A 144,179-nucleotide genomic window follows, 5' to 3' on the forward strand; every position below is an offset into this window, starting at 1 on the left:
TTTAGAATTGACCTTCCACCTATTGGAGGGATCGAAGCTGTTGCTTGTCATGCAAACATCAGAGGCAAAGACCTCTGTATTGTCAGCTTGTATTGGCCTCCGAGAGCTGCGGTTAGCCGCAAACAACTTGATGACATGTGCTCACTCCTTCCTGAGCCACGATTGATCTTGGGAGACTTCAACTCTCACGGAACTGCCTGGGGGGAACAGTACGACGACAATCGTTCATTGTTGATATATGACCTTTGTAACAACTTCAATATGACCGTTTTGAATACTGGGGAAACAACACGTGTACCTAAACCTCCTGCTAACCCAAGTGCTCTTGACCTCTCGCTTTGCTCGAATTCACTATCGTTAGATTGCAAGTGGAATGTAATCCAGAACCCCAACGGTAGTGATCACTTGCCAATCAAAATTTCCATCACTATTGGGTCGAATTCTTCTGAATCTATAAACATGGCATATGACCTCACAAGACACATTGACTGGAAAAAATATGCGGACGCGATTGCTCTAGCCATCAATTCCAGAGATGGTTTACCTCCATTGGAGGAGTATAACTTCCTTTCTCGTTTGATCTATGACAGCGCGGTTCGCGCTCAAACGAAACCCATCCCAGGTTCCACTATTCGTCAAAGGCCTCCCAATCTATGGTGGGATAGCCAGTGTTCCAAGCTTTATGTAGAAAAATCGAATGCATTTAAAGCTTTTCGGAAACGTGGAACCCCTGAAAATTTTCAAACGTATTTAGCCCTTGAAGATCAATTTAAAAACTTAATCAAAGGGAAAAAACGTGCTTATTGGCGAAATTTCGTGGGAGGTTTGTCACGAGAAACGTCAATGAAAAAAGTCACAGGAGAGTTGTGTCCGAGACACGACCGCATAGTTGACGTAGGATTCCGTTAGGCTATCTGTTGATTTTGGATATGTTTGAAGAATTACATCGTTCAACTCTTTGATAATGATTTGGTGGCCCTCAAAAGGGCCGTTTTGTTTGGTTGTTGGGTATTGTTTGTTCACTCCACCAGTGTTTACCGAGTGATAATGACATTGATGATGAGAGAAAGATGGTAAACATTCGTTGGATGGTGCGTATCAGATAGAAGATGCCGAAGTGGAATGAGATATGATGAAAATCGAGATGCCTCTTGTGTTATGTATGGATGAGATAGAGAAAAATAATATAAGATAATTATCAATATCAAACACAATTATAAATTATCACACCAGTTAAAACATGTTACTTTAACATAGAGAAAACATTTACGAAATGGAAAAGGTAATTTTCTTTTATAATTTTTACTTTCTGAGTGTTCATTTAATCTTTTATTCAACCCAATGCGAATTTTAATTGGACTAACAACTCTTAATACTATATGTAGAGCATATGGGAAATCACTTTTTCGAATATTTCTTCACTTTTCCAATTTTTTCGCCGTATGAACGTATGGTGAAAATGAACACACTTTGTTTTTATTTATGAAAATTGAAATAAATCGTTTCATAATTCGAGTCATTTTTAACACAACTGCTACTATATACAATTTTACACTTACACTTGTGCTAAATTTTTCACAAAACATAATCGGTCATTGATATGAAATTTCACGAAGCAACCAACATTAAAGTTCAAAATTTAAATTTTATTTGCTAGAATTAATCATATCACTTACCTGACTTGCAATATAAAAATGCCTCCTACTTTCATTTGCAATGTCGATTTCCCCCAGGCAACTTGGTTCTGATGTCTCTGTTAGTGAACCGCTGCATGTGTCGTCAATTTCGACCAATCAGAAATGGGTATTTCCGTTAGGATAGGGGTTGAGATTTTTCAATTGTTCGATAGTTAGTTTCATGACATATATTATTTTCCACAATATGGGTTCCGCAGGGGCAAGGGGACGAATGATTGTCTTGCGTTGCTTTCTTCAGAAATTCAAATGGCTTATGCCGAAAAAAAACAAACGGCTTCAGTATTCTTGGACATAAAGGGGGCCTTCGATTCTGTTTCAATAGAGGTTTTGTCGGACAAATTACACTCTCGGGGTCTTAGAGGCGAATGAACTGAAAAGTTTAAAGTCTCTTTAATTCAACATCATCATCATCTCGGAGTCTGCCGCCTCTATTGAATAATATGTTATATAACTTGCTTTGTGAGAAACATTTGAACTTTTCTCACGGAGATTCGGCAGTAAGTCGGGTCTCTTACATGGGCCTCCCCCAGGGCTCATGTTTAAGCCCCCTTTTGTACAACTTCTATGTAAGCGACATCGACAATTGCCTTACACAAAATTGCAGCCTAAGACAACTTGCAGATGATGGAGTGGTGTCTGTCGTAGGATCAAACGAATCCGACCTGCAAGGACCCTTACAAGATACTTTGAACAATTTTTCAACCTGGGCCATTGGGCTAGGGATCGAATTCTCCACGGAGAAAACAGAGATGGTGGTTTTTTCTAGGAAGCATAGACCAGCAAAACCAAAGCTTCAACTTTTGGGTAAACCGATCACTCATGCTATGTCATTCAAGTATCTTGGGGTCTGGTTCGACTCCAAATGTACTTGGGGGGCCCATATTAGGTATCTGAGTAAAAAATGTCAACAAAGAATAAACTTTCTCCGTACAATAACCGGCACCTGGTGGGGAGCCCATCCCGAAGATCTTATTATGTTGTATCGAACAACTATTCTCTCAGTGATGGAGTATGGCAGTTTCTGTTTTCAATCAGCTGCCAAAACACACCTCATTAAACTCGAGCGAATTCAGTATCTTTGTCTCCGTATCGCGTTGGGATGTATGCCCTCAACGCATACCATGAGTCTGGAGGTTTTAGCAGGCCTACTGCCACTAAAAGATCGCTTCAATTTATTATCTCTTCGGTTCTTCATCCGGTGTAAGGTTATGAACCCATTGGTGATCGGAAATTTTGAGCAGCTGATCGAGCTAAATTTTCACTCCGGATTCATGAGTTCATATCATGAATTCATCTCCATGCAGGTTGATCCTTCTTCGTATATTCCCAACCGTATTTGTTTCCCTGACTACATCAATTCCTCTGTGCATTTTGATCTGTCCATGAAGCAAGATATCCATGGATTTTCAGATTACCAACGATCGAGGATCGCTCCAACGATCTTCGATGAAAAGTATGGGGGTATAAATTGTGATAATATGTACTTTACTGATGGGTCCACTATAAACGAGTCCACAGGATTTGGAGTGTTCAACGAATTTTTTAGCACCTCACACAGTCTTCAGAATCCTTGCTCAGTGTATATTGCTGAATTGGCAGCGATATACTGGGCGCTGGACAGCGTCGCCTCACGACCTGTTGAACACTATTACATTGTAACGGATAGTCTTAGCTCTGTCGAAGCTATCCGTTCAGTGAGGCCGGAAAAGCACTCGCCGTACTTCCTTGAGAGAATACGAGAAATTTTGAGTGCTTTATCCAGACGCTGTTATGTCATTACCTTTATCTGGGTCCCTTCACATTGCTCCATTCCGGGTAATGAGAGGGCTGACTCATTAGCAAAGGTAGGTGCAATTGAAGGCGATATTTATCAGCGTCAAATCGCCTTCAATGAATTTTATTCTTTAGTCCGCAAAAATACCATCGCTAACTGGCAACGCAAGTGGAATGAAGATGAATTGGGCCGGTGGTTTCACTGGATTATCCCTAAGGTTAGCCTCAAACCGTGGTTCAAATGTCTAGACCTGAGTCGGGACTTTATTCGCACCTTCTCCCGACTCATGTCCAATCACTGTTCGTTAGATGCACTACTCTTTCGTTTCAATCTTGCCAGCAGCAATCTCTGCGTTTGTGGCCAAGGTTATCACAACATCGAGCACATTGTTTGGTCGTGCGAGGTGTATCTGGTCGCCAGATCGAATTTAGAAAACTCCCTTCGGGCCCGAGGAAGACAGCCCAATGTGCCGGTGAGAGATGTGTTGGCTCGGTTAGACCTTGATTACATGTCCCATATATATGTTTTCCTTAAAGCTATAGATCTTCGTGTGTGATTGTCCCTACATCCTTATACCCTCCTTTCCTTCCTTTGCGGGTAATTCGTCCCCTTGCTATAAATAGTAGAATAAGTTGAAATGTAAATACACTATAGATATACGAATATATTGATGAAATGAGTGTTCATCAACATTGTTACAATTTCCTTATATCCCATCCTTCTCCTAAAAATATGTCACCCTCCTAAACTCGAGTACACCGCGAGTAATCGGTTTTCCACCTTACTAACAATAGATGTAAGAAAATTGTTTATATATATAGTTTTAAAATTATATTTAAGAATTCGGCTCCTTTAAACTTAAGTAACTGAGCCTGTAAAAATAAACGAATTAATTAAAAAAAACAAACTTTGAAGTCATTATAAAATACTGTTATCATTCCAATGACATTCATGTCAGAAGTTAATTGAAATTATTAACGGTGTAGACTGTTGTACTTTCGAAATTTTCGAATAATGAATGATATTCATCATTTGTTCAGCTTCCGGAGGTGTTACTCTCTCTGCTCTTGGTCAGACGTACCACGAGAAAACCCTCTGTTCCCTGGTCTAGCCACGGGGACCATCTGAGGCGGGCTACAATGCCTCTTTAATCGGCTAGCTCGAACGTGGGATTCGGAGATCCCAAGGTCGGCTCACGAGGACACTTTCGGAAACACCAAATTTAACACACCAACTTTTTCTTATTTTCTTTTTATTTTAATCTAACTTACAGTTTTAGGTGAGTGTGTGTTGTGTATGATGGCCGGCCTGCTTCGGTGTCCTTCTGGTCTAGGGTGCGCTGCTTCGGGAGTGGGATGAACTGGATTACGTTGCTGGACGTTGAGCAATTTCCGATTGCCCACCAGGCTGTAATGTAATAATGGGTCCTAATATGCGAAATTCGCAGATGAATCTTACTGCCTTTCTTCCATTTTTTTTCAACTACCTGATTCTTTTAGTTGTCCTTTCCACTATCGTCTTCCGCCTTTTCTTGTAATTTCAGCTTGAATTTTCACTGCAACTAAAAACTTTTCTTTTCGAATTCTAGAATTTTCCAGACACTTCTTTTAATTTTCGAGCTTCAACTCGGAGATTTCTCTTTGTACGTGTTGCTAGCTTGCTGGTCGCAGTGAAAAAGAACTAGCCAGGACTTTTAGTAATTTTCACAGCCTCCTTTTTCCTCGTGACCCTCCAGTTCATCCACCCGATCATATCCATCTCTCTCATTACTCATGTCTGAATGTGTTTGTGTGTATCCTCTTCTCTGTTACCCTAACTGTTATAAATCTCATAATTATAATTAGTGTCATCTATGTGCTATTCTGTCGAATTCATAAGGCAAACTACCCACAACGGTAACAGAGGTAATGATGGTGTCAACAGGGAATTACATGTCAATTCAAGCATCTTGCTCAAATAATTATTGCATTGCTTAACACTCCTATACTCGCGCGAAAATCGTAAGGCGTGTGCTCACAGACTGTGTGCGTCTCTGTAATATTGCTTTTGTGTATTTTTAAGAGTTTTTAAGAAAAATATATAATTGAATGAAAAAACTCCAGAAAATATTATTTTTCTTTATCTCCATTCAGTTTTAATATTTAATTTTTTAATTAAATTCAGCCAACTCATTCGTTCTCGGTCTATCAGACCTATGCGCGAGTATAGGAAGGTTAAACAAACAAATGTGTTCATTCTCATTAAAAGGACAAAGTCATATTTGAACACCCTAATGACCTTCTCTAAAGTTATATCCTATGTACTTATGTACATAAGAGTGTTAAAATTCAGCTCATAAAATAAGAAAATCATTATATAAATGTATACAGCAAGTGGAATGAAGATGAATTGGGCCGGTGGTTTCACTGGATTATCCCTAAGGTTAGCCTCAAACCGTGGTTCAAATGTCTAGACCTGAGTCGGGACTTTATTCGCACCTTCTCCCGACTCATGTCCAATCACTGTTCGTTAGATGCACTACTCTTTCGTTTCAATCTTGCCAGCAGCAATCTCTGCGTTTGTGGCCAAGGTTATCACAACATCGAGCACATTGTTTGGTCGTGCGAGGTGTATCTGGTCGCCAGATCGAATTTAGAAAACTCCCTTCGGGCCCGAGGAAGACAGCCCAATGTGCCGGTGAGAGATGTGTTGGCTCGGTTAGACCTTGATTACATGTCCCATATATATGTTTTCCAGCCCAATGTGCCGGTGAGAGATGTGTTGGCTCGGTTAGACCTTGATTACATGTCCCATATATATGTTTTCCTTAACAAATGTGTTCATTCTCATTAAAAGGACAAAGTCATATTTGAACACCCTAATGACCTTCTCTAAAGTTATATCCTATGTACTTATGTACATAAGAGTGTTAAAATTCAGCTCATAAAATAAGAAAATCATTATATAAATGTATACAGCGAAAATTAAGAAAAAAATATAACATGTTAGAGAAAAAAACCGATTTATTTAATCTTTCCATCGAAAAATAGTTCATGTGAACCTCAACAACATTCGTGAATGATACCATTTCCTTTCATCTCTTTGAAATATTCGTCGGATTTGGTCCCCTCTGACTGTTAGCTGTTTTCACATTATACGAGTAATTTTCAAAGTCTGGATTATTTTTAACAAAGTTTTTTCCATATCACCCATCTCACTTTGAATGATGATGTTACACTCTATATAGCTTTCAGAAAGTAGGAGATCTTAGTAGAGGTTTGTTCTCTTTATGTAGTACAGATTTTTTCAATTCATTTCTGTATCCCTTTTGACTGCATACTGCAATAAACTAGGCCAATATTATTATTTTAAATTGTTTTTGCTGTAACATGACCTGTTTTTTCATTTGGATTCATAAGGATTTTCGTTGAACAAAGATGTAATAGAAGCCGCGAATACATTTTTCAACAGCCTTCTAGACTTCAGGGGTGGAATTCATAACTGTGAGGATAGATTTCCGCCAACTCTCGATAGCAAACACGATTTTAGTTTTTGTGTGTTTCGAGTTGGAGTGATTCATATATTTGATAACTGATCTTCATAACAAATGTACTTACAAATTTGGCGTACAATCTTTTGGAAAAACAGAAAGGACTCTAAAACATCTCTGTTTCTTTTGTTTCCGTTCGAACTGGTTTTTAGGGATTGAATGCCGAGTAAAGTCGTCTGCGATACGTTGTATAGTAAAACAAAGGGATTCTATCGGCACAATAAATTAGAAGATCACTGGGACAAGGCTTCTGGAGCTCATCAAGATAACAGTGGATGATGAAATGTATTTCAAAGTAAAAGCATAATGTTTTGTTATCGATCGACCTGGTAGAACGGTCTTCCTGAATAACTGATATAGCACGTCATTACAACAACAATTAGCATGTTAATAGGAATACACTTCGTATAAACTGAAAATTACAACACTCAACAAGCCCTATTGATTAACAATAAGCGCTCCTTTTTTGACGGTGGTATCCCAAGTCAAATTCGTCTCTGTAAAGGCATAATTCGTTGTCAACAGTATAAGCACTTTCGGGGAACTTTCAAGCCAAAATTACGATGCAAGCAAACAACCGGCACTATTGTTCAAGTCGAGTCGAGACTTAAGACAATGTCTGCGATGTCGAGGGAAAAAACTGAATAAACATACACCCGCTAAACCGCAGCGATTTACCGCCCGAAAAAAAGGCAACAATCTTGAATTGCTGTCGTAAAAGTCTCCGATCTGCACAACGCAGCATAAACAAATCAAAACCACAGAGCCTTCAATAATAGGCCATAAAACCAATCGAATTGATGATTGGGTGATTGGGCTCGTTTTTTTGCCTGGTTGTAGCTAATCTACCGCTTGTGGAAATGGTGTGACGCAAATATTGCTGGGGACATTGAAAGAGCATAAATCAGGTTTCGAAACTCTTCAGCAATCAATCGCGATTCAAGTCGCGATCCAATTTCTGAAAGTTGAATTCCGCTTGCTTGCAGCAGCGTTATGAGCGCCTCGCGCGAGCTAAGGCGGAGAATCGAGTTATGATGCCTGCGGAAGTTATGCATCGTTTGCAACAGGTTTCAGTAGAATGGTCAACCATCGCCCGGACAGGACAAGGAACTTTAGTTGAATTCGGTGGTGCTGTTGTGACAGGCTGAGTAATGGTGTGCAACAAGTTGCTCGCAATGAGAGGTACACTGTTTAAGTTCAAGGATTGCGGGTCAGCGCACATAAAGAAATATCAGTTGCTACATTTCCGTGTGCTTCCTTTCGATAGGCAATTATGCATCAATTAGTGTGAGCCACGAGGCATCAAAAATGCCACACTTCATACTTCATATTCGGCGATGAGCTCAGAAAATTGTTATGTGACTAGTTCCCCCCAAAGCTGTTTGCTAAATCGAGAGATACAACAAACTTGCCATCTCCAAATCTATCATGTCATTTAACCTAGCTGTTTGTTGGTGAAAGAAACAGTTGCGAAAAAAAAATCTACAAACACGATTCTGCCATCTTGTTACATTGCATCACATTCGGTCATCCATCGCCCGCAGACCAATGTGTATTTAAATAAAGTGTCAAAAAAAAACTGGTTGTCTTGTGTATATGTGTTATTGTCCATTTGCTCAAAACTTGAAGATCGAGAAAAGAACCCGCTGTGTTCCGACCCCTGCCCAACCGCAGCCGGCTCACCCCGGCGGATGATGATCATCCGCAAGGTGACAAAATGAGACTCTTCTCGCGACGCGGCGCCAACGACTTGTTACAGTGACCTTCATCGGCGCGACTGAATTCTGGTTTTGCAATCCCAATCGATTAGACCCATGAAAGCTGTATATTTATGAGGGGTCACCAAAAATGCAACGAAAAAAAGCAGGAAAATAATTTCCCAACAAGATTGAGAATTCGACGGAGAATAGACCGTGACAGAGACTTAATTATCGGGAAAACGAAATTGGCTTTATTATTCATAAATTTATCAATCATGCAATCTTACTGTAAAATCTAACATCAGCTTCATTATCGGGCAAGCTTGAGACCATTTGCTCGTCTTCTTGCTCAATCATGTGGCTGTTTGACCTTACACTTGAGACGTTAAACGCTTTTCGTTGGCAACAGCAATAAACGCGGAGACAGACAGACAGTTCTTTCTAAATGCGGAATGAGACTACCGTCTGTTGTGTTGCAAGACCTTGAACACAGTGTCGCAAATCGCGCCTCCAAATACTAACAATTGCTTTGTTTTTTTTTTCTACCGGGCTATCGAAACTGTTTTTGATCGTCAAATTATTGAAATTGAAAATAAAAGTACCGAAACTGTACCAAAATAAACCGCAATGAATTGAAAACACACAAATAGTAAATTAGTTATTATTGATTCGATAATTATCCAAATCAAGAATACATTTGGTGGCTCGTGCGATAAGTGCATCAAACTTGCTTTTATATGTCGTCAGTTAGGATACTGTTGCGGATAGTTATAATCGGCCGTTGAATATCTCATTTGATACTAAACGGTTGACCTTCCATAGTCAATTTAAAAAATAGAAACTATCCGTTCCAATGGTGAGAAGGATCTAACGAACTAAAATCTTTATTTCGTGATCGTATCAGATGGACGCTTTTCTATACCAGACCCTACGAAAAGTTACTTTTCAAATTGACACAAAACATTTTTCCTCGATATATTTTCGCCAAACATTTGAGATTATTGCAAATTTATTCATTTGTAATCGGACAATCGCCACTTCGTAAACTTTTTCTTATCGAAGCGAATAAATTGAAAAATATCCATCAACTCGTTTCAACTCATAGTTTTTGAAAAACTCTGACCCCTATACAATAAGCTATAAACAAAATAATTTCAAATTCAATAGGCACCTCGTGCGTATGAAATTGCAGAAAAAAACGTAAGATTTTTCTTTAGATAGCCCCCTTTTCGAGTTTGAGCTTGGGAAGACTGTACATTTTGTAGTTTTTCTCCGTGATTAACCTGAACCAGCGAAATTGCACAAAGAACACACTGAATGGCGCTTGGGAGTATTTTTTTAGATAGCCCCCTTTTTGCACCAACAACTCGGAATGGTTTCAGTATTGTGCAAGTTCTAATACGCTCCATCTTTCAACTATTGATTATCAAAAAAGCACTACTTACAATGTCCTTCCCTTTTTATATGCCGTAGGTATAATTACTATTGATATATCTTACAAAAATCTACTTGACTATCACAAAGCACCATCTTTCAACGGATACGCGTCAAAATTTGACAGCAATCAGTGAAGCAACTTTTGTTATTGTGAAAAAAAATGGAAAAATCCGAATCTCGTGCATTGATGGCAAAATTGCGTAAATTGGGCTTCGAATTGCTTCCGCATCCACCGTATTCTCAAGATCTGGCTCACAGCGACTATTTTCTGTCCGCAGACAGAACAGAATGCTCGCTGGCAAGAAATTTAAGACCGATGATGTGATTACTGAAACTGAGGCCTATTTTGAAGAAATACCGAAAGAGTACTATAAAAATGGTATCGAAAAGTTGCAAGATCGCTATAATCGCTGTAACGGCCTCGAAGACATTTATGTTGAATAATAAAATTGAATATTTCAGAAAAAAATAGTTTTAATGTGTTACCTTATAAACTTCTCAGTCGAACTGTTACACTAGATTCTTTTTTTGTGCGATTTTTTTCCGTGATTTTATTTTACGCGATTTTCTCAAAAATATGTTATTTAGGTATACCGGGGTAAGTTACAATACGGGATAAATTAAAACGGAAACCATAACTTTTACTAAGAATGATGAATTAACGTGATATATTTTTTTCAGTAAACATTCATTACCAGAATATTGGAATGGCTTAACGCAATCCGCACTTTTGTTTACATTTCCTCGTTCTTGAAATCAACACAAACATTTTTGCGCGCTGAGTCGATCGGTTCGAAAGATAATTCGATTTTACATACTGATAAAAAATTCAGCCAAATCGGTCGAGTAGATCCTGAGATATCGATACCAGCTGAAAAAAAATGGTTTCGAGAAAAACTCGTTTAAAAATACCATATTACTTGAGGTGACCTCACATTTCGTAACATTTTTATGTATAAGTTATCGCGATTTACATGTCCTGCAAACTTTTTTCTATTTAGAAACATGTCAAACGCGAGAATTTCCACACGAAAAAGTTACGAGAAAAACATTACTTTTTCAGGAGTCTCCATAGAAAAATGAAAACTATTCCATAAACTATAGAAAATAGAGAGTTGATGTCTTTGACATAAGTTCATATTTTTAAAAGATCTGAAACTTTGTCGAATACGCTATTACGCTAACTTAACTTTGAACAAAATTTAGATTAGTAGTATTTTTTTCAAAAAAAGTCTGAGAAAATTGTTGTTAGAAAAACTTTTTCCCTGTAAAAGTGCCCATCTTCGGATGTATGGATGACTTGTTGGAAATTATAAGGGCTATTTACATATTTTTTCTGAAAATTTAAAAAAGACATTTTTGAGAAAAATTAATTGAAATTAAAAAAAAAAATTTAGTTTTATTTTTTAAATTTTTTGGAGTTTTTTATTGCAAATTTAATAATTTCCTATATTTCATCCTTTGACCAGAATTTTGCAAATATTATAGTTTTTGAGTTTAAAAAAACAAGAAAAAAAATTTGGCCCTTTTCAAAAAATAGTCTAATTTTTTTTCCAAAATTTCAAGTATGCAAAGATGCTTAAATGACCAATGTCTTTACACCCACAACGTGTTACTGCTATCTGATGCGATGCTGCTAACTTTTAAGACGAGTTGGCATTAAATCCGTCTATTGCTCTAGCCAGCGAGCAGTCAACAACATATGTTAAGGTTGAAAACTAATTTAAAAATTTAACAAAATGGCTTGTTTCCTCACCGCTGCACCTTCAACACCTGGAATCGGAATACGTCGTGCAGCTTCCTCAGCTTTTCTCATTTCACTGGCGCGATTGTCCATTCACTGGCGTGCGCAAATTCGAGATATAACACATAAAGGGTGGTAGGGTAGGGCGGGGCTAGTTGGCCATTTTTGAATATATTTGGTTATAACTTTGCAGTACGAAGTTTTGCGTTAGAATGTTATGTATCACAATGGAAAGTAACCAGAGAATCAGTTAATTGACATTTTTCTTTTATTTGAAGTCTCTATATTTCAGAATAAATTGACCAATTAACCCCACACACGGGGTTAATTGGTCAATAATAGGCATGTTATTTTTGAGCAAATAATAAGTTGATTAATTTATAATGAAGTTTTCTTCATTATAAATTAACCAATTAAATCAAAACAAAAACAGTTAACTAATATCATGTAGCAAGTAAAAAAACAAATTAATGAAAATTTCAAGTTATCATCGTTGAAAATTAGTCAGACAATCTTTTCTAGCGATTTCGTCTTTCTTCAACTTTGTGGTGAACCAGAGATGCCAGGTTTGAAGACATGTCTTCATTTTGAAGACATTTAATTTTGTGAAGACATTTTGAAGACATTATGAAATATGTTAAGACATTTCAGTATGATAGCGTACATGAATTTTTAAAAGATATTATTTCTATGAAATTCTAACTACTGGCCGAAAATATCATCAAAAAAAGTAGGGCTTTAGTCTCAGCGAACGAAGCGATCTGAATACATATTGTCTCTAGAAGACAGTAGTTCATTTGCGCTTGAAAATTTGAATGATTGTGACATTAAATTTCTCTTATTTTAAAGATTAACTTTCAAACGACCACTTCATAAATCGAAGGTTTTCCGGTTACATATCTTTTCCACAATTAGTTTCATGGATATGGTTTGAGTTACAACCAACATTTCAAAGCTGAAATAAACAAAAAGAGTTATCACAGTTCCGTTTTTGTTTCGTATAACTTTCCTCCGATATTATGATGAAGACATTTTCTCGTACCATGTCGAGACTTTTGAAAAAAAATTACCTGGCATCCCTGCGACGCACAACTGCTAGCATTTGTTTTGATGACATTTGTACCGTTCGCTCCAAAATATATATAAATAGCCTCCAAGTATGCTACATTACTCAATGCATTATTGTGAGTTCTGATATTCAATGTCAGCGTTTATTATATTTAATGAAAATTTTACAACAAAAAATATAAATGACAATTATATTGCAAGTGGTTTGTATGGTGGTTGTCTCGTTCGAAATACACTGGGTTTAGCAGTAAAAACATATGCTTTCTATATTTGTTTAAAACTTGCGTAATGAAACACGGCATACCTGGAAATTGTATATGCATTGCTCTCAAACGAACAATTTGTGTGACCAACTAGCCCCTCTATATATGAAAAAGAATATTCACGAAAATTCAATAAAAATAATTTTAAAAGCGATTTCCATTAACACTTAAAGCTAATACGTACAATAAACCTTTGTTTTAAGTTTGAGCCGATTTTTTTCATGGTTATTAACCAGTTTTAGAACACATTTTATAATGCGCAAACCGTGAATGATTTTTTTGCAAAATCGGAACCATGTCCGTATTTTTTAACCTACTTAATAAAAAAGTTTTCCGAATTTGCTTATTTTTTTGTATCAGAAATTCGCTATTTTTCATCCATAGATCGCAAATTTTTTGGACGCTCAGATTCCAAGATTTCATCACTGACCAACTTACCCCTATGACCAACTAGCCCCGCCCTACCATACTCTTCGTAACGAGCGTCATGTCGGTTCTGTCATCCATAATGACGGCGACGTTGTGCATCGCCTGAAAAAATGTTCTTACCAGCACCTTCAGTCGCTCCATCTGGATTTTATGTAGAAGGCATCATAAACGCAGGTTTTGAGGAAAATTGAATTATCTTTTCTAGTTTGTTTTTATCGTCATCCGAAACTAGTCTAAAGGGTGTGTCACATCAAATTGCATCACGGAAAAAACGCTGTAGAAATTTAATTTTTAGGAATTATATCTTCAGCTTTCGCTTATAATCAGATAAGAGTGTATAGATCACGTTGGCCATGCTTCACTCAATTTTTCGTAAATTTGGAAAAATGTCGTTGAACGAAAAAGAGCGTCGTGAATTAATCCTGCGCACTCATTTCGAGAATCCGGAGTTGTCACATCGGGACATCGGTAAGATGCTGGGAATCGTCCAATCCACGGTCAGCAGAGTACTAAAACGATACTTCGAGAACCTAACCATCGACCGGAAGGTGAAGAACGGCAAAAATGGATGCTCCGTCAGTGAAAAAGATCACAAGCGCGTAGTTAAGCAGTTTAAACGTGATCCGAGAAGTTCGGTCCGGAATGTCGCCAATAAGCTGAATTTGTCAAGTTCATTCGTCCAGCGGATCAAGCAGCGGGAGGGCCTGCGTACATACAAGGTTCAGAAGGCTCCTAACCGCGACGAAAGGCAAAACATGGTGGGGAAGACGCGAGCCCGGAAGCTGTACACCGAAATGCTGACGAAGCCGCATTGCCTGGTAATGGACGACGAAACCTACGTCAAAGCGGACTTTCGTCAGCTGCCGGGCCTGTTGTTCTTCTCCGCAGAGGACAAATTCAGCGTTCCGGAGGAGATTCGCAAGGAGAAACTATCCAAGTTTGCCAAAAAGTACATGGTGTGGCAAGCGATCTGCTCTTGCGGAAAGCGGAGCGCCCCCTTCGTGATGACCGGCACGGTAAACGGGCAGGTTTACCTTAAGGAGTGCCTACAAGAAGCGCTTACTACCACTATTGAAGCAGCACGAGGGCCCGACCATCTTCTGGCCGGATCTCGCTTCGTGCCACTATTCAAAGGACGTGTTGGAGTGGTACGAAGCCAACGGGATCACCTTCGTGCCAAAGGAAATGAACCCGCCCAACGCGCCGGAGATTCGCCCAATAGAGAAATATTGGACGATTATGAAGCAGGCCCTCCGGAAGAACCCAAAAGTTGTCAAATCGGAGGCGGACTTCAAGAGAAAATGGATTTCTGTTCAAAAAAAAACTACAACCTGACGTTGTACAGAACCTTATGGACGGGGTAAAGAGGATGGTGCGAGCATACGAGCTTGGGCTCGAAGTATGAATAAAAAGAAAATGCCAAAAGTTGTTTAATAGTTTTTATTTTACTGTCTAAAATTTTCAAAAATCGGTCTACTGGGCGAATTTCTACAGCGTTTTTTCCGTGATGCAATTTGATGTGACACACCCTTTAGTAGTTATTTTGTATACATTCTTTTTAAATTCTGCATTGGTGATTCCCATGGATCTGTGTAATTCAAATTCAGTAATGGGGCCAAATCAGAAAATAGGGCACATTTCTAACAGTTCGGCTGAAAAGTTTATAAGGAAAAGTCAAACTATTTTTTTTGCAAAATTCTATTTTATTATTCAACATAATTGCCTTCGAGGGCGATTCAATGCTGTAACTCACGAACCAATCGACCGATTGCTATTAAATTTTTACACGTATCAATTGAAAGATGGTGCTTTGTGATAGTCAAGTAGATTTTTGCAAGAAACGCCATCTAGACGTCAACCTTATGAACTTTTGAGCCGAACTGTTATGGAATAGTAATAGTAACTTCTAAGGAGAGAATGTAGTGTATAGAGAAAATATTGCAATTTAAGCTCCGTCCGTTTCAAATTTATCGAGTATGAAAGTTTGTTTGAGTTTTTCAAATTAGCGTTTTTCAAGACTAGAAGCGAATGAACTGAGAAATTTCAAAGCCTTTATAATTCAAATCATGGTCATCTTTATTCAAGTCACAGTCTCTCTCCAGTTAGAAGGCAGCAGGTTTTCTCAACGCTGATTAAAGACACATAACTTTTGCTTGATTCAAAGGAAAAATGGAAGATGATATCGCACACAGTGATACAATTTTGTGTGGTGGAGGAACCACATCGAATTTTATGTCGTCTGGTGGAGAATGCTTCTGTATATTGGCACCTGATCATTTCTGCACGGAGTATGAGTTAAAAATTCCGAAAACGAGAGCGTTACATGCGGGAATATCTCTTTGCCGGCCGAACGAAGTGGTATGACAATCACTTACGAAATATAAAAGTTTTATGGGTGATGTTTGTTACTAAGTGACCCAAATTTTTTTTCCATGGTTCAAAAACTGCTTCAAAAGTAAACTATTGAAATCACAAAAATCTACAAATATAGATAAAATCAAGAAAACTTATAAATATGCTTGAAAGTCCATCGAAGTCGAAATTGTCTCGACTAATATCGACAAATCTAGTATATTGTTCTTATCAACTGCTTCTACAAAGCCAAACAAAATTACTGGCCTTCTTCAGTGAAAATTTGTTCATCAACGTTGCTGTCGACGTCGCCAACCTACCACACACCCGATTCGGCTCGGAATTTTTGTTGCCGTTCTGAGTGTTCTTCGAAACACTTTTTCAACTCTAGATTGCACATTGTATTTCACTTTTTCTCTAGAACATGAATTGAGAGATGATATATTAACGAATGCGTTCGAGAGAAAATGAACGTTTTGAAGTACCCGGTATAGTGTGTATCATGACCTCAAATCAAACAATTTCTTATCACAGAGATATGATGAATTGAGATGCAAGCTATCTGGATTAAGACGGTTATCGAACGATTGATATCAATGACGTACACGTTATGAGCAAACCAGCGAAACTTGATTGCCAAAGATACGACACTCGAACGTTCCACTTTCCGAAAACAGCTGAGATATCTATTTTTGGTATTATTGGTAATGTAAGTAAGAGTATGCTGGATACAGTTTTTACAAAAATATTGAGTGTTCAAATCACGTAACAGGGACATATGCTACGTTGTGATGAACAATTCCTCTTGCGTACGGTGGCGTCTTCCAGTTGATTTACTGCATAGGGCAATCGACGCTGCTGCACATCATAAACTGTTTCCTCTTCGGCCGGAAATCCCTATGATTCTATTTCCTGCACAAAGCCGCATCGACCGATTGATAGCGAAACCGTCTGAAATCATTTTCTTCTTTTTCCGCGAGCACTTATCGCGTACCACAAAGTGACAAATGCGACACGCTTGATTTGATTTAATGTGAAATTGGTGTTACTCCATTATCCCTTCATGACGACGGGTCTGCTAAATGGTTTTACCCCACCGGGGATTGGTGAGTAACCTTCTGAAGGCCGATTCAGTTTACGAACTCCTTGTATCTGTTGTCCACCAACCAATTGCGGTTTTCTATCCGCTAGAGCCAAATTTAATTCGGCGCTAATCTTGGTTTGTGAGGGCAATCGATTCGCTTCGCCAAAAGTGGGTGATTAAATTGTTTCAGCTATAAATTATTTGGTACGAGCATTGGGCGCTGGGAGAAAATTTCGTCTGGTGGGAATCGGATTTTGACTTGAGTTGTAGAATTTGAATTTGTCTGAACTCTAACAGTTGAACAACAGTTTCATTTCTAAGTCAAAGAGGCAGCGCAAAATGACAAAGTTTTGTTTTCTGAATTCGAAACAAAATTTGTAACCGTTGATTTCAACATTTTGATGCATCCGTACGGTTTGCATCGCCAATGACATCGACGAAAATGAAAACAAAAACCCGTTTGGACGTCTTCGTCCGCTTGGTTTGAATGACAATCAGATGCACATTGCACCCGGTGGGGTCGATGTGGTCATCTAACAGACGAGACTGCTTCCAACCAACGGACGACTGACTGTCGACTGTGTACATATGTAATATCCTAAAGAGCTCGACGGTAAGCTGAATGACGTGAGTGGACTGTAAATAGTTTTCCAATTGTTTCTATTTTCTCGACTTTCGCGTTGTTGTTTCAACGCTCGTAAAATGAGCGATTGTCGAAAATAGAATTTAGGTTTCAGCCAATGTCTCGTAAATTTACGATTGAGAACTTTTACTGTGGCTTTTGAATTAATGATTGCTTCATAATGACTACTTTGAATATGATTTTGGAAATTCAAAATAGCTTCCAAAATAAACTTTTCTCCAGTTCTTTCAGTTCTCTTTAGATGCTAACAGATTCACTAGAAACTAGTCGACGCCGATCACTATTATAAGCGGTAGTCGTCGACACACATCTTTCAACACGATTAGCATAATAGTTTCAAGGCAAACTAATCTTGATTCTACATTTTCCCCCCACAAACACACACACACAAACACATCCTCATATGGCTACAGTCAGTCTGTGCGATCCACAAAGTTCTTCCGAGAGACAGTGCGGAAAAGATAGGAGCTAAAAAGTTGTCTTGTTGCCAAGGCTTCTAGGAACCGGTAATTTTCACTCTCACTATCTGTTCGAGGACGGCGCGCAATGGAATGAGGACCTGTTCGTGTGCAGGAATTTATGAATGCTTTTAAACCCGATTCTACATGGCTTCTATAATGGTTTCCTGATTTTTTCGATCACAGGTATTCATCTAAGTCGCTTCGTGATATTATATTTTGCTACTTTGGGCAACATAGTCTGGCGTGTGGTAGATTTGTATGCTAACACAAGTTTTTGATATAATTTGTCATTGCATTGAAAACATTTGAAGTAAATCAGAGTTTTGAGTGAGTGTTCCTAGTTTATGAATCTTTCATCAATACTGATGGTATACGGCTGCCTAATTCGTCGAAGGACAGGGATCTTTTTCTCATTTCACCAATATCTGGGCAATTTTTTGCATGTTCCTCCTGACAAGATCGTATGGAAATCTATTAAATCTTCATGTTTTCAACAATTCGTACTGTTTAATAATTGAAAAATCGTATTTTAAGATTAATCCCAAAAATTTCAAAGAAATGTCATTTGAAATATTTTTAACGGTAAACCCGCTTTGTAAGCGGATGCGCAACCGTTTTGTTATGAATTTTCTTCTCCTAGCATGAAGAAATGCTGTGAACCGCTCGCTGGCTGGTGCAAAATTTAATGGACCTCGGAGACTGCTTTATTTATATTCGGCTATTCGCCCGTCGCAATAAGCTACAAACTGGAGCTTCTTCTTCTTCTTCTTCAATGGCACTAACGTTCCTAGAGGAACTTCGCCGTCTCAACGTAGTATTACTTGCGTCATTTTTATTAGTACTTAGTTGAGATTTCTATGCCAAATAACACGCCTTGAATGCATTCTGAATGGCAAGCTCTAGAATACGCGTGATCACAGTTCAAGTCGGAGGAAATTTCTTTGACGAAAAATTCCAGAACGGGAATCGAACCCGAACACCCGGCATGTTAGTTATGACGCTAACCACTCGGCCAAGGGAGCACGCTGAAGCTTACATATTGTGAAATACACTCGACAAAAAAAATTAGAGAAACAGAAATTAAATGATTTTTGACATTCTGTAACATCGTGAAAAATCAATCCATACAGATCATATAGTACATCCTAGTACATCATTTTATAGCTATTAGATTATTATACGTACGTATTCTTTATTTTGGTAGTGAACAGCAATATCGGGAAGAAATAAAAAAAACAACTTTTACTGTTTATTCAAAAAAAATGGGAACTAACACAATTTTTTGTTAACCGACTCCAAAGCAAATCCGATAAACCTAATCAACCAGATTTCGTTTGGTTCTTAAAACGTTCTTATAGAATCCTCCCAAACAGAGATATTTTTGTGTGAATGAAAAAAATACCCCTTCGTCATTGATTATGAATAATTCAATATATATTTATAGCACCGCAAATTGAAAGGCAGTTTTAAAAACTCCAACAAATTCTATACAAGGATAATTTATTGCATTGTCGGAAAAATATTTATTTGAATTTTTCGCACCGATTTCAAAAAAGTGCAATAAACAGATTTTTGTAATACTTTCGAAAATTATCTGTAATTTTGCAAATATTGCAGTAAGCTCTAATGTTAGCAGGAAAATTTTTAGCCGCGTGTATTCCCAAAACACATTTGAACGTATTGATAGTTGAGCCGTTTTTATAGCCGATCGATCAATGTTTGAACTAAATTAGAGGAGCACCTCATCGCAAATTGTACCAGAAATAAAGGATTCTATGCGTACTCTCAGAATGAGCGGTTCGTAACTTTCGTTTTCATGCATTTATAGGTACGAGGATTCCAAGGAATGATGATAGTCACACGTTTCAACTTGTCACCCACTTAAAAACTCATTAAAACGAAAGAACACGAATCGTTCATTCTGAGAATACAGCAATGCATTTGAATCCGGACGCTTTTCAATCCGGACACTTTTTCATTATATTCAATATCATACCAAAACCATAACTTTTTTGCATTTTGAATTAATGATGATTGATAGTTACTATTATACCAATTTAGTGTAGTGTCAAGCATTGTACATGGTTGTTAACAAAACGCAAACAAATATATATGTGTTACATTTCCGGAATAAAAAGCACCTTCAGAAGATGATTTTAACTCCGGACAACGGATTAAAATAACGATGAAATTTCTTATTGAAGAAATCGCATAAGAGTAACCGGAATTAAAAGCAAAAGTGCACGGATTTAAAATGTGTTTAATCTGAAACACCCTGTGTTATATATCTAATATGTCTCTATTCTATATGTAGATCTACAGTATCGACATCTGGTAGCAATATCTATTTATGGAGGCATATTATTCTCTATCAGAAGGCTGAAGCTAACGAAGGCGGCCAGAAGGTTTTGTGAGCGGCCGAGATGTTGATGAATTCATCCAGAAGGTTGATGTATAAAATTGGTAGGTTGAAAAAAGTTCAACTGGAAGGGAGTTCAACCGGGAAGTCAGAAGGAGTTCAGCCGGGAGATTGGAAGGATTTCAATCGGGAAGTTGAAGGAGATTGCAATCAATCCAACAAGGAGGTTGAATCAAGAATCAAGCTGCGGGTTTGAAGTGAATTCTACTAGGAGGTTATAGTAGAAGCAAGTGAGTAAAGGTAATCAAGTGATGGGAGAAAATCCATATTCGGAAGGTTGGTAAATACAATCGAGAGTTTATCAAAACCCAATGAAGAAAATAAAAAGATCGTTCTGGGAAACTGAGAGTTTTTACTTTAATGGACCTAAGCGATATTTGCAATGAGGTGGAAAGAATACATGAATTATGCCATTTCTTCAGAAATATTTTATTGTTTTCAAAGTACAATGGATTTTGTGATTGTCGAGCAATAGCAGAATTGATCCGTTTACGCTGCTTTTTGCTACCTTTTTCAAATGTTCCAAAACATTGAGAAACAGCTTTCCGTCATCCAACCGCTAGTTGGGCAAAGTCAATGGATCCAGGTGGACCACCTGTGAGCATAGAATCATGAAAACGTTCCGTTCGAAATAAGTTATAGCTCTTCCCATCTCATCTTCGCTGGTGCTGGCTCTATCGGGTTTCTTTTTGTAGTTCCGAACCATCTTCAGGTCTGAGAATCAGGCTAAATTGATATTTGTTAGAACAACAATCAAGCACAAATTTAATGAGGTATTAAACAGTTTTGAATGCGCTCCGTGAACGATGTTCGAATGTGCTCCACCACCATCCGAAGATTAATCATAATTGTATCTAATGGATAGACCTTTGTTTCCCCGTTGTGTGCACGTTTTTTTCATATCATATGAGTTACTAACTGAACTGGTGTACTTGAATTTCTAAATCGTTCACAAAAGAATTGAGGAAATACTTACAACTTCGATCTCAAAAGTTTCGAAACATGCACGAAAAAGTGCACTGTGTTGTTTTCGTAAATAATAGGTCGTTTATTATTATTAGGAGCTTATCAAACTATATGACAGCTGTTGGTGAAAGGGTAACTTAATTACTTATATTTTTAATTTGGTATAAAATTGTACCACTTATTTTTTTCAAAAGCCTTGTCCGAAACCGCCCCCTGTCCTCTACATGACGACGTTTACGCCGCAGTATCGCTTGGTGCTGCTGATCATAAAAGCATTTACAATGCAATGATGGATCATTTTCATAAGGACGGAATTTCTTACAAGGTTCGTCTGAAAGAATTTGCGTCGGACGGTGCGACGTATGTTTTGCCCCAAAAAAAAGGATTAAATTGTTTGTTCCAGGCTGAAAAACCTAAATTCACGATGCTACTTGAAGAGTTAAATGATGTTTATTTGATTCTCACTATTGAATTTGGAGATCATTCGAAAAGCGGCATGAATTTTTAGGTTGGACGCTCAAGGCTGCGGCAATACTAATCCCAGAAACTTTTTTCGAGCGAATTTTTTTTTTAATATAATCAGAACAAAAATAAGCTTCGAGATCGGATCAGCAACGATATGATGAACGCTATTTTGAGATCAAAAGATTTGATTAAACATCGTGGCGGCAGTTAAAATTTTAATGAATGATAGTATGCAATCTAGATTCAGAAAAACTATATACACTGCATTTCATAACTATAACGCCACTTCATTTTTCTGAGTTTCCAGAGATATGTAAGAAGTCGGTTGAATTGAAGTATATAGTGTAGGATATAATAACTATCTTCATTTGTAAGACTAGCCAATTGAACTTTATTGTTGTGTCCAGGCGCAAAACATTCAAAAAACTAAAATTCCAGTGGTTCATAACTATAGAACCAGATGGAAGAACTCTCACTCCTTTGCAAAGTTAACGTCAAAAACTTTAAGTTTAAAAAAAAGTTTAAGAAGAGAGAAGTATCCTCTGCGTATATTGAATACACACTACAACATGGTGCAGCTTAGTCGAAACCAAGGCGCTTATATCAATATAGAACAAGTGAAACAACATCATCACTTCAATACGAAAGGGATTACGGTTTGTAGAGCGGGGGTTGTTTGTTTTGTTATTGCTAGGATACGCCATTTTTGCACATTCACATACGAGAGTAGTAGAAATGAGAATGAAATTCTACAAAATCATCCCTTTTTTCACATACATTCGCGAAAGCCGAACATAGTAGGCATCGTTCGAATAAGCGTCGTAGCAGTTTGTAGATAGCCACCGGCAGCGTTCTGATGATTTTTCTGTTCTTCCGACCGGGTAGAAATTTTCACCAGAGCTGTTTGTAAACAATACCGACAGCAATTCCAATATGGCTGGGAGTGCATTTCATATGATTGTTTCACCTGGTATATATAGAGGCGCCTTGGTCGAAACCACCCCGAATGGGTTCTTTGAACTGATTGAGAACTAAAGATGACCTACGAATTAGAAAATTATTGTAATTCATGTGAAATTGACGTTAATTTTGTAAAGGAGTGAGGATTTTTCTATCTGTTTCTATGTTTCAGTGTAATGAAACAATGGAATTTTAGTTTTTTGAATATTTTGCGCCATCCCACAACAATAAAGTTCAAATGGCCAGTCTTATAACTGCAGATAGTTATTATATCCTACACTATATACATCAATTCAACCGACTTCTTACATATCTCTGGAAACTCAGAAAAATGGAATGGATTGCAAATGTAAATGTAATATGTGTAGTAAATAAATGAACTTTTTTTATGATAATAAAATAGAATTTTCTGTACAACGAATATTTTCGATGGTACATATTTTTGGACGAAAAGTATAGATGAGAAAGAGTTTTAACCCCTTTGGTACAGATGAAAATGTGGCAACACTGAGCGTATCAAAAATGACCAGTTTCGCCCAAACCCGCTAATGCATCCGTCACTTTTGCTTTTTTATTTGAAGGAAAGCGGTCGAAGCACACCGTTTGATCGTTATAATGTTATTTGGGAAACTCCAAGCGCCTAATCATTGCTTTCAGCAGGTGAAGCCGGCCCATCCACTGCAAAGCCAATTCGTTTCGGCCGAAAGACCATGCTCCGTGTGTAGAGGGATCGAGTGGGTATGATGTACCAAAAGCTTCTGAAATCGGGTGAAACAGTGAATACCGATCGCAACAAACAAACAAAAATGATTAATTTTGAACTTTGCATTGATGGAAAAAGACCGTAATGAGTCCGAAAACACGGTTATGTGATATTACAGCATGGCAACACACCCGCCGAATTCTCCAGACCTAGCCCCGTCAGATTGTCACATTTTTGCTCCAATGCAGAGTTGCCAACCTTCCAGTTTTTTTAGCATGCCAGCGAAACAGCCAAAGGCCGAAAATCTCCAGTTTTTTAAAAAATTTCTCAGTTTTATCTAGCTTTTTTATTTTTTCGGCATTTTCAAGTTTTTTACTCCCTATTGTTAAGACTGCTTCCACGACTTGATTGAGGTTATCGAAACTGAGCCAGAAACGTTTTACGAGACTGTGGTTGCCTGTTTTAATAGAGACGGAATACCATACAAGCAGGATATTCTTGTAGGATATTCTGCCGAAGGGGCCAATAACATGACCGGTACCGAGAAGTCATAAAGAGCGTATCTAGAAAAGTACTGCCCAAGTTCGCTCACACTAAAATGTGTTTGCCATAGTATGGTTCTGTGTTTAATATATGAATGTAAACACATCCCTGAGAGAGTTGAGCAGCTGTATAAGGAAAACTTAACCTATCTTAGCTGTACTCCTTTACGATACAGTAAGTTTGCTGAAATTCAAATTCTCTTAGAGTTGAAACTGTTGAAAATGCTGCATCCGTCAGCCACACGGTGGATTTCATTAGAAAATGTTTTATTATACATCCATTCCATGGCGAACCGATATAGTGGTTCTCAGATTTTCGACTTTTTCCCCCTTTTTCCAAAAATCACATTTTTCAAAAATTCATAACTTGTAAACTACTCCACCGATTTAGACGGTCGGCATATCAAACTAAAGCTAATTAGCTAGTCATTCTTGGAAAAATGCTACGCTTGCAAAAAATCCAGGTTTTTTTTTATCCCATTCATTTATTTAAGGCTCATTAGCATTTTAGCTGTAACAGAGCCGAATTTTAATCTTGTACATGTCACATGGTTATCATATCTATAATTAGCAAATTACACAGTTGCCATTCGCCAGTATTCCTTCTATACCATTACATATGGTACATTCACACAGTAGCCATTTAGGCGTAAGAGTATTCTTTCTGTTCTTCCATTATCCAGTTGGACCACCGGACAGCGGAGACAGTTGATTGATCATTGTTGAGTTATTCATAGAACAGCAGCCCGATGTGTCTTGCAGAGCAGAGCAGTTGTATGGATGAATCGATCTTATTTCGACCGTGGATCGATCTCCATCGCTGATGATTGTTGCGTGGACGTAGCTATTCTGTAACAACACAAAGATGGTCAATGAGACCCCTGAGTTTTGAACTCACGATCGATCGCTTACTAAGCGAACGCGCAACCAATGTGGCTACGGAGACCCCCTGGTTTTGGTTTTGTCATTATTGATAGTATTCGTTTTATATAGTTTTCATAGTCTCGGGACTAAGGGCGCTATATTTTTTTTCAAGGAAAGCTGAGGATTTTTAACATAAAATTATTTTTTTGGACCATTTGGGCAACCTTGAAAAACCATAACTGAAAAACGAAAAAAAACGCCTCCGTGGTTTCGAGATATGTTATGTGAAAAATCCTCAGCTTTCCATAAAAAATATTAAAAAATATAGCGCCCTTGGTCCCGAGACCATGAAAACTATAAAAAAATACAATCAATAATGACAAAACCAAAACCTGGAATGTTTGCAAGCGTAGCATTTTTCCAAGAATGACTAGCTAATTAGCTTTAGTTTGATACGTCGACCGTCTAAATCGGTTGAGTAGTTCACATGTTATGAATTTTTGAAAAATGCAATTTTTGGAAAAAAAAGGGGAAAAAGTCGATATGTCGGATCAGCCTAAAATGAAAATGGGCACCCCAACAAAAAAATTAAAAAATACGGGTCTAATGTTTTGCGATAAAGAACAACACTACCACTTTTCACGAAAATCTGAGAACCACTATATCGGTTTGCCATGGAATAGCTGTATACGTATATTGGAACGTTACGAACCGCTCCGAATTTATTTTGGATTTATTTTGAATGGTGATAAAGTAGAGAAGATCCGAGCAAGATGACGGTTTAAATAATCCTTCGACGATCATTTATTCAACCTTCTCATCTCATACTCTAAGCATGGTGAACAATATGACCAGAATATTTCAAAGCGGAAGTTCGGAGCTATTTACTTTGCATTCGTCCGTTTTAAGATTGTTCAGGACACTTTTGGATAACTTTTTTGAGACAGATATAAAAAAAACAATCTGAACAACGTGCATATATGCACTCGTGCACACTCTTTACAGATACACGGGCCAGAGGTTGTGCAGTCCACTGATGATTCAACAAGAGCCAAAGATTGTTCCGCTCATGACAACTCTACAACGTGCAGTTCGATCAGGAAAATTATGTCAGTTTGGATAACGTTTATGTAGGTGCCGCGATTGAATTGTTGGTCAATGAATATTTGGTTGTATGTAAAATCTTGCATTTAATTTCAATGATCCTTTGATTATCAACATGACGAATATAGATCCAACTAATGTCATAAAAAGGAAGTATATGTGAATTGTTCTCCTTCTACAAAGTCTTCCGAATATTTGCGATCGAAATCGAAAAATTGAGGATATTGATAACGAGTTTGGGGAGATCCGAAACCTGGATTTTGCTTCACTGTAAACGACCGCAAGGATACTTCTTTTTTTTTGGGGTAAAATTTTGTCACTAAAAAGGAGTGTTGTCACTTTTGCTTATCCTAAGTTGAAAAATATTATTCCTATATTTTTGATTTTGCCGCAATACTAAGCAATCGTTGAACGATTGTTTTCAGAATACAATTTGAACAAAACAAAACTAAGAAATAGAACAGGAACAAAAACTATGCGCGGAATTCTAGCCTCCAAAAATTATGTAGACATGCATAAAGAACAGTCAGGGTTAGTAAGAATCACACAGAATGTAAAACAAATGTATAATGTTAATAATGATCAAACAGATTGAGGAAATTTAAAAATTCTACGGTACTAACGTATTAACGCCAACGAAGCTCAATTTTTTATGAGTTTATTTTTTTATATAAAATTTATTCTGAGGGTAAAGTAATAGGGTGGCAAAGCTCCCATGTAACGAGGATAAGGAACATAGACGGTCCCAATTCATCGAGGTGACGCAATCCGAGTCGACCGCCGACTCGCTGTCAGAAGCGGCGGCCTCTCGCAAGCAAACCTGTTTCCTCAAATTGTAAACAATAAATTTCACTAAGAAAAAAATAAATTCATATTGAAAATAACGCTCCGGTGGCAGTAATACGTAAGTACCAATGCTAAATAATGACACTGTCACTGTATACCCTTATTTGTATTGTTAATATAAAAAAATGAGAAAAAATAAAAGAAAAATCTGCCAGTTTTTTCAAATTTTTTCCAGCTTTTTTAAAAATTTGGTTGGCATCTCAGCTCCAATGGGACATGCACTTGTCTGGAGATGTGCGAAATGTGTGAAATCAAACGGGGATTGTTTTGGATAAAAAATTTCTGAAGTTCTCCTGAAAATTGTGTGTTTTTGGACAGCCAACCATAGCGTCAACGGACCCATCAGCAGATAACGATTCCAGGTTGCTTAGGGACAGAGGGTATACTCAATCGTAGGCAGGCCGAGTGATTGGATCCTTCAAAAATATACGTTAACATAAGTTATGAATTTACTTTTCAGCTCCTATTTTCTACTCAGTTCCCCGACTAAGATTGGATGTAATATACCTACCTCATGCGCGATCAAGTCCTTGAAATTCTTGAACTAATGTCCCTCTCTACGATTCTCGAAATGCATCAAAAGAAAAGAAGAATGTGAACGTCCCCTGCGATGTCGAATCGAGGATGTTCGAATGTGCGGGCGAGAACCGTATCTTCTGAGTGCACTATCGCCATCACCTTCATTCACGTGGCGCATCAAGCCCCATGTCACCTGGGGAAAATCCACCCGTCACTCACTCTCGGAGTTCTGCCAACGCGTGAGAACCGTCTCCCCTGTTGGAGGTTTCGCTGAACGGTACAAAAGTGGGCAAAAAAAACTGCGCGCCATATAAAAGCGTGATTCTCGCCGAACGCTCTCTTGCGTTTACCAGGTTCGGTGTCAAATCGGACACCGTAAGTGTGCAGAACCACATAATTGTCTCGCAGTTACGCGGGCTCCTAAAACCCAGCTGCGGTCAAGCTAAGCACTCTCCACTCTCCTTCGCTCAGTTTTCCTCCTTTTTTTCTTCTTCTTCTTCCACTGTCGCCGTCGAATCGCGTCGAGACGAGCGGCGCGAACCGAACCGTTGTTGCTCCAAAAAGGCAGTCCTAGTGGCCAACCGACGCCAGTGTGCTTTCAGTGTGATTCAGTGTCTCAACGCCAGCGCCAGCAACATTCGCTGGGTCCGAACCGAACGTTTAGCACAGGATATTATATCTTCCTTTTTTTTTTGGTTTTTTGAAAGTGTGAACTGGGTGAACAACAACTCGTGAACGGAATTGGTATATTGTTACTAGTGCGTTGAGTGATCGCGAAAATTCGCACACGGACAGATTGGCGACGAACACAAGCCGGATTTTCCGAGTGCCTTTAGGTCATAAGTTTTCTTGAAAGTTTCTCCTCGCGCAGGAGATTCTTTTTTACGTAGCGTCAGAGTTTGAAATAATTTGTACACCTGAGGGGTACACCCAGCAGCGGTAAATATGGCGAAATTGGTTGCCATAATTTGCGTCCTGGCTTTAGTGGCTTCGGGTGAGTATTTTTTATGGTTTTTGCTTTCCACTTAGTGAATAAATACTGAAAGTAACCGGTGAGAAGTTCCCATGTCAACAGGCGACGAACCTGCAATCTTGATTTTGATTGTGTAATCGTTCATCGAACACGTTTTGTTCCTTCAGAGATACTTCTCGGTGAAAAGTGACAACTTCACGAACGGAAACATCAATCTGATTTTAGAAAATAGTCAATATGCTAAGTTCTCCACACAAAAACTCTAAAAAAAATTAAGTGACTGCAATGATTTCAAGCGACGAACTTTTCCACATGAACATCGCTTTTTTATTCAACCTCGGGGGAGACTAACCAATGCATCGTATAAAGATGGCTCTCATCCGAACAGGTCAAGCGATATTCAAATTCACGCAATGCTGTTTTTGTCGTTGTTTTGCAAGCACCAATTTGCCTTCGACTCTCAAACAACGGCCACATTATGTGCTGTGGCAAAAAAAGGCACACACTGCTAATTATCAATGTTGTGTTTGTATGCGAATGTTTGCACATTATACCATTCGCTTTTTGTGTACTTTTTTTGGCATGGCACTTTTGAAAGTTGTTTTTCTTCTTCACTCCGTTCAATTCTTTGCTTTTTTCCATTTTATTCATGCAACTTGTCGAGTGTTCTCGGCTTTTACTATCGGTGGTTTGATTTAGCGATAGTGTTTGCTATTTTATTTCAAAATATACTTCATTCGTGCTGCAAGATTAGGAGGCGAACGAAATATAGCGTGCAGTTTGGCTAATTGGTTGTGCCCCGGAAACCTACATTTGGAGGCGAACATGTTACCAGTGTCAGTTCCGCCTTTTCCAAAACTGAATGTGTTTTTCTATTTTTGGAAAAACTCATGTTTTCCTGCTAACCTCCTAGGAATTCATTGCTGTCATTCCACTCACACACACACACAACAACCGGTGATAAACTAACATTTCACATGTCGTTGCCGCGTGACATATTTGGCAGCCTCTCTGTGTCTCGCAGCATGTCCATACAGATTCGGAACAGGTTCGCTCACAAATAACACACATAATAATCGGCTGTTTCTTCTTTCGCTGCTCTTCGAATCAGCCTCCGTTTGTCGTAGATTTCATAATACACCTCAATACAACCTTTCTTATAAACTCCACGTCCACAAAAGCCGCGTGTGACATTCACAAAACACCCCCTCAACATCGTCCCAGTCCCAGTCCCAACTGGTTTGCGGCTGGAGAGAGTTCCACTCGCATTATTATGTGGCCCGATAACACAAGATACAAGCGATCAGCTCGAGATGCTTATTTTTCTCACCGTTTTTTCCTCGATTTCCAGCTGCAGGATTGTGTAATTTCAACATCGTCGTCATCCCCGCGACCCCGTCCGCGATGGCTGCAGACATACCCGGCTGAACCGCTCACCACACTTCGGTGCGGTATCCGGTATGCAAGCACATTGCGTTTTCGGTCTTGACATGAACCCTCCGAAACAGCCACGAAAAAAAAGTGAACAATAAATAACAAATTGCTCGCTTACAGTGCGCGCGTTGCAGCGGTCGGAACATTGGCTGCCATTGCGCCCAAAACGGGGTGCGGCCCGTTGACAGGTCTGCGTTACGGCGATGACGACGACGACGACGTAAACAAATTTCTGCACAATCCAGTTTTGTTGATACCCGATTTAGCTGGATGCATAAAAATGGAAAAAAAAACTCAATCAATAAACACGTAAATACGAGAGAGTTTGAAATAACTGGTATTGTGGCATGCAACTGACGCAATTTTTGCTTTATTCAGGGCAACCTTCTGACCTGATTTCGGGCGAGTGACTTGTCTACTCCGAACACTTGTGCGGTGGAAATTGTGAACCAACTTGCGGGGGAACAATTCTTTGGAAACGAGAGTTTTTCACATTCATAGTCGAAGTGAACAAGTCTTCAAACGTTAAAAACTGTACAGGGTGTAAAAAGGGTAGATTTCCGAAGCTATTCTTATAACAGCACAAACACACCACACACATGTGTCTAGAATTTAAATGCAAATTATTCATAGATTGCATGAATGAAGTAATTATTAGTCATTCGAAAACCGGTAGATGCAATCGTTTATGCATGTCGTGCATCTTGATGTACCTTGGTATTGCGACATCTGTCTTTCCAACATTTTCGTGCAAGTCGTCGACACGCAACGAACAAAGTATCGGCTAGTGTGGGATTAAGTCACAGCGTTTTGTTCAACCCCTTTTTGAAGTTTGATTTGAACAGGAATTAAAGAATGCAAATTCTGTGCTTTATTAATACTAGCAACTCTTACGTGGGATCATGCAAACATATTTTCGAAACACTCTAGTCTTGATGTTTTGCTTCATTATTCGGTAGTTCAGGTAGTATACATTCAACACTAGCTCAGATCGAAAAAATCGTTATTTTTGCTGTTCAGTTGCTATCAGACTTCTTTTCAATCAAAGCATCAAAACCACAAATTTTCAGGGATTTTTTTTTGCGAGCTTTATCATTTCTCAGTGTGAGAAAGTGTAGAATTAGGAGCTTTCACCTCTTTAGATCTTTTGATGAACAGGTGACGAATTGTCTCTCGAGAAATGTTTAACTTCAGAGAGTGCTTGACTTGAACCAATAAAATTGAGGTTGCTTCGAATCATTTTCCGCCTCATCCGATTGAAGAACTTCAATTTATGTGGAGTTCTTCTAGTTTTTCCGTGTCATTCGAAATTTCTCTAATTTCTACTTTTGCTTGGTGAAATGCTTCAATGTTTTCTCTTCGGCATTTCGCAAACTCTTAATCCAAAAAAAAACATTAAGCGATGAATCAAATGAGTGGTCGTCTACAAAATTGACACTGCAAACATTTTTCACAAATACATATGAAAACCATGACATCGTTGTCACTAATACATCTAGTTATAACTTGAAGTCATATTCGTCACACCTAAGAGATGGTGAGCAAAATTCAACTGGTCTTCTATAAATTGGACGATACTTATATTTCATCCTCTCGCCTCCATCTTTTGATTGTGATGAATTGACCAGGGCGCTTAGAAGTATATCCTAAGATGGGAAAATACGTCGATACCGCTCTGCAGCCATTTTCAAAGTATACTGTGTCTTATTTGTAAACAAAACACAATACACTTGTGCACTGTTTGTAAAACTTTTCGTCTTTCCTACACGTTTATTCTCGAATAAAGTGCTAGTATCAACTAGGATTGGGCGATCTTAGATCGATCCTTTTTCAATTTTCAATTTTTTATCGATTCTTTGTACTCCAAAAAATCAAGAACATCGATCTTTTCTTTTCGATCTTCCTATCTTTTCGTTAAAAAATTAGTGGTGTCCACAAATTATATTTACCCCACCATATTCACTAAACTGACAGTGAAAATTGTGACGAAATTAGATGGTTCAATTCACTTCAGAAAAGCATTCAATCATAGGACTTCGTCAGGATTCCAAATTTTAGACGCTTGTAGAGATACATCTAGAGATGTGTGCCATTTGAGAAACCTCGAAGTCCCGCCGGATCAAGTGAAATCTGCTACAAATAAATTGAAGTGTTCAATGTCTAGTCCCGATGGCATCCCAACCTATATCCTCAAAAAATGTTGCGAGGAGTTGATTTGTCCTGGTTTGCGTAAGCAATATTGATGCAGGTGCTCAAGTCGACACCGTCTACACAGACTTGAAATCAGCCTTTGATAGAGTTGACCACGGAACACTGCTGGAACGATTAGGACGAATTGGTGTCTCCGAGGATCTTGTCAGTTGGGTTAAATCGTACCTCACGAATGGTATGCTCACCGTTAACGTTGGGTCGGAAAGATCGGAACAATTTTCGAACCTGTCTGGCGTGCCACAAGGGAGCAATCTGGGGCCCTTGCCATTCTCAATGTTTATTAATGAGCTTTCTATCGTACTACCACCTGGTTGCCGATTGTTTTACGCCAATGACGTCAAAGTTTACGTGGTCATCAGAAGTTTTGAAGACTGCCATGCTTTACAACGGCCGCTGAATCGTTTCTCTGAATGGTGTACACGGAACATGCTAACGCTAAGCATTCACTAATGCAATGTTATTACGTTTCACCGCAAGCTGAATCCGATAATATTCGATTATACAATTGACGGACAGTCTCTCGATCGTGTCCCTAAAGTTCGTGATCTTGGCGTTATCCTAGACTCAGCATTTACCTTTGCATTGCACTAGAACGACATGATATCTAAAGCCAGCCGGCAGCTGGGATTTATGTTTAAAATATCCCGAGAATTTAATGACCCACTTTACCTCCGGTCTCTATACTGCGCTCTGGTGAGATCGATTTGGGAATCAAATTCCCAAGTATGGTGTCTATATCAGCCAACGTGGACCGCTAGAATCGACTTGATACAAAGGAAATTTATGAGATATGTCCTCCGTCGTCTTCCGTGGCGAGATTCTGTGAACCTACCCCGAAAACGAAGATCGATGCCGATTGTTGGGACTTCAGACACTGCAGAGAAGGAACATTGTTCAAGCTGTGTTCATTGCGAAAATTTTTAACGGAGAAGTCAACGCACCTGAATTATTAGGACAACTCAACATTTAAGCTCGTGAACGACCGCTTCGCCAACGAAATTTTCTGCTGCTTGAGCCCCGGAACACTTTATACGGCCTTCGCGAACCAATGCGCTTCATGTCGGCTAGTTTCAACGAAGTCTTCGTCCATTTCGATTTTGCCTCTACTGCGTCTGAATTTAAGCACCGGCTCCAGGACCTGATTAGGTACCACTGACAACGAAGACTGCTATGGACAACGGCACAGTTCCCACTCAGTTTCATCTGCTTTTTTATGATCTGACTACAGGTTTAAGCTTACTGTTATTTTATTTACTGTTATTATTCGAGATGTCGCGTTCAAAATTTACTGTTTGTTTATGTATAGATTGTTTGTAAAGTTTGTTTGTAAAAAGATGTGGGGTTTTTACGCCTTCTCTTGGTTTTTCCCCATCATATTTTTATTAAGACAACAATAGTCAGATGAATAAATAAAGAAATAAAGTAATCATAAAGTAAAGTAACATGTGGGCCAGCTAAAGCGTTCTTTTCTAGAACTTGGATTACTACCAATGTCCTGGAAAAAAGATGGTAGAGTTTCGATTCACATAGCATGCCCTGCCAAAACTATTTCTCAAATAGTGACGTCAGTCGTTGTGTTTTCTTTGATTGCCCACCGCATCCGTGTGAAAATGCTTTTTTCAATAAGTGTGTTATCAATGAAAAAAAACATACGTATCCCGCGTATAATAAACATAACGTGATAGCATGCAGTGAACATTTGTAAAATCACGTCGAAATAAACCAACAAAAGTGATATTTTAGTGAAACATTTTTACTCCCCCAGGGCCATAGAAACAAACGAACTTATCTAATTTTAATGATACCATATTAATATTACTATGGCTGTCAGTGTGGGTGTGTGTGATGTGAGAAAAATGGTCTTCAATTAAGCAGCGTTCCACTGAAAAAGTTACTGCTTTTGAAGACTAAAACTACGACTACACACTGGGTTTTTTCTCCATATTAATAAGGGAAATAGGCCACAATACAATTGTCATCTGTTAAAAGACAAAAAGTTGCAAGATTTCATGAGAAATTTGGCTCAAACCATCATGAAACCGTGAGTATTTTGAACATTGTTTTGTTTCTTCTATATACACTTCGTGAAGAACGCAAATAATTACGAAACCATATTTCGGTCGCCAATACAAATATACTTCGCCTACTGCTTCACCTGGATATGTACCTCATTGGATTACTACCAAGATTTCGACTAAATTCCAAACGTCTGTCACGGTTGAGTTTTATAGAATCACTAGCTGACCCGGCAAACTTCGTCCCGCCCAAAATTTGTGTGTTGTTATCAATACCTTCAAACATTCACGTATATTACTATTAGCAAGTTCATGGGTTCAATAGCAGAACTGTTCATTGATTGATCTTCTAATCGATCCCGTTGAATTTAACTTTTACTATAAAATTCCTAGTATTTCAAAAACAAAACTCATAATTATAATATCAGATTATTTTGAGACACAATTCTCGTTCAAGATTTTTCAACCACTTGCAAATAACATGTTTCTCCGTTACATGTAATAAATGTTTTATACAGAAAATATTATAGAATAAAGACTGCCCTAAATGGTCAAAATGCTTCCTCGAGTTCTACTCTTATCAACACATCCGGCGATCCTTTTTTTTTTGTATAGATAGAAGAAGATATAGGAGTGCGTTTCATCACATCAAAATTCATTTCCAGTTTCATACAAAGATCAATTTCGCTAGCTCGAGTAATGCAGAAATTTGTGTTTCATTTGTATGGCAGCCCCCCCTTAGAGAGTGGGGTGGAGAGTCTAACTACCATAGAAACATTTATTGTGCCCTAAAACCTCAATATGCCTAATTTGGTTTCATTTGCATGAATAATTCTCGAATAATGCAAAAATTTGTGTTTCTTTTGTATGGTGGCCTTCTCCTTAGAGAGGGGGGTGGAGAGTCTAACCACCATAGAAACATTTATTGCACCCTTAAACTTTTAGATGCCAAATTTGGTTTCATTTGCTTAATTAGTTCTCGAATAATGCAGAAATGTGTGTTTCATTTGTATGGCTGCCCCCTCTTAGAGAGGGGGTTGGAGAGTCTAACCGACATAGAAACATCTATTGCATCCTAAAACCTCAATATGCCTAATTTGGTTTCATTTGCATGAATAATTCTCGAATAATGCAAAAATTTGTGTTTCTTTTGTATGGCGGCCTTCTCCTTAGAGAGGGGGGTGGAAAGTCTAACCACCGTAAAAACATTTATTGCACCCTAAAACCTCAATATGCCTAATTTGGTTTCATTTACTTGAGTGATTCTCGAGTAATGCAAAAATTTATTTTTTCACAGTACACATATGTGATCGTCCACGAAAAAAGGGACCTAATACGTGATTTTTGGCAAATTCACTTTTTCAGCGATTCGGGACCCGAAAGCCATGAAAAATCGTTGAAAACAACTCCAAAGTCTCTAATTCGAATATTGACGCCGCAAATACAGTTTTCGTACAATCCCGATAAACATATTTATTTCGAAACGCATGAAAAAATTTACGAAATTTCATTTTCTTTTTTTAAGCGATCTGTTTGCTGTTTCTTTAGCATCAACGTTGGTTTTTCTTTTCAAACCACTTCTGCTCTTCTTCTGCTCATTTTCGATTTTTTCCAACTTTTCGAGGATCTGAAACCATTACAACAATTTTTAGATAATAATTATTATGGAGTATCAAAAATTCTACCTCGTCTTCTTCAGCATTTTTGCTCTGTTTTTTATTTCGAATCATTTCCGCTTTTTTCATCTTCTTTACAGCAATGGTCTCTTCAATCGGTTCAGTGAAAATAATAAAAAACAAATGTTGCATAAATTTTGAATAATAAACGTAATTTCTCAATTCAAAATCAAACGCATTTTGCCTCACCTTCTTCAGATGAGAATTTTCTCTTCTAGGCCTTTTTTTCGTGCTGTTCGCATCGCGTTTCCTGGTATTTTTGATGTAGAACTACGTCTTCAATCAAGGTTGTCAAATCAGAAAACAGGTCCCGTTTTTATGAAATAAAGTTAATGTCAATAACTATTTTTTCCACGAACGCATTTTGGCAATTTACATTCCAAACGAATTGAAAATTTTCTAAGATTTGTTTTTATGCTATATTACAGTCCCCTGGTGTGTAAATGGTTCAACTTGATGAAAACTAGAAGCATTTCCATTTCCCCATACATTTGTTCTGCTCATTTGTGAGCTTCCAAACCCGTGTCGTCAAGAACGAGCAACTTATAAGCACCCCCATTTGTATCTGCTCCCGTGTGCACCGGCCCTGTCGCAATGCAACAATCACCTAATGTTTTGACGATTGTTTGGTGGTGTAAACTATGCAGCCGCGATAATAAATATGCTTAGGCAAATAACATCGTTAACATCGCTTGTTTTCCGTCATCATAAAGGCTTCGTTGGTGCCTTTGACATTGCATTGAACTGACGCTATGGCGAAGCAGGAGTTAAGGTTGTGCACCACATAATTATTCTATGAATATCAAGCTAAACCATAATAACTGTCGTGCTGGAATGTTGTGAGTTACTTGGGTTCGCGCGCCAATCGCAAAACTGCCTTCAACAAGAATGGTATTTGCGCCAATCTTGATGATAATGAAGCAATACAACTTTCGAGGTTATTGACATTAATACACACAATTTATTTGGATTATTTAGACACCAAGAAAATAAATATCGTTCTAGAATTTTGTATGTGATTGGGTTTCGCTTGCCAGTAACAAAACTTCCTCCACTAAGGATAACAGCTGCGCTTATCTCGAGCATGAGAAACAACTTATTTCGAGGCCAATAATATTAACAGAAGCAAGAATAGCGCAAAATGATGAGAAGTGTTCATATTCTTAGTCGCTTCAAGCCCTGAGACAATACTGAATGACATGAATGACATACTCGCAAGTATTGTCATTGTTGTTTTTTCCATGCGGTGTCAAAGAAAGATTGACGTAGTTATGAGATGTGGAATAATGTTGCTGGTGCAACAAGTATACAATCACATGTAGCCGAGTGTATGTCTATTGCGAAAAAGGGTACCGTAATAGCTTTCGAGGTAAATTTTCAATTATCGTGAACTGAACCATTCTACTAAACAGTTATTTCTAAGATTCGCAGCATTCGAAAATAATATCCGAAGTTATTAACAAGCAGCTCGAATAAAATAACAGCGTAGTTCCACATCAACGTGTCTTGGACACAACCTCCGATAATTTTTTTCTGAACTCTTTTCTTACTTTTTGGATCGATTTTTCCAGGCTTTTCGGCAGTTTCTTGGTCACCATTTAACAAAAAAAATATACGAAAACTCTTGAAAATAATGTACAAAGCACTTCTCGGTGAAATTCTACACACTCAGCTCACCTTCGTTTTTTGTTTTTTAGGCAGGGGTTCTTTTGGCTTCGGAGCTACCTAGTCTTTTTTGTTAGGATCGGAAGATAAATTGTTTAAAAAGGTACAATTGCCGTTCAAGAGACAACCCTTCCGGTTGTAGCTAATGGATGCCAGATAAGGGAGGAATTTCAGTCGTCACTTAATCAAAGCTCACTTCTTCAGTGTCTTGAAATTCTTTACACGTGTTGCCATCTTTCGTAAACTAAACACTATAAAAGGATGTTTTAATGCTCAGAGTGGTTTACGAAGTTGTTTCGACCATCCAAACCGAAATACGGTTGATAGTTTGTAACGCAATCTCGCGGAGTGATAGTAAAAACTTTAAACGCGTTTTTCTCGAAATGTTGAAATCACGGACTAGACGTAGCTTCGTAGACGATCACATATTAGGGTCAATTTTCATTTGAAATTTTCGTTTTAAAAGCGTGCTTATTTCACCAGAAAATTCGTTACCATTTTACCTTCACAGAAATGAAACATGAAGCTCTATGTAGTCTATGTCGAATTGTGTGGCAAGCTTGCACCATTTGCACAACGCAATTGGATTTGAGCCAAACGGATTACAGAAAGCAATATAGCGATCAGTCGTCCGTGTTCCACATAAAACACTGCGTACGAGACGAACAATGTTTATGCTGCTCTCGCAGTTTTGTGTTAGTAGACAAATGTGATTATTTCGTATCTTATGTTTGAAAATGTGACATGTTTGTTTCACATGATGTTCAAACATCATGTACAGTCTCTCTTGTATTTTCACCCAAGCAACGGCAATGTGTAGAGTAAAAGAAGCGAATTAGACACACCACCACCACTCAACACACGGTGTGTTAGTGTGTTGACATGGAAAAGAGAGGGGAAGAATCTATCATGACAATGGGTGCTTCGTCTGAAATTTTGGGCAAATAAAATACTTCTCTTTATCTGTTCTGAACAAAATAAGCTTCAATTGATATCAGAGTCCTTCACAATTGATATCATTATTTAGTCCACGCATCAAATTATAAGTTGAATTTATGTAACATCCGCTATTATCAGCTATTTGAACAAGTACTAAAATTTAATAGAGCGTGGCGGAGACGTTTAGTTTCCCACATCAAAATACCAAGAATAGGTGTGAACTTTCCTGAAAACATCCATCGAAAACAAACTTTTGGGTATTTATTTATTTATTCATTTGGCCAGCTTTCGTATGACGTCGCCCCACTGTGCACTCGGTTCTCGAAAATTCAATTTTCAACATACACGGAGAAAAAAATTCTCATAGAAAGCTTCTTTCTATTCAGAGGCTGTTGACTTTTCACGGGAAATTGCTAAGGATTATTTAATCAGTCTTGGAAAATGTGCATGAATTCATGGCATCTGAGTTCACGTAATTTTTTCAGTACGAACTAAATTTCTGTTTCTGTGAAAAAGTGCTCTTCAAAGATTTTTTTTTAGGAGGAATTATGTTTTTCCGTGCATGAAATGAAACGCAAAGCATACTGCCACAACGGGTGGTATGTTTGGACATGATGTGCTTGAGTTATAAACATCGTGTTTGTTTATGATGTGAGAAACGCATGTTTATGTTTGAGTATCATTGTTCGTGTTTGGGGTAAACATCGAACACTAGCGAAAAGCATGTTCGTGTTCAAACAAAAACATGGAATTTTTACATCGCGTGGACATGTGTAAGTGTTTTCCGGAAGACTGATAGCGATCCGTTCGTGTAATTCTGGCTCGGTCAGATTACAGAACATAGGAGAGTCGGTGATCAATAGACGAATCTGTAATTTCAGAGGAAATAACACTACCGATTTCCTCAGAGCGTATTTTTTCGACTAACCAAAGTAAAGATGTGCATATGATGTGATCCTCGCTTTTGCCATTCAATATCATACATCCAGCAACTCCATGTTATTATTTCATTCCCGAATCACAATTTCTTGCGTAGCTGTGCAGTCGCCAGCAATGTCTCCAACAACATTCGCATTGGATACACACACGTGCTCTTCAGCTGGTGTTTTATCAGGATTGATGATAATAGCGTGATTTTCATTTTCAAGCCGAGCACGTATGATTTGAAGAATTTCAATAATCCATTGCGCACACTCAAAAAGCTCGCCTGCGATGCACCTGGCTTTGAACGAGGTGAGGTTACTTGCGCAAGTTCGATGAAGTGAACTTTGCAACATTCAGGTAAATATTCTATCCGAATAAATGGTATTAGAGTAACCATGTTTTTTGTATATGCTCTAGAATCTCGCTGTGTTATACTGTTCTATTATCTACGATTGATTAAGTTCAAAATATTGAAGTTGTAGACCAATTTACTCTTGTAATTATAAAGCTTCTCATTCTAACCCAGAAAATGTAGATCTCTGACAAACAAAACCATTTTAAAGTTCATTGTATTGCAATAGAATGTGCTGTTACCGAATAACGAATTCGGGTATTGAAATGTAAGTAAATTAACTATTTCTGGTTATATTCGAATGCTTTGCGATTATTTCGTGGACAGTCTCCAGTCATTTTGAGGGTTATTCTCCTGTTTTGGCTATCGATTCAACTCGATAAATCTACGGTTTACAGCTTCTGAAATACGTTAACACTAGTGATTAATCCAACATTTTCATATGGTATATTGTGGTTTCTATCGTTTCATCACGGAAGGAATTTTGTTTTTTCCAGTTGGCATGTTTAATATACAAGGAGGTAAGTAAGGAGGAAGTGATGTTACACATTGAATATTAATTTTCCCATCTTATGATTAAGAAACTCCTATATTGATTTTATCAATTTATCGCGATGCCAGTTGCATTTTGCCATTAATGCAACATGTAGAAACATTTCCTCACAACTCTGCCTAGATATCTAGAAGACATAAATATCCTGTCATACCTTTAAACCAGTAGCAGCAAATATACTTGTTGACAGCTTTAATCATATCTCATTACGATTCCCAAACCGGATACCCGTACAGGGTACGATTTTCAATGGAAGCTTTCGATTTCAACAAGACACGGTAAATGTCAATGACTGTGGGCTCGACACAATGATGACCGGCAACTTTGTAACGGCCTGGGAGAAGCATCAGCACTTGTGGCAGTGGGTAGCAGCTCGCGCGAAACTTCGCCGCCAAAGGCCAATTGCAAGCAACGATGATTGAATCAATACACGTTTTGTGCGCGATTAATAAAGACGTGCGCCAAACCTCTATTTTTTTTTTTTTTTTGAGTGCCCGGTTCACTCTCCCCTATCACAACCGGGGCGCGTGAAGCATGCCAAATCGAGCAGAGCTTCAGGCAATATCAGAGTGGCAGCGGCGCAAGTTTGTATCTTGCTGTCGCGCATCCCACAGCCACATAGGTGCGCACATGCCGCAAAGGTGCGAATTTATGGCAGAGCACCGAATGCTTAAAGATCAAATGTCGTGGAAACATTAGTCTTCTTCTCGCGTTCATATGTCACAACAACATCATCATCATCATCATCATCAAATGGTAGGAATGCCGACTAGAAGGCGCCTCGATCTTGCATCACCTGAGTCGGCGGTGTTGTTCAAGAACAAAAAAATATGTTCGTACTGAATCAGAAAGTCGTGCCACGAAAACCATACTCATTGCACTTCAAATGCCTGTGCGACCGATCAATTTGTTTCCTCGTTGGTTCGAGTTTCGAAGATTCCCCACGAGCGAAAATATGTTTTAGTGACATTTGAGAAGCATCAATTGAACATTATGCTCTGGGGGCTGATATTTCACTTATTGAGATCTCATCAGTATTCAATATCGGAAGGATGGTTCACCTGATGAGCTCAAATGAAGAAATAATTTTCGAATCATTATTTTATTATCCTATTTACATTCTATTTCGAACAAGTGGTATTTATAATTTCCAATTTTTTCTCTCTTCTTAAAGCTACGGCCACCGGGCGAACAAAGCGACAGGCGGAGGAAACCAAAAAGGAAGAGTCATTCGAGAAAGAGCTTTGCAAAGACAAAGATGCCGGTGAATGGTTCCGATTGGTCGCCGGCGAGGGAGATAACTGCCGTGATGTCATCCAGTGCACATCGTCGGTGAGTAATTTCATGCATTTTCTCATGTTTTGGTAAGGTAAACTACTATTCAAGTCGAATCGTCTTGAATCACATGTTCTGAACTAGTCGTCAATCACCTCCCAGTTGAGTCGCTCATCAATGTTTATCAAAACACTCACGAGTGGTCGATAATAATATAATGGGTTGGGAAAATTGTTTTCACGTTGGAGGCTTTATTCAGCATAGTTAGAATGGTTCGATTTAGTTCAAATGAACACAGTTTGGTACGAAATTTTATCCTTCAAGTGCAACTCACAATAACTCGATCGTGTTTGCAAAAGCGAGATAACTAGGCGAGAACTATTGCAACATATTGGATTTCTATTCTTTAATCTAGTTAATAATAATATATAATATGTAATATATAATAATATATATTCTATAATAGTATTCAATTAATCATGACACGATAAGTTTCCGGTCCAGTGTGCAAATAGCATCTAGTGACTAAATGTTGATACTGATCTTCGAACAATACGTTTTAAAATGTGATGACAGTCTGACATTTTTTACACAAGTTACCTTGTCATAGATTCATCATCGCACTAAATTGAATTTTTTCCATTGATTTGAAGTTAGCGAAATTAGGTCCACAGAAGCGTGTGTAATTAAAAAAATAAATTACAGGAATATACAAAAATCATGTGCGTCTGTCAACAGCAGGGCTTTCAAAATAACAGACCTGAAACTTGTTTAATAGAGTATATTAAAATCGAACAATGTTGTTTTTACACCATTTTAGGTAAGGCATAATTAATGTCAGGAAACTCTGGATCGAAGACACCCCTGCTCTTTTTTCTAACGTTCTAAAATATGTTATGGTATTTTATAAGTCCTGCATGAATGCATGCTCAGTTTTGTTTCACTTATTGCTGGCCATTTTATATGCAGATCATGCGAATAAAATCATTCTAACGAGACTGCTCACTGTTGAGAAAAAAAATGTAAGGGGTTGTAGCTAGGAGACGACCGCATTTTCGACGTAAAAACTCCTCAATTATATTATACAATCCACTTGTTTACCACTTCAAATATTATTTTAGAATGCATCGAAATTTTTGAAATAACTTTTTAGTTTTTTTTTACTGTTAGCACTTCAGTAGTAAAAATTTTCATTTGAAGTTCGAACAATTTTGAACCATATTAGAGAATAACATGGATATCGCTACCAGACTGTGGATTTACATATTAGATATATAATATATGTGCTCCCGTGGCCGAGTGGTTAGCGCCACACTTAACATGGCGGGGGTTCGGGTCCGATTCCCGTTCTGGTCGGGGGAATTTTTCGTCAAGGAAATTTCTACCGACTTGCACTGTGTTCACACGTATTCTAGAGCTTGCCACTCTGAATGTACTAATAAAAACAACTAATAAATACTAACAAATAAAAATGATGCAAGTAATAAAGGGTGTGTCACATCAAATTGCATCACGGAAAAAACGCTGTAGAAATTCGCCCAGTAGAACGATCCTTTTGAAAATTTTAGACAGTAAAATAAAAATCATTAAACAACTTTTGGCATTTTCTTTTTATTCATACTTCGAGCCCAAGCCCGTATGCTCGCACCTTCCTCTTTACCCCGTCCATAAGGTTCTGTACAACGTCAGGTTGTAGTTTTTTTTTTAGCAGAAATCCATTTTCTCTTGAAGTCCGCCTGCGATTTGACAACTTTTGGGTTCTTCCGGAGGGCCTGCTTCATAATCGCCCAATATTTCTCTATTGGTCGAAGCTCCGGCGCGTTGGGCGGGTTCATTTCCTTTGGCACGAAGGTGACCCCGTTGGCTTCGTACCACTCCAACACGTCCTTTGAATAGTGGCACGAAGCGAGATCCGGCCAGAAGATGGTCGGGCCCTCGTGCTGCTTCAATAGTGGTAGTAAGCGCTTCTGTAGGCACTCCTTAAGGTAAACCTGCCCATTTACCGTGCCGGTCATCACGAAGGGGGCGCTCCGCTTTCCGCAAGAGCAGATCGCTTGCCACACCATGTACTTTTTGGCAAACTTGGATAGTTTCTGCTTGCGAATATCCTCCGGAACGCTGAATTTGTCCTCTGCGGAGAAGAACAACAGGCCCGGCAGCTGACGAAAGTCCGCTTTGACGTAGGTTTCGTCGTCCATTACCAGGCAATGCGGCTTCATCAGCTTTTCGGTTTACAGCTTCCGGGCTCGCGTCTTCCCCACCATGTTTTGCCTTTCGTCGCGGTTAGGAGCCTTCTGAACATTGTATATACGCAGGCCCTCCCGCTGTTTGGTCCGCTGGACGAATGAACTTGAAATATTCAGCTTATTGGCGACATCCCGGACCGAATTTCTCGGATCACGTCTAAACTGCTTAACTACGCGCTTGTGATCTTTTTCACTGACGGAGCATCCATTTTTTCCGTTCTTCACCTTCCGGTTGATGGTTAGGTTCTCGAAGTATCGTTTTAGTACTCTGCTGACCGTGGATTGGACGATTCCCAGCATCTTATCGATGTCCCGATGTGACAACTCCGGATTCTCGAAATGAGTGCGCAGGATTAATTCACGACGTTCTTTTTCGTTCGACGGCATTTTTCCAAATTTACGAAAAATTGACAGTGAATCATGGCCAACGTGATCTATACACTCTTATCTGATTATAAGCGAAAGCTGAAGATATAATTCCTAAAAATTAAATTTCTACAGCGTTTTTTCCGTGATGCAATTTGATGTGACACACCCTTTACTACGTGGAGACGGCGAAATTCTTCTAGGAACGTAAGGTACAAGATATATAATATATTAATATATTACATTTACGATTGAACAGCGCTACCAACCCGCACCAGAATTTCTCATTCCCACTTAGATATCGATCACAAACTATAAACTGTTATATTCCGCTTGAGGTGGAATCGAACACCACAACATGCAAGGTTTTCCTACGGGGATTTGAAAGCATACTTCCATGAAATATACGTTGTATCTGAACAAATGCAGTATATATCTATATTCCAAAATTCTAGATACTCTTCATATCCACACTAGCACAAAAAAAAATCCGTAAGCATATTTTTTTTTGTAGCACACCTTGATACGGAGGGCTACCTCTTTATATATCGAGCTATGTGTATATTATGTTTGAAATCAGCACAAGGCATGTAAGGCTTTGTAAGTTAAAACTTTGAACAGTTGCCATGCAAAATCAATTCATGCATTGTAATAGGTTATGTTCTTCGTTACAAGTAAATTTGATGAACGTCCTATTACGTTTGATATGATGCCTAGGAGTACCAAAATATGTGAATGGAAGAATTGTCAAACGATCATTGTATTTTACATTTCCCTCTGATATTATTACACATCTCATGTTTACGTAGTTCTCGAACCGCGAAAGTTCATTCACCTATAATATCCGAAACGACGGTTTTCCCAGGCTTCTCAGTTTAAAAGTACGTTTTAGGGAAACATATTCCGGTCTGCACAACGACAAGCGAGTATAAAAGTATTCAACACCAAAAATTACCCCCGACTTGCATGTATTTGCAAAGTGGATTCCACCAGGCACATTGATTTTGAAGTCTGTGTTGGGGAAACCGTAACTCGGGCCAATCAAAACTTGGCAGTTAGGACGTTTAGATAGCACTTGACATTTTTCAGTCATTCAATTGTTTATCTCATGAAAAATAACATTTTATTAATTGTGATAAACGCGGAGAAATATTTCCTATCAATTGATGCAAACATCTTTTCGATCTATTAGGGAATGTTCGAGTTACGGGTAGGGTAGCAGACAAATCGACAGAACAAATGTATGGGAAAAAAGAAACTCTTCCAGTTTTCATGAATTTAAACCGGTTATAGATTAGCGAATTGTAATGTATAGAATATTAAACAAATCTTAGTGAACTTCCGATTCGATTGGTATGCAAATTCATTCACAGTGAAATTCATTCACAGTGAAAATAGTTATTAACGTTAACTTTATTTCATAAAAACGTGACCTGTTTTCTGATTTGGCACCATTCCTGAAAGACGTAGTTCTACGTCGAAACACTAATCCATTCAAATATTTTATATTTTTATATGAAGATCAATAAAAATATTCTACTGTAATTATACAACAAGTTCATAAAAATCCACCGAAACAATAGTTATAATTTTAATAATTCATTCCATATCTTCTTAACTCGTCATTTATTGTTTCATCCATTTCATTTGGAATGCATGGTAGTTTTTTTTAATCACCTTCCGCTATCCCCCACATCAAAGAGCTCGAATGAGCCCCCTGGTAGTGGACGCAACTATCTCAGCTCGAACTGTGCAGCAAAAAAATAATATGTAACAAAAAAAAGCTAATAAACTAATAAAAATAAGCTGACAAAAGAAGACTAAAAATTTGAAAAATATGTGTGTGACAGCAAAAGTCATTTATTTGAAATGGGTGTGAAGTCCCAGTGGAAGAATATTCCTTTTAAGGGACTCACTTTTGACATTTGAGGAGAAGCTAATGATATTATTTTTGTCAATTATGATTCAGGACTGATTTGAAATTGAACTTTCAGAAAAGTTGCTTTAATATTTTTAAATCTTAATATTCAAAGTACTGGTATTCTGGTATTGAACAATTTGGCTTAAGCCGTTCTACTGGCTCTAATGTTCAAAAAAATCTTCTTTTTTTTATATAAATCGTTTATTTTTACAGGCTCAGTTACATTAGAAAAATCTTCTTGATTTTATCCTTTTTTGTTTGGGAAGTGAAGGCAAAGTTAAATGGTGATAATTGCTCCGAATTAGAGTTCATTCGAGTTATAATTTAGACGAGAATTTCTATAATTTCGAAATATAATAATTTTTAAAAAATAAAAAATATAATTATTTCTATAATTTGTTCGAAATGTCCACCGTTTTTTTAAATGACACTAATATTTTTTATGAATGTCAATAAAAATTTCGGATATGGTTGAAAAACTCTCGTGAATATCAGCAGAAAATACATTGGTAGAAAATACTAGCAGAGAAATACTCACAGAAAAAAAAGGAAAAAAAAATTCACAGGAGGGTTGTGTCTGAGACACGACCGCATAATTGACGTAGGATTACGTTAGGCTATGTGTTGATTTTGGATATGTTTGAAGAATTACATTGTTAAACTCTTTGATAATGATTTGGTGACCATGAAAAGGGCCGTTTTGTTTGGTTGTTGGGTATTGTTTGTTCACTCCACCAGTGTTTACCAAGTGATGATGACAGAAAGATGGTAAACAGTCGCTGGACGGTGCGAATCAGATAAAAGATACCGAAGTGGAACGAGATTGAAAAAACCGCCCTCTGTGATCCCAGACGAGATGCCTCCTGTGTTATGTATGGATGAAATAAAGGAAAAAAAACTCACCAATGTAATATAAGATAATTACCAATACCGAACACAATTATCAATTTTTCTCATCAGTATAAAAATGGTACTTTAATATAGAGGAAACATATTTGAAATGAAAAAGGTAATTTTCTTTTATAATTTATACTTTCTAGGTGTTTATTCAACCCAATCCGAATTTTAATTGGATTAACAATACCTAATGCTATATGTAGAGCATATGGGAAATCAAATTTCTAATATTTCTTCACTTTTCTAATTTTTCTCTTCGTATAAACTTTCCTTGAGTGAAAATGAGTGAAAAAAAAACAGACAGCTTAAACCAAACGACTCGTTCTCAAGCGGGAACACATCTTGGTTTTTATGTATGAAAATTGAAATAAATCGTTTCATATATCAAGTCATTTTTAACACAACTGCTACCATATACAATTTTACACCTACACTTGTGCTAAATTTTTCACAATGCATGATCGGTCATTGATATGAAATTTCACGAAGCAACTAGCATTAAAATTCCAAATTTAAATTTTATTAGCTAGAATTATTGGTATCACTCACCTTCTTCTTCTTCTTCAATGGCACTAACGTTCCTAGAGGAACTTCGCCGTCTCAACGTAGTATTACTTGCGTCATTTTTATTTGTACTTAGTTGAGATTTCTATGCCAAATAACACGCCTTGAATGCATTCTGAGTGGCAAGCTCTAGAATACGCGTGATCACAGTGCAAGTCGGAGGAAATTTCTTTGACGAAAAATTCCCCCAACCAGAACGGGAATCGAACCCGAACACCCGGCATGTTAGTTATGACGCTAACCACTCGGCCAAGGGAGCAATCACTCACCTTACTTGCAATATAAAAATGCCCCCGACTTGCATTTATTTGCAATGTCGATTTCCCCCAGGCAGCTTGATTTTGATGTCTCTGTTAGGGAACACATTTCGGTAGGAACAAAAGTTCCCCCTCACTTTCATGTATTTGCAATGACGGTTTCTCCCAGGCAGCTTGGTTTTGATGTCTCTGTTAGGGAACACATTTCGGTAGAAACAAAAGTTCCCCCTTACTTGGTTTTGATGTCTCTGTTAGGGAACACATTTCGGTAGGAACAAAAGTTCCCCCTACATTCATGTATTTGCAATGGCGATTTCCCCCAGACAGCTTGGTTTTGATTTCTCTGTTAGGGACCGGACGCATGTATCGTCAATTTCGACCAATCAGAAATGGGTAATTCCGTTAGGAGAGGGGTTGATATTTTTCAATTGTTCGATAGTTAGTTTCATGACATATATTATTTTCTTCAATATAAAAAATTGTTATGGAGTGCCGAAATCGATTGACGCAAAAATTTCATCAATCCAGCGTGAAATGACTGAGCAATAAGCGTTTGAAATTGGACAATTTTCACGATGTGCTCGATTTTCGATTTTCAATTTGTACCCCAATATGTTCCCGAAAGACGTAATCCTACGTCAAAAAATAAACGACCAGATTTACTTGAAGCAAACAAAAAACACCGAACAGCGAGCGGGAAACACCTAAAATGCCAGAAGTAACCACCACTAGCAACAGGTACCGCCGATCTCCAAGCCACCAACAGCCGCCATATCGGTTCAGTCCAGGCAAATGGATGGCTTCCTCCTTCTGTTTGCCTCTCTTTTGACGAAGTGATGGAAAGGGTGCCAGGAAAAGTGTCCTCCTTCAGCAAACAAAAAAACTTTGACAGCGGTAGGTCAAAGTCATTGTAAATGAAAATGGAACGCCAATTGCGCCAAGCGCGAAACCCGAATAAGAAATCGTCCGATTTGAAGCGTTTTTGTTTTGTTGTATTTCTACCTGCCTGTAGATCAATAGTATAGAGAGAAAATCGAAAAATTTTCGGAGAAGTTTAAAGAAAACTCGAAAAAATCGAATTGATTTCCCATATGTTTTACAATTACACTCGGAAACGACATACACCCCCAATTTCATGGATAATGAATGAAAATAACTGAAGAGCGGAAAACGAATATAATCATGTTTTGACTTCCGGTTTGCTGATAATTACTCTAAATTACCAACAATGATGAATGCCCCCCATGATATGGGTATTGGGTGAAAGGGCTATAATAGTGGAAATCGAATATCGTCTTCCGATGCCATTTTGAAAACGAAGATGGTGGCTTCCGGTTAATTGAAAACGGCGCTAATAGACCGGAAATGAAATTAGAACAGTTAGAGAACAGTTGAGTTAGAACATTTGACATTATCACAAATTCGTTAGGTAGCGCCATTCCCGAAATCCAAGGGGTGGTCGGTTTAGGGCCACCGGTCGGACTAGGGCAAGCTTCTCCTATTTGTTCCTAGGAGGAGCGCTTCTAATGTGAACCGAAAATAGTAAAAAATTCTCAGTTGGAAACGCGCTTTGAAATTATGAATTTAAATTTACTTTTCTGTATCAAACATGTTTACATGTAACGAAGAAACATGTTATTTACAAGTTAATCAAGGACCTTGAGTGGAAATTGTGTCTGAAAATAATTTTTTGGTAGAAGTAACAGAGAATTTATATTAAGAATTGTGAACGGCCAATTAGAAGATTAATCAATGAAGAGTTCTGCGATTAAACCCACGAACCTTCACTTAGTAAGAAAACGTGAATGTTCGAAAAAAAATCATATAAGAAATCCATTTTGGGCGGGACGAAGTTCGCCGGGTCAGTTATCACATTATGGAAATTTAAGAATAAACTACTTAGCACTAATATTTAGTGCCCATGACAGGGGTCGTACATCCATACCATACATAACATACCATACATACCATACCTTCACGTTTCTTAATCAGTTTAATCTACCTTCGGCAATACATAAAACCACAACGATGTGTGCGTGTGATTCAAAAATGCAGAAGTACTCTCCAACCAAACGGCATGTAAATTGACCGAACACCAAATAAAATTGCACCGCTATTTGCAATATATATTCCCATTCTTCCTTTGTATCGAGCAAAACCTTAGTGACATTAGTAAAGAATATTGTATGCTCGCTGGATTGAGAACATACTTTAAAATCGCGAATGGGTTATTTATACCAACTAAGTTAAAAACGGACGCTGCTTAAGATGCAATGTTTTTTCTCCACATCGTCCGTGGAACGAAGGTTGCATTTGCATTTCGAGCGAACCTTTTACACTCCATTTGGCACTCTAAGATACTAAAAGACGAAGTTTTACGTTAATTACAATTAAAACCGCTTGAGAGTTTTCTTTCAAAAAGAATATCATTTTTTGGAATACAGACCCCGTTCGATTTTGGCAATTCGCCCGAATATTTTGTGTTGCCAAAATCAAACCGTCCAGAAACGAACGGTTTCTTTCCATATTTTTTAAAAAATTTTTAGTGGTTAAAAATATTTAGGGATCAATGAAAAATTACATGACGCGAATATTTTAGTTTTTGCACTCCTCGGGTACACTATGGTATACACTGAAGAGTCCACTACTCCCGGGCTAAGGATGGCAAAATATAGAATAACCTTTATGCCATGCACAAATGCTACGGGTACTCACAAATTGCCGATGTTTATAATTGGAAAAACTAAGAACTCATGGGGCATTCAAAAACGTTCAAATTCCTGTTGAATATGCCGCTTTGAAAAATGCATGGACCACTCGCGACATATTTCAGAAGTGGTTACACGAGTTTATCGTACCAAATCTTCGAAAATTTTCCAGTAGAGTGGAAATCAAACCAAAGGCCGTTCTCCTTCTTGACAAGTGTACGGCCCATCATTTCCAACATGAGCAGATTTCGGATGACGGCTTGACAGAGGCCATTCATTCAAATTACATTCAAAACAGGTCATTCAAATTACCGAAACCCGATACCGAGACAAATTGCATCTTGAAATCGCCAATGAGTCCAACTTTAAGCAACGGATTAAGAAAATCAACCATAAAGACGTTCCTTTTTGGCTGCATGAAGCATGGATTGATGTCTCCGAAATAGTGATTCAACGATCTTGGAAAAATATAGGCTGGATAGTTGGAACTGCTGAACGAATTCGACGTTCCTTTGCGTATATTGTTCAACTCCCAGAGTTTCCGAACATCCGAACATCCCCGAACATCGACACAGTTAAAACAACGGAATACTCGAGAAAGAATTTTGCGTTGATGAATATTCAGACGCGAAAATTATCGCTCTGGTGCTGAATCAGAACGACAAAGGCTACGACGGCATAGAAGAAAAAGGAAATAACGAACATTTCTTGGATAAACAAATAGACGAATATTCGATTTTGGTGGACATCGTACTTCCAGGTCCAGCGTTGACCCGAACTCACCAAGTCGCTCAAGAACTGAATGGCTGAGGACAAACACTCCGAGATGGCTGATATGTTTCGAAATCATTGTGAATGATGCTGTGTTTTCCTGTTGCAAAAACTATTTATCATTAGATCAGCCCGGATTCTTTCCAAAAAGATCAGTCGATACCAATTTGATCAACTTTGTTCATTTTGTCTGCGCAGCATGGAGCAAGACACTCAAGTAGACGCAGTGTATACAGACCTTAAGGCTGCTTTCAACCGTGTCGATCACAAAATACTGATAGTAAGATTGAACAAACTCGGTATTTCCTCCAGATTTCCAATGGTTGAACTCCTATCTAACAAACCGGCGGATGTGTGTCAAAATTGGACCTGCGCAGTCTGCGGCATTCACTTCCTCGAGAGTGCCTCAAGGAAGCAACCATTGTTGTTCTCACATTTTCATCAACGGAATGTCCTTTTTACTTCCACCTGGATGCCGCTTATTCTACGCAGATGACGTGAAAATGTATATGGTAATCAGGAACGCTCTTGATTGGCCTAGGCTCTAGAATATGGTCGACAGTTTTGAAGAATGGTGCTCGAGAAATATAATGTCGATCAGTATCTCGAAATGCGGTACTTTTTGTTTCCATCGGAAGCTAAAGCCAATTGCGTTTGGCTACTCCATCTCTGGTCAAGTGCTATCGCGAGTGAGCCACATCCGTGACACTTGATAAAGCACTTAGCTTCCGACTGCATTTCAGCGAAATAATCGCTAAAGCCAACCGGCAGTTAGGATTTATCCTGAAAATTACAAGCGAATTCCGTGATCCACACGAAACATTTCCGAATACAATGTTGTTTATCATAAATTGAGACATTTTGCATTATTTGAAAATGCAAACAACATTTACTTGAATAAAAATGAAATAAGAAAGAGAAAATTAATTTTTCAATAATAATTTCTTAAGGACAAGATCATTGGAAACTACAACTGGCTGCCTCTGAGGTTTTTACCATGCCATCAAGCATATTTTGAGGCACACATCACAACAAACTCAAACGTCTCATCTCTGATATTGTTACTCGTAGCTTGCTGCAATGCAGCATACATGGATTAACAATTACAGGTACGAGACATTTGTTTTTGTTGAGATGTGTACCTCGATAAATGCGGGGTGGCAGGTTGAAAAACCGCAGAGGCAGTTCTTTGTGTCCATCGACCTTCACCTTAAGAAAGTAACATTCCAATGATTCCAAAAGGGGAAAACAACGGATTGCCGAGGGGTTGAGGACCCATGCAGATGAGGCCAGAAATGTCGTAATCACGAGTAATTAGAGGTGTCACATGATGGGCATAGTACGGTTCTGAGTACTGCTTTGATCATGCCCATTATATTACCGGAACATGTTTCGACCGTATTCTGGAACCAGTTGACCGATTGCAGCCATTTATATTGGCAACATAAAGGATCATATTATCTTTTTTTGGTTGAGCTTAAATTGGTTGAATGAAGGATGAGAAAACTAAAAAACAGGATTTAAGAAAAACAGTTGTCAAAATCAAAAGGGGTCTGTACATCTAGAACGTTCTAGAAACCGACATTCAGAGGCAAAGATCTGTCATAAATACTTTTCAATATGAATACTTGGAACAGTCGAACAGTGATGGCTCTGGATTGTTTGGAAGATTTGGTTTGCATCCCAATATACATTGATACAAACTCGAGTCCGTACACCACTATGTATCTGCCCTTCTCACTTCTTTCGATAGTTGAAAACTAGCTTGCGATGCATTCTATTTAGATAAAGTCATAGTGTCATATGGGAGGGAAGAGGAAGAATGTTTTTATTTCTTATAAAATGAAGCAAATGTATTAAAATTCGTTCCAACTCATATTGATCAATTCGGGACTTTATGTTTAGTATGAGCACTTATGTCCATTGCAACTGCCTACGAGCTTTTTGATGTATCTAGGAATAATACTTATATATTTATTCATCTTAGTTTTTCAATGGAATTAATGTCGGAAGATTGTGGAGGATTATGTATAATTTTAAAGCAATTGTAAAGTACCGTTATACTTTTGAATCCGGACGGCTTCTTACTCCGGACACTTTTCCATGTGACTAGTAGTAACTATTGCATCAATTTATTGTAGTGTCAAGCATAGTACCTAGCTGTTGGCAAAAAAATTTAAAAAATCAAAATAAATGTTTGTGTTTCTCAAAACCCCTTGTCCGGAGTGAAAAACACATTTAGAAGATGATTTTAAATCCAAAGAACTCTGAAATACAATATAGGGTAAGTGGAGGTAATTTGGATCACCTAAGCAAATCGCCTAATATTTCACTGAGCTACACTCTTAATCATTATATCAAGCTTCAAACTACCAAATGTATCATAAAATAAAAGAGATAATTTTTGGACATTAAAATTTGATGCGGGGTGATTTGGTCCAGTGTGTGTTTCATCGAAAAAAACATACTTATGTTTATGTAAAGTAATTTGAGATAATACTACAATCAGTAACAGTGTTCTGGGATCGATACCAGGTGTCTTGGTCAGATTCCAGACCGTAATATTGTATTGAGACCATTTCGAGTTCTGCATGGATCTTTTCACAGTTGTTCGAGCGTTTTCAAACACTTTCGATCCTTGGTCAAAGATAATCCATCATTGCGTTGCTCTTTCAAGCTCCTACCTCTTCTCATTGAGCGGCATCTGAAATCAATCAGACCGAAGAACAGCTTCAAACCTGTAGGACCAACTGACCCCACAGAAACATGCAAAAACTAAAATGCAATTAGTTTCATTTATTGTTATCAAACTTACAGTTTCGCTGCATCATATTGTTCCTCTTCTTTAGGTGAACAGAACTTTACTGCACAATAAACGAAAAGTTTGTTAATCAGCGGAAAAAAAACCTTAAAACCACGATCGAAACATTCGCATTTTATGACAATAAAAGTGCTCCCTGTGATCATGCTACCCTTTCCCTCCACCTGTTAAATTTTACCAAAGTTGTTTTACGTTAGGTACATACGGTTCAACAATAGAAGGAGATGACATTATAAAAAATCCAAGTTGAGTCGTACTTTTTAAGTTAAAGGGGTGTCCAAATCACCCCAAGTATGTATGCAAAATTATGCAATGTAATCATCGATTTCATCGCAAACATGGCCACGAAAGGTATAACAAGTTTATGTGAGTCACACGTTTACGCAGAATTTTCAAAGTCAATAACCGACTCCAATCCATCACCTGTGTATGCATTAAATTCTCCAAGGCCACCAATTACTCACTGCCAGCTGGTCGTTCCGACTCAATGGAAGTCCGCAGTAATTTACGATTTTCCTTGGCACTTGTTCCAAACTATCCCATGAAAATTACTAATTGGTTCCACATGCCTACGCTATGCGACCGCAGCCGCCGGACGACATGTTAAAAAGTACCTCTCGGTACCGCAACCAAAGTAAGAGAGACCCATAAATCGCAGCAGTGGTGTTGTGCATTCCGCGACCTTCGATGCGCTTCACAGCCTCTTGCATACATTACAACCTGCCCGATGATGAGCATACCAATAAAAGCCTGCCACCGGCGGTTTTAATTATCGTGAATGCATTCTTAACGAATTGATTGTGATAGCGGGGAGAAGCTTACTTACAAACAACACTATCTTGTTAAGCTAATTGCAAAATCTTCCAACAGTGTCGAATCGAACAAACATGCTGCACAGCGCAGCGTCAAGTAATAAATTATCGATTACCACACCGAGATAAGCAGCACTCCAACAGATGGGAACGAGATTTTAATTATTGTCCATTGTGTTTTCTTAATCCATAGGGTCTGCAAGCCATTCGGTGCCCGGCCGGTCTGTACTTCGACATCGAGAAACAGACGTGCGACTGGAAGGACGCTGTGAAGAACTGTAAGAACAAAAACCGTGAGCGAAAGATCAAGCCTCTGCTGATCACGGACGAGCCACTCTGTCAGGACGGATTCCTAGCCTGCGGTGACGGAAACTGTATCGAGCGGGGACTTTTCTGTAACGGAGAGAAGGACTGTAACGATGGTTCGGACGAGAACTCTTGCGGTAAGTGTTAACTCCCCTTTGCTCTAATGTTTGAAAGTGCAAGGTCCGAAACACGAATTATTTAAGATATGCAAAATTATTACCACCAACCACCTGTTTTCGGTCTGAGACAGATTTGTTCAGTATTTATTCACTGCAAGTGATGCTCTCTTCTGCGCTGTGAATTGCGGACGATATAGAACCATTGCTCGAATTAAAAGATGTGAGATATAATTAGAAATAACTACACGAAATCATTCCCATGGGGTTGAGAACTGAAGAGATAAATCACTCGTAGATTTTGTAACAAATCTGCACAGCGACTCGTAATAGGTCAGTCGGCTAGCAGGCTGTTGCCGTGATCGAAATCGAACAAGTTTTTGCTTCTAACCAGCCCAACCAAACCAACCAACCGGTGCTCAGTAACTTCCCCGTGTGCAATATCTACTGCCAGCCAACGTGTTTGCTGATGCAAATATTTGCTCCAACGAAAGCAAAATTTTCTCAGCGCGTTAGAAGACTACAATCTTGCCCAGATAACCCAGCTTCGGAGTAACTAGTTTTTCTCTCGTTTCTCTCCTTCTCCTTTCCTCTGTCTCTGTGCTTCGATACGGATCTACTCGGCAGCCACTATTGCCCACCCAGACTGCCTTTGGCACGAATACCTTAAGATGCCGCGTGACTGGCTTTGCTTGTTGGCTCTAGTGGGTTACGGCATTTGTTTTTTGTTTTCGCTTTTTTTTTCTCTTGAATTTTTCTCTTGTCTTGAAAAAAAATGGCACTGGTCGAATCTCGACCATGTGCACATGTTCGACAGTAGTTGTAAATTTTCACAGGATACTAGAGGAAACTAAAAAATTGAACCTAATTTCCCACTAGATCCTCTAGTAGGAGCAATACACGAGATGTGGAACATTTAAATTTAATGTAATCACCACAATGATTGGTTAAATTGAAAAAGTGCAAGAGTTTGCTTGTTGGAAGGGATTTCGATAAATCACAACGACATCTTAATACTTAACAACAATCATGGTAACAATCAACACATGTTTTCGGAATACTTGAAGAAGTTTCATGAAACAAGAATGAAATTTTCATGGTAGCTTCAATTTTGTTTACCGTAACATTAAAAAAATCATTCGAATTTTATGTCTCCAATGCGTTTTTGGTTACATAAAAAAACAAATATAAATTCATCACTGTTTTAACTTTGCGACAATAACGAATTATTAATTGAATTTGTTTTTTTAATAGTGTACATGGTTAAAAATATTTCTTTTTCTTGAAAGCTGAGGTTTTTTACACAACATATCAAAACATCAGAGAGGCGTTTATTCAATATTTTGATAAGTCAATCTTATGGTATTTCATAATATGGCAAGAATAAACTAAGTTCGTCTGTTATATTTTTCATTAAGCTACCTGCACAACCTGGACATGTAAACTTTGAAAAATTACAACTCGAAAACGAAAAACATGCCTCTCTAACATAACATAACATGGATAAGTTATGTGAAAAAAACTCAGTTTTCAATCAAATATAACGCCCTCTATCTTTAAACAAGTAAACTATAAAAACAACAACCAATAATTACAAAAACAAAATCCAAAAAAAATTGCGAGCGTAATATTTTTTTCAAATAACTACTTTGCCTTTGTTTAATATGTCGATGACATGAATCCGGCAAGTAGTTCAAAAGTTACGAGTGTCTGAAAAAAGCCATTTTTGGAAAAAAGGAAAAAAAAAGATTTTTCGGACCACCTTAAAATGAGGAATGAAAAAAAAACACTCGACAAAAAAAATTGAGAAACAGAATGTGAGGTCGAAAATTTGCTGTAGAAAATCACGGAAAATCAACGCATAAAGATGGAATACACATCAAGCTCCAATTTTCAGGTACATACATGATTCCGCTTGTGGATGTAATTTTAGCTGCTTCGATATTAAGCATTTTGAGTGGTTTAATATCAAAATTCAATTCGCTAATGGTTATATTTCGGTTTGTGAGTTAGCAGAGAAGCGATAGTAGGTATGTACGGAAAAGTAAATTTATTTTTGAGTGGAAAATTTGAATTATTGAAATAATTGTACTGGTGGGGTAAAACGGACAGTTGCCAGTGGGTGTGAGATGGACTATGAAAAGTTTGATTAATCTACTCCTAAGGAATGCCCTGCGTCTATGAATGGAAATTAAATCGCCAAATGTGGACTGTTTAGAAGCTAACTGGAACCAGAAGCAGAATAGTGGAGGGTCTGTCCGTTTGTACTGCTGAAAAGCACGATATCACTTCGAGGTGGATTAATTCGATTTTTTCATCATTTAACGGATATTTGTGATGAGTTCAGATCTTGGTTGAATAAAGTTATTCCTCTCGCGATCGATAAACCCCTACGCTTCATGTATTATAAATCTGTCCATATTACCCCCACTATATGTCTATATTACCCGCATCGAAAAAAAAAGTTGTACTTTTCGGTCCGTTTTTATTTCAGTAAAAAACATTTTAAAACACTTTTTTTTTGTAAAACATTTGGCCAATTTGGTAGAAAAACAGTATATTGAATTGCAAGAAACTGCAACAAAGTTTTGGGAAACATGAGTTTCCAATGATATAATTGAAGTTCTTCTTAACATGTCCGTTCTATCCCCACCTCCCCTACATATTTTTACCTTGGTGTGTGTAGGTGAAGAGGACAACAACATCGGGAAGAAATCAAATATCGATTTTCTTCGGGTTTTTCAAGGATAATTTTTTTCAAACATATATTTTTTTTAATTAACTCAATAGCAAATCCAATTAACCTCATCAACCAGCTTTCACTTGGTTCCAAGAACGTTCAAGTACGACCTTTCCACACAGTTTTTTTTTCTTTTTCGACTTCGTGTTCGATAATAAATAACACAATAAGTAATGATCGCACTGGAAATCGGAAGGCAGTTTTGAAAACTCCAATATATTCTGTTAACCTGTTGCTTTGACGAAAAAAAATTTATTTGAATTTTTCGAGCACGCGTTTCATAAAATTCTAAAAAAAGTTTTTTTTTTGGAAAATAGTTACTAAGATACATTCCATTGACGCATATTTGAAAGCTTCAATCGCTCCAGAATATTCACCGCTTCTAATCAAAATGGAATTTAACTTTCCTTTCGAACGCGCAATTCGAGTGATTCAATCGGTGCCTCAGCCCGCCCAGAAATATATTCAACCATAACGTATTGCAGTAAACGATTGACTACGCGCAATTGGTTACGAAATATATTGACGATATTCGTTCTAAATAGAAGAATTCTCCTGGTAGCTACAGCTACATGGAATACATTTTTTCTATACCTTCTGTTTTTTTTTCTTTAGACTCATTTAGCAATTCAGCTGTAACAGAGCCGTGTTTATTCGTGTGCATTTTTATCTAATTTTTTTGTATATTACACAGTAGCCATTTAGGCGTAAGAGTATTCCTATCCTATTAAATATATGTTTTATGTTTTATATAATACATGTTCGATGCAGAAAAGTAAATTTTCATACATAATTTTTATTTTCAAAGCGCGTTATTCACTTGAGATTTATATTGCTACTTTCGCTGCACACCAACGAAACACGAAGCTTAGTTCCGCAAACACGAAATCCAACTGAGCTAACAATGATGTCATTGTAGAACATATGGGAATTATTTTTTTCAAACATTCACTCAAAGTTTTCAAAGATTTCAAAGTTTCAACCACAAAAAACATAACATTGTTCTACGGGCAGAAACGAATATAACAAAATAAAAACAACACAAATCAGACCATACTTTCCTCGGGTTTTGCACTTACCAACACATTTGGCCTTCCATTTTTATTTATACAGATAGAAGATATAGGAGTGCGTTATTTCTCCTGAATATCCATTTCCACTTTCAAACAAATATCAATTTCGTTATCGCATCGAATCAACATCGAATGGACTAACAACTCTTATCATGATTTAATTGTAGAACATATGGAAATTCGATCTTCCGAATTTTCCGACCTTCCTTCAGATTTTTCCGAAAATTTTTCGATACACCAACAGACGAATACAATGAAATAATAACGGCTCAAATCAGACCATTCCTTCCTCGGGTTTTGCGCTTACCAACACATTTGGGTTTTTTTAGATATTTTCCCCGACGATCCAAGCAAAATTTCGATGTCATTGTACTGAAGAGTGTTTAATTCTCTTTCTATAATGTTCGTTATCGCCGACATGAATTTTTCAATACGTTTCATTTTTCAATTTTGTCTGTAGGAAACATTTATTTTGACATTTCAACTTTTTTTATTAGAACTATTCTGAGCTACAGTTGATATCTTGTGCTCAGATTTCAACTGAATCGAGTCTGATTGAGTGTCCTCTTATCGTAATCGACCTTCGCATTCAATTGGAAATGAGTTTTTGCTTCTTCTTGATCGATCTTGATCTTGATGTACGAACAGTAGGGTGCCAATAAAAATTGTCATCTCTAATTTCAAAAAGTTACCTCATAAAAAATGTTCACCACCTCGAAAAAACACCCCATGCAAAATATTAGCTCAATCGTACTTAAGGGAGAGTGGCGCAAAGCGATCAAAGTTTGATTTTTTTTAAAATCGAAAAATCATCCAGAGGGGGAGTAAAGGAAATCGGGGTTTTCGAAAAAAAAAATTTGATGCCAAATGTCATAAAATTTCATGAAACGTCGAGATCTAGTGTCATCTCGAAAATTATTTTTTTGTCAAAAATCGCCACTTTGGGACTTTTTTTTCGTTTTTTTTTCGGAATACGAAACGAAACGTATGGTTTTGGGTACCAATAAAAATAGCTATCTCGATTTTTCATTCGGAACTTCCTGCGAAATGTTGATTTGCGCGATAATAGACGGCTTCCATCTGTCAATAATTTCTCTAAACCCTAACTAAACTTTCAACACTGAAATGAATAACTTACCAAACAATAAGCTTTCGGAACAATCCCAAGCTGACCACTAGTAGTAGTATAGTAAAATTAACAATGCATTCGAACATCATATTATATATTTGGTTTTCCTTTTTGTGAGCCTCATTTTTTTTTTTTAAATAACTCGCCAACGAAGTCAAACATAGCATATTTGATTTTTTGATGAGTAGAACAGCTAACCCAATACTAGGTTGCTATAAAATTAAAATCGATAAATATAATTATCTGTATTTGCTAATCGCCAAGCAAACAGTGAGTTTTACCAATAAATATTGTTTCAATTATACAATCAATGGCTACATCCATTTGGCGGCTACCTCCAACTGTCCGGCCGCTTTAATCAGTGTCTCAACAATCCGGTGGCCGTTAGTTTTCGAAAACAATTTCCAATCGAAGTTACACACCTCATCCGCAAGTATGGTGGTTTCCAAGCCCTCTAACTACATAACCGCATAATACCCTTCGTCCGCCTCTCACCCCCACCGTTCCGAGACAACGGTTCGCCCTAGACTCGAGTGGAAACCAAACCAAGAAACCAAGAAAAGCCGACCTGAAACAAGGAAGTACAAAATTAGTTGGTCCAGTCTTGTGTAGACGAATACGTGGTGATCCAAAAATAGACACCACTACCAGGCACGGAAACCGCCTTTCGATTTCAACAGAGGCATGCGTCACGCGTGCGTAGCCATTCGAAATGCACAACTCTCATATCGTCCGGCGATCTTCCGAGAGCAGGTTATTCCGGCAGCCAGCAACAGCGTGTGGTTTTCTTTTCATTTGGACGGAGGAAACCACTTTTGGCAGTCCGTGCCACATATAACACCTTCAAATATGGATTCAAAGATTCACGTCGTAAATCTTTCACCGGGTGACCGGGCTGATGCCACGTCCTGTCGGGTGCAATTTTGCGCGATCGTCAGTCAGTCGTCTTCAGTTGATATTAGCATTCACAAGTCACAAGTGGAGCCATGCAATGCGCACCGACCGGTTCGACCGGTTCGGTGGTCAAATAATCTTCGAATTAATAAGAAAAAAATCCACAGCATTGCGTAATCCACTCTAGCGGGGCGAGTTATGCCGTTTATACTTTCAAATTCCCCGCCGGGAGCCTCTTCAGGAGGGGTGTTTTTCAATCCTCTTCACTCGACTAGTCTTGAGAATGGCTAGCTCACAGCATCCGAGAACGAAGCGGTTACGTGGAGCCGGTTCTCCCGGCAATAATCGAATTCAGGCGTGAAATCTGATCATTTAGACATCTCATCAGGTGGGCAAAATTAAATTTGAATAAATGAGAAACGGGTGTCACAGAAGGTGACATTGAGAAACGTTTCTGGGGGGGATCTCTGCTTATGATTTGAACTCGTGCTCTCCCGCACAAGCTGATCTTCTTAATGTGGTTGCCCTTGAAACAGAAATGATATTCGTGTTTTTTTCTCGTTCTTCTTATTTTCAATGGATTTGAACAAATTAGAGTGACTGTGTCAAGAGTAATGAAAACGAAAGAAAGGTCGTTTCAGTGGTTATGAAATACTGCCATATTCCAGCGCCGTTGAAACATTGACAATAACACACGCACACTCGGAGGGCATGAACAAAAGCAATGATAATTGGTGCAGTAAATTAGTTGTGCCCAAAACCGGCGAACTGCTACAGAGGTACAACGTTGTCAACTACAGTGGTGCTCCATTAGAACAAGGGTGGAACCAAGGATGGTGTACTGCGGGCGGGTTATCAACAGCAACCACATGAGCCTCTGAACGCCATGTTTTATTTTCCTTCGAGTGGAATGCCGTCTTATGGTGGCCTCGTATCCACGTCGTGCAAAGTTGATTGGACAGGTTGGCTGTTGCGAGTTTGTGGTGGGCCATTGCATAACCACCCGGTTCCGACCCGGGGATTGGGTCTTCTCTCGTTATCCAGATGGAAAGGATTTCGATAGGGTTGAGCAGCGTTAGTTGTTTAGCAGCGATTGTAAGCTGGGAGATTTTGATTTTTTAAAGTGTTTTAAATAATCTATATTTCTCCAGGGACTGTAAATTCTCTTTTTTATTTGCGGTTGATTTTTTCAGAGCTCGTCTTCGGGACTATCGACCGTTTTCGTTCATGAATGATTCAAATTGTAGTTTGGTTCGATATCTATCAATCTTCAACAGTTATCAGCAATGTTTAAGATCGTTTTTTCCAACTGTTGTATTCAGCATACTGCAATTTAAATCTTTGTTATATTAGTAAGGATTATCGATTCTAATATACTATACATAACAATTCGAAACATGACTCCAGTCTCATTTCATTGGACAAAGATCGTTTTACTGAACTGATTTGTTTTGAATGACTAAAAGATAAAAATCAATGTTTAATTAGGCATCTACATTATTTACGAAAAATGAAAGTGAAGGAATCGTAGAACTGATACTGTCCAAACTAGGCTGACCAAACCGTTCAGGAATTAAACGTAACACGTAACGCCAAGAAAAATCAAAAAATCATATTTTTTTGAAGTACAGTAGAGTCCGTTTATTATGACTCCGTTTACATTGAATAACCGCTCATTATGACATAATTAGACAACGAAGTATGGTTTAATTTAGAATTCTATGTAAAAAAGTCGGATATAATGACTTGCTTTATAGTAGCATGTCGCCTATTATGATCCATGTTTAAAAAATTATGTAAAAAATTATGCCCCACATTTTTCAACAAAACTCTTCGTATTCGTAAATGTTTAGTTGCTGAAGAGACTTTGCGAAAGAGATTAGGATTTCTGAAAATCTTATTATTCCAGCGTCTCGGAAAACTGCTTGCATCATTCCTATTCATAAATCTGGCAACTGTAAGCAGGTGACGAATTATCGCGAAGTATCCATACTTTGCTGTCTCAGCAAAGTGTTCGAAAGACTGATACGCAATCTCTTATACAACGTGGTGTCTCCTACAGGGTGGGCCATTTAAAGTGGAAGCATCTGGCAACCCCATAACTTTTGACAGAGATGTCAGATTAACAAATGTCATACCGCGTTGGAAGCGTCATTTCAGTACAATTTTAACCATGGAACAATACACACCTAAACAACGCGCTGAAATTGTTCAGCTGTACATTCAAAATAACTTCTCAATTGTGTTAACTAAACGTGCGTGGAAAAATAAAAATAAAGTTAAAACATCGCCTGGAGACAACACTATACGTCGATTATATGCCAAATTTATATCGTCTGGTAGTGTTGGTAATGCCAGTCATCTGTCCAGACAACGACCAAGACGTTTCGACGAGAATATTGATGCCGTTCGAGCCAGTGTTGCAGAGACTCCATCGACATCAGGTCGCCATCGTTCGCAAGAGTTAGGCACCGATTTTTTATTGCCATTTGTTCGTGAAAATGAATTGGACAATTACTGGTTCCAACAGGACGGCGCTACATGCCATACAGCGGCTGCCACGACCAAATTATTGCGCGAAATGTTCCCCGGAAGATTAATATCGAAAAACGGCGATTATGACTGGCCACCGAGATCACCTGATTTGACGCCTCCTGACTTTTTTTTATGGGGATATTTAAAATCCAAGGTATACACTGGTAAACCAAGGACCCTGGCTGCGCTGAAAGACAATATCCGACAAGAAATTGCTGCCATATCGGCCGAAACATTGGGCAAAGTGATGGAAAATGCCGAAAAAAGGGCACATTTTGCGGTCAAGGCCAGAGGCGGTCATTTACGAGATATCATAATCAAAAAGTAGTTAGAACAAATCTCCTTGGACCAAAATAAATGAATTTCAAAAAAAAAATTTAAAATTCCACTTCTTTACTTTGCTATTGCAAAAACAAATCCTTCCACTTTAAATGGCCCACCCTGTATAATCTTCGACGGTCAGCATGGATTCATAAAGCATCGCTTTGCCACAACGAATCTAATGTGATACGTTACCACACTGTCCCGTGAAATCTGTGAACTCGGAGTTATGATTGATACTCAGCTCATATTCAACAAGCACTTGGGCGTTATGACCGCTAAAGCTTTCTGTGTACTAGGATTCATTCGTCGTCATGCGTACGAGTTCACCGATATTCAAGCTTTGAAGACTTAGTATTCGATAGTTCGTGGTATTCTTGAGTATGCTGCTTCAATTTGGTCTCCCCATTACGTAGTTCACGCTTTGTCAATCGAACGGGTGCAGAAAAACTGTTTACGGTTTGCTCTGAGACGACTTCCATGGAACGATCCAGCAAATCTACCTCCATATTCCGACCGATATAAACTATTAGGATTGGAATCATTAAGTTCCAGGCGCACTACAAAACGTTTCTATGGTGAATAGACACTCCTCCCCTCTCTCTAGGGGAGGGGGGACTGCAATACAAATGAAGCATACATTTCTTCATAATTCAAGAACTAATCAAGCAAACGGAACTAAATTTGGCATGTGGAAATTTCAGGGGGCAAGAAACATTTCTAAGGTGGTTCAACACTCCTCCCACCTTTCTAAGGGGAGGCCTCCATAGAAATGAAACATGCATGCAAATGGAATCAAAATTGGCATATGGAGGTTTTATTTTGTTAATGGTGGTTAGACGCTCCTTTTCCTCTCTAAAGAGGGGGGGGGTGTGAGTGTGCTGAACAACTTGAGTAGAAAGTCACCAGATTGTTCCATCACACTGATTTTTTAATTTTTTTTATAATTAAATTGCGATTTTATAGCTTTTTTTCAAAAATAAACCTAATATTTATTGAATATCACATCTTCTTCTTCTTCTTCAATGGCACTAACGTTCCTAGAGGAACTTCGCCGTCTCAACATAGTATTACTTGCGTCATTTTTATTAGTACTTAGTTGAGATTTCTATGCCAAATAAAACGCCTTGAATGCATTCTGAGTGGCAAGCTCTAGAATACGCGTGATCACAGTGCAAGTCGGAGGAAATTTCTTTGACGAAAAATTCCCCCGACCAGAACGGGAATCGAACCCGAACACCCGGCATGTTAGTTATGACGCTAACCACTCGGCCACGGGAGCACGAATATCACATCTATTTATTTTGTTTAATATTGATGAGAAAATGATGTCGAGTTTACACTCTTAACAAACTGCAAAATTTCCAAAATGGTAAAAACTTTATATGAATAAGAAAAAACTAGAGATAGATTGTTTACTTGCAAAAGCAGTCACACATGCAAGATCATGAAAAATAAACTTTTTTTTGTGAACTATAACAGTTCGGCTGAAAAGTTCATAAGGTTGACGTCTAGATGGCACCTCTCGCAAAAATCTACTTCACTATCACAAAGCACCATCTTTCAATGGATACATGTCAAAATTTGACAGCAATCGGTCGATTGGTTCGTGAGTTACAGCATTGAAAGTGAAGCAACTTTTGTTATCGTTAAAAAAATGGAAAAAAAATGCAAAAAAAAATGTTTTATTGTTTACCTTATAAACTTTTTAGTCCATATATGTAACAGATGTATTAACTTAACAATGTATTTTAATGTGATGTTTTTATATAAAAAATATTTTGTCCCTTGAGACATTCATGCGATTATTCAAATAACATGAGACATGTATGTAAACAGCCGTTCTGATACTTATGAACAATCTTTTCTCTCACACCAAAGTGTTACAATGGGTAAATTCTGCTAGTGTGATTTTTGTCCCACATTCCTATGCATTCAACGCACTGTGTGTTGTCTTGTGTGTATGACTACTTTGTTTGATACTGAGTACCGTTATCTGTTACTCATAGGAGCACCTTTTTGATTCGTGAACAGATTCACTAGACATCAAGCTTCGTTCAGGGAAAGCATAAACTGATACTTGGTTGAGTAAAATATAAGATTAGCATGGTTTCTTGCTGTGGTGGCTGAAAGCAGACAAACGACCACAAAGAGTCAAAAGTACCAAACCATTGCAGCGCCTTGCAGTATGAAGAATTTTTCTCTAGTGGACTTCCGGTCATTCAGGTCTCTCGGGTTTAAACAATCTTTTCATCTTAATTACTTCTCAGAAAATCTGTATTGATATCTGTATTTTATTTATGAATGCAATTTTTAACTATACATTTAAACAAATATTTAGATAAACAGCTTAGCGTTAGTAAGCATACACAATGTAGTAAAAATACCCTATTATATCGAAGTGTTATGGATGTGAAAACCATGAGGACAACTTTGGGGGCGGTTGTACAGGAGTTACGACACGCCCACAAACAATTTGCCCAAAACTATAAAAGTTCGGTGACTATAAAATTTACTATATCCAAAAAATAAATAAGCCTATAAAAGTTACATCATACGTGTAGTCAATACGCTTTGTTCATCAAATATAATTATCTATAATGCACTAAAAAGATTTTCAACATGATTTGACATTGACATTGCCATGATTTGATACTATGAGACATTTGTTTATTTTTTTAAGAATTTCGACTTACGCAAACCCGGTTGCATGTTAAACGGAATGGATATATCTCACAACTGTGATGCCTGAGGATGATTTGTTTGTTATTTACAAACAAATAATATAAAATACAAAGTGCAGCTGAATACGTCCTACGACTAATTTGCAGAAATTCTGAGGAAATGTCAAAAACATGACTCGAAAACGACTAGTAATAAAATAATAATATAAGTTAAATAATAATATAGCAAAATGTTAGTTTACATTGATTGTAAACGGCTAATCGGTAGATCATATAAATATATATTGTATATCTCTAATAAACTCAAGAAAATTTCAAATAATCTTGAAAAGACATAATCTAACCATTGAACTGTACGCTATCGTGTAATGTATGGATAAAATGTTAATTTAATCAAGAACGATAAATGTTTTAATCGCAGCCCTAACCTTTACTTTAATTAGAACACTTCCATACTGGCCGCAAATCGAATTAAAAAGCCATATGTGAATAAAGTGTCCTCTGAGGGTTACTAATTACTGTTATCAAGCCACAGTGCACCGAGCATTACCCCGGCCGTATCATTACACAAACCAACAATCAATTCTACACCACGCCAACAGACCAATCGGTTACACACCTCATTAATAAACTAATCATGACAAAACACTACCCATGCTTTTTTTTCCCGATCCAAGCCGGTACAATCGAATGCGACTGCTCAAAATGCAAATCACGAACAATATGCGGGCCCTTGGTATGGGTAGTGATATGATTACGAAACTCCCGTTAAATGGACATTACAAGTGATACTGGTCTCCGCATACCTTGCTTTGTTAATTACCATGTCTCTTTCTCTCGTCACCGACGACGGCGACAAAAAAAACGATGTAACGGTACCCAAATCTGCATAAATTACCAACGACGCAGACAGAATCCGTCATTATTTTCCGATCAACTGCAACTGCTGCCTACCCGCCCTCTAAAGACGAGGTGTCGTACCATGGTGGGTCAAATACCGCATCAAGTCCATCCATCAATCGTTGGAAACATTTGAACTCTTCGACCGCGGAAGAGTGGTTCAACAGTTCCTGATCATCGCTCAACCGATGAATGGCGTTGTTAATTACACATTCGTTCCGTTCGTTCGTTCCTCTCTGCTTGCAATTAACCTTGAATCGTTCTTCTGCAGCATCCGGCCACAAATCGGCCGAATCGAGCTGCACATTTTTCAAATTGCATACCATACCGTTAAAGAGCAGCCTGCGAGTGAAAGCAGAAGCCATTATGTACTCCTATTGCCCCGATGATGATTGCTCGAATCATGCCCCATGCTCTCGATGATGCCCGCCGAATGGCACACGGCGGTCAATAGCATGTGAAAGGGAAAGTGTTGCCGTTATATCGTGACCGGGATCCTGTGCGCTTACATCAGCGCAGCGGCTTACGTAAACGATGACCTGACGAACCACAGGGTCGTATGTATGGTACGTACCAGGTTTAAGGTTGGTCACAACGATGGCGCGTAAAATGGGTGCTGCCGGGAGAGTTGGGTGCCTGCATTGTAGGACCGCCAATGTGATTCATAAATGCATAGCTGGTGACGAAAATTACAGTGTTTAGATCAACTCCTGTTGACCAGCTTAAGCTGCAATTTGTCGGGTATCAATAATCGATTCTTAGAAGTAAAAATAACAATTACAGAACCGGACCTCACCAGGAACAAGGAAACTGGCTTGCCTCAACAAGGACGACTAGTGTTGACGCATCCACCGTTGCAAACTATGTGATTCATTTGACGGCGCAAGCAAAAAGTGTTAACGCCTCAGAAAGCAATTAAGATCACGCCATACTAAGATGCCGACAGAATGCAGAAAAAAAAGAATCTCGAAACAACAATCTCATGATTTTTTTTTTTTTATTAAATTCGTTTATTTTTACAGGCTCAGTTACATAAGTTTAAAGGAGCCGAATTCTTAATTATATTTTTATTACTATACATAAACATTTTCTAAATCTAAGGTAATCTCATGATGTTATTGAATGGTTTCAAAGCATGCAAAACGAGGTGCGCTTTTGCGCAACGACGCTCTGTACGACAGAGCGCCTCTTGCAGCAAATTACTTTTCTTTTGTTTCGCCACGATTGTGAGGGAACCCATGAGAAATCCACTCATTGCCTATGAGAACCTTCATTTCGATTAATCATCCCATTGTTGCATGGCCACCATGTCTACCACACGGTACCAAACATGATATCTAATCTGATCAGACCGCCTGTCAATCTTGCGCATTCTGCGTGTATTGGACCTTGAACTGAAAAATAAACAACCACCCCGCAAGCTAGACGACAAGATCTAACTTCCTTTCTTTCCCCGTTGCTCCTTCTCTCTTCTCTACAGACATTGAAAGCGATCCAAATCGTGCGCCCCCTTGTGATCCGGCCGTGTGCGTGCTGCCGGACTGCTTCTGCTCGGAGGACGGCACCACGATCCCCGGAGACCTGCCAGCCAAGGACGTCCCGATGATGATCACCATCACCTTTGACGACGCCATCAACAACAACAACATCGATCTCTACAAGGAGATCTTCAACGGCAAGCGCAAGAACCCGAACGGGTGTGACATCAAGGCGACATACTTCATCTCCCACAAGTACACCAACTACTCGGCCGTGCAGGAAACCCACCGCAAGGGACACGAGATCGCGGTACACTCGATCACGTGAGTACACGTTTGCTGTTTTCGATCGCAACCCCGTTATCACGCTTAGCTCATTTCGATTGATTGATTGTATTACGTTCATAGTTGTTGCAAGGTTTGGCACCCCTCCAATTTCACCCATTAATTGTTTTATTTTGTATTTTCATGGGCGCTTCAAAACACACGTGTGTGGTGGTGCACATATTTTAAATCATTGCAAGACAGCAAAGGAAGGTATTATCCGCTTAAAGTCTCACACACAGACAGATTTGAATTTTTGTATCACGTTGGTGCTGTATATGCAACACAGCTAATTGCTTGTAAATGTCCACAAAATTATCTGGAAAATTCTCAAACACCGCGGCCTGAGTTGGCGCAACCTACACACACGCAAACACGTACACACACGTAGCTGAAACATAATTGACAAAATTCACATAACCTGACATCAGTCATGAACATCATTTAAAACTTCCATAGTTTTGCATCCTTGATTACGCCTTTTTATCGCCTTTGGATATTAACGTCACTCTGTCAGGAATGTACCGGGATTGGCCGACAAAACACTTCCGTTATTCATTCAAACTGATTGTATCGGCTACAAAGTAGATAAAATGTATCGCCCCTTTCGTGATAATAAGCTTATGCCAACGAATAATCAAATCATCAAAACATTTCCCATACGCATTTTCTGGAATCGTAATCTTCTATCGAATGGAGACAGGTTGGTAATTTGAGTTTTACAAATAAAGAAAAAAAACCAGAGCCACGTCAGATGAATACGCTGGTTCTACGATGACACTTATTCAAGTTTTCGGCTAGAAATTCGTTCATAATATTGTCTAATGGTGAGAATAGATGCGTCACAGAGCACAAACTCGGAAAAATTGTCGAATAAATCGGTTAACATAGCCGGTCACCATCGGCTTTGTCGTCTTTAACCTGTTTTTGTTCAGTTCGTACCCAGTGGATGGGTTCTATTCCGAACACGCTGAATGGATTGCATGTTAAACTCGTAAAGCCGTGTCTCATCACCGGTGTAAATTCGTTTCAATAAATATTTTGAAAAATTAAAATTAATTTTTCTTAAAACGTATTTTTCGTATTTAAACACGTTTTTAAACTTTTTTCTATTTAGAAGCATGTGAAGAACATGTCAGAGAATTTACAGAAAAAATATTACGAGTTAAACATTATTGTTTCAGGAGTATCCATACAAAAAAGGCATATGCTCCAGAAACTATAAATGACACAAGGTTGACGTCTTCGACAAAAATTCATATTCGAACAAGATCTAGAACTTTGTCGAATACATTATATGGTCGGGGTTCTGCCAAATTGAAGCAACCGCCATTTTTTTCAAAATTGAGTTATTTGCACCATTGGATGCAGGAAATAATAATCCATCGACTGTAAAATGAACATTAGGGTGCCAATGAATGTATGGGAAAAAATCGACCCTAAAATTTCAAAATGTTACCCTATACAAAATGTTACCTCCTCGAAAAAACACCCTATGCCAAATATCAGCTCAATCGGACTTAAGGGAGAGTGGCGCAAAGCGGTCAAAGTTTGAATTTTTTGAAAATCGATTTTCCGATCACCGATTTTCGGTGATTTTTCGTTTTAAAAAAAAACTCAAATTTTTACGTCTGTGACACTAATAAATGAAGTTGGAATGAGCTAATATTCTGCGAAGGGTATATTATCGTGCAAATCAACATTTCGCAGCAAGTTCCGAATGAAAAATCGAGATAATTATTTTGATTGGTACCCAAAACCATACGCTTCGTTTCGTATTCCAAAAAAAAACTGTCCCAGAGTGTCGATTTTTGATGAAAAAAATTTCGAGATTTCTTTCAGTAGATTTCTACGTTTCATGCAATTTTAGGACATTTGGCATAAAAAAAAATTTCGAACATCCCGATTTCAGATTTTTAGATTTCCAAAGAACTCAAACTTCGACCACTTTGCGCCACTCTCCCTTAAGTCCGATTGAGCTAATATTTGACATAGGGTGTTTCTTCTAGGTGGTGAACATTTTTTATGAGGTAACTTTTTAAAATTAGAGATGACCATTTTCATTGGCACCCTAATGAACATGTCATTCGGGCAATTGACAACAGCTCAAAAAAAAATTCTGTGTAGCAGACTGTAAAAAACCCGAAATTGCATTCAACCAAAGCGAACCATAAACCCACAATATGGCATCGGACGATAGTAATCGTGTTAAATCTCCAAGTGTTTTCTCTCGTGTTTTCTCCAAGTAGGCAGATCCGAATCTTCTACAGATTTTTCTGTTTTTCTAATTGAAATATAACGTAGAGCCAAGCTGTTGAGATACTAATGAACTATTTACAAAAAAATAACATTTTATGGGCCAGATCACGAACATCACTGCCACGTACGCTTTCACGTCACTCACACTTCACTTAACCTTTTTGTGTCTATCATCATTGTCACGGACAGTTGCGTGTAAAAATGAACTCCGTGAAGTGAAAGTGTTCATTCCCGTTTATAAGAGACATGTTGGTTGCATAATGTCGGGTGTTTGAACGCTGTGTCGGTTGCATAGTTTCGGACGTTTCGGACGTTATGTAGGTAAAATTAATACAGCGTATGAGATAATATTCCATTTAATTAATCGTATGTCTTAGAATGACAAGTTTGCGATTATACCTCGATGATTAGTTTGCTGAATCAAATGCTGGCTCCAAGATGAGGAGGAATAGTTGGTTGCGCGGGAATAATGTAGTTGTTGAACATATAGGAATGTAATTTTACGCTAGAGATAAAACATGACTATTATGTTTAACTCTTGTACTTAGCTCTGTCTTACTCGATTAAATAGTGAGACATATTTAGAATCATTTTTCATGAACCGTTTCTACAATTTTAATATCTTCTATATCTCAGAACAAACGCGAATTTATCCACCTCACGATCAGTAAAATTTGAGCTACTCCCATATGAGATTCTGAAGTTTAATCCTCTTACCCTTCCCATTCTCGTGTAATCTGATACACGGGACATGAGGTTTGATTCAATTATTTGAACAGAAACTGGTCAGCACTTATTTAATGTTCTTTCATTCAAAGTATGTCTTCAAAACAATACCGTTGAAAATATCTATAACGTAAAAAGTTATAACTATCGTCCTGATTCTGGTCTGGTCCGCCAATTGTGAATGTTTGAATTACAAAAACTAGCTCTGCAATGTTGGAAAAACTTTACAGTTATTATTTTATATTCAAAATATCAACAAATCAATCGTATTTGGGGCCAGTGGCCTCCATTGCCATTTTATGGTATTGCAACTCTCTCTTAGTCTAATCCTAAAAATAGAAATAAAAAATACATAGCTACATTTTTAATCATTAATTACATCCCATAGCGCATTTACCGAATCCAAATAAACAAATTTACGTCCTCTGGATACGTCAGAATTTTGTTCTAAAAAGACCACCAGGCGGGTAAATTATGGTTTGTTTATCTTTTATTTCTTAAACGAGCCAAGACAATATTCAAACTATTAGCAAAAAAGCTAAATAAATACGAAATTAAACTTACGCCATTCCGCGTGACTAGCTTTCACCATCTAAAACACAAGTGACAAATATACCTGTTTTTCTCCGTGACATGACAGTATCGTGGTATTCATAATAACACCGAGTTCATCAAAGTTGGCACGACGGATGAACTCTTCTGGAATCTACACACACGGTGACGGCCGTGATAAGGTTGTATACAATTCACTTCGTTTTCACCGTGAAGTGACGTTCGTGATCAGGCCCTATATAAAAACATGATGTTAGTATTCCAACTTCGTATATCTGAAAACAGACAGTGAACCAGTCCTCCACCGTCTTCAAATTACAGTTCTGCAAAGCTTCCACCATTCCAACATCTCGTAAAAGCCCCATATTAACATTTGCGATGTTAATGCTTTTATTCTCAAGCTAGTAAAGAATATATTCATCGACGCCTTAGAAATATCGATGTCGGTCTTACAAGCATCAACAATGTTGATAAACTGCTATATGGTTTTAGAATTAGTGCCTTCATAGGGTTGTAAGTTAATGTAACTCAGAAAGTATTCATTCACAAAAAGGGGTCGTAATAGTCTCACTGGAGCAAAGAACAATGTTCAGAACTGAACAGTACCTGAGAATTATTCAAATTCTACTCAGACTCTTTCATGTGTTTGATGCGTTATAATCGTGAATTATTGTATACCTTGTAAGAATCGAAAATTCGTTGGCACCTTTTGAATTTTTCTTGCTAAGCCGATTCGGCAAACAAATGCAAGCTCGCCTCGATTGAGTATTCTTGTTCTCAGAAAATAAATAACAGTAAATAATATTCTAAATAGCAGACTCTCCAAAATTTCAAGGCAACTTTAGAACTAGTCACGTTGGTTGCGCTGAGCTGCATAAGCCATTCACAAAGGAGCGAAGCAATACTATTTGCAAATTAACTCCCAGCATTAACATGTACTGTTGATTGCTCGTTGATTAGAGCGATACTCAAACACTGAACTTATTAAATATACAAGTAGTTTTTCAATATCTTTTAGCAAAATTATATCCTTATCGCTTCCATCATCATTTACAAAGAAATATTTCACAAATTACACTAAGTTATAATGCGTGTGGGTGACCGTGGATGACATCAGACATCATTATTTGCATCGACACATAAATTTACAAATACACGCACGCACACTCAAACAATTAGAAGATCAAAACCTTGTGGGTACGTGGCTACGAGACAGTTTGAGAATTTTAAAGTTATCTCTTAAGACGGCTCGTAGGCTGGAACGAGACTAGAATAAAAATCCATGCGAAAGCGAAGTATAATGTAATAGTTAACTTCATATTTCTCTTCTGCTTCCACACCCAAAATTAATTGCAAATGTTTTGGTATCCCGATTTATTATGTTGAATGAGCCCAAACATAACAGAGAATGTGCTACTCCTCCCTACTGGCATATCATTTGTATAATATATATGCTATAGCAATATAAGAGCAACATTAGCGAGCGAAACAAGAGACGCATTGCAAATAAACACGCATTAGAGCTTTTCGCACACTTTGCCACATACACGGACCAGACCGAGAAGGATATAGATTCACGTTAATGCTCTCCTTTTACTCTTAGAAAACACCTCCCAACTTTATTTTATAATGATGTAATATTATCACCCATTTATGCAACAGCACCAGCAGCTATATGAATAGAGTGATCGTGTAAAATAGCCTTGCATTCCAGCCGGCCTTAGCTCGATCCCCGTTGACATCGTTTGGACTTTTTTTTGGCTGACGTTCAATCTGAGAGAAAGAAATGTCTGCTCCCATACACAAAAAACATTTTATTTGCTCATTTCACTCATCAGCACACGAAAAAGCATTTTCTCTGTCGAAGAAGAAATGTTTTCTGCCAACGCTAGTTTGGGTGCACACACCAACGCGTGCTCAGTACTGTACATTTTTCTTTTGTGCATATTCTGAGAATGAAAGAATAAAAGCGCAAATTGCAGCATAAGGGGAATATTTTTAAACCGCTTCTTTGTCTGTCCCTTGTTCGTCTCTTAGATAGAATTATGTCTGATGGTGGCTAGGGTTTTTTCGCAATGGTGTGGATGTACTCAAATTATATTTCGATGCAACTTTACTTGCTCTCTTTTAGATGGCAAAATTTGGGGAACAAGATTTGAATCAATCAATGCGATTTAGCTTGTTTGGATAAAGTATAACAATACATAACATGTACAACATTTTGTTTAAGAAAAAAATACAAAATTTCATTATGGTTCATCGTGGTCTATTCACTTCTTGGAGAGTCTCGCTGATTACCGTTGTTGCGATGTTCCAAGGCGTTGGGCCCAATATGGAACCCTCTGAAACTCCCATCAAGGTATTCACCGGTTTCTGTCCACCATCTGTATTGTAGAACAGTATCCGATTCTGAAAAGAACTCCAGTATCCGGTACATATAACTGAGAACCTACATTCTGTGTAGTAACTCAGCGATCATAATCTCTGCGCAATACTATTATCCTTTTCTGTGTCGAGGGCAACTTCTGAATGTTCAATTTTACAATGTCATCCAGGCATCGAATACTTAATGCAGTTTCTTGTAATTCATTGAATTAATCGGTTAAATGTTTCACAAAAAAAAGTACTTTCCAAAGTTTTGTAGGGATGAAAAAGTTTAACATTCTTGGTGTGTTTATGAAACGGACATATGGCGGAAGCTCTTTCGAACACTACCTTTTTTCCACCAGCACGATTATTTGAATTGTCATCATATAAAACATTGATACTGTTTGGAACATTCCTAAAACTTCTTCTATGTGAACTTACCTATCGAAACCATCGGAACATTCACCCCTCTTCAGGAACCCGATCGGATTTGAAGTTGACGCGATGTTGCATTCAGTAATTCGAATCGATCGAAAATCCCACCGAGATTCAAACCCAAACGACAAAAGCGACAACATAGCCTTGACGCGAAACAAAGATGATTTTTTTATCATTGAGAAAGTTTGAGCGGAAATGCTGGGAAAATAAAACAAATAGTTAGGTAAGGCTGAGAACTACGATTTCAAAATATTTAAATAACATTGGGTAATAATATTCATTTAAATTTTAACTATTTAGAACTGCCTGCTGATGTGATAGAGTGTATAAAGCTTCGCGTAAATAGTTTTGCGTAAAGGCAACATTGGCATATTTCGACCTCGTTCGGATTGCGATGTTTCAAATTCGAACGGCTTCCGGAATATGTGTGATAATAATCAGTGAATCAAATTTGAAAAAAAAAACATTACAAATCAAAGTCGCAAAAATTACATCCTCAAGCAGAATTATTTTTCAATTTTTATTCACCTTTTCACAGTTTTGATGAAATGTCCCTAAAGCCTTCAAGTATCAATTACATATTGGTATTTACTGTGAAAAGCATTTGCTTGGTAGAAAGCTGTAGTGTTAATTAATTTCGATATATTCATTTTTTCTCCATAGAATACGGAAAATAGTGCATTGATTTGTAGCCTTTTTCTTCCCATATTTCAGTTAATGATTTGTCCACAGATGTTTGTTAGTCGGAAAACTCTAAATGCATTGAAATTCATCAAAATTGAAACTTGTTTTTTTATTATTTCATTTTTTATTATTATTACTTTATTTATTTCTCTCCTTTTCTGCCTTTTCTGTAGCCTTTTCAGTGGCATACAGAAACATCAAAGTTGGCTCTAAAAGACTACAATCCCATAACCACTTCTTGTTCAATTTGCTGTCCTTTGTTTCAATTTCCAAAAAAAAACTCATAATGTTTTGTCATTTTGAAGGCACTTTCTTATCACCAACAACAATTCAAAATGTGGTTCATCTTCACTAGACGAGAAGAGATTTATCGAACCAGTTCTTTCACTGGCGTTTTGTCAAAAGTTCTTCCCTTCCACATCCAAAAAGGTTTTTTCTTAGTTATGCAGCAAATCACAATCACATTGTTGATGTAGGACTACAATTTTGCTTTTGCTCAACTCGCTTGTTTGTCACTTCGGATATTATGTGAGAATGGAAGGATACTTTACTTATTAGCTCTTTAGTTAACATTTTGGTGGTTTCGTATGACGCAATCATACACAAACACTATTCTTCATATGGTGTGAAATCCGAGGCGGACCGTCTTTTCATCCACCTCCATCCTCGTATTTGAATATGAAATAACGAAAATCGTCCCGCGGTTTGTCATATCTTTCATTCACACTAGATACTCTGCAAGAATTTTTCGGGCGTGTAACATCAGCTTTAAAAATGCAATTTGAAAATATTAAGATTAACTCATAGCCTCAATAAAAGCTATAGACTGCTCGCTGATAGAAGACTAGAATAGAACTAGTAAATGGCATCTTCATACTTTACCCTGGTGCAATTTTTGTGTAAAGGCGAAGAAAAAATTCAAAATAGTCATTACTTTGGTGTGGTGTGTCTTGTTGTAAATGAAATCGAGTTGTGATTTTGTTCACAACTTGCCGTCAGGTGGAGAGTGCCTATTTATGTTTACATCACTCGCAAACATTGTTGTTGGTTTTTTTTCGTTGCCAAAAGTAGATATAATCGTCTGGAACAGTGGGCCACGATAACTTCTGTAGCTATAACACCAAGAATAAAAATAATACTGACAATGCTTGTTCATTATTCTCGTGCTCGCCGTATTATTCTTGTAAGGGAATCAATGAATCACGACTCAACAATCTTCAGCTGATTCAACAGTAACACGGCTCATTTCACACTACGAAAACTTTGTACTGAGGAGTAATAAACAAATGAAAAATTATTTTTAAAAAATATTTACAACTACCTACAATTTTTTCGCCTTGGATATGATAATGCTTGACTTTTCAATGATACTGGTATACAAAAGTTGTGCCTCGCCGTTTGATTAGATGCTCGTTATTGTCGGCTCTGTCTTGAATGCAAAAACACTTGCATGGAAAAATAGGAATGCTAGCAATCCTCGTTAATTTATACTATTTTCGAATCCGGGAATCGTGTTCATGGATTAAAGTAATTAAAATTAAAGTAATAAATTACTTTTCGAACAACTAACAGTAGGTGTCATAGTCAAAAGTTATTAGTTTTCATATCTAGGAGGGTTATGGTAAATTATGTATCACGCAAAAATTCACCTGTAAACATCTTCGCTTATAAGCATATAGGATAAACTAAAATCATGAAGCGAGACACGCTACTGTGGAACGCACCGTGATAGTAAATTATAGGACATCAAACTTTGTGCTTTGAGGCTAGTAAATCAGGTAGCTTTAACAAAAAGACAGTTTTATTCAGAGACGCAAGGCAGACAACCCCTGGATTGACCTACATCGACGAATGCTGACGCAGAATGGGAAATCTTGCTTTAGCGCAATTTGAGAAATTTTCAGTTTGCATGAAGCTTGTAGTCACTTAGATAAAAAAAAATAACGAATAAGGCTTCTGCAATTTTTTGTTCATTAACTATCGTAATTTGTACTCCATGACCTGATATATAAATTCAAGCTATCGATCACCGATGTTAAAATCGGAATGCTCTATTTCCAACCACTAATTTACGCCCCACCTCTTCTTCCTCCTCAGCCACAATGACGAGGAACGGTTCTGGTCGAACGCCACCGTCGACGACTGGGCCAAGGAAATGGCCGGTATGCGTATTATCATCGAAAAGTTCGCCAACTTGACTGACAACTCCGTAGTCGGTGTCCGCGCCCCATACCTGCGTGTCGGTGGTAACAACCAGTTCACCATGATGGAGGAACAAGCCTTCCTGTACGATTCGACTATCACCGCACCCCTTTCGAACCCACCGCTATGGCCATATACCATGTACTTCCGCATGCCCCATCGATGCCACGGCAATCTGCAGAGCTGCCCAACCCGCTCTCACGCCGTCTGGGAAATGGTCATGAACGAGCTGGATCGCCGAGAGGATCCAACCAACGACGAATACCTACCCGGATGTGCTATGGTGGATTCCTGCTCGAACATTCTCACCGGCGATCAGTTCTACAACTTCTTGAACCACAACTTCGATCGTCACTACGAGCAAAATCGTGCCCCACTTGGTCTGTATTTCCACGCTGCCTGGCTGAAGAACAACCCCGAGTTCCTGGACGCGTTCGTTTACTGGATCGATGAGATTCTGTCCAACCACAACGATGTGTACTTCGTCACCATGACCCAGGTAATCCAGTGGATCCAGAACCCACGTACGGTCTCGGAAGTCAAGAACTTCGAGCCATGGAGGGAGAAGTGCGTCGTTGATGGCAAGCCAGCCTGTTGGGTGCCAAGCTCCTGCAAACTCACCTCCAAGGAAGTTCCCGGGGAAACCATCAATCTGCAGACCTGCGTGCGATGCCCCAACAACTACCCATGGCTCAACGACCCAACTGGCGATGGATTCTTCTAAGCCGACTAATCGAGCCTCTGAATTCGTGAGGTTATTTTCTAGGAAATTTATAGTTCGTCCCCTGCATATTTACTCCGCTTCAAATCCCCTTCTAATATAGTCCCAAAACATCATGTTATAAACAAACAAAAAAGTAAACGCTATCATCTTAAACACCCCCTCCTATCCCTTTCCTTCCCCTGTTTGCCAAAAAAAAAGAACTAACAAAACGAAACAAGACTTGAAGAAATCACTTCTCCGTCCATCCGGGAGAAACGTAAAGAAATAAAGGAAAGAAACGTATCGAAGTTCGAACGCAATGATCACGACGAATCGCGCGATTGCAAGAACAACGCCAGGGCGTCCCCCTCACCACCCCTCACAAGGCTCCCTCCATCACAGAATCTCTCAATTCGTCCCCATCTACGAAGCCGTCATGGAACGAGGAACGCCCATCGATGTGAAGCAATAAACAAAAACGGAGATTGAGGGAAAATCATGCTGTGGATATATTTTTTTTTGTCGTTTATAATTTAATTTAGAGAGAGAGAGTGAAGAAGGAAAAAACAAACTAAAAGCTGCAAAATAAGCTTCATGTTATTGGAAGGATGAAACTGTTTATATTTTATAAACGTAATTATTTTTTGAGACGATATTTTAATGTTAATTCCTAACTTTTTCACCTTCACCAGCTGTGTATTTTTTTTCTCAGTAGTTTGTGTACGATGTAAATACTGTGCAACTGCGTAATTTTAAGTGATCTACTCGAAAACAAAAAATGCAACTACATTTTCTTAGCACTTCAATGACGTTGTATACTAGGAGAGTAATTATAAATATCCGCCCTGGAAGAAAAAGCTGAGTATTTACTATTGCTATATTGTTTTATAAATCCTCAGAGACTTGATTCAAAAACACATAAAAACATACTGTGAACGATTGTAGGAAAAGAGTAAATTAAATAAAGTTACTGAAAAGTTTTTAAAAACATCGAAAAAAACTACCCAAGTGTTTTGACTTTTATCGCATATGTCATCCAGTTAGTGGATATGAATTCAAATAACACAAACAAGAAACACTATCGACTATCACACAGCCCAACATTTTATCACAGACTTTCCCTTTCACCTAAGTTATGCCAGAGCCGACGCTTTTTTCCCCTCTACCTATTCGACTGATCCGCCCCTAGAGAATGTGTGTGTTTGACGAGAGGAAAAAAACACTCACCGGTTCTCTATCTTCGCTAATATAATCGAATCCAAGGTGATCCAGTCGAGTTGTTCATTTTCGATCTATAATTTCTGCTGCTATCTGCCGTGAAGCCAAGTCAGCCTCGATCTCGAGTCGCAAAGGTGTTATGTGTGTGTGAAAAATCCATGCATACATGGTTGATGTAGTTGTTGGATGTTCAATCTGCACGTCAATTGAAAGTGACCTGTGAAATTTCTCGAAGTTTTCTTCCACTTTTCATCCTCGATGCATTCTATGAAAAATATGGAAGAATGATTTGTTTGTTTTTTTTTTAAATTCTATTCTCTTTATTCGTTGATAAAAACTTAATGAATACAACTCAACATCGACGTTGCTATCATTATTGCGAGTTGCGGTTTATATTCGAATAACAAGTATTGCGTTGATCTTGTAGGGGTTCTACAGTAAGCCATCATTCAATTTTCCAGGTCGCTCTAGGAAACGGAACAAACCGTTTTGTCTTTGGACCTCCTTCGATAAGGGACGTTACATACTAGCACTATATCGCCAAAGTTATCTTTAGCTTTTGTTCACGTTCCATAGTAACGTTGATATATCGAAATTATTCGAATTTGTGTTGCATGAGTGATGTTTCGACCCATTCTGCTATGTGGATGAAATTCTATGCACTCAACTGCTATGTACCGAGCCGATATTCAAGACAATGCACAAACAGTTGGGTCCGGAGAGCTACCAACGATACTTCAATACTTTTTTGTACACCTTTTTTTGTTCCTTCTTTTTTTTCGACTTTCGAGGACACATTGTTTATCAAGATATGTTTCAACAGATTCTCCTAATATGGCAGAAATTGCTTCCTGAATAACAACCTCGACTTCCTCATGGACTAACCTGCCGGCCGTACAGACATTTGAGTTAAACTTGAACATGACTTGTCTGTACATGTCTTTATTACTCTCCGTTATAAGCTTGTAGGAAATTCCTACCTGTTTCCTACCTGAATACAGCTATTGATTTGGGAATAGCAGTCCATCTTTGTTATTGAAAGAACAGAACTTAAAATAAATATAAGTGTCGGTATGATACCTCAGGTGGACGGCGACGGTCTTTATGGTGTTATCTACCTTCAACTATAATAATTCAGTCAAATCAGATTCATTCCAGCAAAATGTGTGATCGGTTAATTTTGCTTTAAACCCAGAAAAAAAAAGTTCACGAGAACACTAAAACATTCAAGTTTATTTATCGTACTCCTTCAATAACTAGTTTTTACATATCTGTTATATTTTAAGCATGAATTTTGCAGATCTAATGTATTCATAGGCAAAAGTTTATTATTATGATATAAACTCTTGTTTGTCCAGGAATCATTTCTTCGTCGAAAATTTCCTATTCACAGTTCGTTTATTCCTGCAGGCTCAGGTACATAAGTTTAAAGGTGCCAAGTCCATCATTTTATTTTTATTTCTTTTGTATATTTACATTTTCACTTATACTACGGTTATTAGGATGGGGAACCGAATACTCAGTTAGATTATTATGAAATAATATGAACGTTAATGACTCACTTTACAGCGAACGGATTTTGATGATTTGCATGCCCAACGAATCGGAAACTCTCTAGTATGTGTGTGATATGCTGTACATTATAATCTTCTGATTTGTAAATGTTTGTAAAATGTGTTCTGCTCATTCGTGTGCTTACCTACTTAACAGTCCTATACTCGCGCATAGGTCTGTCAGACCGAGAAATCAATCATTCGTTAATTTCCCAAAAAATATGAACACTACGACTTTGCGATTCTTTCTAGCTTCGTTATTCGTCGTCGAATTATTTTGTCGTTGAATGAAATGTATAAATTAATGTTAGTGGCGTGGAATATTAATCAAATATAATGCATTAGATTATTACCGGTCTATTCTCATCAGATTTTAGTTCCTTTTGTCATCGGATTGCACGGATTCATATATTAACTATTCATCGATATATTTGTCGTTAGATTCATACGTGCAAAACCACAATACAAACGTTTGACTTTCGTATAGTTATTCCCTAAATACAATGGTCACACATCTACACAATTGTGGAAGAAATTCACTTAGGGAAGAATTGTAAACAGTAAACTATAAACTAATCGATGGCTTATGGTTATTCTTTACAGTTACAGTTTCGGAGATATTTTTTATAATGAACAATATCGACAAGATAACAAGAAAAAGAAAAGGAAATTCCTAGGAATCCTATTATATCATCTTTTTATGCTCAATGTAAAAAAAGGCATTAATTAATAGTTTACCAAGCATGTAGTTATGATATGTTCTGATTCTTACTCCAATGAAACCACAATCGATACGTTTTTATGTTATTTTATTGTTCTTTATACTTTCATGAATTATATTCAGTTGCTTTTAATTAATTAATTAATTTAATTAACTAAGAGAAATCGATCAAATCACTTACCCCCCTTGCTTTCTCCCGACGCCCGACGAGAACTCGCTCACACTGCCAGAGCATATAAGCAGAATATTTGCAATTTCTGGTAAACAATCTTGATCCTGCTGCGAAGGGTCCACATCACTCTGGAGGATGGTAGGTGGATCTCGATGAACGATATATGATAACTTCAACTATTAGAAAATATTTAAATTCCATAGCAGTGAAATGTTGTGGGTGTAAAGACAACATTTAAGCAAATTTACATACTTGAAATCTTCGAAAAATAATTAGACTACTTTTTGAAAACGGCAATTTTTTTCTTTATTTTTTACAACAAATTATAACTTAAAAACTTTGATATCTACAGAATTCTGGTCAAAGGATGAAATGTAGGAAATTGTTTAAATTTTCATAAACAAATGCCTAAATTTTTTTAAAGAAAAATAACTCTGAAAAACAGATTATTTTAAAAATTGAATTCCATTTTCCTCAAAAACATATTTATTTTAAATTCAAAAAAACAATATGTGAATAGCCCGTATGGAGACTCCTGAAAAAGTAATGTTTTACTCGCAACATTTTTGTGTATGAATTCTCGCATCTGACATGTTCTTGACAAGTTTCAAAATAGAAAAAAGTTTGCAGAACATATAAATCGCGAAAATTTATACATAAAATTGATACGAGTTAAACATTGATAGTAATTTTTCAAAGAAAACATGAATTAGTTGTTGTTGGAAAAACATTTTCGCTGGTGTGATCGATGTGCAGTATCACCCTGATGTCGTCTATAGACGAAACTCATAGCGAAAGGGTTAATGAAAATTTAAAGAAATTCCTACATTTTATTCCTTGACCAGAGTCATATGGATGATGTAGTTTTTGAGCTGTAATTTTTTCCAGAAAAAAAGAAAAAAATTGCCCCCTTCAAAAAAGTAGTCTAGTTCTAATTTCGAAGATTTCAAGTATGAAAATTTGAAAACACCCATGTGTTTACACTCACAACGTTTCGCTGCTATCTGAGATGGTGGTGCCAAACGGCCAGTAAGTTGGCATGAAATTCATCATGGATAATTCTCAAAGATATTGTGTGAAATTGTGTGTTACAACCAAATTTTTCATATGCCGAAACGTTGAAAATGGTTCAGAATACAATTGGTGATTCAATATCAAAAATTCCATGTTTTTGTTCGAACACGAACACACTTTTTGTTTGCTAGTGTTCAATATTCACCGCAAACACGAACAATGATACTCAAACATAAACATTCGTTTCTCACATCATAAACAAACACAATGTTTATAATTCAAGCATGTCCATCATGTCCAAACATGCCACCCATTGTCGCAGTATTCATTGCTTTCGTTTCGTTTTTTTTTTTCATGCACCGGAAAAAATAATTCCTCATAAAACATTTCTTTGTAGAGCACTTTGTCACAAAAACTAACTAGAAATTTAGTTCGTATTGCAAAAATTACGTGAACTCAGAGGCTATTAATTCATGATAATTTTGCAAGTCCATATCCATAGCTATTTCCCGTGAATAGAAAACATTCTCTGAATAGAAAGAAGCTTTCTATGAGATTTTTTTTCTCCGTGCATGTAACCAATTGAAGTCTGGAGAACCGAGTGCACAGCGACGTCATACAAGTGCTGGCTAAATAAATAGATAAATACCCAAAAATTAGTTTTGGATGGATGTTTTCAGGAAAGTTCACACCTATTCTTGGTGTTTTGGTGTGGAAAACTATAATCTCCGATCTCCGGATCTCTCTAAACATCTAATCAATTTTAGTACTTGTTCAAATAGCTGATGATAGCGGATGTTACATGAATCCAATTGATAAGTTGATGAATGGACTAAATAATGATATCAATTGTGAAGAACTCTGATATCAATTGTCACTTTTACTTTGTTCAGAACAGATTATTTTAATATAAGAGTATTTTATTTGTCAGAAATTTTATACGAAGCACCGTTTTCCATGTCAACACACCAAAATACCCTGTGTTGAGTGGTGGTGGTGTAGTGTCTAATTCGCTTCTTTTACTCTTCACATTGCCGTTGCTTGGGTGAAAATACAAGAGAAACTGTACATGATGTTTGAACATCATGTGAAACAAACATGTCACATTTTCAAACATAAGATATGAAAAAATCTTGTTTGTCTACAAACTCTAAACAGCGAGAGCAGTGTGAACATTGTTCGTCTCGTACGCAGCATTTTATGTGAAACACGGAAGACTGCACGGGTGTATGAATTGTATAAGGCATTCAGAGACGGCCGTGGAGAAAAGAACGATTGGTCACGTCAAGGACGATCATCCACCTCTTCAACTGATGAAAACATCGACAAAATAAAAGGAATGGCGATCGGAAATCGTTGAGAAAAGTCACAGCACGACCAGTGCCAAAAAAACTCAATTTTCTTCATAAATTTCATCGCAATCAAGTGATATAAGACATGCTTGAACGATCAATTCTGATCCCACTGACACCGAGACATGGGTGTGACTTTTTTCTCTTTTCGAAACTCAAATTACCCGTTTTGGCACTTGTAACCGTTCGAAGTCCCGACACGCGAGTTTAGCTAAATCAGGTGGCTTTAGCGCCACTCCCCAAGGGAGACCACCTGTCGTGTTATTTGCCCGACTAACTATTGGAATTTCTCTCAGGGTCAAGCTAGCCTCGAACGACCACGCACGATATAGGGAAAAGGTCACGAAACCTACGTGAACTTCCCTGCAAAAAATGCGATAACCCAAAACTCTGATTTCCGCGAATACCTGAATTTTCAGGAACCTTCCCAATTCAATTAGGTAGCTTTAGGAGATGGAATCAACCAGAAAAGATTCCGAATAAAAATTAACCGAAACGAAATATTATTTCGTGAAAGAAAAAAAAACTCATTTACATCCCTATTTACAATTTATTTCCTTCTCCCTTCATCTTCCTCTATTTCCCTACTCAAATCCTAAACTCTCAACGAAAGCTCTCTCTTCCCAACACTCTCAATAAAACTTTAAATTTAGTAGCGTTACGTTTCTACGCTATTCGCGACTACGAAGCTGAATTTGACAGCTTGTGTGCGTGAAGCGAATGTCAACAAAGAATTGCAAAAAGAATGTGATTTTTAAACGCACCGTTTTTAACGTTTTTTGCAGAAATTTTCGTAATGGTGAGTATGTATCGAAAGAACTATCCTCTAGGATGCTAATTTAGTTAAATCACATAAATTTACTGCAGGGGAAAACGTTTTCTTACCGCATCCAAAGGACACTGTCTTTACTTGTGAAAAAGTAAACAAACTTTCAGGATACTAAATTTTAATAAAAATTAATAATTGTGTGCAAAATTTATCTTCCAAACGGTTGGAAAATGAGTTTTCCTTATGCAGTGAAAAAAACTTTGCCGTAGCTTAAGCTGAATTTAACTTATTAGTGTTTTTCTGTGACCTTGTTTCATGTATTATCCGGAGCCATCAGTCGGAGAAAATGAAACCTGCTACGTGGTTGTGGAGTTTGCGGATGTGTTCGATTACGCTGCGGGTGGAAGCCGTTTAGTCGTCGAAGGCGAAAGAGTATTCAAAGCTGAACATCTTTTAATAGTTGGTGCTGAAGAAGTTCACGATGAAGGCTTCAGTATTTTCTCGTCCTGCCTCCAGTCATCATCTCCAAGCTCGGAACCCCATACAATAAAAATTACGAAAATCTCCTTCTCCAAATGGTTGTTTTCGTGTTCCTGTAAAGCTGTCAAAGGGAAGTGCAAACACGTCATGGCTGTTTTGTATCATTTGCTTAAGTATGTTTTATTTTATTTCTTTATTATTGCACATTTTGGACCAAGTTGGACTGTTTCACACTTTTTCAAAAGCACGAAAATGTAAATGTGAATACTTGGAGAGTAGAAGTTCGACACGGTGAAATGGAGGCTACAAATACGGGAGGTTTTTGTAGGTTCTATCTTTAGCCGTAGTCGTTGGATCCAGTCTAGATACCGCGATTTGTCCGTTTTCGGAGGGAAGGCACGAAAAGAAATTCCGGGGCGATATCTCTGCTTACATCCGGGGACGACACAAACATTACGGCTTTTGAATTTTGCAGATTGTTCGGAGTCAGCTTTAAGCAAATTTCGTCCGACTCGCATGTTCTCCGGGCAATTTGCGCAGCTTTTGACGTCCATATTTCACACGTTCTAAGGAAAATATTTTGAAAAATATTAGAGCACTGATTGAATAGAAGCCAGATCTTTGTATTTTAGGTATTTTATGAACACTAAGCGGATATTTTTATATCAAATTTCATTAATTCGGTTCACCTCTTTCGCAGGTAGATTGACAGAGGGTGTACTTCAACGGCTTTTTTTCACTACTAAATGACAATAAATTTTGGTTCGGAGCATCGAAACAGCTAAGAAAAACTATTTTTCAACAATTTCCACTAATTGTAAGATAAACACGGTACAAGTTTTCGAGAAATCAGTGTATTAATTACAGAGAAAATATGCAACGGTTTGTTTACCGTTGCATATTTTTCACTCACACGCGAAACTTTCATAGGTGGCGACACCGTACCTTCGATGACGCGAATGGCCATGCGTTCACTTTCGTCACCTGCGCGCAGGGTTTTTACCGGACTGATAGCGTACGATGAAAATGAGCTGGATACAGTCGCAGCTGAATTTGCTGACCAGGGTTCCGCGGTCAGAAAACTCAAAAACGCAGCGTATGGGGACGGACGCTGCGGGACACTGCGAAACACGCCGAGTGCCAGTCGGGCGATCCTCGATTACTCACACCCGTTCGTTGCGAATAAAGAATCCTCAGAATGCTGCCTGTTGAACAGGCGATCTGTTCAACATAAACGCTCAATTGAGTGTTGGGTTAGGTTGGGAAGAGATCAAATTTACCTTGGTTTCTCCAAAAACACTTAAATATAGCGAAACTTGAATTATGTAATTATTTAACTTTATAACTGCACCAATGGAAAAATCTAGTTACAATAAAATAAACTGATTGCACTACTTTTTTCTATTAACGAAATACTATTCCACTAAAATACCTTTTTGTACTTTTTCGCACTTAAAGAAAAACGTTCCACTCTCTGACCGCTTCGCAAACGAAATGGCCGAGAGTTCCAAAAAATTACAGGTTCTAACTGTGGTATGCCAAGTGGCCATTGATTTTTTTTTTGCAAAGAAATTCGCCGAATATTCTTTTCTCGTTTGCAATTTTTTGAGAGGAGCTGGACCCCAAAGAAATAGTTGGGAATTATGACGCATAGATGGCATTGCGTATTATTAATTCCGCACTGGTTGCTATAATTTATTCATTTAAATTTTTCATTCATTTTGATTTATAATAACCGGAAAATTTTACACACTATTGAAACCAGAAAAAAAAATTCGCTGCGTGAACTGAATGAAATTCCTGAATACATCAATTGAAAATGTTTCGAAGACTAGATTGTTCATTGGAAAAAGTGTATTGCTTTAAAAGGATTTCTAAGATTTCTATGGTTTTCTATCTTATCAACCTAATTAAGTGAATTTTTCAAAGCATTTACTCATAAAATATTCACTATTTCATTTCATTTCAGACAAATTATTCGTACTACCTTTTCCAAACTAGTACACTTTGAACCACCCCATACGAAGCTAACCAAAGTCGTTCAGATCGCAGACTGTGAGTTTCGGAAAGAAGCAGCGGCAGCAGGAAAAAAGACCATGTTCAAACTAGTGGCGTGGTTGTAATATTTATGATAATACCAATTCGTTAGTACCAGCACCTCCGATGACTGCCGTTCGTTGGCGCAGTACAGACTGGTATGTCCCAGCTTCAGCTTGCAGGTAAGCCGTCGTTTGTCGTGCCGTGCTGGGTTGGGTCAGGGCGAGTTTATGCTACCTCTGCAAATTGGTTCATTTCGTCGAGCACAAATTGCTCCGTCATAGGGTGGTGAGGTGGCTGGCTCCACACACGTTTAACGTTTAACGATGTGTGGGAAATGGAGCCTTAGAAGTGGCTGCCGATTCCTGGAATGCGACTTCTAGTTCTTGATCTGGTCGGTGCAAACTCGCCGACCAATGACCGAATGGAATGCCTTACACTGCAATCGTGTGTTTGTGGACTGAGAAAATTCTTAGCACTTCGGTTCAAAATTGTGAGTTGTTCTATTCAATATTTCCAACAAAACTTACCTGTTATTTCATTATTTCGGCCCTTCTCGAAAGTTTATCAACCCGGAACTAAGGGCTACTCTCGGATTGGTGGAACCGGTGATAACGAGTCATTGTTGTTATCGGATGTGAACGTCTGCAGCTGTCCATTGGATAACGTATCGATTATCTGGCCAGATACGTAAGGTATATGATGCAACATAAGATGACCCCAGAAGTAAACCCCGTATTAGGTGCGACATTTCACGAAACACATATTTAGCAATCCAAAGCATATGAGTAAACAAAATCTGAAACAGTTGATAGTTTTGTTATTTTCCATGGTTGAACTTTCCCTTTTCATATTTTGTCGAGGCAAATATCAATAGATCTCCGAGTGATCATGCAACACTGATCGAACTGACGAAGACGTAACGGCGTCATCGGACTAATTTCAATTCTAACTGTCAACGCTGTCTGTTTTCGGACGCCCAACTGGGTCACCGACCTTTCGAGTGGGCATATCAATTCATTCCATCCACATCCGTGGTGAGAGGAGCCATATAACAAGACCATCCGCACCGAGTGACCATTAAGCATTGTGTGCACGTTCCGAAGACACACACACACACATACACACGGACGGTCGCGCATGTGCGCTAATGCGCCATGACAAGTTCGTATCCCTCGTCAGCGTTTTTGGAGGCATCCGTCATGCCCCCTTGCACAAGCCAACACCACACGTCAGTCAAGTCCACGGTCAGCAAAGGAGAGTCCCCGTTGGCCCCAGCCCCCAGCATTTGAAACAATGAAGAAATACCTTCATCGCCTTTATCGAACGTCTAGGCGAGAAAGTTTCGACGGGACAAAATCCGCTCACCGTCGCTACCGGGTTGGATGTTTTCCTTCCAATTCGAGCCGATACTACTGAACTGCTGCATCGAAAACAGTGGCAAAACAATCGAGTGGCGGAACCGTGCTGCCGGTGTAAACAAAGATTGTTGTTATGGCGCGCTAATTGTCAGTCATTGTGCAAATATTTGAAGTCTCTCTCCCTCTTACTCTGGCACTTTGAACAAAGGATCGTAAACATTAGAAAATTGACCGTAAAATAAGCGTTATAGCAAATCAAATAAAAAGGAAAGGTCTTTTCGTGTCTGACATGACATGAAAGACGATTTTGGGTTTTATTTTTACCCACGATAGTGAGCATTTTCTTGGTTGATCGGATAATTGTGGAAAAAAAACATTGTCACACCTATTTGATCAGTTGAAATCAATTCAGTTAAAAGTCTGAAAAACATTCTGTTGAATGACGGAATGTGTGTGGGTCTTTCTTTGACAAAATGACAATCATTGAGCAACAAGGTCCACACATAGTAAACGCAATATGATAATTATCGTCCTTTGAAATTCAAGAGGTGGCAACCGATTGACGAACAAAATTAATTGGCAGAAAACACCGAATAAATTTAAAGCTCTATTTTTCCAAATTTGTAATTCGACAAAATGCTCATAAAACGAGCAGTAAATAAAACAAAAAAGAACTCAGAATAAATTTAACGGGACTAATTATTGTCTCGGCGACGCAGACGTATAGGAAAATACTCACCAAAGGTTTTATTGCGGATTGAGCACAACAAACTTAGCTATAATTGTTAGTATAGCACCTTACCACTGTTCGGACTTACTGTTTTATATGCCGGATGTGAATTAATTTTTAGTATGTGAAGCTATTGCGTTCGCCCTTCTGCTCACGACGCATTCATCCAAGGACTTCTCCAACATTAGTAAAATTTAATAATCAAGGTATGGTTCGCTTGTTTGAAAGGAAGCTCGTGTTTTTACCCGAATGTTACGAAACTTACAGACTGTTTTGGAAAAATACAAACACGATTACATTCTAGAGAAATTTCAGCTTATTGGTTGATGAGCATTTGTTTTGTTTAATAAATTGGCTTCCAACCGGAAGAATGAGTGATTTTTCAATTTAACAATTTTTGATCAACGAAAAATTAACAAAATTTGGCAATTTAGAATTCAATTCTGGAAACACGAATCAAAACAAATATTTTGGGTAATCGATAACCCCTACAATTTAAAAGGTCGGTTCAGGACCATCTTTTCTTAAGATTTATTTCCTTCTTCAATATTTATCGAATTCAATTTATCTAGTGGCTTCATTGGACTAGTGTTTAGCGTGGTACTTACCAAAATGTTTCTCGTGAAAGATCAATTTCCTGGATTGCACTGGTTCGGGGGAAACTGTCTAGGGTGTTGTGGGATGAGAATTGCCAGTCTCCAAAAACACAAATACCCGGAAACAGCTCCTTTATGCGATTTGACACCGTTATACACGTCTTCGACCAGTTCTGGTGGTTCTCGGGATGTAAAACAGCAGTATCACGATGGTCCACCTGCGAAATAGTGTTTTTTTCGCAAATTCTGCAAGTCGCATCGCAAAAAAAAAACAAGCAACATACGTTACACAAGAAATATTGTGAAGAAGACGTTAGGCCAAAATTAATAAATTTTGTTTTCCAATGCAAGAAACGATCACATTCTTGTTTGTAAGCCAGCACAACTGTTTTCGTTTTATGTTTTTGGAGTAAAATTTCACAAATGGCTTTTCAATGTTCGATGTCACTGGAATTAGGGTACTCGCTGTCTGCACAACCCAAAAAACATATAAGCACTCAACAATGGCCGTAATTCAACACTATATCCGCAATATAAAGCTTTGTTCAAATAACCTTATATGTTTTATATGTTAATATAGGGCGGATAAGATACTAAAAGGAGGAAAATTGCTCTTGAAATGCTACAGTTACTGCTTTTAATAAGCTATACTAGTTCTTCTAAAAGGTACAATAAACATGTCAAGTTGTTTTGGCCCTGTTTCAAATTTATTTTTGAAAATTATATCTACGGCTTCGAGTACATCGCTTATTTGGTTATGTAAATTAATTTACCTGTTATTTAAAGATATCAAAACAAGTAGTCGTTGCAGACCATTGCACTGAAAAACCAGTAAAATTATTTTTAGGTTTTTTTTTCGCATGAAATTCGTAAGTATTTTCGAGAGTTTTTGTATTTTTCTCAAAACTCATCCAAAGTATCTTGAGTTTTCGGGGTAAATGACAGGTTTAGGAGCATTCATTTGGTTGATAAAAACAATCAAGTTTGTTATGAACTTTTTGGTTGAAATGAATAAAAAAACACTCTAAACCATTATCTTTTAAGTTTTTCATTTCCAATATGTTATTAAAATCCTCTAATTTGGGTTTTTCACAACTATATCTTGTACTATTTTTTCCCATCTTTCAAATGAAAGCACCAGAATCGTTCTATGTAGCATACCTTTCGAAGTTGAGTCAGTTTAAGGCGAACAAATCCCGGAACAATAAAAAAGTTCAATAACTCTGTCGTTGTTGAAATTCGACCATATACATAGAATGATTTTTTATCAAATATGATCGTCTTTCATCTCATCTTTTTTTTTTGACTCGATTATATACAGAATTCGATTATATACAATGAAAAGAAATCGGAGACTGTATATAATCCACCCACCCGGTATTACCAAATTTTGAATGAACGCGAACATTCTCTGATCCATTTATACGTGTTAAGATTTCAACCAACCGGTACCGAATTGTTGCTCTAATCTCGAGTAAACCGAGAGTAATCGGTCGAAGCCTACTAAACATACATTTAAATTTAAATTCTGTATGAACAAATCAGGAATTAGTGGCTCCGCAAAGCTCATGCGATTGAGCCTTACAAATAAATGAATTGGAAAAAACCGGTACCGAAATTATCTTGAAACTTGAACACTTTAATTTTAATATTCGGCTATTTGGTACAAGAATTGCTGATTTGGAGCCAGAACAGGACAGCGTTACCAGTCAGTGCTTCTAGTTACTTGGGCAACTTTGTTATTTAATAGGAGTACCGGTAGGTTTCTTAGTTTTGACGTAGGACTACGTCTTTCATTTCTATACCGGGGTGTAAAATCAAAGTTTCGAAAACGAAAGCGTTACGCCGGAGACCGAGATTTTGAGCGTTAATAGCTCCTAAACATCTGAACGAAATGGTATGATAAACACTTCATTTGAAAGATAAAATGTCTACGCGTTATATACTTGTTACTTTTTGATCCAAAAACTTGTTTCAATAGTCTTAAAATTGCTTTCAAAACAGGCTATTGAAATCACCAATCGGTATATAAGCGAGCGCCGCTCGGAAATCCACTCAGTTCCAATTGAACAGCGATTGGAGCATGTTGTCGCTGTTGTTGTGAAGCTCTTCGTTTATCATGAAAGCGCTGATGAACGGTGTCACCAAGAGCCTGTTTGTGCACCTTAGGCTAGACATGAATCCATCAGGAGGAGAGTGATTCCACAAACGGTTCCCCGGGAAGATCTCGAAGCAGCCGCTACACACACACACACATACACGCGCGGAATTCTTTCCGTTTGGATGCCATTCAGCATCGAGAAAGATCCGGAAAATAATCTGCCAGTTCCTCTGGGAATTTAAAAATACATTCATGTGAAAGAGTTTATTTTAATGTTGTCTATCCATGTAACACTGTGACCAAATACATTTGGTTTTGTGATTTTTCAATCAATCGCAATTAACAGGATAGCTTCTGAAGATTATTCTTCCTCATCAGTAGGATATTTCCGTATCCAATATTGTATGCGCCCGCAATCGATTATTGCTCAGTCACCGAAAGTTTCGAGCTCAGAGAGTTCATTCCCCTCTAGTTTGCCTTCCAAATTGCCATCGTAAACCACACCTTCTCTCGATTCAATCACGCACAAAAAGCATACTTAAGCGATATTCTGGTGATGGGACACATTCATTTTTCGTGAGGACATCGACAAGACAACATCGTTGCTGAGGGTGCTGGACGGCGAAGGATCGAGATCTGCCCTGAAACGCAAGCAGTTTGTTTGAAACTGTGAGGGAGCACAGAGAAACCGATCCTTCAGGAGAAGAGAAGGTGACCATCGAAGCAGCCGCTACACACACACACATACACGCACGGAATTCTTTCCGTTTGGATGCCATTCAGCATCGAGAAAGACCCGGAAAATAATCTGCCAGTTCCTCTGGGAATTTAAAAATACATTCATGTGAAAGAGTTTATTTGAATGTTTTCTATCCATGTAACACTGTGATCAAATATGTTTCAATCAAGTGCTATTAACAGGTGGTTATCGAATTAGCATTAACCACTGGTGGGCTTCCAGTATCGAGGAAAATGGAAATGGAAATATCTAATCGTTGCTGGAAAATAATCTGCCTGTTCCCCTTGGAATTGAAAATTACATTCAAGCGAAAGAGTTTATTTTAATGTTTTCTTTCCATAAAATTTCCATATAATACATTTGGGTTTGTGATTTGTCAATCAAGTACAGTTAGCAGGAAAGCTTCTGAAGATTATTCTTCAGAACAAGGTTTTTCGTATCCTATATTGGATGCATAAAACCTTGTGCCTTCAACATAACGCTCTCGTTTTCGAAGTCCCCCAAATATTCATTTATTCATTCATTCAGAATGGATTTAGATTCAACTTCAAACAAATGATCTCTAAATCAACGATAGTCCTACGTCACCCTTGCGGTTATACCATAGATATAATCCACTTCCTGTTTTTTTTCAAAAATTAATACTAATACTAAATGGTTACAAAATAAAAATGGTTACAAAAATATTCAAAGTATTGCCCATCACTAGTCAGTACTTTTTCCCATCTTTCTGGCAATTCACGGATCCCTTTGCGGAAATAATCGGCCGGTTTGTCGGCTAACCAAGAATCGATCCAATTTTTTATTTCATCAAAATTGGAGAAGTGCTAGTCAACCAGGCCATGTTGCATCGATCGAAAAAGGTAGTAATCGGACGAAGCAATATCTAGAGAATACGGCGTGTGGGATAGGACCTTCCATTTCAGCGTTTCCAAGTATGTTTTGACCGGTTTCGCGACATGTGGCCGAGCATTGTCATGCTGCGAAATAAATTTATCGTGTCTTTGCTCGTATTGTGGCCGTTTTTTCTTCAGTGCACGGCTCAAACGCATCAATTGTCGTCGGTAGAGGTCCCTCGTAATGGTTTCATTCGGTTTTAGCAGCTCATAGTACATCACACCCAGCTGGTCCCACCAAATAGACAGTATAACCTTCTGGCAGTGAATATTCCGCGCGGACGTCGATGTTGATGCATGGCCGAGGTATTCATACGTTGCCCGACGTTTGGGATTGTCGTAATAGACTTACTTTTCATCGCCAGTAACGATTCGTTACAAAAAAAAACCTTTCTTTTATGCCGTTAGAGCGGTTGTTCGAACATGAGAAAACGGCGTTCGTCGTCTCGTGGCTTCAATTCATACGGCACCCAATGCCCTATCTTTCGGATCATTCCCATTGCTTTTAAACGATCGGATATGGTTTGCTAAGCTACTCCAAGTGTATCTGCAAGTTCTTGATGCGTTTGTGAGGGATCTTCATCGAGTAAAGCCTCCAATTCTTCATCTTCAAACTTTTTTGGCGGTCCGGAACGTTCTTCGTTCTCCAAGTCAAAATTACGACTGTGCAAACCACGTCTGACACGTTCGCTCAGTTGGAGCATGGTCACCATAAACTTCCGCCAAAATGCGATGACTTTCCGTAGCTTTTTTCTTCATATTGAAGTAATGAAGTAACACTCCCCGCAAAAACACTCTCGTTGGTACGAAATTCGACATATTCGAAGTGGCAAAAAACTATGTTGTTTACGCTTCAACTTTTTGACATTTACTGAAAAAGACGCGCATTGGCAGCAGCTTTCCAACGAATGTCTGGAGATTTGATTCACTGGAACAATAATCAAGTTACGCCATCTGTTGTAAAACTTACTAACAAACTTACCGGTACACCTAATACAAACGTTTGAAAGCTTGGAAGGAAGTTTAGAAGACTAATAATGTTGTCACTATTATGTTAGACCATATAGACATCTGATTGTCATGTTTTCGGTGGTTTCCCAAGTTGAGCAATTACACGCAAAATCAGCCAGCCGCTGATCCGAACCTCTCCCTTTTTTTCTTTTGAAACTTTCTGCATAAGACAACAGATTCTCAAAATCACAGTTTTTATTATCATATGACCAATTGATTTATTTTATAATGGCGTATTCAAAATCATTGACTTTTTTTCACGATAAAATTCTAAAGAAGGCATATGATTCAAATATGATGCATGGCATAGCGGTTGGGAAATCAACGAACTATTTAGGAATCATATATATTACATAATTAGAAACTTTTATATATCAGAACACCCTATTCGATATTGTTTTATATGCAGTGCTTTTCATAATGATCGAACCAGGCATATGATTCAAATATGATGCATGGCATAGCGGTTGGGAAATCAACGAACTATTTAGGAATCATATATATTACATAATTAGAAACTTTTATATATCAGAACACCCTATTCGATATTGTTTTGTATGCAGTGCTTTTCATAATGATCGAACCACTTTGTTTTTTTTTTTTTTTGAAATGATAGGACTACTATCAGATTTTCCAGGGTTAGTGATGAAAAAATCATTCAAAAATCATTTAACAGTCTGTTACACCGCCAGATCGGTTTATTAATTGAAAAATAAACTTCGGTATATTTTGCGTCAAGTTTTGCAGTGTCGCCAGTTCAATATCATTCCACGAAGAATAGCAGATTTCAGCACATCAACCGTTGAAAATTGACGATTATCAGCATAAACTCGTCGAACCATTATTCCACAGAGGTTCTCAATATGGTTTAGGTCCAGAGAACATCGTTTCAGTACTGGCATAGGCTTGTCGTAAAAATGAGCTTTGTACTTCTTTTTTCTGTGAATCATTGGTAGAAAATCAGCTTCAAGAACTTTAACCTTTTGTAAGGCAGTGGCCAGTGTTGTCACATTCCAATCTGTACCAGAGGGGTTAAAAATCTTTCTCATCTGCAATTTTTTCCTAATAATCTGTACCAAAAATCTGTACTATCGAAAATATTCGTTGTAGAGAAAAAAGTAATTTATTAGCATGAAAAAATACTCTTTTATTTACTACTAATACACCATTTACATTCGCAAGTCATTCGTGTGTTTCATGATGCTTATACATAATTTTTTTTCTGAATCTAGATTGCATACTATCATTTATTAAAATTTTAGTGCTGCCCCCACGATGTTTAATCAAATCTTTTAAACCCAAATAGCGTTAATTGTATCGAGGCTGAGCCGATTTCGAGGCTCATGAATGAACTTCAAATTTATTAGCATTGGACATTGAAACGACGCAAGATTACTCGCAGATATTAGGGAGAAAAATCTGTACCTTTCCAGATAAAAAAAAATCTGTACCTTTCCAGATAAATCTGTACGTGTGCAACACTGACCTTGGCCACTATTTTGCCACACACAAAAAATATTTTTTTCGCTGGGCTTGGAATATTATTTCAATATTTTACCTAACCAAAAACTTCTAGAGGAGAACCAAACTGAAAGAAAGAATGCATAATACTTGATTTACCTTTGCATGCGCTCGCAAAAAATACATCTTTTGTTCGTTGAATTGCTCACTTTTTTACTATTTCCATTTTTTGATATCTCAGGTGAAAAAATTGCTGAATCCATTTGTTGTCTAATGGTCTATATTATAAAATATATCGTTAGAACGATTCTGCGTTATATGCATCTGAATTCTCTTAATTTTTCGTCACATTTTTCGTAGAGAGATCCTCCTATATAGAAATCAAAGACGTGGTCCTACGTCAAAACAATTTTTTTCGCGGCACTAGAAATACTGTTTTAAGTTTAATCATATAACCAACCAAAGGCGCAATAAAGTGAGCTTAAAAGGCAGCGACAAACAGTGTTTTTGGGGTTAACAGGCAGTGGCAACTGTATTGCCATCAGTTTTTTCGACTGTTTCAATAGTAAGAAAAAAATGTTAAAATAACTTACACATGGGTAAAAATGTTTTTTTCCTCATGTGAAAGAATTTTGTTCTCTGAAATTTGAGCCGATATCTAGCCTAGTTTCCACGGCCTTATAGTTTTCCGGAGTCACAAAATGTCCCTGCACCACGAGTGAGGCTCGATGTTGTAGATTTCGGCACAGTTAATCCACATCGAGTGAGCGAGACTCGATAGTTGGGAGGGGTAACCACTTCTCTCTCTCTCCCTGCTTACACACATTTGAAAAATACTGGGAACAGTATAATAGTATTGCTACAATTTATGAGTCTCTCAATAATAGAATAAATGGACCAAGTGGTTGTTTTTTTATAAAATGAGGGCAAACTAATTCGGTTAAAATGTCTCCCTAACCTCCCTCACGAAGAAACTGTTCCTACAACCCATAAGCTAAGCTGCAATTATTATGACAAAATGGAAGACAAACTTATTGCGCTAAAGTTATAAAAAAAATAAAAATTATTGTTTATGTTCACTTGAGAAATAAATAAATAGAAAACCATTTAACCTTTAACATTTGGGTAACAAAATTATGAGAGAAATGTTATCTTCTATGAGCAATTTTGAAATGAAATCGACAAATGACAATTGACAGTTTTTGATTCGAATGAAAGTTTATATTCCGTTTGGACTGGAGGAAATATGAGTTTTACACAGCATTTGGGTTTTTTTTTTGACTCAAGTGTAACTTTTGAAAATGGCGTATCGATTTTGGTAAGAGGAATCTTTGATAATTTATATCTCAAAAACTATGAGTCCTACCGAAATAGTGTCTTAGAAAGAGTTATAGAGTATTGATGTCCAAAAGGAAAAAACTGAACACTGAGAAAAAAATTAGTACTTTTTTTCATTTACCAAAAAAAAACTTAAATTTGCAATATCTAAAATATATATTTTTCATCTTTTTTTTTCATATAAAATAGAAGTCATGTAGAAAATTTAAGAAATGGATACAAGATGGTAAAACTATTTTTGACGAACTTTGTGGAACATCAAATTTTCATGAATTTTCTAAACTTTGAATTTTTGTATGTTAACAATCATTTTTAGCCACAAATTATGAATCCTGATGTGATTTAAAATAAAAAAGCTCTTTATCAACCTCCTTCTAAATGCAGCCATTCTCGAGGTATTTGAAAAAACATTTCTAATTTATTGCCTTTTTCAATTTTAAATTTATATATTATATGTATTTTTATTTATTATTTTTGTTTAGTACAGGGTGGGCCATTTAAAGTGGAAGGATTTGTTTTTGCAATAGCAAAGTAAAGAAGTGGAATTTTAATATTTTTTTTTTTTAAATTCATTTATTTTGGTCCAAGGAGATTTGTTCTAACTACTTTTTGATTATGATATCTCGTAAATGACCGCCTCTGGCATTGACCGCAAAATGTGCCCTTTTTTCGGCATTTTCCATCACTTTGCCCAATGTTTCGGCCGATATGGCAGCAATTTTTTGTCGGATATTGTCTTTCAGCGCAGCCAGTTTACCAGTGTATACCTTGGATTTTAAATATCCCCATAAAAAAAAGTCAGGAGGCGTCAAATCAGGTGATCTCGGTGGCCAGTCATAATCGCCGTTTACCAGTGTATACCTTGGATTTTAAATATCCCCATAAAAAAAAAGTCAGGAGGCGTCAAATCAGGTGATCTCGGTGGCCAGTCATAATCGCCGTTTTTCAATATTAATCTTCCGGGGAACATTTCGCGCAATAATTTGGTCGTGGCATCCGCTGTATGGCATGTAGCGCCGTCCTGTTGGAACCAGTAATTGTCCAATTCATTTTCACGAACAAATGGTGGTTCGAGCGATGCCTAACTCTTGCGAACGATGGCGACCTGATGTCGACGGAGTATCTGCAACACTGGCTCGAACGGCATCAATATTCTCGTCGAAACGTCTTGGTCGTTGTCTGGACAGATGACTGGCATTACCAACACTACCAGACGATATAAATTTGGCATATAATCGACGTATAGTGTTGTCTCCAGGCGATGTTTTAACTTTATTTTTATTTTTCCACGCACGTTTAGTTAACACAATTGAGAAGTTATTTTGAATGTACAGCTGAACAATTTCAGCGCGTTGTTTAGGTGTGTATTGTTCCATGGTTAAAATTGTACTGAAATGACGCTTCCAACGCGGTATGACATTTGTTAATATGACATCTCTGTCAAAAGTTATGGGGTTGCCAGATGCTTCCACTTTAAATGGCCCACCCTGTAGTTATGTTGAAAAACATCACTACGTTTTGTATTAACCCACATATATTCAAATGTTTTTCAACGTAACTCATAAACATATAGTTTTACCAAAATGTTCGATTTCAATTGGAATTCAAATATGACCAAGAAAGAAATGTAACCTTTCAACGTTAAGGTGAAATTTAAGTAGCTATTACATGTGCAGTGGGGTAACAAAACGGAATTTTTGATGATTTTGCTTGAATTTTCACCTGGAATTGTTTATATCTATATTGCAGCCAAATTAAGAAAGATAGAAGTTGGGTGTCAAAGAACAGATTATAGAGCGGTTAGAGAGCTTTAATTTAATTGATAGAAAAAATCAAGTTTGATATAAATTTTTAGGATAAAATTAATAATGACACATTAAAAATGATTAACTTTTAAGTTTTTCACTTCCAAAATGTTATTAAAATCCACTAATTTAGATGTCCCACTACTATATCCTGTACGAAATTATCTCATCTTTCAAATTAAAGCAACAGAATCGTCTTCCGTAGCGTATTTTTCAATGTAGAGCCAATTAGAGGCAACAGAGTCCGAAACAAAAAAAAAGTTCTATAACTATGTCATTGTTAAAATTAGAACATATGCGTAGAAGGATTTTTTTATCAAATATGATGGTCTATCACCTCCTGAGAGAATCTGGATAAATTTATTTTTTTCATGTGACAAAGGTGTTTTCTGACTATAAGGGGATGAATAAAAAATCAAATTCCTCTTTTATATTCAAAAAAACGAAAAATACATGCAAAAACAATCAATTAAAAAAACCCCTTTTTTTGACTCGATTATATACAGTGAAAAGAAATCAGAAACTGTATATAATCGAGTCCGCCCTGTGTACAGTAGAACCCCGATTTTCCGCTAAATAATCTGGAGAAGTTCATCGCGAATAACGCGATAGTGGACTAAAAATGAGGCATAAACAGGAAATATAGATATTTTAGCACAAAAACTATGTTTTATTAACACAGAAATCATTAAATCATTCATTAATGTGAAAGTAATGACCAAAATAAAAAAGCAAGTGCTTATCTTTAACGGACAAATTTCGGGAAGCTAATTCACACCGCAGATCATCCGCTCGCGGATTATCGGGGTTCTGATGTACCTCATAGTGAGGAATTGTTTTCTCAACAAAAAAAAATATGTGGTGCATCACAAGGTTGTGTTTAGGTGAAATCCAACGGCTTGAAAGTTCGCCAAAATTAACCTTGCCATCTCAAACCACCCCAACTTTGGGTTTGGATTAGGTAGGTGGATGAATTTATATTTAGTTTCCGACACATAAAGTGATGACAGATTCCCTTGGAAATACTTACTGAGAACAGTCAAATCATTTTCAAGATTTGAGACGACGGTTCTAGAGTCTGAGTTAGAAGAAAATAATGCTGCGTCATCGGAAAATAGTCTTGCAGTTGCCTTCAATGGCAGACTGAATCTCAAAATTCGACTAGTTGCATCCAAAAAAGGATATTTTTCGATAATTTATGATCAGTTATGACATTTTGAAAGAGTGACTCGTAAGAAATTGTGTTATATTAAGTCGGGTTTTTCTTATTACCACAGTCGTCATTTGTTCCCTACAACTCATTCTCAAGCAGTTTTTTGTATACAATTAAATGTTTTCGAGCTGAATATTTTCAATGATTTTTTTCTGAAATACATTCACCCGTGATCGAGTATAAATTTGATATTTTCTGGTCGTTCCAGGTGTAATCACTAATTCAAATTCAAAACAACAAACCTTAATATCTTTTTTTGCAAAGAGAGGAGTGTACCAGGGAAATTGTAATCATCTCTCGATCTGAATGAAAGTTTAACCACAAATTTCTACACTGATTTGATTGATAAGTTGATTGACTTACGTCGCTGAATACTCGGTCACAAGAGTCAGATAAATAATTTTCTAATTTCTATTCAATATTTAACAGAGTGATATGTTCAGACAAGGGTTGTGATCTAACCAGATGATTCAAAGCGGTATGACTCACTACAGGAATTTGATGATATTTTCCTCTACAAATATCAATGATATAATATTTTTTAATTAAGAATAAAATTACAATTGTAACAAACAAATTTATTAAGTAGATCTGCTATTTTTATGCAACATTTATTGTCTGTAAAACGTTTTTTTTTTAAACTGTGTTGGTAAAACAAATTGTAACAATTTTTCTCATCCAGTGATCCAATAGAATGATCCCGACATTGGAGCGGAAGAATTCTAAATAAAAATATTGTAAATGAGGCCTGTCATTCATATTGCAGCGTGTAAATATGAGCACACGACATCCCCCAAACCCACCCCGCGCTACATCGACATTTCCGGGTGTGCAGCGCTGTGCAACGTTATTTCAAATATCGGAATCGTGCCACGAAGATTTACCAGTTCACCTGCTAATCGCAATTGTATAATTACGTCGGAGATCACCGGGCCAATCAGTAATAACTGTGTGGAATATTAATGCCTCCGAACAGTTATATGTACGACTTAATTGATCCGTTCACGATTACCACCACCGAGTGCCATTCGACTACCGAGCTTCTGTCGGGGCAGAAAAGAATGTACCGGTTCTTGGAGTAGTAAGTAGTGACTAGCTCTGCTCTCTGGAACGTTAAGTTGAGCTAGCTTAAACGACAACAACAACAACAGAAAAAAAAAGATTGTAAAAAGAATGACTTTGAGCGGTAGCAATCACTTGGATTGAATGTATTCCAACGCCAGTGAATGAAAGGCTTGCCCCTAATGGTTGAATGATTTGATCAGACTTCCTTGTGTCTTATTAATAGTGCAATTCATGTGGGGTTTACACATGCAGGAACACAATAAAGGAAGTTCGTATGATTCGAGTGGGTTCAACATATTTTAATTGTTTTCGGTTCCATTGAAAGCCACCCTGTTATTCAGGATTCAATAATGATTCAATAAAGCGTTGCCAACCCCTCATGTCAAACTGGTTGAGAACTGAGCAACATTTTCGCCGCATTCAACTGAAAAGTGCTAGCGAAAAGGTCAAAGTTTCGCGAATTTTTGTGTGTCAGACGTATGAAAAAATACCACCGCCAATTGCGACCATGAAACATCGATAATCAAAAATCAAAACTGTGAAATTATGGGCTATTACAATCGTCGCGTCGTATGCACAAATAGTCTTTGCTCGCCGCGCCAAGCATTGGAGTTGATCGATCGGTATGGCACCAACGGTATTTCGTAATTTGCCGCCAGATTGAGGATGGCACAAAAAATAAAATAAAATAAAACTTCAACCTCACGAACTTGACATATAGCGGCGGTTGGCTGCGACTGGAAAAGTTCTCCTCTACTGTGTATAATGGCAAAGACGCGATCGTTAGTGCCGACCGTTATTTGCCACCCTCTACCCTTTTAGTACCCCTTTTTTGTATTTCTCTTTCTCTCCCTCACACTCTTTCGCTCTATCTCTCGGTAACGCGATCATGACAATTTAACAGATTGTTACCTTTAGTATTGATCATTTGTGGCATCAGCCCAGGGGTTAACCTATAGCACGAGGTAATGTTGGATTCCACAATTTTCAGAATCGAAGTTTGAAAGGTGATCTGTGGGAAGGTGTGCTTTAATGAGACGGTGTGTGGAACTGTAGTTACATAATAGAGCTGGGTGCAACGAAATGTCTGTATGTAATTTTGGATAATGTCATGCCGGTTCATTGAATGGCTGACCGCAGAACCTCATCCGTGAAATTGAATATTAAAAGAAGTTCACAAAATTTTATATGAACAAGGTGGCCCAAAGCGATAAGCTGTTTGAAAACATCAAAATGTCAAACCATGCGACTATTTTATTTTTAGAAATAGATAAACAAATTATATTTACTAATTTTCAAAAATCTGTCGAAATGAGGTCCTTAACGGCCTAGTATGGTTCTCATGTTTTAAAATATGTGAGATCAATTTCAATCACATATTTTCTGAAAATATGTGAGATCAATCTCATTTTCAAATATGTGAGATCAATCTCATTTTTTCTCATTTTTTTGTTACGTCCATACTCATTGAAATTCGGTCTAATGCATGTAGCCAAGCCTGGGAGACTCACTACCAGCTAGCGCCGGGTTCTCCGGTCTCCTATCAACAACGCTATCTTCACCTCTGTCGGGCGCCAGACCCTACCAGGCCACCTTCGTCGGGTCTCGTCACAGTCCATGGCCTAATTTCACCGACTAATCACCACGACATCAACCGCCAGCAGCGCCCAACAGACACCCAATCAACAAACCTGGCCCTGCAGTGGAATTTCAATGGACTGCATAACAAATTTGGAGAGTTGGAGAGGTGTCCTCCAATAATCACTCTTCAAGAAATAAACAGAGTGTCTCCAACAATCGTACAAAAAATCCTCGGCGATAAATTCCACTGATACACAAAGCTGGACTCCGTACTTTGACACTCCATAGCTTTGGGTGTCAAGAGGAGCATCCCCTATAAGCGCAAACAACCAGTGATAATTGCGGTTAGAATAGAAGCTCCAATTCCGGTGATCATCGTTTCAATTTACTTGCTATGTGGCAAGATCCCGGATTCAAGACGCCTGTTGCTAGTGGTGATCGAGAGCCTGGATGATCCTAAAGTCGTTATGGGGGATTTCAATGCAAGCAACAAACTTTTCTTTCGAATCGTGGAAGCTCTTTGTCCTGAATGACGGTATCTACACCTTCTATCGAAGTCGTAACAGTTTAGCCAATGACATTTCTGCAGCCAGCATTGACTTGGTAGGTAAACTGGGGTGGAGACATGCAGTCGACCTACATGGAAGTGACAACTACCCGATTTCGATCATCATCAACGCATCCTCAATCCGACCGAAGACCAAAGAATCTTCGACAAAGCTGACCAGGACTTCTGCAGTGTTTCCTCCAATCTCTTGATCGCCAGAGATAACCCGACCATCACGCAGAAGTTAAAAACGGAATCATCACCGAGGTGGCTGATGGAAAAAAAAGGCAATGAACAGAACATAGGGACAGGATTGCCAAGTATATTCTTTTTTAGAATCCTTCTTCGCTCCACTCACATCGAAGACCTTTATGACGATTATCGTCTTTCTCTTTCCATATAGGTATATTTAGTACAGGCATACAGAAACGCTGCATGGTGTTTTCTCACTAATTTGTCTCCCTTTTATTGATATTCGCTTCGATCAGGAAAGGATCAGGATACCAATTCGATCATGATTTACATTACACTCTGCAATCAAGTTCTGAAACATTTCAATATTCGAAATCCAAATCCAACATAAATACTAAGCGGTTCATAACGTTCCAATATACGTTTAATACCACTTGCTAATGGAAGCCAATGCGTGGGTCTCGAGGGTTTCAATTTTAGAAGAGTTTAAATTTCAGCAAACTTACTGATTCGTAGACTACAGCTTAGATAGGAGTAGATGTCCTTACACAGCTGCTTGATACTCTCAGGCATGTGTTTGTACACATATGATGCACACAGGTACATACTATGGCAAACACATTTTAGTTCGAACAAGTTTGGGCAGTCTTTCCTTATATACGCTCCTAACGACTTATTGGGACCGGTCATGTTATAAGCTCCGTCGGCGGAATATCCTACAAGGTTCTGCTTGTATGATCTGTCTCAATTAAAGTAGATAACCACAGTCTCGTAGAGCGTTTTGGGGTCGGTTTCGATAACCTTAATCAAGTCCGCCCCCTCCACAATTCCCCCCTCCACCGGTGGCTTCAGTTGCCAAATCGATTAACTCCATAAAACAAGAAGTTGAGAAAAATGATAAAATATTATATGTTGTTTTTTAAATTTTTTTTGAAATTACAAATTCGAAAATACGATGTAGAATGTTTTATTGCAAACGCATATATGATCTGACGACATATAGAAAGTATAAAATGGAATAAAGTTTGAGTATTTGTTATCATTACTACATTTTTTCGTGATTAGGGGAGTTAATCGATTTGGCAAGTGAAAGCCGTAATTCAAATTCAGTCTTTGAATATTCTTTTTAATAAGTATTTGAGAATGATTTTTTCAGATATTAAACATCCACTTTTATTTCTGTATCTTACTCCATTCATTAAGCTATGCTTTTAGACATTTCGGTCCCATTTCACGGCTTCTTTTTGGTTCAGCCGATTTTATTTTGCTGCGATTCTTCCATTGCTGTGATCATATGACGAATCCGAATAAATACAAAACCGTTTCCGGTTTTGCCGACCTTTCTGTCAGTAATTAGCATTGAAGAACCATCCGATTCATTATTTTCCCTACTCAAATAATTGTTATTAACATCATCCATTTTAATGTTGTAACGGCTTATTTTTTCATTTTTTTTTTTTAAATTCACACTCAATTTGAAATTTATAAGTATCTGCACTTGTAACAGCTCGAACACAACTATTTTTCTATTCTTCTATTTTTATTGCCACCAACGATTTAATTTTTTTCTATTCTTTAACAATAAACTATCACTTCTAACCTTATATGGTAACTTGTTCTGATGTTCTGACTAGCAACATGCCTGATTTTTTTGAGCGCGAAAAAATCAAAAACTATTTTTGAGCCATTTTCGTGTTAACAACAATTTAGAGCAGCAAGAGCAAATTTCCCGTAAAGCCATTGAAAAACAGTCATTTTGCTGAAGTTTACAATGCATATGAATTGTTTAGGAGCTCCTGAGTCTTATCATGAGCTTTAATAGTTGTTTTTGTTAAAACTTACATCAAAAATTCAAATGCAATAAAATCATTTTTACCATAAAGTGTTTTACTAATACTAATATACTGTTTAAATGTTTCCTTAATGTTTTCCTTAATAATATTAATTTGATTTAGGAAAAATAATTTTCATTCAAAATGTTTATTATAAGAGTGGGCTCATTCCTTCTGCAAACATATATTGTCATTCTCACTTTCCCAATTCGTAATACGAAGCCGCCAACGCGAATAACAAAATTAAACGAACAACTTACAGATGTCGTAGGAGAGAAAAATAGTACAGCGAGTTAGCTACATTTTTATTATGATATAAAAACGTTATAGTATGGAGATAATCAGATTGGTATCTGACATAAATTATTAATTATTCAATGGCTAAAAAGATGTTGTCATTTAGTGGTGTTAATGCTTATTATTAAAGAAATTTGTTTTGAATATGTACAGTTAGGAGCTAATCAAGTGCTTTGATATTGAAATTTAATAATATTCAAAAATGGAGTTGGTCGATTTAACAAGTGAAGCATCCGTATGTTTAAAACCGATTAGGGCCGCCCTTTGCAGAAAAAAAATTCTTAATAATTTTAATTTCTTTTTTTTCTTAAATTTGGCAGTACATATAACCTTAAAGGTTCACCCCCATGTCCTATTTTTAATCGCGATGTTAGTATTTTGGTATTAATGATATTCATAAAATCGACCCATCGCCTGCGACCTGGAAGACTTTTTGAATAAACATAATGAATTATTGAAATTCTTCAAATTCTTGTATGATAATGCTCGGTTTGCAAAGTGACAGTCACGTTATTGTCATCAATTCTAATGAAACACCGACTGGAGAACATGTGTATACATTCAATGCGTATGTAATTGAATACATTGCTGGCGTCATGGTAGGCGATTGCACAGCGACGCGAGAAATCGTGATTCGAAGAAGAAACAATAATCTGGAGTTCATCGTTGACACCCACCGTTTAAACGACACTCTCCATCTTCTTCTTCAATTGTACTAATGTTCCTAATGTTCCTAATGCTCACCATCTTAACTTGCGAACAATATAGAGGTAGAGAGAGGACGACTACAATTCTAGGCTATCAGAAGCTATCAGGGCGACAAACTACTCCCTGAGGGAATCGACAAAGTAATTTTCTCAAAAATTCCACACGCATCTATTGATCACACGTATTCTGAAATCCAATCGAGTCAAAATTACCCGAATCGATTGCAATATCGCATTCTGTCATTTGGTCGATATTGTTACCACAAACATGGTTCATGGCCCTGTGGTGATCTAAAACTTTTATAACCTTGCATGGCAGATGGAAAAAGCACAATACATTTTCCCCAAGATTTCACCAACGACACGACCGTAAGCCGAGATGGATGTCCTATATATCAACGAAAAAATACTGATAATGACAGACAATCATTCATAAAAATTAGCATCACAGACATTGACATTGAAAATCTTCGGCAGTGACATATTCGCCTCAGCTGAGCATAACATGTTATTGTGAAAACAGTGGAAAAATCACAAATCAATGAAAACGATGGTAAAATTACATGAATTGGGCTTCGAATTGCTTCCGCATCCACCGTAGTCTCCAGATCTGACGACCAGCGACTATTTTCTGTTCACAGACCTGAAAAGAAAACTCGCTGGCAAGAAATTTAAGACCGATGATGAAGTGATTACCGAAAATGAGGCCTTTTTTGGAAAAACAGAAAGAGTACTATAAAAATGGTATCGAAAAGTTGCAAGATCGCTATAATCGCTGTATCGCCAACGAAAGCAATTATGTTGAAAAATAAAATTGAATTTTGCAAAAAAAAAAAAGTTTTACTGTGTTGCGTTATAAACTTTACAGCCGAACTGTTATATTCCTTTTTTCACTTTACATCTAACGTTCAAGAGAACAAACATGTCGGATTCGTTAATGGAATACATCGGGAATTAAATATAAGGGATGGTTTATGTTTTTATTTTTATTTTTGTCGGTGGTCATCGACTTGGTGCTATATTCACTCGAAATAATTTTTATGACAGAACAACGTTTGCCGGGTCAGCTAGTTTTTATACAGTTTATTGAAAGCTAAGAATCTTTTACATAATATATCATGATTTAGAGATGCTTTTTTTCGTTTTTGTGATATCATTTTTAATGGTTCGAATGGTTCGAGAAAACACATATACCCCCTTTTTCCACTACAAAAATTCATAACTTTTGAACTACTGGACCGATTTAGATGATCGACATATCGAATTGAAGCTAATGAGTTAGTTTTCTTTGAAAATATATAGTCAAATATGATGATAATTAATATAGAAATCGAAAATTATTATATTGGATTCTCACGCTACATCCGAAACATTATCTATCATTGGAGCCCAGCGATCGGCTCCATTCATAAAGTATCATTGCCAAACCAATCGTCACCAAAAATCATCACCCTTTCTCGAACATAAAAATGAACCATCATCAGTGGGAAGATCGCTCGATTTACGTAAGACACAGCGATGAAAGAAACACACAAGTGGTAAACAAATCGATTGAACCTAATTCGATCCATCGATTCGTCGTTCGATAGCCCACGTTTTCGCCGCCGCAGCTCTCTCGCGAACCATTTGGCGTAATCAGGCTTATCGATCTATAATTCACACGCAATCGAATATCACCGGCATGAATAAATATCCCTCTGGCCGAAGCGGTCTGTAGTCATTACTGCTACTGTCGCATCCGGTGGTCACTACAACCGCGGAGTACCAAGCACGGAGTTAATCACTTTTCTTACGTATCATTCCCAATCAAACCCGCGCTTTCACGTAATCGAATGGTAATTATCGGCAGTGTAAAGTACTCACAACGATGGTTACGTACATTCGATACTTTGGTTGCATCGATTTTTGAGATCTCGATTTTTTTGCCAACAGAATAACACTTTTCCTTTCATCCCTCGAACGCTTGCTCGACCCATAATTTGGGTAACGAATTCGGAACAGCGAAATGATCAGTTATTTAGGCCAAATGATGAGTTGCAAATTTATTCCGACCCCGAATGCCAATCGATTACCGAAAAATGTGCTGGGACTGAAGCTTTAAACTGAAAACCCGCTATTGAGCATATTTTTGGTGGTGATGCACGTGCTCGTCTTCCACGTAGAAAAAAATTGAAAGAAAACATATGCGAATATTAAAATATTTACATTAAAAGCAGGTTCTTTGTAGAAAGAAGGTATCACTCTATTTTTCTCTCGCTGTTGGAATCACTTAATTTATTCAAATTTATTTATCTGGAAACAGAATATTGCCATTGGTAGACGTCTGGAATCGATTACGAATAGGTGGTTCGCGTCCTTGAAATGTTAGAGATAATAGCATGCATGTCACCTCACGACACATGCTGACAGTGAAGAGGGTTTTGGGAGTCAAAGTTGAAATAGACAACAGGAAGACAACAATCACTATTGAATGCAGTGGAATATTAAGTTGATGGTCAATGTCAACCAATCAAAAATAGAAGATGATTAGCGGTTATGAAAAAAATGTAATTATTTGTTTAAACTTCAGTCAACTTTCAAGGTTACACAGTGCTATATAGTTAAATTTGAGTCGGCTCTAGATAGGCTGACCAAACGTTCCGTTTTGAATGGAACAGTACCATTTTTTCGATTCTTCTTGGTTGTCCCATCTTTTTATCAATTTGTATCGTAATTTGTACATGAAGACACATATTTTTAAATTTGGATTTAAATTTGAACGCCAATTTCTTACTTTTGAATCTCCTATCAAGATTATTTTTGGTATTATTGTAGGTTTTCGCTCATACATCATACATTTCGCATTTCCTGTTGTCCTGTCATGGCTTTGGAAAGCAACCATATGGTAAGGTTTTGATACCAAATGATAACTTAGTTTATTAGTTACCACTTACTATCAATTTCATCTTTGATTGTATAGCTTTATTGGGCAATGAATTTGGTTTAAAGCAACATAACCTAACAAAAGCAGAACCTAATAAAATGCAAAAATATCCAAACTTTTATTACTTTGATAAATAAAACATAAATGTAGGTTTTGTCCAATGGTTTTGTTTGGCGATTTTTCGATTTTTTTCATTTTCCGGAAAAAGGGGGAACGTTTCTCCATAAAAAAAAACTAGGAGTGGGTTATATCTGTGATATAACCGCAAGGTAGACGTAGGACTACCGCTGACTTGGTAATCATTCGTTCGAAATTGTATCTGAATCGATGAATGTTGTAAAAGCAACTGAAGATGTTTGATACATAATTCATATTTTTTTTTCCAAAATATATATTTTTATCAAGGCTCATATGGCGTTAGCCTGACGGGGCCGGAGTTCAATATTTTAACAGTTTTTCTTATTATCTATGTTAGTAATATGTAACCGATTACTCGCGGTCGGCTCGAGGTTAGTATTACAAGTGTTCTCGTAATTGGGATGTTGCTGTCTCCAATGCTCTGTACGTGTGCCCGACACGGGATACTTCCTATTGGGATGCAGCTGACCATTAATCAGCAACGCCAACGTATGTACCCCATATGTATGTACCCCATATCTAGCGTGGTGCGTCTTCTCGACTCGAGGAATCCAGGATAGAATGGTCACTAACCGGCGCAATCATCAGCTCGTGTAGAGTTGTCATGAGCGGTACAATCTTTGGCTCTTGTTGAATCATCAGTGGACTGCACAACCTTTGGCCCGTGTATCTGTAAAGAGTGTGTGTATGTATTGCCGCGACTAAGTAAAAGTTTATAGATCGGATAGGAGGGATATGAAACAGGGACACAACGAAGGAAACATCATTAAACGTTGACATCGGCGTTTCTGAGGAACAGGTATAGATGAAGCAGAAGATCAGGATCCCGGCTACCTAAGATATCCCGGACGGGGATATCCGATTGTCTGTGCTCTAGAGAGCTGAGAGCGAGCAGCATGGAACCGGATACACGACCAGACAATATGCTCGATGTCGTGGTAGCCATCGCCACAATCACAAAGATTGTTTGCTGCGAGCCCAATGCGATAGAGATGCCCGTTTAGGTTGTAGTGATTGGACATGAGCCCAGATATCACGCGAATGAAATCACGACCTACATTCAGTCCCTTAAACCAAGCACTCGTCGAAACCTTAGGGATAATCGTGTGTAACCAACGACCGCACTCATCACCACTCCACATGCGCTGCCAACTTACGAGCGTATACTGACGAGGAATGTGGAAAAATTCATTATAAGCAATTTGCCTTTCAAAAAGTGTGCCTTCTGAAGCGCCCACCTTAGCTAGCGAGTCCGCTTTCTCATTCCCCGGAATCGAGCAATGAGAGGGAACCCATGCTAAGGTAATCTTGAATAATTTTTCGACCAAAACACTCAATAGATGTCTTATTCTTGTTAGGAAATAAGATGAGCGTTTATCAACTTTCATTGAGCGGATTGCCTCTATTGAGCTGAGACTGTCTGAAAAAATAAAATAGTGGTCGATGGGCAATGTTTCAATGATCCCCAGTGCGTAGTATATCGCACCCAGTTCAGCGACATACACGGAACAAGGAACTTTGAGTTTGAAAGAGGCACTGGAATTTTCATTGAAGATGCCGAAGCCAGTGGACCCGTTTATGTATGAACCGTCAGTAAAGAACATTTTATCAGATCCAACTTTCCCATATTTTTCCGAAAATATCGACGGAATAACATTGGAGCGTAGGTGATCTGGTATTCCATGGATTTTTTGTCGCATGGACAGATCAAAAATGACAGAGGAATTGCAAAAGTATGGGAAGCAAACTTGGTTGGAGATGCCTGGTGAAGGGTGCACGTCGTGGGTAAGGTACTCATGGTATAAAGACATAAAACTTGACTGAGGAGTCAGTTGTAGTAGATTTTCGAAGTTATCAATCACCAATGGATTCATGATCTTGCAACGGATGAGAAATCTGTAGGATAATTATTATTGTTATTGTTTGGAGAAAATTGATTCTTTGCTGGCATTTCTGTTACATACGCAATGTGTCTCCCCCAGGTACATTTAGAATCAAAATATACACCCAGGTATTTGAAAAACATAGAGTGTTGGATCGTTTTGCCGGATAGGTAAAGCTGGAATTGGGCGGGTTCGTGCTTCCTAGAAAAAACGACCATTTCAGTTTTCTCCGTAGAGAATTCGATACCCAGCTTGAGGGCCCACGTGAACAGATTGTTCATGGTATCTTGCAACGACTTTTGCAGAGCGACGGGATTAGTACCCGTGATGGAAATAACTCCATCGTCTGCAAGTTGTCTCAGCGTGCAGTCTCTAGTTAGACAATCATCCATATCATTGACGTAAAAACTGTACAAGAGGGGGCTTAGGCAGGAGCCTTGCGGTAGGCCCATAAAACTGTAACGAGAAGATTTTGAGTTGCCATGAGAGAAATTCATGTGCTTTTCTGACAGTAAATTGTACAGGAAATTATTCAGAATTGGTGAAAGTACACGATTATGAAGCTTCTCTGAGAGAATTTCCATGGAAACTGAATCAAATGCCCCTTTGATATCGAGGAAAACGGAAGCCATTTGTTCTTTGCGAGCAAATGCGATTTGGATTTCAGAAGATAGCAGCGCCAGACAATCGATCGTCTCTTTACCTCGGCGGAAGCCAAACTGCGTATTTGACAGCAAATTGTTCGCTTCAACCCACTTGTCCAAACGAAGTAGAATCATTTTCTCTAACAATTTGCGAATACAGGATAACATTGCAATCGGCCTATACGAGTTGTGATCGCAAGCCGGCTTGTTGGGTTTTCGTATGGCTATCACTCTCACTTGTCTCCAGTCATGCGGGACAATATTCAGCTCCAGAAACTTGTTGAACAAGTTCAGCAAACGCTGTTTTGCCAAGTCGGGAAGATTCTTCAACAAGTTGAATTTAATCTTGTCCGACCCCGGAGCTGAATTGTTACATGAGAGGAGGGCAATTGAGAATTCTACCATCGAAAAATTCTCATAATCGCATTGGAGCGGAATATCGCTTCATATTTGTTCTCGTAAGAATAATATATGTGATTTTTCATGACAACGCGGGAGCAGAATATAATGCTCTTGGATACCTTTGCGTCACTGGAACACCTAACCGATTGCCCAAATGTATGTGAATATTCTTTCGTTCGGGCGCATTTACAAGCGAACATTTTCTCATGACCACTCCACCCGAAAGCAAAAGTGCAATTCCAAATGAAATCGAACTAAAAGTGCAGATTTTAAAAACTTGTATTTTTGATCTCAATTAAGCATGAAATAACCATTGATTGATAAGTTAAATAGCTATTTTCGGCAGTACCTCATCAACTCCTCAATATCAATTTACGAATAGGTTTCATAAAAACATATAACTCATAACTGTCGCTGCCTAGTTTGCTCATACGAGAGGACAAAATCAGAAATAACATCATAATCGAATGATATCCATTGCATTGTACTTAGACATTAATAGTAAAGCTTTCTTCTAGAGAAGAATGATAAAATTACGCTGGGATTAAGACCAAATCCTATTTTCAACAAGAAGTCTTTCCATTGGATTCGAGCCTACGATTGATCATCTTTTCAAAGACTTTACATATGCAGCATGCCAACGATATTGGTCGATAGTTCGTTAGATTCAATGGACTTTTATTAGATTTTTATTAGTGGCGATTACTTTAGCTTCTCTCCATCGTGCAGAGAACTTTTGTTGAGTTCAGATTGTTAACGATGAACCTCAAAAAGAAAAAAAAAATAGAAACGTGAAAAGAAAGAAAAATCAATTTAATTAAATTATGCACAAGCTCACAGTGTTCTCGAAGGAGAAAAAAGGCGCAAAACGCGACCAATCACACAGAAAGAAAAGATCGATTCAGATGATCGATATATCATATTAAAGCCAATTAGCTTTTTTCAAAAAAAAGACACATTTGCCAATTAATTGAATTCTAGTCGAATGCATCCAGTCTAGTCACATAGAAATATTCAACGAAGACTGAAAACATGTTAACTTTGAAAAATGTTAACTTAAAAACAAAAAATAACACATCTCTGATTTTTGGATATGTTATGTAAAAAAAACCTCAGCCTTCAAGAAAAAATATAAAAATATAGCATCCTTGGTCTCGAAACCATGTAAACTATAAAAAACTAATACAATAAATAATTACGAAATCAAAATCCATTTTTCTTCGCAATTCTAATATTATTCAAAAAAGAATATCTAATTGACTTTAATTTTATGTGTCGATCATCTAAATCAGTCCAGTAGATCGAAAGTTATGAATTATTGTGTTAGAAAAAAGAGGAAAAAATGATTTTTTGCACCATCGGTTAACTTTGAAAAATCATAACTCAAAAACGAAAAAGATATAGTGTTTTTCAAAAAATACCAGGTGATTGGCTTTAATTTGATGTGCCGATCATCTGAATCGGTCTAGTAGTTCAAAAGTTATGAATTTGAAGAAAAAGTCATTTTTGGAAAAAGCTGGAACCCTAGAATGGAAATGGTCACCGTAATGAAAAAATAAAAAATACGGGTCAAATGATAAAGAAGAAAACTAGCAATTTTCACGAAAATCTGAGAACCACTATATCGGTTTGGCGTGAAAATGGCTGTATACATTGTAACCCGCGAATCCGAGGAAGCGCGCGAGTTCGTCGCAACCGGAGATTTTGCGCAGATAAGCGGTTGGCTTAAGCGCCACTCCCGCGAGGGAGACCGACCGCCGTGTTGTACCTTAATGCCCGGCAATGAGACACCCACTGAGGGCGGGTTTTGTCCTTTCACTTCACTTCACTAATTCCGCGACCTTTCCTGCGCTCTCGAGAGGACCCGCGACACCGTTGGTCCACGATCCGCAAGGCAACCACAAACTGAGAACCTCGGCTGGTTCCAAGAACACCTTTTATGCCGAGAATCTCATCACAGGACCAAGTTTCAATACATTTAATCCCACCCACCTTGAACTACCTTCAGAGGACGAAGCGGGGGTTGAAACATTGCTACAGCAACAGAAGAGGAGTCCCAGACTCGAGACCTATATTCCTGAAAAAGTCGTCGGTGTTTAGGCTACCCGCCAGCCAGTAAATGCAACAAGTGTTCTTTCCTAAATCTCTAACATTACCATAACATTTATTTACTAAATATTATCCAACATCAACATAGAAAATTTATTATATTTTCTTAATCATCAATCGTATTTTCTTAATCATCAATCAATCAACAACATTTAACATAACAGGATACATATAATTTAAACATTAAATCAACAATATAATTTACTTAATAGATTTGGTTTCGAACCTCTACCCATGGGATTAGCAATTCTCTGCTTTACTATCTAGCCTATCTCTTCATCTTCTGTGCATTTTCTGCAATACCGACGGTATCTGCTCGTCGTCGGCTATTGCTCTATTTTAAGCATGCTTATCTTGTGTGGTCTTGTTCTAGGGCATTGTTATTTGTGTGGCGTTCATTCTATCTTCAACTCTACATGCGCATGTGTTAGTCGATAACAAGTGAGTACTCACAACCTTTTTTCAGGAGAATAGCCGGCGGCTTCTTGGTGCGTGGGGAAGTGGATGATGAATACCGATGAATGCTCAATCTCCATCAATCTACGCGTGATGTCTGCGCTTGATGAAGTATTGCGCGGTCACCTTTCCAACGTGCGGCTCGTTTCCAGCGATGGTCGTGGGGTCAAGAGCGGCTCTTCCTTCTAGCACACCACGGGAAAACACACCACACAAAGCCACATTTAAAATAAAGACAAGTCACGTGCCACATTTCATATAAAGCTTACCTACATTTAAATCTGACGGATGCACAGCAGGGTATCTACACATTAACTAACTTATCTATCTAAATTATAACACTACAGAAAGAAGAGAACAAAAAAAAACAAAAGAACATTTAGCACACTAGCTGACTCAAACCTAGTACCGACCACTACCTTTCGATAGAAAACTCGCGGATTCAAAAATAGTCCGCTTTGCCTCTTCCACGGCCAAAGTTGGAATGGGTGAATAAATAATGTGATCCTCAGATCAGCCCAGCATTCTTCAGAACCGGAACTACGTAATTATTAACGAAGTTAATAATTCCATAGTTATTACCGAAGTTCTTTGTGGTTGCATCCGTCTCGCTTTCCTGCATTCGCGGTTTTTACGCTCCCGAATACAGTTCAAACCGAGTTATTTGTCGGATTTGGAGTTTCAAGAACAAGAAACCCGCCGAAAGACTCTGTCTACCCAAGCTCAAGCTCAAGAAACCCGCCGAAAGACTCTGTTTTTTTTGGGGAAATTGTGTTATCGAAAAAAGGAAAGCATGAGTCTTCTAAGAATGTATTGGTCAGTGGGTGTCTTGGCTAAGAACAGCCGCCGAGTCAACATCCAACACCCATTATAGCTAGTCGCTCAAATACAAAAATAGGAGAGGCACCCGCTAAGCCATTCATCCAAAACAAATACAGAAGGGAGAATTCCAGATCCACACAGATGAGATTGTGTTGGATCTGAATTTCAAAATAACGAAACGAGGGGCTTCCAAAAGTCGAAATCAGTACCTTACTACAACATCTATCGGTAAAAGCGCAATTCCATCGATTTGGCTTGATAAATGCTACAAGTCAATGGAATTTGCCATCAAGTTGAATCAATGTACCATGTTTTTTCGTGTTTTCTCGTTTTTTTTTTCGAAGAGCACTTTTGTAGATAACTTAATGACGTTTGCATTAAAAATGGACTTTTTTCGGAAAAAAACTAAGACAGATAATTGAGTTCGATAAATTTCCCATGGAAGGAAATTATATTAGCTTACTTGCAAAAACCAGATCATTAGCGGACGAAAAAATACATGTAGGCATGTTTTTGAGTTCTATCTTCGTTTCATTTGTCAATTCCTTCTCAGTTTTCGCGACAAAATTGTTAGTGTAAATCTTACGCTCAGGTTTGCCTAGAAATTCTCGATGAGACGCAGCTCTGGGACGTTAGGCGGGTTCGCCGGCATGAATATATTCAGCCGCTCCATCTCCTCTAACGATCGCTCCGAGTAGTGGGCTGACACCAAACCCGGCCAAAACACCGCTTCTTCGCCCTTATGGTATTTCTTGGTGAACGACGCAACTTCCAACAAGGTCCTTCATACTACAAATTTTCCCCGTTCACTGTTTTCGCCATCACGGTTAGAGTTCGACTGATAGAGCTGTCAATTTTTTTCTACTGACTCATGGGTTACTATCGTGTATGGCGCAGAAATGGGTGCGATATACTATGCTCTAGGGATCATTGAAACACTGCGCATCGACCATTATTTTATTTTTTCAGACAGTCTCAGCTCAATAGAGGCAATCCGCTCAATGAAAGTTGATAAACGCTCATCTTATTTCCTAACAAGAATAAGACATCTATTGAGTGTTTTGGTCGAAAAATTATTCAAGATTACCTTAGCATGGGTTCCCTCTCATTGCTCGATTCCGGGGAATGAGAAAGCGGACTCGCTAGCTAAGGTGGGCACACTTTTTGAAAGGCAAATTGCCTATAATGATTTTTTTCACATTCCTCGTCAAGACACACTCGTTAGTTGGCAGCGCATGTGGAGTGAAGATGAGTTCGGTCGTTGGTTACACACGATTATCCCTAAGGTTTCGACGAGTGCTTGGTTTAAGGGATTGAATGTAGGTCGTGATTTCATTCGCGTGATATCTCGGCTCATGTCCAATCACTACAACCTAAACGCGCATCTCTATCGCATTGGGCTCGCAGCAAACAATCTTTGTGATTGTGGCGATGGCTACCACGACATCGAGCATGTTGTCTGGTCGTGTATCCGGTTCCATGCTGCTCGCTCTCAGCTCTCTAGAGCACTGAGAGCACAAGGCAGACAATCGGATATCCCCGTCCGGGATATCTTAGGTAGCCGTGATCCTGATCTTCTGCTTCATCTATACCTGTTCCTCAGAAACGCCGATGTCAACGTTTAATGATGTTTCCTTCGTTGTGTCCCTGTTTCATATCCCTCCTATCCGATCTATAAACTTTTACTTAGTCGCGGCAATACATACACACACTCTTTACAGATACACGGGCCAAAGGTTGTGCAGTCCACTGATGATTCAACAAGAGCCAAAGATTGTACCGCTCATGACAACTCTACACGAGCTGATGATTGCGCCGGCTAGTGACCATTCTATCCTGGATTCCTCGAGTCGAGAAGACGCACCACGCCCAGATATGGGGTACATACTAGGGGGGCGTTGCTGATTAATGGTCAGCTGCATCCCAATAGGAAGTATCCCGTGTCGGGCACACGTACAGAGCATTGGAGACAGCAACATCCCAATTACGAGAACACAAATATGTAATACTAACCTCGAGCCGACCGCGAGTAATCGGTTACATATTACTAACATAGATAATAAGAAAAACTGTCAAAATATTGAACTCCGGCCCCGTCAGGCTTACGCCATATGAGCCTTGATAAAAATATATATTTTGGATAAGTTACTATGATTGATGCTGCATGGATAGTTTCGTCAATGCGTGTGAAGGTAAATCCATGAATTAACGATTGCTTTTTTTGCTATCGACGCTCTTATCAGTTGGTTTGCAGCAGTGAAGCAACTCCGCTCGCTGTTCATAACGTATGCATTTAAAAATGGAATAATTTCATATGGCAATGGAATATACTTTCCAGAAATCCTACGTTTAATTAGCTTTCTTCAAAAATACTTCGATACCCTTCCGGTGGCCTTACGATGAATGACCTTAACATCATCAACTTTTTCGTGGTCTTGGAGACCAGCTGCATCTCCATTTAGGCCACGGAATCATAGAAGTAGAATCTTTTCCATAGGTCGCATCTGAGAGGCATTGGGAGAGTTGACGGTCTTCGGAACTACGTTTATCTTCAGCCGATCCAACTCCTAGCGTAATGGATCGAGGCCAGATTCGACCAAACAATCAAATCCTTCTTCGCGTGATACTTCTTGATGAAGGCGAAAACTTCCGGCAAGCACTTCGTACTGTATATCTCCCAGCTCATCACAAGTCCCGAAGGGAAGAACAGCGACTTGGATATTCCCTTCTCACTGATAGTCAGCCACAGAAGTATTTGGTGTGAGATATATTTGACGGCATCGATTACCTCCTTGGTGTGGAACGTGAGAAACAAAACACATTTTGAGGGTGTGGAAGTAGTAGAGCGGAAATTACTTGTGGTCATAATGGCATTACCAAACATCTTATCCCATGAAGGTTTCAAGGAGTGGATCAAACATTGGCACGAACGCAACCCAATTTACATAAACTACTTCGACTAGATTCCGCTTATTTCTTGATTATGATTTGTCACGATAACATAAAACCGCTTGGACCACAATTCTCACGCTATAATCACGTTTAAAACACTATTTAGTGCACGATGCTGAATCTATAATAATTATTTTCTCGAACAAAACACGTCCACATGTGTCGATTTGTGATGCGAATGGTTGAACGCATCAACGCGCAGGTATATCAGTCGCATAGATCAATAGCACTCCGAGAGAAAATTAACACAGTTTGAAGAAATCTAATTCAACATTCAATGTTGGCCCATTTTCCACAGTGGATCCTCACGGAAGCCAAGGATTCCGGTATCGGAGCCGCGTTAGTCGATCAACCGTTGGTTACGGCGACAGTGGATCAGGCCAAAAGAAGCTGCGTAGCACCAGGCTACAAGTTCTCACCGTATCAGAGACTTATGCAATGAGGTTTAATTTAAATGATTACAACATTGGAACAGTGTGTATAACATAATGTAATGAGGCCGCTGGTGTTGGGCCGGATTAGGATGTGATAAGCGTTGGAACAAATTAGAAGCGTTGTAATGTGGCTTTATCAGGAGTATGGAACAACGATCGTGTTACGTAATTTATCCTAAATGAAATTGAAATATTCAGACCAACCATTCACATGAGAAATCGCTTGACAGAACTTAAAACGTGGAATCTTCACAAGCGAAACGAAAAAAAACATGTTTGAGGTGGAAGACACACGTAACCACAGCGGACACCATTCATTCTAGCTATTTTTATGCTGCCTTTCCGAAAGGGATGATTTTCAACACAACCGAGAAGCTTGTTCATCTCGTTCGTCGACCAGCTAGATATCCTTGTAGTGCTGGTTGCCCGGTGCACATCGACAATGACATTAACATTCGTCTAAAATATCAAGGACATCCTGTCCAGACACAGCATAGCTTTCGTTCGGTCGGCAGAGGCGAAATTGAGATCAATGGTGTTCGGCCTGAAACTTGGACCAGAAAAGCTACTTTCAATAGCCGATAATAGCATCTTCATGGCTGACGGAGTTCTCGTGGGGGGATGGAATTGCCACTGTAGCTTGTTTTCACGTCCTTTCGGATGCATCTCAGCGCGAGTTCGCTTTCGGTAGGTCATGATTGGCCGTAATTGCAGCATTTACTTTTCGCGTATTTTTAGATTATTGCGCTATAGAAAATTGCTCATTCTGCTCGAGTAATTTTTTAAACACTACGAAAGCGAAACGCTATTGTTCGTTGTTTAGGAGCATGGCTACATACACAACACTGAAGGTGTTTGTGACTAATAACCCCGAGAATGAAATTCTTGGTAAATATACCTATTCATTAGCACTGGTCCATTTCCTGCGCAGCTACAATAACGTTCGTACGCTGAACCGCAAACGCTGGATGCCAGGAACTAACCGAGCCCATACCAACCACCTACTTGTCACGGGGGCGTTCGAGCGAGCTTCATATGGTTCACCGCATTGCACGAAATGAGTATTGGATAAATAAAAGACACAAGTTAGTAAATTTCAATTTATGATTGTGAGTAATGCATAAATCTGCCAGGTGAGGTCTCGCAAATGTAGCGGAACTGAAGGCAAACAGCATTTCTGATTCTGGAAATAGAATGCACATGTTTCAAGTCTGAGTAATGAACGCAGAGTCGTTAATCAGCAATGTGTGGTGGTGTTAGCTTATTTGTTTCAATTGCAGATTATGTCAACACAGCGCACAGAAAACTGGAAAACATTTTCACCGACGAAGAGGTCAAGAAAACTCTTAATTTATGTCACTGTCTCACGTTAATTTTGCCGGAATATTCGTACTGCACTTTGATGATGGTTCACTCTTGGGCCGTTAATTAATTTCTCATGGTGGCCATCTCCAAGCTACGATTACACGCTCATCGTCAATCATTTCTGATGACTGTTTTTGCCATCAAAATATATTATATGTACAATGACGAACCCAAGAGAGGCCGCTAGGAATGGTGAATAAGGAAAGACACAGTCCATATAGGAAATGCATGCACATCTCAGATGGTCTTTTCTTTCCCCGATTACAAGAAATTCAACTCAAGCTATAATTCATTCACGTTGATGTTTTTGTCATTTCCGAACAGCGGAAAAGGAGAAACAGCTTCTTTCACCTGGGATTGATGGTGAAGATCGATTTCAGTTTCTCCCAAATTAAAATAATGTTTTCGCTGGCTCCACACTTTGGGGCACTGAAAGGCTAAACGCTCTCCACCAGCAAATTGAAGTTTGATGTGAAAGGTTATGGGGAAAATAGCATGCCGTGTGTTTAAAAAAAGGGGTCGCACTTGACACGAGAGTTTGCTCAATCGAAATGAGCCGTAAGTGATGAGCGGTTAAAAAAAACATACAAATTACCAACATAATCTGCCAGAGGCGTATTAAGACAAATAACATTTTTAAAAAAGGTGTTCTCATGCATTCGAGCAACACACAACTGATTGATGTATATTTTTTTGTAACGCTTATGTCATTTTTGAATAGAAATCCCCCGATGAAAATTTGAATACGTACATGGAACACAATCATTCAAAATCATTCAAAATCATTCAAAAGGGTAAAAATTCTCTATGAGGGAAATGCTTCCCAATCCATTTCAGCTTCTTTCATATTCCCTTTTTTGCTCGTCTGTTTCAAGTTCACCAATCATTCATGTTACAGGTCAGACTCGATTATATACAGACTCGATTATATGTGAATCGATTATATACAGTTTGGAAAAAAATATTTATATTATTATTATTATATTTCAAATATGACTTATTCCAAGAAGAAATGTAACCTTTCAAGGTTAAAATGTAATTTGAGTGGCTATTACAGTGGGGTAAAAATCGTGATTTTTGAAGATTTTGCTTGAATTTTCACCAAGAATTGTTTATATCGATATTGCAGCCAAATTAAGAAAGATAGAAGTTGGGTGTCAAAGAAAAAATTGTAGGGCGGTTAGAGAGCTTCAATTTAATTGATAGAAAAAATCTAGTTGATAATAAATTTTTACGATTAAATTAATAATAACACATAAAAAATTTTTAACTTTTAAGTTTTTCACTTCCAAAATGTTATCAAAATGAACTAATTTAGATGTTCCACTACTATATCCTGTACTAAATTTTCCCATCTTTCAAATGAAAGCAACAGAATTTTATTCCGTACTTTGTAATGGTGCAATTCCAAATTAAATCGTTCAAAAATGCAGATTTTAAAAACATGTATTTTTGATTCGAATGAAAGTTTGTATTCCGTTTGGGTTGGAGGAAATATGAGTTTTCCACAGCAATTGGGAATTTTTTGACCCAAGCATAACTTTTGAAAAGGGCGTATCGATTTTAGTAAGAGTAAAAATGGTAAAAATATATGTTTAGGAGTTACGTTGAAAAACATTTGAAGACATGTGGGTTAACACAAAACGTAGCGTGTTTATATACCTGTACCTCTGTACAGGTATATAAAGTCAGGTACCTTTAAGGTACCTCTATAATGTATATAAAGTTACTCATATTCAAACATCGTTCATCAGTCGAACAATCTTCCTTAAAGAGTGAATAAAAGTATACCACAATGGACTACAAAAATTTGTTTTCGTGTTGTAGACCATTTCCGAAAAACGGTAAGAAATGTTCATCTGAAAAACGTTTCTTAACCGTGTCAATGATTGAGAAAATTAAGTCAATGGGATGCAATATTATCGTTTTAGATACATCTTTAAAAATTTGCGGATAATGCCGTTTATCTGTATATTCTTCCAAACCACAGCAGTGTAATACTGAGGAGCAGATCAGTACAGCAGTAGGAAATACTTTAGAAGAAGTACCATCAATAGTTTCAGTCGTTTCAGCATCTTCGCAAGATTCCCAAAACAGCAATACACCAGAGTATTCCCGAGCGTACAACATTGAGCTATTCAACAAGGGAATCGCCGATATTAACGTTTCATCAATAATGACGAAATGACTTGGACAGGCTAGTTACTCCGAACAAAAATTCAAAGAATTTTCTAAAGGTATTAAAAGAAATCTATTTTCCTTTTCACATGAAGAAGACGAAGAGTCGAACTTTAAACAAAAGGCAAAAGAGTTTGATGAGATTATCAATCAGCTCAAAGAAAAATTTGACCACACAGAGACAACAAGATCAGAAAAAGTTAGAATTTCAACAGTTTTGCCTAAGTCTTGGTCCGTGCAAAAAAATGGAAGAAGAATTTGGCGTTTATAAATATATGGCAATTCAAGCCAAAAAACTGGCAAATGAAAAAGGTGTATTGTCGACACCACATAGCAAATATGGACCAAGTTTAAGTCAAGATGTTAAAAATCATGTTTCGGAATTTTATAATGACGAAGATATCAGTCGATCATTACCTGGAGAAAGAGACTATGTTTCTGTAGCCAAAGATGGGAAGCGTCAACACATCCAAAAAAGGTTATTAATAACATCATTACGGGAAACTTTCAACAGATTTAAGGAACTTAATCCAAATCGCAAAATTGGATTTAGCTCTTTTGCATCAATGCGTCCGAAGTATTGCAAATTGCTGAGTAGTTCAGGAAATCATAACGTTTGTGTTTGTACATTCCATGAAAATGTAAATCTTATGCTTCATAGTCTCAAAAAATATTCCTTTAACATTGAATGCAAAGAATATATGGAAAAAATACTATGTAACATATCAAATAGATCAAAATACTGTTACCTTCGTGAATTTAAAAAATTCTCAACAATAGACGAGTTTGGAAACTGGTTTCTAGAAGGCTGAGTTCTATCTGTGAATGCTTGTTGTTGAACGAATTTCGATGCGATTTTGCCCATGCCTGACGCTAACAAATAAAATATTATTTCAGACTAAAACATTGACTTATTTTCAACCAAAAAATAAAAACGTATCTTCATCTTCCCGGAAATGACATCTTCGGTTTACTGTTTCACTCATGACGTGATATATAGAGGAATCGCGGGTGATACGGGCAGTGGGGATAATATGGACAGATGGTTGATTTGTATAGTTACATTTTGAATTTCAGATTTCTGTTAATAAGAAAACCTTCTGCATGTTATTCTATAATGTTTAAGCCACCCTATGGCAATGAATACTGATCAAAAGTGGAAAAGACAAACAAAAACCGAAAATCATGCATGATTCCGCGTGTGAATGTAATTTTAGCTGCTTCGATATTAAGCATTTTGAGTGGTTTAATATCAAAATTCTTTTCGCTGATTGCTATATTTCGGTTTGTGAGTTAACAGAAGAGCGATATTAGGTATGTACGGAAAAGTAAATTCATTTTTGAGTGGAAAATTTCAATTATCGAAATAATTGTACTGGTGGGGTAAACCGGACAGTTGCCAGTGGGAGTGAGACGGACTGGGAAAAGTTTGTTTAATCTATTCCTAAGGAATGCGCTGCGTCCATAAATGGAAATCATATCGCCAAATGTAGACTGCTTAGAAGCTGATTGACTGACCAAAGGCAAAATAGTTGAGGGTCTGTCCGTTTATACTGCTGAAAAGCACGATAACACTTCTAGGTGGATTAATTCGTTTTTTTTTTTCATCATTTAACGGACATTCGTGATGAGTTCATACCTTGGTTGAATAAAACTATTCTCCTCGCGATCGATAAACCTCTACGCTTTCCCATATTACAAACCTGTCCATATTACCCGCATCGAAAAAAATGTTGTACTTTTCGGTCTCTAGTTCAGCGCACCTGTATTAAATCAAGTATTCAAATGTTTGCAAACATGTAAATAAAATTGTCTTTTTCGTGATTTACAGCAGTTTTACAGGATATTTTTACGGATTCACACGTTTGAAAGGTTTATAAAGTCCACCTTCTAGTGGTGTTAATGCGCCCCTCATTAGAGCTAACTTTTAATCAACCACCAGATTATTATTTGGTTTGTATTCAGACCTTTTCTGGATTATGAAACTCACAAATATTGTAAACATCATGCTTGCACACCAATTGTATCAGATTTGTATATCTAAATCTTGTAGGGGAAAGTCGAGAAAGACGGACACCCCTGTATAATTGATAAATTACATTTTTATTTTAAAATTTGATGATGTACAAAATTGCAATACACTGCCCATGTTCGCATAGAAACGTAATCACCAACACCATTAGTGTTGGGAAAACGCAATTTTGTTGTTTATTTGCCTACAAGCGTAACCATGCAAATTTCCAATGAAATAATCTATCCAGATGAAGGATATTATCGGCAAAAAAGGGGCCTATGAGATTTTGCGGAATAAAACATATTTTTCCATTTGGAAAACGTTTGCGTCTATTTATGCGGAGAATCAATAGTTTCAATGAACGTTTGTTCGCATAACTAGACGTAATCACCAGGTTGCTCTGTCTGTAGCGCTAGTATTTACATTTCCGATAATAGTCAAAACGTCTCCGTCGGTAGTTTCAGTTGTTATCGAATGAAATCAAAAAGGTTTGGAAGAAATTTAGTGAATTGTCTGGAAAATTTGCTCTGGATTTGTTACGAGTCTATGATAGTACTTTTCTCCTGAATACTCTGGAATATGATAAGAACAGCAGGTTCGTGGTTTATCAATTATTTGAATTTGTGAAGGCAATATGCCATGTTGATAATTTTAGCAACATGATTCACCGATATCACGATCAATCGCATAAAGATGATGGAGTTACTTACCCCAACACCACTTAATGCAGAGTATGTGGAATAATTCGTCGTCGAATCCGAGGAGTTATAATGCTAAGAACCAATACTATTTTAATTTTACTACTAATCTGATTGATTCTAATGCAGAAATTTAGGTGAATCTAGCAATAAAAACACAATTGCTTCTCTTCGTTAATCGCAGTGCAGTGTACAGAAAATAGTAATTATATGAGCAGTGTTTCAATGCTTTCTTATATTCATCTATTAGGAAACACTAAGTAATAAGACGCTATCGTGACAGGCATGTTTGGACTCTACAAATAATGTGATTCAAATATAAATTTAGCTTATAGCACATAATACTGAAAATTGTTGATTTTCGAACGATGTATGAAATCTGTATGGAACTACGTCTGTTATACGGACAAACAGTGATTTTTCGGAAAGGTTTTTTCAAAATTGCTCAAATGTTTTCGAACAAAAAATGTTTGTATGCATGTTGAGCAAACGTATTACATTGCGTAGAATGCAAAACGGCGAAAATAAAGTCGATTTTGTTCATTTTGTCGCTTACGTCTTCTATAAAATCATGGGCAGTACAGTGTATCAATACCATTGACACTAACTGTTTACACCTAGCAGGCTTTCTGTTAAAATTGTAAATAAAATCAAAAACCAAATCTACAAAGTGCAGCTCGATGTAAATTTTCGTCTGCAAAAATAAGGTTCACATTGTTATCGAGTAATTTTTTGGGGTATTTTTTGTTACGTGAATGTTTTACCATCACTTCTCTTCCAGTTTATCCAATCAGCGGTGAAGTTTCCTCATTTTTAATGCAAAAATATTGACGAAAATAAAATACTAATCAAGTCGGGTAAGATGGACACTCAACAGACAAAATACAAACATTTTGTTTTGAAAACAATTTTATTATCTTGTCCTTCTTTTATTAACAGATGCCCACTAACTACGTTTGCTAGTGTAACCGAATATCATGGACGAATCAGCAGAGCGGTTTCGAAAACGTAATCCGAATTCGTCATTCCGAATGCCGGAAGCTATTTTGGACATGAAAAAATGAGAAAAATTACAAGCCTTTCTAGGTGATTTTAGTCTACCCTTTTTGTTAGATCATTTTGAGGGCATATTTGAAGACCTCCAAAGCTTATCGAGTACATAAACATAAATTTTTAGTTAGTGTCCACCTTTTCCCACCCCAGGTGTCCATCATTCCCGACTCAATCTTATTTTTTCAAAGATGCCGGACACATTCATTTAGCAAAATTTCTACCTCAAATACAAATTTTATTATAATAAGAGACCAAGACTATCAATTTGTGGTGAGAACGATATATATTTTTGCGAAACTCAAAAATAATTTTTACTTAGAGTGTCCATCTCTACCACCCTTCCCCTAATTAATATATTTAGATGACCTCAATCCTGATCACGATTTGTCCGATTTACTGATGTTGGATTGCCCACATGATTGCTATGGCAACCGCTTGACGCGCTGCAGTTTGTTTGTTTCGTTTTGTTGTCCATCGCGCGGAGCAGAAATAAAGTTTCTCTGTGTTGAGTGCTGTTCATTTTTAAAGCAATATTCTGAAGAAAGCCTAAATTATGAATTGATCAATATGATGACAGTAAACTCAAGCAATAAAAAATGCAACATCTACTTGAACATTCGAAATTTTTCATTAAAAAATGGTGATCTCTCAAACTGGACAAACCATGATCATAATTTCTCTTTGAAGAAAATCGTTAAAAAACAAAAAAAAAGAATAATTTGAACGTCTAAGCAAACGCAAACGTATCAGCAAACTAGAGACTTGGGGCTTCTCAACAAACCCAAACTCGTCCTGATTACATGTGATTTGAATGAAGAAAAATTTGCATTTACTATTTGCGTGACAATCCAAAATCAACCAACCGGACAAACCAAAATCATTTACCTTATAACAACTTAGATCGGTTCGACCGGTGTGCACGCTTCTGCTGTAAAAAAACACGAGAGCTCAACTCCTTTACGATTTTCTTCTCGAGCCTCCTTCTTTCCTTCTTCACGAATACTTCTGTTCTAACCATTCCACTTTCCTACCATTCCAACCTGTCATCCAGTCCTATCCATCCATTGATCCAGTGGATCAGGGATCAGAAAGTGATTCCTGGTCCACTAAAAAAAGGTTCTCCACTGGGCTGACCAGCTCGTTCCCCGGACCTGAACCCAATAAAGAACCTTTAAAATTTTGGAAGCACAGGAAAATCTATTTTAAAGAAAAATATAAACAGTACGCCCTGTTGAATTTCTGGAGTAATTGATCGAATCAGTACAGTAAGTGATATTTGAAATTTGGTGATTCCGCAAATCTGATTTGCATCGTGAATGTGACGATGCTTTGAACATTAAGCATTAGCATTAGCATTAAGCAAGTTGCACAATATCGTAGGTGGTACGAATTCAGAACTGTTACGTCAAAAGCTCGCCTCCATCCGTTACTGGCGATTGGTAATATCTCTTAGATGAAGGCATGCTTTCTCCAACAGTTAAGAATTGTCCTGGCCACGTCCTTGCAACTGCTGAGGAAAGGGAAGGATTGTTAGTTCGATATTTTCTTAAGAGAGATGCAGAGAACTCTACGACCTCTCATAAATATCTCGGGAACTTAGGAAATGTGTTAGTAGGGAAGGTAGGCCATAGGATACACTCAGTCAGTGTTATTGGCGCAGCTTGTGATTGATAATTATTTACTATTACTATTACTATTACTATTACTATTACTATTACTATTACTATTACTATTACTATTACTATTACTATTACTATTACTATTACTATTACTATTACTATTACTATTACTATTACTATTACTATTACTATTACTATTACTATTACTATTACTATTACTATTACTATTACTATTACTATTACTATTACTATTACTATTACTATTACTATTACTATTACTATTACTATTAATATTACTATTACTATTACTATTACTATTACTATTACTATTACTATTACTATTACTATTACTATTACTATTACTATTACTATTACTATTACTATTACTATTACTATTACTATTACTATTACTATTACTATTACTATTACTATTACTATTACTATTACTATTACTATTACTATTACTATTACTATTACTATTACTATTACTATTACTATTACTATTACTATTACTATTACTATTACTATTACTGCCGGCGCCAGTGGTTGTATGGTTAGCGTAACAGCCTCACAATCCGATCGGCCTGGGTTCAATCCCAGCTGGCGTCGTTGGGATTTTCTGAGGCGAAAAATCTCTGGTTACGTCTTCCTTCGGAGCGGAAGTAAAAGAAGTTGGCCCGGCTCATGAGTTGTTGAGTCTGATAGGTAGGAACAGGTGGAGTCGCCTCCCTGATGTCGGTGATTGGCACTAAAGTGGCGGAAATAGGCCGACGAAAAATAAGCGAAGATAAAAAAAAATTACTATTACTATTACTATTACTATTACTATTACTATTACTATTTCTATTACTGAATTTCTTCGAAATGACATCAATCCATCATTCTGTGTAACTGAGCCTGTAAAAAGAAACGGATTAGTAAAAAATAAAATAAACAACTCTATTGGAAGCGCTTAAGGTGTAAACATGGAGAAGGAATTGTCCGGCATCTAAAAATCAGTCATCTTTGGCACCTGCGCGATAGTTAGACAATTCCTATGTCAGGACTGAAACGGCACGAGCTTGCAAGATACGTGGAATCCACAGAGCCTAGTCCCCCTTTGGCATTCAGTAGCCCGGGGTTTGGTGAATATTCTGGCTAGGTTCGCCTAGTTACGAAGTGAGATAAGTCTGCAAAAAAAATCCCTCCAAATGCCCTCGACTCCACCCAATTGAGAAATGTTGAGCAATTGCTGAACAGAAGTTCAAGAAGATATAAATATTAATAGAATGAAATTATGTGAAACTCAATAGTAAAATGTAACGTTTCATTCGATGTCACGTCAATAGCTGCATGAAAGAAATCAATCTACACTTAGAAACTACATTCTTAATACAGAAGGTGAAACTGATAGACATCTAAAAACTGAAACTGGGTTCCAGTATTATGAGCCGTGCTCATGGTTCTCCTAGAAATTAGCAACATCTCGGAACATGGTATCATATAATGAAAAATATTATAATATAACATAATGTAATTAAATATAATATAATGTGATATCACATAATATAATGTAATAATAATAACAAGCTCCTTCAGAAGCCTCTAGGAGTACGAAAAAACTCGACAATTGTGGATTGTGTAATTGTGTATTGAATAATGATGATGGTCTTATCATAAAATACTATCAGCTGAAATCAAAAATAGAAAACATGTTCAGAAGCACTTATACTAATGTCAAATAGTTTAAAGTAATAAAAATTGAAGCCTAGAAACCATCGGTTTGCAATACGACTGCAAAAAACTATCATAAATGATTCATCACGTGTAAATATTATTTTATCGTATATTTCAAATCCCAACAATGGACGATATCCTTAAGCGACCGAGAGCATATTTCTATTTGCGAGATTTTTAAAATGCGTATTCCATACATTGTATTGCACACATTTTTGGACGAAAACAAATGTAATTACGGACGATATCCAAACTAACACGCATGCTAAAAATATGTTGCTTAAAAAATCAAAACAAAACATGCAAGACATTTGTCCCCTATACACAATATATATATATATATATATATATATATATATATATATATATATATATATATATATATATATATATATATATATATATATATATATATATATATATATATGTATATATATATATATATATATATATATATATATATATATATATATATATATATATATATATATATATATACACACATATATATATATATAACAAGCGTTTATTTCCCATGTTAAACGAATTTAATGTGTAAAATTAAAGTTCGGGGTTAAGATAAAAAAATTGTGAAATAAATACAATATTTTGAATCTAAATCTAAATCTGTATCTCAAACCGCAAAACGTCACCGCCATTAGAATTTCAACAGTTGAAGCTGTTATCCAAAATCCTATTCTGTGCACACAAACCGAATTTGTAATCTAGCTCTGGAACTGAAGATATGTTATACCATACGAATATCAATACTAGCCGCAACAAGGGATTATTGAATGAAAAAACACCTATTCCACTATGGATCCGCAGGAAGCGAAACTATAAATCATATGATGTGTGGGGGAAGAGAAACTAAGAATACTTAGCTCACGTCGTAGCTCGCCCTATGCAATGCAGGATCTTATTTGTAGTGATACCAAGTGAATACCAAGGGTGCAAGTGAATCGATCGACCTCTCCACATCGACCCTCTCTTTTGGGCACAACTCAGCAGCAAACTCATTCCCAGCTGTATTTCACAATGGGAAAGGTAGGTCAGAACGTAATCTATCGGATTCTATAGCAAACCCAAATTGGAACGTTTTTGCAGCTGAGCTATTAATCAAAGAAAAAATCGACGAAGAGAAACCGATCAAGTCACCCACACCCCTTGCATTCTAACCCCCTCAATTAGGAACTTCATCCACTCCTATTTTTCTCTTCATTATGTTACTCAAAATTCTCCTCTATACTCTTTTCGTATGACCTCTCACAACTCACAATGATTGAAATATACTTTCGTTATTATCGCATGACAAGACTTGCGAGAGCGGAACTCAGTAGACCGGATCGTTCGGAAGAGCTAGAACACACACTCACACACACCCTGATATGTATAAATGAGACGATGGTGCAGAAAATAAAAATATATCGCGTTTTCTTTTTTTGTTCCTCCCCTATCGTACAATTGAATAACCTGCCATCGGGTTGCACCGGATCGCGAAACAATGGCAAACAAACTCGAGCATTTCTTATCGATGAAGGCTGCATTACGCGGCACTTAGCGTATGAGAACTTTATTCTATATCACATACACGACTGTTACACAAATTTCAGCACAAAAATAAAAATGGCGTCATTTCTACGCTATCGCAAATCACACTCCACAGCTGATCATGTTCAATCGACACCTAATTAGTTTTATGTCACTAAACAATCATATTCCTCAATGAAAATAACACAACACATCATTATTCCGGAGGCTGTCTCCAAATCACGCTTTGATAGCCAAGAAAATTAAATAAACCGAACACTGAGCGACCGAGAAAAGACGTCCGCACTCGACGACTCTTCATTAGAGATTCGTGACGATGCTTTGAACATTAAACACAAAAAATTAACCATTATTTATAACTCTCAGACTTAATTTTGAAAACAAAATATTTACCCCATTTTGCATATCTTAACCCCGAACTTTAATTTTAATTTTTTTTTCAAAATTTTACACATTAAATTCGTTTAACATGGGAAATAAACGCTTGTTATATATATATATGTATATATATATATATATATATATATATATATATATATATATATATATATATATATATATATATATATATATATATATATATATATATATATATATATATATATATATATATATATATATATTGTGTATAGGGGACAAATGTCTTGCATGTTTTGTTTTGATTTTTTAAGCAACATATTTTTAGCATGCGTGTTAGTTTGGATATCGTCCGTAATTACATTTGTTTTCGTCCAAAAATGTGTGCAATACAATGTATGGAATACGCATTTTCAAAATCTCGCAAATAGAAATATGCTCTCGGTCGCTTAAGGATATCGTCCATTGTTGGGATTTGAAATATACGATAAAATAATATTTACACGTGATGAATCATTTATGATAGTTTTTTGCAGTCGTATTGCAAACCGATGGTTTCTAGGCTTCAATTTTTATTACTTTAAACTATTTGACATAACAAAATACAGGGTAACATCGATATAAAATATTTTACTTTCAAAATTGTACGTTGCATCGAATTGTACGTTATATCGAAGCATGATAAAGAACTCTGAAACGTAGCTTATATTACTTTATTGTGTTGCTGTTTGAGTAAGGTTGATGAATAAAATCAATAAGAAGACGAAATCAGCTTTTCTCATGATGTTTCCCTCCGTTTTGTTGAATGAAGTTTGATTCATTTAGAATCCGGAATCACAAAACAGTTGAATTTCGGTATTGGTTAAAGTTACAACACAAGCTTTAGTATCAAAATACAGATAATGTATTGCTCTTTCAGAAAAGAAATATTTAAAAAAAAATTTTTTTTGGACTTTGGTAATGTGTACGTTATATCGAGGTAAAATGTACGTTATATCGAGTGACGTTATATCGAGGGTACGTTATAACGAGGGTTCGTTATATCGAAGTTTCCCTGTATTTGTGACTATTTTCAAAATATTTAAACTATGTTCAGGGTTCAACTTTTTTAGAAAAAAATTCCCCATCTCGATTGTTAAATATCAAACAACCGTCGAGCTATTGTATATATCTGTGTTCAAATATTCCACTGGTTCACAATACCCGTCGGTTTGTTATTTGACCGATGAACTAAGTAGCATAAGTTCCAAACGCATCCATTATGGGCTAATTACTACAATTAACATAATATTCTCATGGTCATCGTTTACAATTCAATAGAAGTAGCCATTTAACTATCATCAGCGAACCATAAGTGCCAAACATATGCATAATTGGTTTTGTTTGTAACCCTAATCACCAATTATTCACCAGCCATCCGAACCTACGATTTTCCGATCCATGCAATTATACAACATGAGTGGTGAGATTTTCAGTATGCCTCGGCACTCGCACCCGATATCGGTCACCGTTGAACCGGAGTAAATCACCAACCGAGCGAAAGCATTGCCCATCGAACTTAGGCAACCGCAGATCGCGATCTTTGAGATCTTTAAAATATCTCCCGCCATTTGCACTACACGGCTAGCTCATCTCGACCATCTTCTATTTGGCTGTTGCTGCTGCTGCTGCTGCTGTTGTCCTTGGCATCGTTACGGCGAACGAGGGTGCATTTAAAATGCTATTTATTATTCAACTACGGAAAAAAAAATTCGATTCAAGACCCCGACGAAGAAGCTCTTACGCCGCTGCCCGTGGAGAGTCAGCCTTAAAACATATGCTGTGTGCCTGCCTGGATGGGAAAAACATGTTATACATCGTTTACATTCGCGATGCCTCTGGCTAGAAGCAGAGCGTGATCGATCGAATCGGCGCGCATTAAGTGGTATTCACCGCATCCCATTGTTTCCGACTAGATGATTCCGAGAACATCCTGCGCCGCAGTGTCAGCGGAATTATTTATGTGACAACGGTCGGAGAAACCGGCATGGTTTCAAAGCTACAACTAATATTTATCGGCCTCTGAGCAACGATGATCAGACTATGAACATGAAAACCCTTCTTGACCTTGCATGGCTGGCGTGTTACGAGCGATGAACCCTTCGACAAAATATGTCCTCCGGATGGTGCACATGGTTAGGCTTACGTCGAATACCAATTGCTTTATGGAGCACAATGATCCATAAAACTTAATCGCTACCATTAATTGGCCAGTTTTCATCCTATAGCCACATCCTACAATCACTCAAAATCCACTATGTATGCAGATAGGTGGCGATAGAGCCACTTGGAATGAAACCGGTCTGCGGATGCTTCAACTTGCGGGTGAATGGCTAAAACAATGCAAATCAAGGAACAAGCAAGAAAAAAAAACATATTACACAAAAGAAAGCCTCCAGTGGATTCGTCTGCCTAAGATAGAGATGTTTGTTTGCCTATCGTGACAAATGTCACGGCCAAATTAGCTCTGCTTTGCCCAATGACTGTGAGGACATTGCAGACAAACTTAATTCCACTGCGCTTTGAATAAATACCATTCGTCATAGTGACCCCGTCACGACCGTCTCAATAACTGATGCAGAATAGTTTACCGCTCACACCGAAGCTGAACGCAAAATGTGTTAAAATTAACACTGATGCATCATGGTCGGTAAAACCGTCATATGAATACGAAGAAAACCGTATATTATCTATAGAAAAAAAATTTCCATCAATTTCTTGTATTACACGAGACTTCATTTCTAATTAGTTTCAGTTAGATTTCTTATACAGGATCCGCTGATTAAACCGTCAAGAAGTATTAGAAAAAGATATAAACTACAAGTCTTAATCGAATGGTTGAATAAGGTTTCATTTGTACAATTGATCGGTAACTTTTATGAAAATAAAATAATATCACTGAAATGTTAACCAGGACTTTTACAAACATGGCTGGTCGGAACCATACATTTTATATTTACATTTTCTTACCATTACATTTTCCAACATGTTTCTCTACGAAGACCTTACTTCTTCAGTTAACCCAATAACAAGTATTCTAACTATGTCAAATTACACGATCGATCGGGCCAAGTAATATTACTGTTCCGCAGAATCAAATGGTAACCATTTTTTCCCAATTTTTTATAATAGCGGCAACAGGATCTTCAATCGAATTCTACACTATAAAATATGTTGCTTTAAGAAAACTTTAAAAAAAAACTTTTGAAAAATGTTATGACTGTCATACTGATACTAACAGAAAGAAATATGATGTTAAATTGACGTACTCTTTCCGGTGTCTAAACTGGCGGACCCTGTAGAACAGGGGTTCTCAAACTGTTTTGGACGAGAGACCCCTTCTCCAGAATGAAGTCATACGTGAAGTCATATATTTTTTAAGAATCCTATATTTATTTTTTTTTTCTTTCTGAATAATTATAAATTTAAAAACATTGCAGTTGGTTAAATGAGTAAACTTGACATTATTTTCTCATGGAAGCAATCTGGCGTACACCCGAAATTGATTTTTATCTCATGTTTTGTCATCCCAATTTATGACATTAAATGAGACATAACATAACAGAAAATGTCATGACTCACAAATACTGGACTCACAAGCATTTGTATAATATACATGGTACAGCAATATAAGATTAATATGAGCGAGCGAAATAAAAGACAAATAAGCTTTCCGCATGCTTTGCCACATACACGGCCCAGACCGAGATAGATATTGTTCTCCTTCATGCGCTCCTTTTTTACTGTTAGAAAACACTTCCCAACTTCATTTTATAATCAGGTGCAATATTATCACGTATTTGCTGAACAACTTCTTAAGCATCATTAGCCATGTGCATAGCGTGGTCGTGTAAATTAGCTTTGCATTCCAGCCGGCCTAGGTTCGATTCCCATTGACGTCGTATAAACTTTTTTTTGCACAATCCCAAATGAAATGAGAAAAGAAAACAGAAAGAGATGTCTGCACGCATACATACAAACCATTTTTAAGCTTTCAAAATAGCTCATTATTTGCGCATTTGACTCAACAGCATGGCGTCATTTCTGCCAAAGATGACATGTTTTCTGTCATCGCTACTTTGGGTGTAGTGGTAACATAAAAGATCACGAGCGCAATTATCACTCCCGACATTCTTCCGAAAACTGAAAGTAATGTGACTAACCAGTGTTGAAAGTCACAATAATACAGAAAAAAAATCTCATATTCAACATAAGATAGACATAAAATTTAGTAAACTTCAAGTGTACATATTTAATAATTATTAACATATTAAGCTCCGCTCACGAATGTTCTCGTGCTTCGCGTTCCGTTTGATATGGATGGATCACGAAATAACGCGTGTTTTTTACACACTTGATGGTTAAATCCTTAGTCTGTCAAGATTCTAACAAGGTCTACCGATGGCTCCCCTTCGTCTCATCCACACCGAAGGAAACGATCTCATCTGTGAAATACGAATAAATGAAACGTACAAGTTTGTCCCAAAATATGCGGCCCCAGTCTTACAGATTTCTTTGTGGTCCTTAACACTCCTATACTCGCGCATTGGTCTGTCAGACCGAGAAATCAATAATTCGTTAATTTCTCAGAAGATATCAACACTACGACTTTCCGATTCTCTCTAGCTTCGTTATTCGTCGTTCGTCATCGTTTAGCGTTTCGCATGTGTTGGTAAGAAGGGGACGTGTGTCACTTTTTTAACGCTTTCGGTCCGACACACCGACGCGAGTATAGGAGTAACTTTTTCGGACAAGTGACTTTTTTGCATATTCTAGAATATTGTTGAATGAAATGTATAAATTAATGTTAGTGGCATGGAATATTTATTGAGCATAATGCATAAGATTATTACCAGACTATTTTTATTAAATTTCAGTCCCTTTTGTAACTGGATTGAACGGATCCATATATTAACTATTCGTCGTTAGATTCATACGTTCGAAAGCAAAATATAAATGTTTGACCTTCATATAGTGATTCGCTAAATATAATGGTCATACACCACACTTGTGAAAGAATTTCACATGTGGAAGAAATGTAAACAATAAACTATAAACTAATCGGTAGCTTATGGTAATTTTTAACAGTTACAGCTTCGGGGATATTTTTTCTATAATGGACATCGACAAGAAAACAAAAAAAAGAAAAGGAAGCTCCTAGAAATTCTTTTATATCATCTTTATATGCCCCATCTAAAAAAAAAGCATTATTTCTTAGTTTACCAAGAAAACAGAGACAAAGAAGATTAGAAATATGCAAACATTACATTCCAGAACTTTTATCATCTGGTAATTATCTAGAAGATCGTTATACGTTCTTCTCTTCGATAAAAGACCCGAAAACACGCAACAACTGCATGAAATGTAAAAACAGGAAGTGGGTTATATCTATGGTATAACCGCAAGGGTGACGTAGGACTATCTTTGATTTAGAGATCATTTGTATGAAGTTGAATCTGAATTCATTCTGAATAATGAATATTTGGAGAACTTCGAAAACGAGAGCGTTACGTTGGAGGCACAAGGTTTTATGCATCCAATATTGGATACGGAAATATCCTACTGATGGGGAAGAATAATCTTCAGAAGCTATCCTGTTAATTGCGATTGATTGAAAAATCACAAAACCAAATGTATTTGGTCACAGTGTTACATGGATAGAAAACAATAAAATAAACTCTTTCACATGAATGTATTTTTAAATTCCCAGAGGAACTGGCAGATTATTTTCCGGATCTTTCTCGATGCTGAATGGCATCCAAACGGAAAGAATCCCGCGCGTGTATGTGTGTGTGTGTAGCGGCTGCTTCGATGGTCACCTTCTCTTCTCCTGAAGGATCGGTTTCTCTGTGCTCCCTCACAGTTTCAAACAAACTGCTTGCGTTTCAGGGCAGATCTCGATCCTTCGCCGTCCAGCACCCTCAGCAACGATGTTGTCTTGTCGATGTCCTCACGAAAAATGAATGTGTCCCATCACCAGAATATCGCTTAAGTATGCTTTTTGTGCGTGATTGAATCGAGAGAAGGTGTGGTTTACGATGGCAATTTGGAAGGCAAACTAGAGGGGAATGAACTCTCTGAGCTCGAAACTTTCGGTGACTGAGCAATAATCGATTGCGGGCGCATACAATATTGGATACGGAAATATCCTACTGATGAGGAAGAATAATCTTCAGAAGCTATCCTGTTAATTGCGATTGATTGAAAAATCACAAAACCTAATGTATTTAGTCACAGCGTTACATGGATAGAAAACATTAAAATAAACTCTTTCATATGAATGTAATTTTAAATTCCCAGAGGAACTGGCAGATTATTTTCAGTAACGATTAGATATTTCCACATTTTCCTCGATACTGGAAGTCCACCAGTGGTTAATGCTAACTCGATAACCATCTGTTAATAGCACTTGATTGAAACATATTTGGTCACAGTGTTACATGGAATGTTTTCTTCAAATGAACTCTTTCACATGAATGTATTTTTAAATTCCTAGAGGAACTGGCAGATTATTTTCCGGATCTTTCTCGATCCAAACGGAAAGAATTCCGTGCGTGTATGAGTGTGTGTGTGTGTGTGTGTAGCGGCTGCTTCGAGAGCTTCACCACAACAGCGACAACATGCTTCAATCGCTGTTCAATTAGAACTGAGTGGATTTCCGAGCGGCGCTCGCTTATATACCGATTGGTGATTTCAATAGCCTATTTTGAAAGCAAATTTAAGACTATTGAAACAAGTTTTTGGATCAGAAAGTAACAAGTATAGAACGCGTAGACATTTCGAATGAAGTGTTTATCATACCATTTCGTTCAGTTGTTTAGGAGCTATTAACACTCAAAATCTCGGTCTCCGGCGTAACGCTTTCGTTTTCGAAACTTTGATTTTACACCCCGGTATAGAAATGAAAGACGTAGTCCTACGTCAAAAATATGTTTGTTTCGAGCATGCAGTTATGCTATGTTCTGATTCTTACTCTAATGAAACCACAAGAGAAGTTCATTTTTCGGTCTGTGACACCGTGCGCGAGTATACGTGTTATGATTTTGCATGTGAGTACAGGAGGGTTAATGTGTTGATACAAATTACTCACAATCTATAAAAACATTCAAATTGCAAACCAATCTGTCCGCAACTACCAAAATATCAAAATACGGTTCAATATTGGTTAGTTAAAGCCTTAAATCTCCGCATTCGTTGATTTTGAGATGGTTGCTTTGGGTTCGGATTGTTTGTAACCACAATGAAGCCTTTTTCGACAAAGTATGATGATGAAAAAGCTAGAAGACATTTTCCAGCAATGTCCCATAACGCAGGATACTGTGTTTCAATATTACGTTGTAACCAGAACTTATGACAATCTTGATTGTACTCCTGCTTGAGCTCCTCATCTGTGCTGATGATAATCAACTTTTCTTGCTTTATCCCCTTGGCTCATTCCATGGCTGTGATATAGTACGGAATTATTATCCATCGAGGAATTTGAAAATATCTTTTTTTTATTGATCCGTTTATTTTTACAGGCTCAGTTACATAAGTTTAAAGGAGCCAAACTTTTAACTATATTTCAACTAGCATATATCAACATGTTATTTCCTCAATTCTATGGTTAATGAAATAGGAAACCGATTACTCGCGGTCGACTCGAGTTTAGAAGGGTGACACATTTTCATTAGGAAAAGGATAATTTGAAAATATTGAAGATCCTAAAACATCTTAGTAAAATCCTTGTGTAATGCGTCAAAGTGAGTGACTTATGATAATATAATATGGTAATATGTAATACTTATAACATATAGTAAACTCTGATGCGATGTATGGCCCAGATTTTTTGCTACTAAATGATGTCCGTGAATCACGCAGTGGATGACCAGTCCCTCACGCAGTTGTAAAGGGTGTGTCACATCAAATTGCATCACGGAAAAAATGCTGTAGAAATTTAATTTTTAGGAATTATATCTTCAGCTTTCGCTTATAATAAGATAAGAGTGTATAGATCACGTTGGCCATGCTTCACTGTCAATTTTTCGTAAATTTGGAAAAATGTCGTCGAACGAAAAAGAGCGTCGTGAATTAATCCTGTGCACTCATTTCGAGAATCCGGAGTTGTCACATCGGGACATCGGTAAGATGCTGGGAATCGTCCAATCCACGGTCAGCAGAGTACTAAAACGATACTTCGAGAACCTAACCATCGACCGGAAGGTGAAGAACGGCAAAGATGGATGCTCCGTCAGTGAAAAAGATCACAAGCGCGTAGTTAAGCAGTTTAGACGTGATCCGAGAAGTTCGGTCCGGGATGTCGCCAATAAGCTGAATTTGTCAAGTTCATTCGTCCAGCGGACCAAGCAGCGGGTGGGCCTGCGTACATACAAGGTTCAGAAGGCTCCTAACCGCGACGAAAGGCAAAACATGGTGGGGAAGACGCGAGCCCGAAAGCTGTACACCGAAATGCTGACGAAGCCGCATTGCCTGGTAATGGACGACGAAACCTACGTCAAAGCGGACTTTCGTCAGCTGCCGGGCCTGCTGTTCTTCTCCGCTGAGGACAAATTCAGCGTTCCGGAGGAGATTCGCAAGCAGAAAGTATCCAAGTTTGCCAAAAAGTACATGGTGTGGCAAGCGATCTGCTCTTGCGGAAAGCGGAGCGCCCCCTTCGTGATGACCGGCACGGTAAACGGGCAGGTTTACCTTAAGGAGTGCCTACAGAAGCGCTTACTACCACTATTGAAGCAGCACGAGGGCCCGACCATCTTCTGACCGGATCTCGCTTCGTGCCACTATTCAAAGGACGTGTTGGAGTGGTACGATGCCAACGGGGTCACCTTCGTGCCAAAGGAAATGAACCCGCCCAACGCGCCGGAGCTTCGCCCAATAGAGAAATATTGGGCGATTATGAAGCAGGCCCTCCGGAAGAACCCAAAAGTTGTCAAATCGGAGGCGGACTTCAAGAGAAAATGGATTTCTGTTCAAAAAAAACTACAACCTGACGTTGTACAGAACCTTATGGACGGGGTAAAGAGGAAGGTGCGAGCATACGGGCTTGGGCTCGAAGTATGAATAAAAAGAAAACGCCAAAAGTTGTTTAATAGTTTTTATTTTACTGTCTAAAATTTTCAAAAGGATCGGTCTTCTGGGCGAATTTCTACAGCGTTTTTTCCGTGATGCAATTTGATGTGACACACCCTTTAACTTTGAGTAAGCTGTAACACCACGATGACGACCAACCATCAGTCACCATGGAATAGCTTTGACGGTACGAAATAAACCGTTCCACGGCCTGACGGTTCTTTTCTGGTATCAGTCTCCATATATGTAACAAAAATCATTTCTACATACACTCGAAGTCGAAAATTTTAAGTGATTTTTGATTTGTTGTAAGTTTGTGAAAAATCAACGCATATCATTTTGAAGCTCCAACTACCATGTATTAGACTATTTTATACACATATTTTTATCTTGATGTGTGTAGGTGTAGTGAGCAACAGTATCGGGGAGAAATTAAAAATCAATTTTTCTCTGGTTTTTTTTTTAAATCTGGACTTTTTTGTTTCTCTAATTTTTTTGAACATAACCTAATAACAGAGCTTCATTGCTGGGTAATCTAGACTCGCCCAGCTGGAGAGAAAATATGTTGGTCTATAACAAATTGAACAACATTTTTCCCTGTGACCCATCTCCAATTTCCTGAAAAAATGAAAAAAAAATTTTTACGTCATGCACATAGGTAATCAAGCATTTTGTAAATTCTTTTTCAATCGCTTTATTCAAGTTTATTAAGCTTTATTTAGCTATGTAAACACGTTGTAATCTCTTGAATCAAATTAGTGGATGCGCGTTTTTTTTTATCTGTATTATAGTGACTTTCAACTCTTTGGCTAGTTCGTCACTTGATGAGCGTACTATCATTCAAGGTCCAACGTATTTTAGAACACAAATGAACTTGCAACCTAAGGGCAAGCTTGTTATACAGTGAGCATATCAGGACATGAATTTGATGATGACTCATTTCGCGTTAAATCGCGTATATGTTCAAGATACAGAGAAATTTGAAACGTGCCTGTAGGACTTGTACGCTCAAACACATTATCTTGCGCGAACCTGTTCACGTTTTTTTTTACTCGCGAATTCTTCATCTCGTACTTTTTGTAGTTTCTTCTTTTCATCTTGCGCACGCTCATCGTCTTGTTGAGTTTATAAAATATACAATAATTCTATAGCAAAATCAAATAGGAACGTTTTTGTACGCTGAGTTTTTCACGAAAGAAAAAGTTGATGAAGAAACCCTTTGCATTCTAAGACTCTCAAGGGTTTTATTTTATAGGGGTCGATTTTCAGACCTCGTCGACCACCAAAATCAATTTTCGTTTGTGTCGACCCCTTGGGGACCGTCCACTTTGAGAAACCCTGCTGTAGAAGTCCATCTAATTGGAATTAGTTCCCAACACAAACACGACATAAATTCTAGTTTTCTGATAATCGACAAAGGTTCAATTTTTCAGGTCCAGTTTTCGATCCTTACTATTTCCGAGCACATGCACATGTCGCATTACGCAGATTTAGGACAGACTAAAAACAAAGGGTTGGACCCGCAAACACACGATCCATTGCCCGTTATCACATCGGCATAGGCCGGGTTCGCGGTAAGTCTAAAGGTCGAC

General features: G+C 37.7%; 1 protein-coding gene and 1 long non-coding RNA gene across 2 annotated transcripts; one reads left to right on the top strand and one right to left on the bottom strand.

The window, feature by feature from the left end:
* Positions 1–27,907: 27,907 nt before the first annotated feature.
* On the top strand, positions 27,908–79,812 carry LOC129768080 (chitin deacetylase 1). The gene is made up of 5 exons (XM_055769494.1): positions 27,908–28,563; positions 41,486–41,643; positions 55,143–55,392; positions 69,128–69,449; positions 78,573–79,812. The coding sequence occupies exons 1-5, from the start codon at positions 28,515–28,517 to the stop codon at positions 79,399–79,401; spliced, it is 1,608 nt and encodes a 535-aa protein (XP_055625469.1). The 5' UTR covers positions 27,908–28,514; the 3' UTR covers positions 79,402–79,812.
* Positions 79,813–116,472: 36,660 nt separating this feature from the next.
* On the bottom strand, positions 116,473–117,194 carry LOC129764602 (uncharacterized). The gene is made up of 3 exons (XR_008741178.1): positions 117,143–117,194; positions 116,997–117,064; positions 116,473–116,908 (listed from the first exon to the last, which is right to left on the bottom strand). It is a non-coding gene; the product is annotated as an uncharacterized LOC129764602 (long non-coding RNA).
* Between the last annotated feature and the right edge of the window lie 26,985 nt (positions 117,195–144,179).

The sequence above is a fragment of the Toxorhynchites rutilus genome, chromosome 2, assembly GCF_029784135.1.
Source record: "Toxorhynchites rutilus septentrionalis strain SRP chromosome 2, ASM2978413v1, whole genome shotgun sequence".
In the NCBI taxonomy this organism is placed as follows: Eukaryota; Metazoa; Arthropoda; class Insecta; order Diptera; family Culicidae; genus Toxorhynchites; species Toxorhynchites rutilus.

Excerpts from the sequence above, each read along its gene's own strand:
- LOC129768080 (XM_055769494.1), top strand. The coding sequence starts at position 28,515 with ATGGCGAAATTGGTTGCCATAATTTGCGTCCTGGCTTTAGTGGCTTCG. Across the intron at positions 55,393-69,127 it reads TTCGGACGAGAACTCTTGCG|ACATTGAAAGCGATCCAAAT; the intron begins GTAAGTGTTAAC and ends TCTTCTCTACAG. Across the intron at positions 69,450-78,572 it reads ATCGCGGTACACTCGATCAC|CCACAATGACGAGGAACGGT; the intron begins GTGAGTACACGT and ends CTTCCTCCTCAG.